Source organism: Carassius carassius, chromosome 35, assembly GCF_963082965.1.
Source record: "Carassius carassius chromosome 35, fCarCar2.1, whole genome shotgun sequence".
NCBI classification, from domain to species: Eukaryota; Metazoa; Chordata; class Actinopteri; order Cypriniformes; family Cyprinidae; genus Carassius; species Carassius carassius.
Window position 1 is genome coordinate 19,205,980 of NC_081789.1, and position 133,538 is coordinate 19,339,517.

At 38.3% G+C, this 133,538-nt stretch overlaps 7 protein-coding genes across 9 annotated transcripts; 3 read left to right on the forward strand and 4 right to left on the reverse strand.

The window, feature by feature from the left end:
• Window positions 1-42,061: 42,061 nt before the first annotated feature.
• On the forward strand, window positions 42,062-52,856 carry LOC132115733 (choline-phosphate cytidylyltransferase B). Of its 2 annotated transcripts, none has more exons than XM_059524145.1 (8): window positions 42,062-42,374; window positions 49,054-49,153; window positions 49,886-50,002; window positions 50,096-50,247; window positions 50,327-50,405; window positions 50,485-50,627; window positions 51,597-51,785; window positions 51,886-52,856. In XM_059524145.1, the coding sequence occupies exons 1-8, from the start codon at window positions 42,336-42,338 to the stop codon at window positions 52,096-52,098; spliced, it is 1,032 nt and encodes a 343-aa protein (XP_059380128.1). In that variant the 5' UTR covers window positions 42,062-42,335; the 3' UTR covers window positions 52,099-52,856. The 2 variants fall into 2 exon arrangements, with proteins under 2 accessions (XP_059380128.1, XP_059380129.1); XM_059524146.1 differs by having other exon boundaries at window positions 50,512-50,627.
• A 4,144-nt stretch (window positions 52,857-57,000) lies between these two features.
• Window positions 57,001-63,220, reverse strand: LOC132116151 (pyruvate dehydrogenase (acetyl-transferring) kinase isozyme 3, mitochondrial-like). Its single transcript, XM_059524777.1, has 11 exons — window positions 62,897-63,220; window positions 61,736-61,877; window positions 61,584-61,655; window positions 60,675-60,859; window positions 60,502-60,591; window positions 59,774-59,851; window positions 59,588-59,664; window positions 59,331-59,432; window positions 59,139-59,246; window positions 57,626-57,739; window positions 57,001-57,538 (listed from the first exon to the last, which is right to left on the reverse strand). Exons 1-11 carry the CDS (start codon window positions 62,997-62,999, stop codon window positions 57,395-57,397), a joined length of 1,215 nt encoding a protein of 404 aa, XP_059380760.1. The 5' UTR covers window positions 63,000-63,220; the 3' UTR covers window positions 57,001-57,394.
• Window positions 63,221-66,314: 3,094 nt separating this feature from the next.
• LOC132116152 (organic solute transporter subunit alpha-like) lies at window positions 66,315-73,269 on the reverse strand. The gene is made up of 8 exons (XM_059524778.1): window positions 73,015-73,269; window positions 71,348-71,499; window positions 70,962-71,035; window positions 70,588-70,746; window positions 67,698-67,809; window positions 67,466-67,612; window positions 67,252-67,357; window positions 66,315-66,878 (listed from the first exon to the last, which is right to left on the reverse strand). Exons 1-8 carry the CDS (start codon window positions 73,088-73,090, stop codon window positions 66,721-66,723), a joined length of 984 nt encoding a protein of 327 aa, XP_059380761.1. The 5' UTR covers window positions 73,091-73,269; the 3' UTR covers window positions 66,315-66,720.
• A 1,388-nt stretch (window positions 73,270-74,657) lies between these two features.
• LOC132116155 (palmitoyltransferase ZDHHC20-B) lies at window positions 74,658-82,952 on the reverse strand. Of its 2 annotated transcripts, XM_059524781.1 has the most exons (14): window positions 82,628-82,952; window positions 81,974-82,000; window positions 81,194-81,288; window positions 80,865-80,985; window positions 80,205-80,274; window positions 80,041-80,073; window positions 79,829-79,949; window positions 78,408-78,443; window positions 78,086-78,218; window positions 77,062-77,188; window positions 76,589-76,681; window positions 76,383-76,498; window positions 76,257-76,304; window positions 74,658-76,163 (listed from the first exon to the last, which is right to left on the reverse strand). In XM_059524781.1, exons 1-13 carry the CDS (start codon window positions 82,797-82,799, stop codon window positions 76,261-76,263), a joined length of 1,188 nt encoding a protein of 395 aa, XP_059380764.1. In that variant the 5' UTR covers window positions 82,800-82,952; the 3' UTR covers window positions 74,658-76,163; window positions 76,257-76,260. The 2 variants fall into 2 exon arrangements, with proteins under 2 accessions (XP_059380764.1, XP_059380765.1); XM_059524782.1 differs by lacking the exon at window positions 78,408-78,443.
• Window positions 82,953-83,656: 704 nt separating this feature from the next.
• On the reverse strand, window positions 83,657-98,542 carry LOC132116154 (nucleoporin p58/p45-like). The gene is made up of 14 exons (XM_059524780.1): window positions 98,190-98,542; window positions 97,422-97,579; window positions 97,276-97,308; window positions 95,517-95,788; window positions 95,273-95,433; window positions 95,128-95,193; window positions 94,882-95,056; window positions 94,715-94,794; window positions 94,491-94,609; window positions 94,302-94,384; window positions 90,335-90,536; window positions 86,864-86,947; window positions 84,648-84,743; window positions 83,657-84,391 (listed from the first exon to the last, which is right to left on the reverse strand). Exons 1-14 carry the CDS (start codon window positions 98,273-98,275, stop codon window positions 84,222-84,224), a joined length of 1,785 nt encoding a protein of 594 aa, XP_059380763.1. The 5' UTR covers window positions 98,276-98,542; the 3' UTR covers window positions 83,657-84,221.
• A 2,445-nt stretch (window positions 98,543-100,987) lies between these two features.
• On the forward strand, window positions 100,988-113,635 carry LOC132116153 (myotubularin-related protein 6-like). Its single transcript, XM_059524779.1, has 14 exons — window positions 100,988-101,208; window positions 103,279-103,398; window positions 106,390-106,552; window positions 106,789-106,946; window positions 107,903-108,031; window positions 108,418-108,552; window positions 108,641-108,773; window positions 108,864-108,973; window positions 109,209-109,334; window positions 109,415-109,464; window positions 109,546-109,746; window positions 110,781-110,915; window positions 111,006-111,132; window positions 112,969-113,635. The coding sequence occupies exons 1-14, from the start codon at window positions 101,185-101,187 to the stop codon at window positions 113,287-113,289; spliced, it is 1,932 nt and encodes a 643-aa protein (XP_059380762.1). The 5' UTR covers window positions 100,988-101,184; the 3' UTR covers window positions 113,290-113,635.
• Window positions 113,636-123,201: 9,566 nt separating this feature from the next.
• On the forward strand, window positions 123,202-126,718 carry LOC132116156 (APC membrane recruitment protein 2). The gene has a single exon (XM_059524783.1). The coding sequence runs from the start codon at window positions 123,380-123,382 to the stop codon at window positions 125,348-125,350; it is 1,971 nt and encodes a 656-aa protein (XP_059380766.1). The 5' UTR covers window positions 123,202-123,379; the 3' UTR covers window positions 125,351-126,718.
• The last annotated feature ends 6,820 nt before the right edge of the window (window positions 126,719-133,538 follow it).

Sequence of the window (133,538 nt, forward strand, 5' to 3'; positions counted from 1 at the left end):
AATCAGTGTCCTGATTGGAACTCTGAGATCGCAAGCGGGATGCACTGCCGACTGTTATATGGGCAGTATTGTGTACAGACCCACATTGGTCAGGCCTTGCCTTGAATATGTGATGTCATATTGCTGCGTCTATGGACGCTGCTAGATACGGGACGGAGGGTTTCTCCCTCCTGTTCTGGGACTCTCTGTGAGTCCCTCTGGTGATTGTGCACTGTAAATCCTGGGCGTCGCTTCCAGGTTTATTGGTGTGTGATCTCTGCACGCACGGCGTTTTACATTGGGTTCCCGTAGCGTCTTAGCTAAGACGCAGTACGAGAGAACTCTCGTAAGAGAACGTACTCGGTTACTAATGTAACCTCGGTTCTCTCTAGAAGAGGGAACGAGTACTGCGTTCTCTGCCGTGCGTACGATTCACTCTGGTTCGCTTCGGCGATGAAATAAATCAGGTGAGTCAGCCTTTTCGAGCTCCCTTTATAGGGCTAGGCCACACCCGTTTCGGCGGGAAGTGGCATGAAGGGCGCGAGCGCCCTCATTGGTCTGATGTTGCATCAGCCTGCGCTCGATAGGCTTATGCAGTTGCCGCAGAGCAGCCAATGAGCGAGCGAGCCGTCTCGCCTATTGGCTGTGTGCTGCTGCAAATGCGCTTTACAATAATTCAAAATTAAGGATAATTTTTTGCTTCAGTGTATCGTGAAAAGAGACTTTTCCCGTAGCGTCTTAGCTAAGACGCAGTACTCGTTCCCTCTTCTAGAGAGAACCGAGGTTACATTAGTAACCGAGTACGATTTGGACTATTGAACGTAGACTTTGAGAACCCCTGTTCTAGAGTTTACTTCAGAAATATTAAATCTGTTTAAAAATATGATTTATAATACTCAACAGGCAGTTCTCGGTCCATTTTTTCACTTTACAAATTCCACATTCAGTTTGCTGATTGTAAACGTTTGTGCTTGGTTTCCTAACTTTGTATGGCTTGTGTGACGCTGGGGTTCACCTCATACGTCACACTCCAGGATTCCCCAACCAGGCATAAAGCACCTCAATTAACTAATATAGTGATTAAAAAAGACCAAACTCAGGTTACGTCCACACAAAGCCAGAGTTTTCCCTATCCAATCTTTTTTTTTTCCTCGTCTCAAGAAATATCCGCGTTTATATGGATTCACAGGCGGCATTTTCAAATTTATCTACTCTGGGACCCGGTTTCAAAAAATATTGGTTTCACTCTCCCAAAATGCCGGATCAGTGTGGACGAAACGCCTATATGGTACAAAATTTTTATTATTTATATTTATATATATTTATATTTATATTCGCCAGACATTCACTTTCCCTTGCCACACTGATATAGAGTAGACAGTCCTACAAATACATCACTACCATGATAATTTTTTAACGATATGCAATCACTTTTTATTGACATGAAAAATTTATTTAATCCCACCTATGTGTATTGTAGCTGTAAATATAAGCAGAAGAAAGTTTTGGAAACGCTGCTTTTATTTTGAGTTTCTGTCAAATTCGAGCTTGCGATATCGTTTTTCCCTTTTGCACTTCACATTTTTGCCCATCTCACTTTCTGGCATTGTTTTGAGGGACGGCACAAGGGTCTGGCAAAGATGGCCTGCTTTATGACAGCCCACAAAGCTGCCGCTTTCTCGGCAGCGGGGTCCGATGTGCTGTGCTTCCTATTGGAATAAATCCTGCTGTAAACACGCTTCAGGATTACAGTATATATAACAAAAACGCAGCGACCTTGACACATGCATTTCCCATGCTTACGGACGCCATGAGCTTTCCGTGCTCGGAAATTTTAACGCATGTGGAGACATCACAGCCACAGGCGGAGGTCTAGAGACCATTAAAGCGTTTTCATACCACAATGGGTGTTATGCTCAGGGGGGCAGAGTTTCATATTTTATTGAAGCATCCCTGGGTGCCGCCATTGGCTAGCGGACCCTCACCTGCTGTTAGCATTCCATTGACTCCCATTCATTTTGGCGTCACTTTGACAGCGAATAACTTTACATCTGAGGTGTTTAAAGACTCCATTTGTCCATTCATTATTTCTAAAGAAACAAGAAAATGTATAATAGGCCCAATTACCTTGTTTCTTACATTGTGGCCCTGTAGAAGCAGTTTTTGTAAAAATAGGCTAACGATTGCATCATAACCTGCGACCCTCTTTCGCACAGTAGATAAATTACCATATGGACAGGAGGAGAAGCTCGCAGGCAATCTTTTACTGTCTATGAGGCTGTCGTGGGGGACGTGGAGGCATGAAGTCAAGGGAGAAGCCCATAGACAGTCCATAAAAGCAACAGGACAAAATTATTCAACAATGTCTGCAAGATTCGGTGGGTTATTCAGATTTCTCATGGCACAGCGATTAGAAGACTTACAATTGTCAGACAGGTTGCTCACATGACATCGACGTCATCAAGCTCAGTTTGAGTCTGCGCAGTTCGCTCGACCCCCAGGAAGTGTGTGGTTCTAATTTACTAAATTTCTCTCCGTTGAATCCAATGGAGTCGCTGTGTCCATTTCTTTTACTGTCTATGGTTATGTTCAATTCGTTACAGATACACCATTCAGTTTCAAAAAGGCCCGCCTCCTTTCCACAGGATTCTTTCCGCAATCGTGAGTTCAGAAGAAACCGCAGTGCTGCAACAAGAGATGTCATCTCTACTGAGAAAAGGGGCTATAGAAGAAGTAAACCCCTCTCAGATGGATTCAGGTTTTTACAGCCAATATTTTGTTGTACCCAAAAAAAAACAAGAGTGCGGCTTACGACCAATATTGGATTTACACTGTTTGAATCTTGCACTCAGGACGAGCAAATTCAAAATGTTGACAGTAAAATCTATTCTGTCTCAGATTCAACCAAACGATTGTTTTGTCACGATCAATCTGAAGGATGCATACTTTCATATTCAGATCATCAAGACACACAGGAAGTTCATCAGATTTGCTTTAGAGGGCAAAGCGTATCAATTCCATGTTCTTCACTTCGGTTTAGCCCTGGCTTCACAGACTTTCACAAAATGCATGGATGCTGTTCTGGCCCCCTTGCGGCTCCAGGGCGTTTGTAATAATTGCTAAATTATTTAGACAATTAACTGGTATTAGCACAATCACAGATTCAAGCATGCTCTCCTCGAGATCTCATCGAGCCTGGGCTTATGCATTAAGTACACACGCTAAACTCTGTGTACTTTCTAAAATCCACATAAGTTATAAGTGTGCATGCAAGACTCTGCACACTTTCTGAAATCCTGTATGGTAAGGGTTATGCACTCAGTTTCTTCCCTTTTCTTCAAATTGGTTAGACCTTGGTTCCTTGGGCTCCACTCAACCAGTGTGTCTTTTATTAAGTGTGCTCTTTCAGTAGAGGCCACAGAGACTATAATTAATTCTAGGGCAGTTTCTACGAGACGTTTATTATATGCCTTCAAATGGAAACTGTTTACTACCTGGTGTAGACTTCATAATATGGATCGAGCTTACTGACCTGTCACTTCAGTACTGGAGTTTCTTCAAGACCATTTTTCAAAGGTAGTAACACCAGCCACTCTTAAAATATACGTGGCAGCCCTATCAGCTAACCACCCGTACACAGAAGGCGTCTCAATGGGCCGTCATCCCCGGTCTCTCGATTTATACAGGGATTGCGACGGCTGTGGCCTTTCCTCCCTGCGCGAGTTTCATCATGGGATCTATTCTTTGTATTACGAGGGTTATCAGGACATCTGTTTGAGCCCTTGGAAAAAAAATTTTTTCTAAAGACAGTCTTACTGTTAGCTTTATCCACCCTCAAGAGAGTTGGGTATTTACAAGCACTTTCTATTTAACCTTCGTGCAGGGATTTTTCACCAAGATTTGTGAAAGTTTTGCTGTGACCAAGGCCTGACTAAGTCCTTAAGGTCGCTTCAAATCCTTTTCGCTTCCAGCAGGTGGTCTTGGAGGCTTTCTTCTCCATAGAGGTGGGGTTAGGAAATCTTTGCCTTTGTTCTCTGAGGGCGCTGAAGATCTATGTTGATTGTATAGCCCGATGGTGTGAGTCAGACCAGCTGTTAATTTGTTTTGGGAGTAAAAATAAAGGTTGTGCTGTCACAAAGCAACGCATGTCCCATTGGCTGGCGGAGGCTATATACTTAGCCTATGAGACGCGTGGGTTCGCTTTGCCCTTAGGAATTTGAGCTCATTCCACAGTCTTCTATGGATGATACTGTATATGTGCTGAGGCAGGATTGTCCTCAGCGAGCACTTTTGTCAAATTTTACAGCCTGGATGTGAGGATGACTCCTGGCTCCTGGGTTCTTTCCGTTTGAACAGATGCTTTCCTCAGATCCTAGCTATCTCAGGTACGTCAGGTGTGATGGTATAGTGTTTCCATACGGTGACGTCACCACAGTATCGAAATGACCTATGAAAGGGAACATCTCGAACATCTCTTTTTTGATACGACTCCCTGCCTGCGGGTGTCGCTGTTGGACAGTGTTTTCTCTACTTCCTGTTGGCCTTCTGTAGCTAATCGTAGCTCCGTGTAACTGTTTTTATTTTATTTTTTCTCTAGAATCTTTATCTTACTATCACTCTCTGTTTTTTAAAGTGATAAAATATAACTTAATTCACACCATATTTCTGATATTATCGATCAATCTTATCAGATTAACTTTGATCGTTCACTTTTATTTTATATCCTTTTTCACAAGTTCATCAAACAACCTCAGTAAGAATATTTCATCAAGCACGGTGAGTAATGGCTTCTCCTGCTATTGTTATTTGCACCTCTTGCCACATGTACAGTTTATCTATCTCTGTCGCAGATGAGGGATTCACATGTGATAAATGCAGGGAAATAGTAAGGCTGACAGAGAAGATTTCAGAATTAGAGACACGCATCCAAACTTTAATTGAGGATAGTAAGAATGTTAGGGCTCTAGATATGGCTTTGGATGCATCTAGCTCAGGGATTCCTGTACATTGTTCGGTTCCGGCAACAGAGCCCCTGCAGTAGGGCAACTGGGTGACGGTGAGGCAGCGTAGTTGTGGGTCAAAACACCGCTCTTCTGTTCCGATCAAAATATTAAACAGGTTCTCCCCACTCAGTGATGCACCCACTGAGAAACCTGATGAAAGTGCTCTAGTTATTGGTGATTCTATTGTACGGAACGTGAATATAGAGACACCAGCCACCATAGTCAAATGTTAACCGGGAGCCAGAGCGCCTGACATCTTGGCAAAAAAAAGTGCTGGCTAATGCTAAACGTAAATACAGTAAGATTGTTATTCATGCCGGCGCTAATGATGTTCGACTTCGCCAGTCGGAGATCACTAAAAATAACATTAAAGAGGTGTGTGTACTTGCAAGCACGATGTCAGACACTGTAATATGCTCTGGTCCCCTCCCTGCTTACCAGATTGTCATCACTCAATGGCTGGATGTCTAAGTGGTGGTGCCCACAGAATAACATAGGTTTCATAGACAATTGGACGAGCTTTTGGGGCAGACCTGATCTGTTGAAAAGAGATGGTCTTCATCCCTCCTGGGGTGGCGCCACTCTTCTCTCTAGAAATATGGCAAATAGTCTTAGAGTTTATACTTGACTAACTGGGGCCCAGGTCATGAAGCAGACAGACTGGCTAAACTGACCGTCTGCTAGCTGCCTCCCGTCACAGAGGTCAGTTAATTCTCAGCATATAGAGACTCTTTCACCTAGATATCACACTATAGAGACTGTGTCTGTTCCCCGAACTAGAAAATACAAAAAATGTCCAAACCAAGTTAAGATTAACAATTTAATTGAGGTTCAACAAATAAAAAACAAATGCAATATGAATAAACAAATGATAAAGCTTGGCTTATTGAATATCAGATCCCTTTCTACGAAAACACTTTTTGTAAATAATATGATCACTGATCATAATATAGATGTACTCTGTTTGACAGAAACCTGGCTAAAACCTGATGATTACATTATTTTAAATGAGTCCACCCCCCAAGATTACTGTTATAAACATGTTCCGCGTCTAAAAGGCAAAGGGGGAGATGTTGCTTCAATTTATAACAACGTTTTCAGGATTTCTCAGAGGGCAGGCTTCAAGTATAACTTGTTTGAAGTAATGGTGCTTTATATAACATTATCCAGAGAAAGTCAAGTCAAGTCACCTTTATCTAAATAGCGCTTTAAACAAAATGCATTGCATCAAAGCAACTGAACAACATTCATTAGGAAAACAGTGTGTCAATAATGCAAAATGATAGTTAAAGGCAGTTCATCATTGAATTCAGTGATGTCATCTCTGTTCAGTTAAATAGTGTCTGTGCATTTATTTGCAATCAAGTCAACGATATCGCTGTAGATGAAGTGACTCCAACTAAGCAAGCCAGAGGCGACAGCGGCAAGGAACCGAAACTCCATCGGTGGCAGAATGGAGAGAAAAAACCTTGGGAGGAACAAGGCTCAGTTGGGGGGCCAGTTCTCCTCTGACCAGACGAGACCAGTAGTTCAATTCCAGGCTGCAGCAAAGTCAGATTGTGTAGAAGAATCATCTGTTTCCTGTGGTCTTGTCCTGGTGGTCGTCTGAGACAAGGTCTTTACAGGGGATCTGTATCTGGGGCTCTAGTTGTCCAGGTCTCGGCTGTCTTTCAGGGCAGTAGAGGTCCTTTCTAGATGCTGATCAACCATATGGTCTGGATACGTACTGGATCGGGGTGACTGCAGTGACCCTCTGATCTGGATACAGACTGGATCTGGTAGCTACGGTGACCTCGGAATAAGAGAGAAACAGACAAATATTAGCGTAGATGCCATTCTTCTAATGATGTATCAAGTACATAGGGTGTTATGGGAAGTGTTTCCGGTTTACCTAATTAATGCAGCCTAAAAATCCTTTAACGGATATTAAAAGCATATTAGTATATTATGTGTAAGCCAGGTTAAAGAGATGGGTCTTTAATCTAGATTTAAACTGCAAGAGTGTCTGCCTCCCGAACAATGTTAGGTAGGTTATTCCAGAGTTTAGGTGGCAAATAGGAAAAGGATCTGCCGCCCGCAGTTGATTTTGATATTCTAGGTATTATCAAATTGCCTGAGTTTTGAGAACGTAGCGGACGTAGAGGATTATAATGTAAAAGAAGCTCATTCAAATACTGAGGTGCAAAACCATTCAGGGCTTTATAAGTAATAAGCAATATTTTAAAATCTATACGATGTTTGATAGGGAGCCAGTGCAGTGTTGACAGAACCGGGCTAATATGGTCATACTTCCTGGTTCTAGTAAGAACTCTCGCTGCTATATTTTGGACTAGCTGTAGTTTGTTTACTAAGCGTGCAGAACAACCACCCAATAAAGCATTACAATAATCTAACCTTGAGCTCATAAATGCATAGATTAACATTTCTGCATTTGACATTGAGAGCATAGGCCGTAATTTAGATATATTTTTGAGATGGAAAAATGCAGTTTTACAAATGCTAGAAACGTGGCTTTCTAAGGAAAGATTGTGATCAAATAGCACACCTAGGTTCCTAACTGATGACGAAGAATTGACAGAGCAACCATCAAGTATTAGACAGTGTTCTAGGTTATTACAAGCAGAGTTTTTAGGTCCTATAATTAACACCCACCACCACCATAAACAAATGTTAATGATAAATCCCCTGTTATGTTTGTACTGGCTACTGTATACAGGCCACCAGGGCACCATACATTAAAGTTAAGTTACATTAAGACTTTATTAAATAGTTTGGTGAATTTACATCTGAGTTAGTTCTGGCTGCAGATAAAGTTTTAATAGTTGGTGATTTAATATCTATGTTGATAATGAAAAAGATGCATTGGGATCAGCATTTATAGACATTCTGAACTCTATTGGGGTTAGACAACACATTTCAGGACCTACTCATTGTCGAAATCATACTCTAGATTTAATACTGTCACATGGAATTGATGTTGATAGTGTTGAAATTATTCAGCCAAGTGATGATATCTCAGATCATTATTTATGCAAGCGTCCAATCTCCTGGACCTTCCTCTCCGTCTGCCCGTTCGACTGGGGATGGTATCTGGAGGACAGGCTGATGGCCACACCTAGGAGTGAGTGGAAAGCCTTCCATACCCCGGGAGATGAACTGGGGACCTTGGTCCGAGATGATATCCTCTGGGATGCCGAAGTACCTGAAGACATGGTTAAATAACAGCTCGGCCATTTCCATGGCCGTGGGCAGACCCTTCAGTGGGAGAAGACGACAGGATTTAGAAAATCTGTCCACCATGACAAGAATGCAGGTATTATTATCTGAAGGAGGAAGATCGGTGATGAAATCCACCCCTAGGTGTGACCACGGGCGATTGGGAACGGGCAGAGGATGGAGCTTGCCTGATGGAAGATGGCGAGGTCTCTTGGATATGGCGCAGCTTGTGCATCCTTTCACGTACCTCCTGACATCCGAGGCCATGTTGGGACACCAGAAGCGTTCCTTAAGCAACGAGAGGGTTTCATTGACCCCCGGGTGACCAGTGCCAAGACATGTGTGAGCGGAGTGAATGAGTGGAGTGCGCCATGTCCTGGGAATATACTGATGTCCCAGTGGGCAACCCGGCGGGGTGTTCGTAGTAGGATCGGTAGGAGGAATGGTCTCTGCAGACCAGGTAATAGGAGAGACGATGACCTTTTCTGGAAGAATGGTTTCTGGTTCTTCGAGATATTCATCGGTTCACGGTTCATTCATCGGTTCATTATTCATTGTTAGTCAGGTAGTTGTAGGTTGGAAGCGGGTGAAGAATAACTCCCAGCGGGCTTGTCTTTGATTTAATCTTTTGGCCACTCGAAGATACTCCAGGTTTTTATGATCTGTGAGGACCAGAAAGGGGTGTTTGGCTCCCTCCAACCAATGCCTCCATTCTTCTAAGGCCAACTTGATAGCCAACAACTCCCGGTTGCCGATATCATAGTTGACCTCCGCCGGGTTGAGTTTCCGGGAGAAGAAGGCGCATGGGTGGAGGCGACTGGGATTCCCCTGCTGCTGAGAAAGGACCGCTCCCACTCCGGTGGTTGAGGCGTCAACTTCCACGACGAAGGGTCAGTCAGGGTCGGGATGAACCAGGAGTGGGGCGGTCGTAAAGGCCTCTTTGAGGGTGTGGAAGGCCTCTGTGGTGGCAGGAGTCCAGAGGAGAGATTTGGGTTTGTTATGGAGGAGACTGGTGAGAGGGCTGGTGATGGTACTGAAGTTGAAGCATTGCAGGACCTCCGCAACGTGGCGTTGATGTTCTGCCAGGCTCCGGGAGTATATGAGGGATATCATCTATGTAGACAAGGACGAACTTGTGGAGGAACTCCCAGAGCACCTCATGGATGAAGTCCTGGAAGACGGAGGGGGCGTTAACAAGTCCATACGGCATCACACAGTATTCATAGTGGCCAGTAGGGGTTATGAAGGCTGTTTTCCACTCGTCCCCCTCTCGTATCCGGATGAGGTTATAGGCGCTGTGGAGATCCAACTTGGTGAAAACAGTGGCACCACGGAGATGTTCCAGGGCAGCTGGTACGAGGGGAAGTGGGTACCTGAACTTGACAGTGATATTGTTGAGAGCCCGATAATTAATGCATGGTCTTAAACCTCCGTCCTTTTTCTCCACAAAGAAGAAACTCGAAGCAGCAGGGGAGGTAGATGGACGAATATAACCCTGGGCCAGCGCCTCCTTGATGTATTCCACCATGGCCTTCTCCTCCGGAATGGATAGGGGGTATATCCTTCCTTTATGCACTGGTTCACCCGGCAGCAGATCGATGGCACAGTCCCACGGCCGGTGTGGAGGCAGCTTGGAAGCGCGTTTGGGGCAGAAGACGTCACTGAAGTGACGGCAGAAGACGTCACTGAAGTGACGGACTTCGCCCGTCTTCAAGGAGATTACGGGATTGTGCTGCTCTAACCACGGGCGCCCTAGAATCACGTCAGCGGTGGATTCCTCCAGAACCAGCAGATGGATTTCCACATGATGGAGCAGTCCAGTTTGGGGGGAAATGGGACCCACACTATGACGCACGCATCTACTACTTAACGGTTTGCCGGTGATAGTGTGGACTTGGTAGGATGTGGTAGCGAGCTTGAGCTGACGGCAGAGGGCGCCGGAGATGAAATTGCCGGCTGACCCAGAATCGAGGAGGGCGGAAACTGGAAGAGATATGTCAGCGGCAGTAAGTATCACAGTAGAGGCACAGATTTCGGGCCAGCCGTCTTTGTCTTTCAGCCATAGAGAGACGATATGAGTCCACTAGTATGGGTTCGCTGGCTGGTTCTGGGGAGCTGACGGCCTCTGGTCGGCAGAGTGGCGTAGAGAAATACGCCTGGCCCTGGTGCTCTTCTAAGCACAACTGCATACGGGTGGCGAAGCGGATGGACAGCTGGATGAATCGTTCAAGCCCGATGGTGTCCCAGTATGCAGCGAGATGCAACCGCACTCGAGGTTCCAATCCCTGACGGTAGGTAGTCAGTAAAGCCTGTTCGTTCCATCCACTGGAGGCCGCTAGAGTCCTAAACTGAAGGGCATATTCATTGACAGACATTTTTCCCTGTATGAGATTATACAGCTTCTCACCAATGGAAGAGTCCCAAGCTGGGCTGCCAAAAACTTCTCGGAAATGGTCGATGAAGCTGGAATAAGACTGGATAACTGGGTTATTTTGAGTCCATATTGAATCTGCCCTCAGTAGTGCTTTACCTTGCAGTTGAGAAATTACAAAGGCGACCTTGGATCTCTCGGTGGGGTACAAGTGCGGTTGCATCTTCAGGACCAGCAAGCATTGTAGGAGGAAACCGCTGCACTCCTCCGCCGAACCAGAGTAGGGTGCCGGCCAGGCCATGGGACTGGCGTGAACGGAAGGTGAGGAAGTGCTGGCATCGTTGACGGAAGTGCTCGCTGGTGTTGGGGATGCAGGTGTAGCCGTGAGTGTTCATCGACCAGAATTTGAAAGGGGTCCGTGAGGCTCATGCTTATGCCTAGCGGTGTTGGTCTGGTCTTCTGTTACAGATCACTCGGGAGGCTGAGGAGTAACAGACAGAAGGGTTTATTAATAGACACAAGCAGAGGAGCAGGTAGTGTTGGGTAGAGTGATGAATGGATCCGTGAGAGCTGGGTGAAGACGTCAGAGGAGGGAGGTGAACCACACACACGCACACTGGGGATCTTGATCTTCGGAGAATCGCTGGAGAAAGGTAAGTAGAGGAAGAGTTAGTCCGTTGAGTTAGCATACAGGTAAGACCTTGTCGCGAACGAGACCGGATGCTGATTGAGTGCGTGTGTGTGGTATTTATGGTACCGAGGTGATAGGGTAATGATGAGGGTCAGGTGGAAGTGCTCATTACTCAGGTGAGGGCGTGCATTGTGAATGAGTGGAGGTGGAACCTGGCGTGTTTGTAACAGCTGTCAGGGAAAGCAGATGCGGTCAGGGCTTTTCAGCAGCCATCTCACCCCTCAGGCCACAATACTCTGAATCCAACTGGATCAGCACAGATACGCCAAACTCACACACAGCGTCAAACATAAGCAAAATACCCTCTGGTTTAATTATTAATTCAGAGTAAGCAGTGATGGTCTCCTCTGCTCTGCATGCATCATTGATTTGTTACTTTGAATATATTACATATCTCTGCCTAATTAAGTGTTCCATTGATAATTTGAAGCTTGTTGTTCTGCAATAGAAACCTTTGTTATTTTGATGGATATTTTGCAAAGGCATGTCTAATTGTGTAGAAGGAACAAAGATTTTTCTGTGTATTACAAAAGAGCTGAAATGTATCTGTTGTTCTGCCACCCACAGGTCTGTTCATTAAGAAATGCATTAGTTTACAGCTAATATGAATACAGTGTGCAGTCATGATTCATGAATGATAAGTTCTATTTTGCTTTTTTTAAGCACTGTTCTTTTGAAACAGTGTTGTTTATACAGAAGGGTTTTATGATTGTATTTTTTTTTTTTTTATCTTTTTAAAAAGCATGCTTAGTTACATGTATCTTGGTCACAGTCTGTACAGACAGTAGCCATCACTTCAATCTCAGCAATTTAAGGTATATTATTTAAATTCCAAAACATTTTGCCATTACCTCAAAACCAGTTGAACTGACAATTAATTAATATTAAAATATATAAATAAATAAACAATTTTGAAGAGCTCTGCATGATTTCCCTCCATTATTTAAAAAAAAGGCCACAATACATTTTAAGGTCTAGTTCTAACTATTGACTACAAATTTTGCCTCAAACTCATAATTTGTTATTAATTGTTAGTCAGGTAGTTGTAGGTTTAGGTACGGAGTAGGATTATGGGATGTAGAATATGGTTATGCAGAATAAGGTTATAGTAATTGCTAAGAACTAATAAACAGCCAAAATACTAGTAATATGCATGCTAGTTAAAGGGATAGTTCACCCAAAAATGTAGTTGACTTTTTTTCTTCAGTAGAACACAAACTGAGATTTTTTTAAAACAAACCGTTGTAGTCTATCAGTCTTATACTGTAAGTGGATGGAAATCACGGCTAAAACATACAATAAAACTATAAAAAAACATACACAAACAAAACCAAATTAAACCCTGCTTCTCTTGACGATACATTGATGTGTAAAGACACAAAACCATCAGAACGCTGACTGAACTGAACAGTTTATATAGATTTTTAACCTTTGATTCATGCGATGTCTGAACTGTTAACTCTCCTGAGCGCGTTCTCAACAGCAGGCACATGAGGCGTCTTGTTTTTGGTTTACGGCGGACTGCAGACTTATGAGTCCATTACTGCCACCTATCTCCCTTGAAACTATCTACAATCTCAATTATGAGTGTCTATGGTCCACTTAAGAGATGGGTGGCTGCATTAGATTCCCATTCACCTCCATTATAAGGCTGACAGACTGCAACAGTTTTTGTTAAAAATCTTAGTTTGTGTTCTCCTGAAGAAACAAAGCCACCTACATCTTGGATACCCATGGGGGTGAGCAAATAAACATAAAATTTTCATTTTTGGGTGAACTATCCCTTTAAAGTGAGAATTGGTCCTTAAAAAATTATATATTTGGACCCACAGCATGGCAATAATACAAGAAAAATTTAACCTCATCAAAGTTATTATTTTAAGAAAAATTATTGCAAATACATTTTTATATAGCTATTATTAAATACAAAAAAAAATGAAAAAAAAAAAAAAAATCTAAAGAGTCCTTGCACCATCAGTGCTTGAGCTCCCCCCAAAAAGGGGTTTCATAAATATAAATGCGTAATAATTATTTATACATACTGAATATTTTTTATATAAAATATTTCTATTTCACTTGACCTCTTGAGGCCCCCCTTTTACACCTTCTAAAAAAAAATAAAAAAATCAATTCCAACCAAGAGAGTCCTTGCACCATCAATGCTTGGGCTGTTAATTAAAAAAAGGCTTTCATTTTCAGCCCCTTATTGTAGAATTTCCTTTTTTTTTTACATATGGATCATCCTTCACGTTTGTAAATGCAGACTAGATGGAGCTCATCAAATAAACTCTGACTGAACAAGAGTCCAGATTCCACTTTGCTACTTTCTTCACTGTTGGCGTTTGTTTTTGAATCACCTTGAGATGTTGAGGAGGCATGGATATTCTGCCAGGAACACCATGCTCTATCGCACCCGTGCCTTTCTGGTTTCATCTAACTCATCCAGTCTTGAGTATCTGTCACAGACAGTGTAGGATCCCTGTCTTTTACCTTTTTCTGACACTTCTGGCTTTGCGATTTCCTGGGCCTGACACATTCTCTAGTTTGTCTGTGACATGATTTGATATGACATGACATTAGTAGCCCTCATGAGAAGACTTTGGGTTCAACATAAGAATCAATCATACATTTAAGTCCACTGCACTGACATCTTTATATAGCTGAGATATCCTGTAAACTAAAGTCCTGAGGTATTCCTTGTCTTTCATACTAAAATCATTTTAGCATGAGACTATTATACTAGAAAACAGTAAAGATTTATAGTACAAAGAGATAAAAACATGGGTTAAATTCACTAAACAGCTGCATCATTTACAAAAACCTGTGTCATATTCACAAACCAGTGTAAATGTGCTAGAATAGTGTTGAAATATCGTCATCACTATCGTTTTCACTCATCTTTTTCTATGCAAATGAGGGTTATTTTAGAATACCATGTATTTGCTATTAAAAATAAACTGCACCTGTACAGCAGAATCCATTGAAATCTTTATGAAGAAGCATCTGAAGACCCTCTTCTGGGAACACTAGAAGAAAATCATATCAAAGCAAAAAATGAATGTGAATAATATCCCTGATGACAATAACTGTGAATAACAATTTAAGATTTGTTACAGACAGAAATCGTGATCTACATCTCAACTGAACAACAAATGGGGTGAAGCATCACTGTTTAAAAAAGCACCATAAAAAAAAAACACATCAGCTTTTTGTTTCTTTGTATGTCAAGGTGCCTTTTTTCTCAAGAATACCTTTAGGACTTGCTGCTGGCTTCTAGTCCCACAGAATTTGTTATAAAGAGTTTAAGATTTATAGAAGGCCAGCAGCATTAAACATAAGCATGTATATTAAGTGTATATTGTACATAAGTGTATATTATTCACAGGTATTTCAATTGTGTAAGTTTTGAAGTATAATTCTGGTACTGCACAATATTTTTATGTTAGTAAACAAAAAATGAATGAACATCTTATTCTGAAAACCATAACTTTGTAGTTAAATCTGGCACTGCATGCAATAATTGTTTACTGCAGTGCAAAACCTTTCAGGCTTACACCACAAATCTTCGCCAACTAACTCCACTGCTAAGTGCAATTCCATGAATATTTTATCCAAAGTGTACTTAATTTTCTTTTGTGCAGCAGCTTTTAAACTAAAACGCTGTTGAGACACTGCATTGGTTTGTAAATATGTTTTGTTCAGGGTAGTTTCGTCAGAAAAAACGTCACACTTTTTTGTTAGGTAACCTAAATGTTTAAGCTTTATGCAACTCAAATATATGATTTAATACAATGGAATCAATCTCACAACATTAGGTAACAAAAATGATAGACATTTTTCTGGGGGAAAAATAAACAAAATAGTTTAGTTTGTAATCCTTAAAAAATGCTAAACAGAACATCAATATTAAATATCCTGACTTCTCTTGATGTATCACTGAGCAAAATTGACCAGCACTGCCCTCAACTCATTTGGTGTCTTCTCTAAATAGGGCATTCGATCCCGTGGGAATGTTTCTGGACGATCTTTGATCATGTTTCAGTGAAACAGAATCAATGATTCGTGGCCTTTTCCCTTCGTGAGCACACAGAGAGTGTGCAGCTTTGGCCTGTCACTGACCCTTCACAAACACACACACACACACACACACACACACACACACTGATTAGGAGCATCATATTCACTCCGCTCCTACATTCTGCTGTTCGCCTTCATCCCCGTGTTTCCTAACATCCTTTCCATACTGTTCCAAAACTTTAAACATTCTCATTTCAGTGGGTATTTTTGAGGCAATGCTGTGCATGCAAATTATGTAACATTGTGGCATAAACATCTTAAAAAGTTCTTTTTTTGGAACTGATTTTTCCATGAAGAACATCCATGGCACAAAAGATTCTTAATTGACCTTATGCATCAGAGAAACAATTTTGCAGCCATCTATAGAATTCTGTCTTTGAAATTCCATTTTTGCGGTAGCTCAATGGCATCACTGTTGAAGAGTAATTCTGGTGAAAAGGATTTACTTATTGTAGAGTTAACAAATGGTATCATGTGCATTCTAAGTGGATGTCATGACAGAAGACAGAAGTCAGTGAAAAAAAAACCTTTAACTACACACAAAATGTAACACAAATCACCCAAATGCATTACTGATGACAAAAACACGAAGAAACTAAACTGATGTTTTCACTCATAAATTTTACTGTGTTACATAGTTTTCACTTGCAAAAAAACTAATTTGATATTATTTTACAATATTTTTAATATAATACAATGTTAAACCATTCAGTTATTTACCATTAATGGTAAAATAGCTTACAAAAGGCTTTTCCTGTAGCATTTTTTTTTTTTTACAGTGTACAATGAAAGTCAGTGGGGTCCAAAACAACGTTGGTCCCCATTTACTTTCACCGTAAGGAAAAACAAAGAAATCCCACTGAAATATTTTACATCATCTCTTTTTTTATGTTCCACAGAAGAAAGAAACTCATACAGGTTTGGAATGACTTAAGGGTGAGTAAATAATGACCAAATTTTCATTTGCGGATGAACCATCCCTTTAATGGGCACAAAAGCATATGGAGTCCAAGTGACTGATCAAAAAACACCTTTATGCTTCATTCAGTATTATGTTATTTACATAATCTGCCACCAATTGCATCTCCCAATGGATGTGGAAGTGTGCATCCCTCAGAGCGGATAATCAAGGTGCAATGCTACGGTGCACAGGGATGCCCTCCAAAAGCCATCCAAGAAGCATCTATTTAAATCAGCGAGCTTTGTAAAAAGTCATAGAGTACGTTTTCTAGGTTTAAAAATCTTAATTACGATGCCCAAATGATGATTGTGGAAAGCTAAAAAAGGAATTCTTAGAACAATGCCATTAAAGAACTATCTAATTGGTGTGTGAAAAGGTCTCCTTGGTCTTCACCATCTACATCATTATGTGGATATTCCAACACATGGTTGTACTTTTTTCATTAGGGACTGCGAGTGCGAGCCTAAACAAAGGCATACCAAAGTCATCTCCTGCACTAATTGGCATTCATTAGCTCCAAGGTTGATACTTTGAGCTCTATCTGCAAATTTTAGACTGAATAGATCATCAGAGGATTGCACCCATCAATCAGTTTGATTTAGGCTGTTAATTAATCACCAGCATTAAAGTTGCTAATTGTGCAAAAAGAACGAACGTAAAGCTCCACTGTGCGTCAAACGACTCTTCGACGTCAAATCATGCTTCATTCACGCACTCGAGGTGGGGGATGTATAAAAATGCCTTCATTTTATATAACCCACTCCTATCCGAACCCAATGTTGAGACACCTGAATTTACTTAATGAAACCTTGTAGATTTACACAGACATGAAGGTCATGAATCAATCAATTCCATGTGAGCGTAAATCAAAACGACACCTCTCAACAAAACAAGCTTCATTTACCAAAGCAACGAGGCGAGGATATTGAAATGCTCGGCCGAGCTCTCATTGCATGAAGTGTACCATTTATTTTTCACTTGTTGAGAGCAGTCATCAGCGTAAGTGATTGCAGTCAACAAAGCTGACATCTTGTTTGGGAATGAATGACAACAGATGTCCGTGATCAATTGGAAGGAGATGCCAGCGAGGGTGAATTGCCCCATGGAATTTATCGATATATGAGCTACAAGCTCTCGTTGGATGAGTCAGCCTCTCTCTAGGGAATGGCACACGTATCTTTTTAGTCTAGGCTTAAAAAGTGTTCCCTCTCCAGGCCTCTTTCCAACTTTTAACATCAAGAAGGGAAAAGATACAGCTTGATGTTCTCTCTAAAATGAGGACAGAATATGGCACTGAATCAATAAAAATGTCGATCCGCTAAAAAGAATCTCCCCCGGTCTCTGAAAATGAAGGGAATAAATACAGTGGATTGAATTTTCCTTTGACGTCTCTAAAAATTGAGAAGGTCTCCAGTGTCTCAGGGGAGTCAGCGTTCTGTCTGAAGTGCACACTTAAAGCTTTATTATATCGGTTTATGTCATTACTGAGCGAGGTACTGTGAGTTGCCGATGTAAAAACAAGAAGCTCTGTTTTGTTTTAATTGTATTTTCACGCAGCACATTAGCTGTTCATTACAGCAATTAATAGGGATGTTGTTTATTGCATTTACTGCAAACATGTCACAACAAAAATTAATGAGCAATAATAATCTACTTCAATTAGAAGAACCTGAGGTAGTCTATTTAGTTGTGAAATCTTAGCAGATGCATATATTAGACTATGATTGTAAAAACTGAAAAGAGCTGGGCTAATTGTCACATGGGAAATGAAAGCTTGGGGCAATTTTATGCACAACTTTTTGCAAGGTACTTGCTCCAGTTCCCCTACTTCAAAAAGTGCAAATTCTTAGCAGTTCAATTTGTTCTCAGAGAACATACTGGCTGCTTTAAAAATGTTTCCTCAAAGCTATTAAATGACAGAAAAGTACACTTTGTGTGTCTTTGTTCTTCCTGAAGAACTGTTCTTATATTCTGATGAAGCCGGAATATTTAATAAAAGCACCCACATATTCAATGTCAAAAGAGATGCATTCATGAGGACTGGATTTGATTTGATGTTTAGTAAATTTAAATCAAGCTCACATTCCAAATAGCCCTAAAATGGTTTAATTTATTCCATCCATAAAGTGTGTTAATCTCCTGTTTTATGAGTCAAAATATGTATGCCAAAGAATCGTGGATTTATTCCCGTGCTCATGGGACAAAAAAACCCCTCTGCATTTTCTTGCCCCGAGGAAAAGCTGTTTGTGTGCATCTGCATCATAATGCGCCATTTGTTTCACGTGCCATGTAAGTACAAGAAAATTCCACACTCCAGCTTTCAGCTCAGTTGACGTGATTGGCAAATCCACACCTCCTGGTGAATTGCGTCACATCTAAAAGCATTCAAACCTCGAAAGTTGTCTTAGAAGTTGGGTTTTTAGAGCTCTGCTACAATGTGCATCAAGTTTTATAGAGCTCCAGAGTAATTAAAGTGTAGGTTGTCGATTTCTCATGATTATCTCTGTTCAGTGAGCTGCAACATAAACGACTCCGTTGGCAATTCTGAGGGAAGACTAGAAAGAACAATAGCGGAAGTGAAGTCATTACTCATGAGCAAGAAACGCACTGTGATCCACACTTTGAACTGCATTATATTGCAAACAGGATATCGCCATGGGACTGATGGACTGTACACTCACTGTTTTCCAATAAAAAGCTGTTTCACTTAAAGAAACAGTCCACCCAAAAATGAAAATTTGCTAAACAATTTTTTACCAAATGCCATCCAAGCTGCAGATGTGTTTTTTTTTTTTTGGAGATTTGGAGACATTTAGGATTACATCACTTGCTCACCACTGGATCCTCTAAAGTGAATGTGTGCCATCAGAATGAGAGTTAAACAACTGATAACTGATATGTGAAGTTGCATGTTTGTTATAAACTAATCAGTTAGATGTTCTTGACCTTAAAACCATTGCTACAGGCCAAAATATAAGCACATTATCCATAATAATGCTTCTTGCAGTGAAAAATTCAATCCCCTGTTGTCCTCTCACATCAAAATCCACCAACACATTTTTCAGAACTGTTTTTTCTTGTACTGTAAATGGTGCTTGATCTGTGCTTATTTCTCCACTGATTCAGACAAGACAACTTTTCCACTGGAGAAAGCAATATTATAGATAGACGACTCTTATTAACCCAGAAGCAATGGATTGAAGTAAAAAAACGACTTCATGATGGATTTGTTTATTATAAACCAGAAGCTTTTTGCTACATTAGAAAAAAAATGGTGGACTGGAGTTTTGTGGATTCCTTGTGGATTATTGTGATGCTTTTATCAGATGTTTGAACTCTCATTTCGACGGCACCCATTCACTGATCCTTAAATTGTAATGGTTATTTTAAATGGATAGTTCACCCAAAAATTAGGGTGAAAAAATTATCCCAGAATTTTCATTTCTGAAAAAACTGTCCATTCAGATTTCAATTTTGGTAAAACACTATCAGTAAAAATAAACCATCAGCCCAGCTGTGAGTGTAAAGCGATAATTCAGACACACACAGGAAGTTTTACCCTTGTCATACACAAGTAACGGACTTACACCAAAAAGTCTTATAAAAAATACGAAATTTATTTATACAAAAAAAAAAAAAAAAAAAAAAACTAAACACTTGTATGCATAGTCAAGAGAGCAACGAAAAACATTAGATGTAACTGCTACAATTCAAGGGCTCGGAATAATGTCAATCTGGCGCCCTGGTTAGACAGCGAATGAGAAGGGCTAACACACAAACCACGCCAATAAAGTCATATGTAGCAGCACACAGTCACACGTGAGATTTACACAGCAAGGGCAAATAGCAAGTTTAAATACCGGTGTAACACTTCAAAATCACCCCACACATTAAGGAATAATGGTAAAACTAAATTGGTTTGATCAGTACAAAAGCCCTAAAACCAATTCACATATAACCAATTAAAAATAAAACCCAGACGAGCAGCCAGTATACTCCTAGACCGAGAGAAGGTTACATAAGCAAAACATCACAATTATATTATGCATGGAGCGGAATTTCATCGACACAGTTCACAGTCTAGTCACTCACGACCCCGCCCACTTGGCGCTTGTAGTGCAAAGGGAAGAGGCGCTAGAGGTGAGGTGATGGCAGCGACCCACACACGAAAATCCCAGCTCCAACGACTCCCAGGATTCGGTGACCAACGGGAGAAACCGGAACGGTAAGGCCGAGCTGAGAGACAATGGGAGGGCAATCAGACCCAAATAAACACACGTCAGTGCCCACTCTTTCGTAAACGATCAGAATTACCACTTCCCTTAGTATGAGTAAATAGCGTGCGTTGATTATTCTCGTGGGCCTCTCGCTGTCGGGAGTCAATCGCGTTCCGTTGTCACTGCGTGGAGTCGAATATCCAACACATCGGCACAAAGGCAGTCGAGCTTGTCTCGTTACGGTCTCTCTCACGGTCCAGGAACGCACCCAAAGGACTGCATGCTGGTTCCTATATTCAGTGGATCTACCAATCGCGTTGTACCACTGGCTCATCAGTAACATTGAACACACCTGCAACCACAGACTTGCAAATACACATGTACACCTGGTAGACATTAACCCACCCTCACAAGGTGTCAGACAGTCAGTGTTATCCTCCCGTTACATTTTCCCCCAGCCTTTAATAATGGTCGCCCCGAACATAGTCCATAAGAGTCAATCGGCCAATGCCATGGAGTGTCCAGACAGTTAGAGTATGTAGCGCGCAGGTGTTTTGCCACGGGTAGCACGCAGGGGATATCGACGAGAGTCCTGATCGTTGATGACTGCAACAAACTCTAGGGCTGGGTCGTGACTCATAACTACGGGAGGTAATACTACAGGGTCAAGCTCAGGGGCTTCATGAGTTTGTGTGGCTGATGCATAAGGAAGGGAAGTACTAGCAGCCAAGTCCACTGGTTCACAGCGAAGACTTGGAGGGTCAGTCTGGTATTGGGGGGCAAGAGGGAGTGAAACTAGAGGAGTAAAGGGCCAGTGGTATTGTCCGAGGCTGCTTCGGTTGGGGCACTGACTTCCACTAGAACAATCCTCTTCATTGCGGCTGGTCGCTTGTTGGTCCCCAGGACAAGGCCGCAAGTTATTGCGATGAATTGTTCGAATGGGACCCTCTTTCGTCTCGGGCCGAATGCTAAAGACGGGTTGATCCCTGCGTGGCTGGGCCACAACTACAAAGGGTGTAGGAAGCCATTGTGGAGCTAGTTTTCCTTTGGCTCTACGGCGGAAGTTCCTTAACAGTACCCTTTCCCCCGGTAAAAGTGGCAGGGTTCTAGCATGCCTGTCGTAGCTAGTTTGGTTCCACTGCTGACGACGTTCAACACTGTTGCGTACAGTGGCATAAGCTTGAAGGAGAGTTCGATGGTGGTCCCTAACCCAACCTTCCACATCACCCCGATACTGTGGCGGTGTGACTTCATGGAGCACATCCACGGGCAGTCTGGCATGGCGGCCAAAAAGCACATAATGAGGAGTCATCCCAGTGCTTGAGTGAGTAGTGTTGTTGTAGGCTTGCAAAAGGGCCGGCAACTGACTGGGCCATTTAGCGTGCAAGTCTGCATCCATGGTGCTCAGGAGGGAAAGGAGAGTACGGTTGAACCGTTCACAAGCTCCATTCCCCTGTGGGTGGTATGGCATAGTGCGACTTTTCTTACAACCATACACAGCACAAAGCTGGTACATCAGGTCTGACTCAAAAGCTCCCCCTTGGTCGCTAAGAATACGCTCTGGGCAGCCAAATGGGAGAATGAGTGCTGTCCATAAAGCCTTAGCAGTAGTGGGAGCAGATTGATCTCTGGTGGGCACTGCCAATGCGTAGCGGGAGAATAAATCCGTAATCACAAGGATATATTGAAAAGTGTCAGAAGGCCTCCCAAGGGACAGATAGTCTATTGCCACAACTTCAAAGGGGTAACTGGCAGAAATGGGGCACAAGGGTGCTTTTTGTGATCCTCCCCGTTTGCTCACCACGCAATTAAGACATTCGGCCGCCCACGTTCTAGCATTTGTGCTCATCCCCACCCAGTAAAATCTCCTTCGCAGTAGCGAGAGCATTTTGTCACCACCTGCATGACCTGCAGCTTTGTGATATTCTTCCCACACTTGTCGGGCTTGAGCCATTGGCACAATGATTTGTCGCACTGGAGCTCCAGTGTCTGGCTCAGTGACAAGTCTAACAAGGGCCCCATTATGGAATTCCAGCCGGTCCCACTCCCTCAGCAAGCAACGGAGCTGTAGAGACAAAACAGAAAGGCAATTAGTTATTGGAGGCTCACCTTGTGTCTTCCAGATGCGTAGCTGCTGCAGGTCAGGGTCCATCTTCTGCTGGCGCTCCCATCGTCCTACCCTGTCGGGCGACTGCGGGGATGTGGTGCTCTGTGCTGCATGTACCACGATGGCTGCTGTCTCTCCTGGTATTCGAGAAAGCACATCGGCATTCCTATTAGCAGTCCCTGGTCGGTAGCGGATTTCGTAGGAATAATTGGCTAGCTGGGCCACCCATCTCTGCTCCGTCGCCCCCAATTTTGCAGTTTCCAGATGGACTAAAGGGTTGTTGTCAGTGTATACCATAACTTGAGCTCCCCACAAATAGTCTTTAAATTTCTCAGTAATGGCCCACTTCAAGGCCAGTAGCTCTAACTTGAAGGAGCTATAGTTTTGGTCACTGCGCTCTGGCGGATGGAGGCTACGGCTGGCATAGGCTATAACCCTCTCCCTGCCTTCTTGGACTTGGGCAAGGACAGCTCCAAGGCCATTCAGACTTGCATCCGTGTATAGTCTAAATGGAAGTTGAAAATCAGCATAGGCCAGTATCGGGGCACTGAGGAGGGCCTGTTTAAGTGACTCAAAAGCGACCTGGCACTCGGGGGTCCATTGGATGGTTGAAGAGAGGCGATGGGCATTTCCCTGCAGGAGCTGGTTGAGGGGGGCCGCTACCTTTGAGAAAGCAGGGATAAATCTCCGGTAATATCCTGCGAACCCCAAAAATGAACGCACCTGTTTCACTGTTGTTGGTGTAGCCAAGTCGCGGACGACTGCAGTTTTCTCTGGGTCTGTTGCTACCCCCTGGCCGCTGACTACATGTCCCAGATAGGTCACCTTTTTCTGGAACAGATGGCATTTACGAGGTTGTAGCTTCAGGCCATGCTCCTGGAGGCAACGAAAAACCTGCTCAAGATGCTGTAAGTGGGTGTTAAAGTTGGGCGAATATACAATGATGTCATCAAGGTAGATGAGAAGAGAATCATAAACCTGAGCACCCAGGCAGCGTTGCATTAGCCTCTGAAACGTGGCTGGAGCATTACAGAGGCCAAAAGGCATGCGTTCAAACTGGTATAGACCGAAGGGAGTGGTAAAGGCAGTCTTCTCTTGGTCTGCAGGTGATACTTCCACCTGCCAGTACCCGCTTGCCAGATCCAGAGTCGAATACCACTGAGCCCTGGTGAGGCTGGTAAGAGACTCTTCTATACGTGGCAATGGGAAAGAGTCTTTATGAGTCACTGCGTTAAGCCTCCGATAATCTACGCAGAACCTCCATGTCCCATCCTTTTTCTTTGCCAGAACAACCGGGGCAGCCCATGGACTTGAACTCTCTTTTACAATGTCATTCTCTAACATACCTTGTAGTAGCGCCCTCAAGTCGGGGTAAAGGTTAGGAGGAACCGGTCGGTATCTTTCTCGAATCGGTGGAGCTGTGCCTGTGGGAATCTGGTGTGTGACAACCGCAGTCTTCCCAAAGTCGTCTTCATGGGCCGCAAACACGTGGGACCACTTCCGCAGTAGGGCTGCCAGCTGGGCTTGCTGGCCCCTAGTCAGGTCCTCACCGCACAACGCAAGGGCTGGGTGATCCTCAGCCTGCGTCTGTTCTACGTGCATAACATCAACTTCAACCAACTGGGGTTCGATGTTTCGTAGCACGAGTCTGGAACGTCCCTTTATGTCTCTTGGGTCTATCTGGGTCACCGAAGCAAGGGGGCGCCGTTGTGGCAACTCTAGGGGGAATGGGTTTGGGTTGCAGACACGAAGGGGAACCTTCCCACCTTGCACCCAGCTCAATGATCTACCAACACACCACTCCTGCCCGTGGTGCTCCAAATCCTCAACTAAGACCGCACAATTAGGCTGGTTGGTAGCTTGTGGGACGTGCGCCCAGACGATCATCTCACTTCCCGGGGGTAACACTACAGGTGGTTGTCGCTGGAGTTTAGCCACACCTTGGAGCTCTACCTCAGGCATGGAGCTGTTTACTCTTTGGCAGGCGGCGAAGGCTGCATCCCAGGCTTTCTCTGCGGAAGGGGAAAACACCGATTTAAAAGCTGCAATACCAGGGTGTCTACCCTGGAAAATGCCCGCCCAACAGTCTGCCACCACATTCATACCTAAAAGTCCATATTCTGTGTTTATGCAGTCATCTCGTACGATAACCACCCCTTTCTCATGCACTTCCACACCCCCAATGTTAAAATCCAGTACTGCATAGCCCACATAAGGAATTTGAAGTCCATTAGCAGCTCTCAAAGCCAACCAAGATATTTGACTGGGATCTTGCATACATTCGTCGCTAAAATGACGCTGGAACAAGGCTTGGCTAAAGAGTGTAACCTGAGAGCCAGTGTCTATTATGCATGGGATCCGTCGCCCTTGGACCAACACTTCAACCTCTGGGCACCTACCCACCATAGAGGGCCTTTGTAGGGACGTGGCTAAGGGCCCCTCCCGGTTCACTGGCCCTGCTGTGACCGGGGGTATCGAAAACCCGACAGAGCTGGACGTCTCCTTGGACAAAAACGCTGTATATGTCCCCCTTCTCCACAATCATGACAGATGGCGCGGCCTTGAGCATCCCACTGAAAGCGCTGTTGGTCGGGGGGGGCTGACCCCAAGCGTTGGCGACGGGGGTCACGGTCGGAGTGAGGACGCCAATGTGGCTGGAACGGTGCCTCAGTTGCTGGGGATTGTGTTGCTGAGGCTTGGCCCAGATGCCCCTTCAGTTCTTCTACCAAGGATTTCCCCAAAAGTGTTAGCTGCTCCTTTAATTCCTGTTGTAATTCGGTTCGCAATGAATCCTTCATTCGTTGCCAGTCTAAAGTATTCTTCCCTTGGTCCTTCACTCCAGTTGGTGTCGCTGCTGACCTTGATGGAGAAGTCAAAAAGGTTGGACAAACCTGAACCTCCTCCTCTGGGGCCAGCTCTTGTTCTAGCGCCTTCGCTTCTCTACAGGCATCAGCAAAAGTGGATGTTGGGGTCCGGCGGAGCTGTCTTGACAATTCCTGCTTTATCAGTCCATGTCTCAAACCCATCACGCATTGAGTTCGCAGCAATTCATCATCTGTTCCAGCAGTCAGGGGTTCTCCGGCTCGCCACCTATGATGCAGCTCACGTAGACGAAGGGTAAATGCTCCTACCCCCTCCCCCGGTTGCTGTTTACAAGTAAAGAACTGAATACGTAGTTGAGCAACAGGCTGCTGACCACCATACAATGAAGCTAGGGCCTCTAGAATTTTTACATCAGTATTTCGTTCTCTTTCAGCCAATAGCAGGATTTCTCTTTGAGCATTCCCCTCCAGTGCACTCAGCACAAAATCAACCTGCTGTACCTCATTCAGCCCCTGAGCCCGAATAAAAGCCTCAATTTGGTTTCTCCATTCTTGAAATTTAGAGGGCTCCCCTCCACCAAATTTTGGGACCCATGGCCCTCCCATAAACCATGGCATTAACGCATTTACCTGGGGCTGCTCGTCGTGACTCATATTACTTGTGTATGTCAAGGGCCCTGCCGACTTATGCCAAAATAATGTAAAGCGATAATTCAGACACACACAGGAAGTTTTACCCTTGTCATACACAAGTAACGGACTTACACCAAAAAGTCTTATAAAAAATACAAAATTTATTTATACAAAAAAAAAAAAAAAAAAAAAAACTAAACACTTGTATGCATAGTCAAGAGAGCAACGAAAAACATTAGATGTAACTGCTACAATTCAAGGGCTCGGAATAATGTCAATCTGGCGCCCTGGTTAGACAGCGAATGAGAAGGGCTAACACACAAACCATGCCAATAAAGTCATATGTAGCAGCACACAGTCACACGTGAGATTTACACAGCAAGGGCAAATAGCAAGTTTAAATACCGGTGTAACACTTCAAAATCACCCCACACATTAAGGAATAATGGTAAAACTAAATTGGTTTGATCAGTACAAAAGCCCTAAAACCAATTCACATATAACCAATTAAAAATAAAACCCAGACGAGCAGCCAGTATACTCCTAGACAGAGAGAAGGTTACATAAGCAAAACATCACAATTATATTATGCATGGAGCGGAATTTCATCGACACAGTTCACAGTCTAGTCACTCACGACCCCGCCCACTTGGCGCTTGTAGTGCAAAGGGAAGAGGCGCTAGAGGTGAGGTGATGGCAGCGACCCCCACACGAAAATCCCAGCTCCAACGACTCCCAGGATTCGGTGACCAACGGGAGAAACCGGAACGGTAAGGCCAAGCTGAGAGACAATGGGAGGGCAATCAGACCCAAATAAACACACGTCAGTGCCCACTCTTTCGTAAACGATCAGAATTACCACTTCCCTTAGTATGAGTAAATAGCGTGCGTTGATTATTCTCGTGGGCCTCTCGCTGTCGGGAGTCAATCGCGTTCCGTTGTCACTGCGTGGAGTCGAATATCCAACACATCGGCACAAAGGCAGTCGAGCTTGTCTCGTTACGGTCTCTCTCACGGTCCAGGAACGCACCCAAAGGACTGCATGCTGGTTCCTATATTCAGTGGATCTACCAATCGCGTTGTACCACTGGCTCATCAGTAACATTGAACACACCTGCAACCACAGACTTGCAAATACACATGTACACCTGGTAGACATTAACCCACCCTCACAAGGTGTCAGACAGTCAGTGTTATCCTCCCGTTACATGAGCTGATGTTTACTTCAATCTGAAGTTTAAAAGCAGTCAGCCCTCAACCCTGAATGAAGAAGCCAGAGAGAAATCAAGCATGCGTCGCCTCTGGCCATGGCTGCTAACCACCTATAGAGCTGTGCAACAATGTAAACGTGAATCCATCGCAGTGGCTATCCCAGGAGCTCATAATGATATCTATAAAGCACAACAGGAGTTGACACACAGAGCCTCTTAACACTCTTCAAAGCAATGACTCACCAGCTTTTATTTAGAGTAGATATGCAAATCAGATGCCGCAGCCATCACCACATTCTCTCCTGAACCCTTGACAGAGCATTAATCACGCCATCCTCAAAACGTCTCCCGCCGCCCATCGTAACGTCACAGACACCTGGAGATCGGTTCATTGTCTTTCTGCGGTTATGCCAAAGAATGTGTTACATACGTCTACAGGCTGGTGTGGATGGACACAAGAACATGATGCATCATGTGCAACTGCTGTTTTTAATACAAAGATGCATTTGGGTTCAAGAAAAGTTTCACAGTATGACTGTCAGACTGTTACTCAATGATATTCTAATTAACCAAGAACTGGGGCGGAACTAAGATGTATTGCTGCGATCACATTGGAATGATCACATTATGCGATGACTGCTGATAAAAAAAAAAATCTCCAGATTGTTGAACTGGAGGTGTGTCAGGAAAAGTTTCTTGGTGGGAATTTGTACTTTTAATATGGTAGAATTATGAATGTTGACTCTAAAGTATATTTTAATTAAAAAAAAACTGAAATACATTTTAGTGATACATTAGAATAGCATCAAAACTACATTTCCCATCATTCCCTGTGCTTAAAAGCTTTGATTTGTCAGTAAGTGAAAAAGAATTCCAAATTTCCTTCTTTTATTCTAACCAAAAGCATATCATTGTACATCACATCATAATTACAGCTTCCAAGCTCTTAAGGAGGAACCTCCCAAGAGGACTTGAAGCAGAAGTGCAGAGATGTTTTAATTAAATGTTGAAATCCAGAGCGAAGAGTCTATAATAGTCAGCAAAGGGTCAAATGTAAAGTCCAGTTCAATGAGCAGCTCCAAATCGGAAAATCCAAAAATAGTAAGACAAAGAAAGGATAAAAAAATAATATAAATAAAAAGATAAATTAATTTACTCATGGGTACTCTGTTATGCACACTTAAGTGTGTGAGACAATCACTTGAACCATAATTGACCTGTGAATCACAGGCAACAGGGAAATGGCGTTATTTCCACTGATTGGCTGATGGGACAACAAGAACGCTCTATATATGTATTTTACTGCTGTCAAATGATTAATCGCATCTAAAATGTGTGTGTTCTATGCATTATGTATGTATATATATATATTTATATATATATATATATATATATATATATAATTACAAACATTTACAGTATATATTTCGAAAAAAATATTTACATGCATTTAAATGTCTATTTTTATGTTCAAGTAATTTATATATATAGAGAGAGAGAGAGAGAGAGATCATCATATTTGATTTCAGAAGGATCGTGTGACACTGAAGACTGGAGTAATGGTTGCTGGAAATTCAAATTTGCCTTCACCTAAATTAGTTAGATTTTAAAACTAAATAAAATCTAAAACTAAAAAATCTAAATCTAAATCTAATCTAAAATCTTAATACTCTATACTTCTTTGATATTAAACTATGTCTTAAATGTCCAAATTACCTTTTTACTTGACATGGTTATTCAAAACGTAATTAACTAATTATCGAGTAGCAAGCTTTATCACACAGCCTGCGGTAACTGAAGTAGCTGTAATTTATTTATCTCTCAAAGACTTCACTGCACTTTTTTGCCGTCATGAGTTTACTGAATCATAAGGTCATTTGCAACTGTGGAGACAGCCAGACCTTTTCAGCACTTGACGTTATCTTCCTTCCTATTACTCTGATGACAATCTTCAAGTGCCTTTTTCTGAACTTGAGCTTAATTTTATTGGAAGCCAATTAAAAACAGAGCTATGGCAGGGTTCAGTCTGCTGTTCATCCAAAACTCTTCTTTAGCACTCATCATCCCAACAGAAAATCCAATTTGAGACATATTCCAAATTATCCCAGTGACTTGCCCGTATTTTTTAATTGCAGGTCTGCTTGCATTCTCTCACCAAGGGGGTTAAGAAACCCCAGTATTTCCCAAGAACTAATAGTATGGGCTTTGACCAAAGCAGGAACAAACAAGTGTGGCCAGGCTGGAGACTTTTTAATGAGGCACACAGTCACAAAAATGATAAGTTTCAATTACAATTTAATTAAAGAAAAAATGTTAGGTTGGTTGCCAAGTTGTTCTAAGTGAGTTGTTCCAAGTTAAAATCATGGGAATGATTATTTGTAGCACACCTTTCCACCAGTTTTGTTACCGTTAACTAAAACAAAAACTTTACTAAAAAATGTTTTCTCTAACTGAAATTAAACTGAAATAAAATATAAATATTGGATGAAAAACATGAACGGGCAACTACACTGAAAAACATTTGGTGTAGAAAAAATTAAATTGGTAGTAAATTCACAAACTATCACAAAATTACATTGCTAATAACATGTTAAATTAAACTTGGAATGTAATAGAAAGACTGAAACAGTATTTTTCTAAAACATACTCCAATGATCTTTATCTTCCAACTTTAAGTACTAAAATTACAAAAAATAAAGCATAAAATAAAGCAAAAAAATATTACATTTCTTTATTTTTATTTTTTTACAAAAAATTAAGCTACGTTTTTCTTTTTTTAAACAAAAAGTAATATCTATAAAAACCTAAACTAAAATGAAAATGAAAACTGAAATTACAAGCAAATACAAAACATAGATAAATGCTATAACCATAAATTGGTATTATTAAAATTACTTTGTAGTATATTTGGGGTATAGGACAAACAGTGAAGAACAGCTGTTCAAATCCTTTAATCATAAGTATGAGCAACATTAATAGTGACGCTTTCTAAGATTTAATACATATATTGCTCTTCCTATTCTTTGAGAGCTTCGCTGACCACTTTATAAATCAATTACCACTGCAACCAGGACCCCACTGCTAATTGAAAAATGTGTGATCTTCAACTATTCTTAGATTTCTGTGAGACATAAACAGCTACGTGCTCCACAAAAGTGAAGCTCACACCATCCGACTTCTGCTTTTAGCTCTGTAATCCAATGTTGAACTATGAATTAAGTTGAAGGTGTCATTTGCATAACAAGATGTCTTACGTGCACATAATCTAAATTATTTATGGCAAACCAAAGTGACACTGGATTTTTTATAGTTCGGGAGTTTCATGCTCAATGAAAGTGACGGTTCAGCATGGTAGCAAACGTGGTGGCTTGTCTGAGCCAAGAGCATTGCATCTTACATTAATCACTGCCAGCAACTGATCTGGAATATTCAGTGCCAGAATATCACAGGTGACACTAAAGTGCAATAATGCAGTGACAGTCACTGAGGATAATTGCCTCATTCTGCTAGCGCTTTGACTGGCCTCTGAACTCTGACAGGTATTGACCAAGCAACTGACAGTTGTTCAGTGGGACTACTTTAAATGACTACATATACAGTAGCACATAATCGTGTTTGCATGCAGGCAGGTGCATGCCTGACATGACAGAGAGACCACAGCAGCTGAAAAAGGTCAGTTTTGTCACACAGCATTGCATTTGCAGGGTTGTCGCCAGTCCATGTAAACTCCAGCTGTGTGGAAGTTTGTGAAAAATATGCTGTTTAATTAGCTCAGTAAGTGTATTAAAACAGACCATTCTCACTGTGAAGGGTTAAATTTCTATGGGCTCAACTCCTTAGGGGCTCCTGTCTTAAAATTAGCTGCTGATGAGGTATCAACAGAGTCTTTCACACTTTGAGATTTTTTTTTTCTTTTCTGATATTAGTCACTTTGAAGTCACCACATAAATTAACAGATGGTCTAACAAGTGCAGAAATACAGCACTTTTTATATCCTCAAAGGTTGTTCATACATGAAAAGAGTTGCTTTTTTAGAGGACTGGAATGACTTAATGAAAAGTCGCAATCAAACTGTCTGCATACTCGATGCAACTTTATATGAATTTGAATGTGGAGTGTAGGGTAAACGTCACTTTGTGAGCAGCCCCTGGGGATGCGAGAACCGCCTTAATGGCCTCAAGACATTTCTCAAAAGGCTAATTTGTCACTTGTCAAATGCAGATTTGGTGAGAAGTAATTTCTCTCAGATTTGCCTGTTCCCAGCGGTCCTACTCTGTCAGTTCACATAGTGTCAGAAAAGGGTGTGCTGACGACCAATTAGATGTTTAAAACTCTCAAACCACCCTCCCATCTAGATCGGGGAGTTAAGACGACATCTTCACATGATTGATCACAACTCAATCAAGTCTCTTTGGCCACTAGCCACATACCAACCAGGTGTTTAATATTAAGAGACTGGAACTAACATGGTCGGGATAGCTTCTTTAGAGGTACATGGGAGATTGCAGCAAGCGTTATTTTTGCATTCTCAAAAAAAAAAATGTAGTTAGAATGTAGAAACAGAGTGCTATTTATATGGCACAAATACTGTACATACTTCGAAACAAATATATATACACTTAAGGATTTTTGAAGTAATTTGGTTCAGCATGGTCTGTTTAACCCCTGCAGGTACAGTAGATGTCATAACTACATCACAGTTTAATCAAATTTCATTGGCCAAATTACAACCTGACTATACTCCAATTAAACAGCAATTATTAATAAGAGCTTATGACCTCCTGTCTGGATCTTTGGTTTAGCATGCTAGGCACTTCAAAGGGAATTTCTGTGGGCTCTCTTCCTAGAGGCAAACACTGAATATTTGCATGTGTGATATTTCCATTTTGTCTTGCACTCTGGCTGAGATTATGAGAATATAAAAAGAGTTTAGCCCCAAGCTTTTTGACAAGCTTGGGTAATAATAGTCTGATTTCTCAGCTTTATTGACACTGTGGAGATTAGTCACAGTGTTTGAGAACAGAGAAAGTGGGGAAAAAAGTGAAAATTTGTCTTGTGGCTAAAATATTGAGCTTGGTGAATGATGTCACTGTTTTTTAACAAGGCCTTGAATGGCAGAGGGGTTAGGGATGATCTCTGTGATTAATGCAGCTTGCCTTTATAGTTAGTCCAGGCCACAGCATGGAAGCGCATGACTTCCTCCTAGCAGCGCGTCCTAGATGGATGAATAAATGTTAGAAAACCTTGGAATGTAATTTCAAGGACGCACATTTGCATGCTGGGATTTTCTAGGATACCAGCCAGATAGAGCAGGATGTTAGCCATGCTGTGGCCAGAGACTCTTCCATTTCATATCTGATCATGTGAGAAGAAGCAGGTGCTGTAATATTCTACAAAACACGTGACATCATCACGTTAGAGAAGACTGGAGCTGCATTGAGGTGGTTACTGCAGTCTTTCTTAGAAAGGATTCAAAAATAAAAATAATGCTTATTTATTATATCACTTGAAAAAAAATGTTTTAGTTATAAGAAAAGAATGAAGCAGATAAATAATTAAATAATTCTCCAGTAGACAATGAATTTGGTATTAAGTTAAGCAAATATTCAGCATGTTTTCCGGTTTTATGTTTTGGGTGTTTCTCAGTAAACAAAGGAAATTTGTGCTAGAAACTTTCAGGGTTTTCTTCCTGAAAAGGTTACTGCTGAAACTTCTGAAACATGTTATTACACTTTCTATGATTCAATTCATTCCTGATGGACAAAATTAAGTCTGTTAAGAAAAGTTGTTTTTTTCATGCCGACTTTAATCATGTGCTCACTGAAATATGATGTTAGAAAGATCAACAATTATTTTTAAAAGTTAAAATCCCTTTGCCCATCTTGGTTCAATTTCTAGTCATCTAAGAATTATTATTATTTGCAGGCAGTTAAAGCATGACGTTTTAGTTTTAATGAAAGCAAATTTAGTTAAGTCTATCAAGTGTTCTGTAACACATTAGTAAGGACACGAATGGCACACTTCCTGAAATACTGATTCATATTGGACAATTTTTACAAAATTAATGTGCTTTATTAAACAAATATGAGCAGAACAAATTTCATTGTAAATTGTTTGTATAACCAATCTTACACAAAGCATCACTTCATTCAATGCATTTTACGAGCAATTTACAGAAAAATCCTTTTGGGTCATGTTTGATTTCCCACTGTTTGCAATGTGACTATTAAAATGATTATTTTTGTGACACCTTGAACTGTTACAATGTTTCCCCTATAGTCAGAGGAACAAATACCAGATATTATTCAGTGGGAAATCACGATCTGGGGACTTCCTGACACAGTTTTCCCCTCAATGTGATTCCATCTAATTGAATGTCCCAGGCCAAGTGGGTCTGTTTCATTTATATAACACTGGACTAAAAATACAAGAACACATCCAACTGAGAGTCTTTCATTATGTGGTCACTTGGATTAAGTCAGACGGGCATGAAATCATTGCCCTTTTGTTTGCTTCCCTTCTCTGCTCATCTTGACCTCTGTTTGTGACAGGTCACAAACAATCTCCCTGAGAAGTGGAAAGCCAGCACAACAACACTTTACGTTCCATTTAGGAGACGTCGTCTCTACCTTTTCATGATTCATGGATCACAGAAGGTGCAACCAGTCAGAAAGTGTTACAGGGGCAGCCTGATCACTCCCACCTCCGACACAATGACAGCGTGACCTTCAAGTATATGTGCATTATCAAAACCCGATCATGTTCTGCTGTGGAAATTTACCACTCAAAGGAATAGTTCAACCAAAAAATAAAAGCTAAAATTTACTCTCAGATGTAGATGCAGTGAATGGGTGGCATCAGAATGAGAGTCTAAAGAGCTTATAAAAACATCACAATAAATCTACAAGTAACCCACATTATTCCAATCCATTAGTTAATGTCTTGCAAAGTGAAAAGCTGCATGTTTATGGCATTTAAACCTTTTTTCTGGCTAAAATATGAGTCCATCTGTGCATATATCTCTCCTGATTCAGATCAGCAATTTATGGACAGAGGGTTTCGTAAACCTGTAAATAATTGTTTGAAGTTAAATCGCCTTAATAATTTATTTGTATATTAAAAACGTACAGCTTTTCACCTAAGTGATGTTAACTGAGTTGTGTTATGGATTATTGAGATGTTTTTATCAGCTGTTTAGACTCTCATTCTGACAGCACCCATTTACTGCAAGTGATCCATTGGTGTGCAAGTGATGTAATGCTAATTTATTTTCAAATATGTTCGAATGAAGAAACAAAGTCATCTATATCTTAGATGGCATGAGGATGAGGAAATGTTCAACAAACTTATTTTGTCAGTCCATTCTTTGTGAACTGTTCCATGATACGTACAATAAGGCCATGATACGTACACTAAAATAATGCTCGAGGAAGCCTTGGGGAAATTTAAATAAAAGTGATTTGGCATCAGGCCTTTGGAACTCCTAGACTGCAATAACATAAATTCACTAAACAATATACATGCACATGCACGCTCTGATTACAAAATAAGCACTCAATAACCCTGCATGCGTCACCAAATAACCGGTGGAGATAAAAACTCACATGGGACTTCACATGAGGACCTAAACAAAAACTGTTTGCAACTGTTAATATTGCATTCACCTCTTATTAAAATTCTCACTGTCACTCTACCTGCAAGCGTACAAAAGAACGTCATTCCTATTCTCATTTCCATAGCTGTCAGAAGCGTCACTTTAACAGGAAGCATTCAATGCTGGGTTTAATTAGGGATACCCAAAGGATACCCAAAATAAAATGGTTCCATTTGGTGATCTGTTGGCATTGTTAAATGCAGAATCAAAGCTTTGGGTGCTGTAACAAGATTCTTCACATACCTGTAAGCTATCTATAGGAAACAAATGGCATGTGATGCTTTGGTTGTTGTTTTATATGATAATGCTTAACCACACAAGCCAGATCAGTCATATCAGTCAGTCATAATTAAGCTACATATTCATGTATGATTAGGCCCTTATAGTCAGGAAATTGCTCTTGCTGTGACGTGAGTTTTTTCAAAGATTCTATATTGGGCATGTTAATGAATTTATTGCAGCTAGCTGTGATCTTTAACTACATCAATTGTCCTTTGCGCACTTCCCCACAGAGCTCTGCAAACTGACACAGCCCTAGGATTCCGTGGCTTAAGTTTTATCGCTCTCTAAATATATATTGCCTGAATAGCTATACACAGGTCTGACAAAACAATGTGAATCAAAGCACTCTGTGGTTGACAAGCATGTCAGCATGAATACACATCATAAAGCTCTGACATCTGCTTTCTCCTGATTTTTCCTGCATTGGTCTCCTATATAACCACAATGTTAAAAAAGAGAAGAATTTAAAGGAATATATTTTTTTTATTACCACGAAAACTATTTCAACTTGTACGTCAGGTTGAGGAAAAACATAAAAGTAGGCAGAGAATATAAGTTTATATGGAAAGCATTGTATGACTGCTCCACTGACTACCTTTAAATGCATTAATGTATACATAATTTGGTAACTATAGTCCCATTAGCTGATGTTAATTAGGCTAATGGATTAATATTAACTAACAGCAAACAATTTTTAATAATTTAAATATTAAATATACAACGGTTCATTGTTAGTTTATATAGCTAAGGTCTAATGAATAAATAATAACAGATATAACTTTGATTATCATTAACTATAAGATTAATAAATATTTTAGAATTAAATTTCATTGCAAGTTCATGCTAGTTAACTAATGGAACCTGTTCGCCACATACCAACAAACTAGTTAACCAAAGATAATGTCAACAGAGAATAAATAATAATAACTTGTAAACAGTTCAGTAAATGAATGAACCATAAGTGAACCAATTCAAACTGCTAAAATCATTGGTGAGTATTTTGAACAATTCAATAAGAGAACAGACTCATATCGTTTCTATATTTTGACACTCTTTTTTTATATAGTTTTGGATATGTGGATTTAAACTCTTTACTTGCAGTACAGAGTTTGTTGCTTGTTAACAATTTGTGAGGTCATTCGTGAATCGCTAGTTTTGATTCTGAAACAGCTGACAGAAAATAATCACTTAAATAATATCTGGGAAATGACTTTCAAATCGGTAATCTCCAATATTAGACTAGGAATTAACAAAAATATACAGGTGCATCTCAAGAAATTAGAAAGTCGTGTAAAAGTTCATTGCAGTAATTCAACTCAAATTGTGAAACTTGTGTATTAAATTCAATGCACACAGACTGAAGCAGTTTAAGTCTTTGGTTCTTTTAATTGTGATAATTTTGGCTCACATTTAACAAAAACCCACCAATTCACTATCTCAACAAATTACAATACTTCATAAAACCAATAAAATAATTATAATAATAAAAAAAATAAAAAATAAACATTTTTAGTGAATTGTTGGCCTTCTGGAAAGTATGTTAATTTACTGTACATGTACTCAATACTAGGTAGGCGCTCCTTTTGCTTTAATTACTGCCTCAATTCGGTGTGGCATGGAGGTGATCAGTTTGTGGCACTGCTGAGGTGGTATGGAAGCCCAGGTTTCTTTGACAGTGGCCTTCAGCTCATTTGCATTTTTTGGTCTCTTGTTTCTCATTTTCCTCTTGACAATACTCCATTGATTCTCTATGGAGTTTAGGTCTGGTGAGTTTGCGGGCCAGTCAAGTACACCAACACCATGGTCATTTAACCAGCTTTTGGTGCTTTTGGCAGTGCGGGCAGGTGTTGATTAACTGATTGGCATGTCACCATATTCTAAATTGTTGAGATGGTGAATTGGTGGGTTTTTGTTAAATGTGAGCCAAAATCATCACAATTAAAAGAACCAAAGATTTAAACTACTTCAGTCTGTGTGCATTGAATTTATTTAATACACGTGTTTCACAATTTGAGTTGAATTACTGAAATTAAATTTTCCACTACATTTACGACATTTCTAATTTATTGAGATGCACTTGTATAAGCGGGGCTTGTGCCTCAATAAAACGGGTATAGTGACACCTATGTTCATAAGAGTCATTTGTTTGTGAAAGTGAACAATGAAGGACACGTGCACGATTTATTGATTTTGCATAACATTATGGCTGGTGAGGACTAAGGACAGAATACGGTAAAAAGCTGAGGGGGAAACACTGTGATCTGGATCCTCTTTGTAAAAATTTTGCAAAAACAAGTTGTGGATAACAACGAACTTGTTAATTGTTAACTGAACATGAAAAAACTTTTTTGCAGGTCATGAACACAACGATTGACTCTGACTCTCTTATTTCCATTATGTGACCCAGAGGTGAGTGTTATTTTATATAACAGTATATTGTCGAAATTAGGCTCCTTACATTTTAAATACATTATCGACAGTTAATATTAAATATTTTCAAACAAAGCCACAGCAGAATGACCATTGAAAGTCCCAGTTTCATTCCTGAATGAATCATTGCTTTGAACGAATTGGTTTTGTGACTGGTTCAATTATTCACTTTTCGCCACCTATTGGCAGTGTCCTGACATTTTATCCTACTCGTCAGATTTTCCTACCCGGGTTTACTGCGCATGTGTACATCAATATCGTGTCTCATTTTTCTCATGCTAAACAACGATATTTAATGTATCATGCATTACTGTAGGGTAGGTTTAGGGTTGGGGTAGGTGTAGACTTTAATAAAAATGCAATCTAATTGGTAGAAAAGAATATTTATTATTGTTTTCCTGTAGCTGTATCCCTTCTAGCTACAACCACGAATATAACACATAATTACTGTATTTGCAGTAGTGTAAGGGTAGGCTTAGGGTTGTGGTAGGTGTAGACGTTAATAAACCATAACTTTACAGTAGCATTTTTTGTTGTCGAATTGTACTACCCACTGTTTTAGTGGGAGGTAGGAAAATCTGCATAGGACAAGATCACCGTAATGAAATGATTCAGAAAAAAAAAAAATTATAAAAATACATGTTTATGCTTAAGAATAAAAAATGATTCACTTTTGACTAAAATATTTTTATAAAACTTGTATTTAGCCTGTAATATTCCTAAGATGTGTCTTGAATTAACTTTCTCATTTAGAAAGGATGCTACATGCTAATTAACATTTAGATTGATTAGGAAGTGTATGAGCATGCATTTTCCTTGTAGTAGGCTATGTTCTTTTGCATGTCTAAATGAAAAATTAATTAGTTTTGTTTTTAAATGTTTGCGACCAGAATGAAATGAATGTTACTTAAGGAGATTACGTCAAACAATACTCAGGAGAATCTCAGTATTCAAGAGAGATAAAAGAATATCCTTAACCTTGAATCAGCACACTTATGTCGCATCGCAATTGCCTCAGAAATTAGATGTTTTTTTTTCTTTTCTTTCCAGACCCTCTCAATGCCTTGAAGGGGAGAGTCTCTTCTCTTTGTAAATGGTCTTCCTGTTTATTCTCTGTTTGATTATGACACAGGCCGATAACCTTTTTGAGCTGGAGCAGCTGCTTCACAGGCCGTCAGAGGAGAATCTATTAACTATGGCCGCACCGATGGAAATGCTATTCTCAATACTGTTGCCTTCCGAGTCTCAGGGGATATAGCAGTCAAAAGTACATACCCCATGTCTAAGAGGAAAATGAGACTCAGTCTTCATGCTGATGAGGAGAGGAGCTCACAGGAAACACATAAGAGGATATCAAATCTCTCACCAGCTCTCCTGCACCACACCGTTCCTTTCTGAGGGTGAGGGATGTTGCTCTTCAAAGCACTTCTGTTCTGCCCTGTGACTGAAATAATTACCTGTGCTGTATGAGTAGACTGAATGAAAGCAACAATGGAGACATGGTTCAGAGAAATGAAAGTCTAAGGAAAGTTTTGTGTGTGTGTGTGTGTGTGTGCTGAATGAAGCTGCTGCCATTCTCTTCATCCCTCTGTTTGTTATAAAACATTATCATCTAATATTAAGTTAATTTACACCAAATTATGTATTTTGTCAACTTTATTAGCCAAGGGGCTGGCAGAAGAGAATCAGTGGATAGAAGTTGTATAGGAAAATATTAACAAATATTGCAAATGCTCCTAACATGCTTCTAAATTTATGTAATTTACAACCTTTTTTTTATATACTGTAGCATCGTTTAACTTTGTTATATATCCACTTGGTACCATGTTCAAATGCACTAACTATAATTGAAACAATGGCATCACCAAGTGGATAACAGCTGAACTGTTCTCAAAATGTTTTAGAAATTGAAAATAAATCAGAAAAAAACGGAATATAATATAAAATAAACAGTTCAGAACTGTAGTAAGCTTTATCAGATTGATTAATGAATGAATGTTAATAATATTATCTTTCATATAATTAGGTTATTTAAATATTATAACATAATATATTAATAGGATATAGTTTTTAATACATTGCAAATATATCTTAAATTAAATTAAATGTGGATATAAATCTATGAACCACTTCTGAATGTCAACACTGCTCCCTAAATATACAAAACCATATATAAATGACATTTTTAATTACACTGTGAACCAGCATGTACAATTAAGATACCTAAACTCATTAGCAAATTATACGTTTTCAAAATTTCACTAAATTTACTTGTGATTATTAATATTATCATACATATATTTAGATTATTTAAAATATTATTAAGTACCAATTGGATATTGTTTGTAATGTATTCTAATTATATATCAAATTAAAATTGTCTATATTTTTCTTGCAAACCTGCATGTATATATATACAGAGGTGGGTAGTAACGATTTACATTTACTTCGTTACATTTACTTGAGTAATTGTTTGGGGTAACTAATACTTTTTGGAGTATATTTAAAGATGGGTATTTTTACTCTTACTTGAGTACATTTTTTGGGAAAAATCTGTACTTTTACTTCGTTACTGTGGGCGACGCGTCTCTTGTTACTTTATCTTAATGCAATAAATGTTATAAATGCTTCAGTTTATTCCAAACGCGCTGTCTACTTTTCTCTGGACAATGAGCGATGTCCATTCGCGAATGATTCATTCTTTTGAGTCAATCCTGTTCAAAGGCTTGATCAAACCAAATGGCAAACGAGTGAATTGGTTCATGAATCAGTTTGAATGATTCGTTCAGTTCCCTGCCGCACGCGCTGAGCGTCTGAAGCGGTTCACTCAGAGTTGTAACGTTTAAGATCAGCAGCGTTGAAAACGTGGCTATGGAACTGCACTGAATTGAAAGCAAATATGCAAAGGCTATTATTTGCTTGCGATGGAGATCCTTATTAGATGAACACCGCGTGTGCTGTCTACTGTTCAACAGGTAATAACTTGGGCTACATTCTACATTACAGTACACGATACCACTGTGACATTAGTTTGTTGTACGTGTGTGGCTTATAACAGAGGGGAGTCAAGTTGAATGCAGCTTCCAAAAGACAAAAAATAGCCGATTAAGATTTTATTAATTTTAATACAATCACACCGGCGCGAGTACGTTCAGCAAGTCATATCATCAGCTGCTAAATTCAGATCTGTGTTCGCTGGCTGGCGCTGAGCCAGAGATAGATGCGTTTTTACAGCACTGCGCATTATAACCAATCACACAAGATTCTGTTGAGCTTTTGAATGCATTGGCCAATCAGAGGCGTTCAGATGAGTCATCGCTAAAATGCCGGTGCTTCCTTCACTCGCTCGCTGACTGGAGACCTCTTTTTGGCGAATTCTCTCGTCAGAAACAACAAAGTGCAGATGTGTGTACGAATCTATAATTAAGATGTTGATTTCACAGTGTTAACAGTTTCAGTGATTTTAATGGGAGTTTCTGAGAGTGATTGAACTCTAGACTGTCAGTGAAAATGATCTTTAATAATGTAAATGTTATTTGCTCTCTTTCTGAACAATGAAAGATTAGTAGCAATTTTTATATCACATTAACTTTCAATGTTAAATTCACATTTAATATAAAGTCAGTCGTATTAAAAATGTTATGGCATGACACCTATATCTGTTACTTAAGTAAACAGACAGGATTTTATAATAAATTACATAAATTGGAGTAAAGGCTGATGAAATATATACATTTATACATGCACACATACATTATATACATTTTATCTATATATCTAAATAAAAATATGCTCAGTATATATGACCCAAAGTAACTAGTAACTAACTACTTGAGTAGATTTTTTATCCGATACTCTTTTATTCTTACTCAAGTAACTATTCAGACTAGTACTTTTACTTTTACTTGAGTAAATATTTCTAGAAGTACTTTTACTTGGGTACAGTTTTTGGGTACTCTACCCACCTCTGTATATATACGTGTGTGTGCGTGTGTGTGTTATCAGCTAATGGCCCTGTTTTACTTGTTTTATATAGCTTGTTTTATATAAGTGTAGGTAAAAAAAAATAGGTTAAAAATACTAAAAAGCTCTTGAAAACTGCCTTACTTTGTACCTTATTGTCATATTTAAAGGTTTACTGCTAATAAATTGAGATCAGATCAGAAAAATAATTATTTTAGTATCCAAACTTAAAAACTGTATTGTTGTCTCTTTCAGCAAGCCTTTGTGATGCACCACAATGATGAAGGAAGATGAAGAACAATCAGAGATGCTCAGCAGCGGGTTCACAATGATGGTGCTACAGCCTGCTCAGCCAATCACAATCTGGTATGTAAATGAGACAGGACAGCATGTCTGTTGATTGGTCCTTCCCAGACTTGCCATTGCCCTCATCAACAGGCTCTCTTCCTTGTTGTTGTTGAGCCGTTACTGAAGTCCTGTGTGTGTGGGCACAGGGAGGAGCCGAGCACCTCTTTCTATAGGCGGCTTCACAGCGAGGGGAGTCGAGGAGGAAGAGGCTGAGAGGAAGAGAAGAGCAAGTGGGCGGGATCTAAACCCAGGCTGGAGTAGAGCATCCCTGACCGTGGCTCGGCTAACGGCTAGAGAAGCGTCTCCAGACTGATGCTGAGTCAGGTACAGGTGGAGTCACATCCTGTTTGGCTTGGTCCCTCCAGAAATCATGGAGGAGCTGGAACATACCTGTCCACTGCCACGAACGGTGAGATATAGGTGTTTTGTTGTCGTCGAGGGCATCTGTAAACCTTTGAGCATCCCTTTCTCTTTGTTTCAGTCCAGGCACGGGTGGGGTGGGTGGGGCGTTGGGTGCTTGAGCACCTGCCCCTTTGCCCCTTGGTGCCCAAAGTGCCCTTTTGTCAAAGCAGTTTCATTTAATTGTTTTGTAATAACATGCCCTTTTGTGAATGCCCCATGTCCAATCTAAATATTAGTAAAATTTATGGATAATAATTTAGCCGTAAATAAAATTACCCACATGATGACCTTTCACTTGACGACACCGACCTTATCCGACCGGGACGATTCCGCACGCCGCACGCGCATTTTTGAAATTGCCAGAGGATATTTTCACCACCGCGGCAGCTGGAAAGTGGTGTTTCCTTCTCAGCGAAGTGATTTTGAGGTTTATTTACAAGAACGATGTGATGTGAGAACATGCAGATATGTTGTTTATATTGCTGTGTGTAGCCTGTAGTGTAGAAGTAACGTTAGCGTGCTGTTTGAGGGAGAAAAGTTTCACTGGCATCGAGGGGTCTGGTCTTTTTTATGTTATTTGACTAAACTATTTTTATATTACACTATTTATTTATTTATTTTTAAACGTAGAGTGCCTTAAAAATTATCATCACATCACTTGTAAGGCTTATTCAGATTTTCTCATTCTCTGAATTATCATTATAAAAATAAAAACAATTCAGAAATTAATTAAAATATAATTATATTTTAAATGTGACAAATATTTTTTTCTACAATAGCAAGTGTTTACAACAGCAAGACCACTTTAGCCTGTAAACTCAATAATATCTCTCTTTATTATGTAGAAATATCAATGTCAGTATAAAATTAATAATATACCTGAGCTGACATCAAAGTGCAGTGTGAAGGAGATGGGACTAGTGTTGTCAAAAGACCCAGTACTTCGGTACCAAGTCGGTACTAAAAAAAAATGAAAATGTGATGGTAGCAGGTTTCTTTAAGTACCGGTGGTACCGAGTTCCCGCTCAACCCGGTTCTTGACGCACACAGCGCTATGATTTCCGCGAAGCAGAAAACGCAGACGGAATCTTAAAATCCAGTCATGATAATGAAACTTACATTTTAATATGGACAATCACCGGATGTGTCAAAGTTAGCATAAATTAATCAAATCAAATCTCCGTATGGACCATTATATTTAAATGTTAAGCCGCAAAAGTTGGTTAAAATATGAATCCTGCATGTTCTGCGCGTCTCTGTGTGAATGAATGAATGGCAGAGACGTGCGGGTTTGTTTACTACATAGACTGAGTGTGAAACTTGCTGTAATTTCAGCATGTGCCATCTCAATGAGGACATAAATACATAAACTCCATCACCATAACTGTATGGAGGGATTATTTGGTCAGATTATAAACTAAAAGTCTAAAACTAAAAGTCTTAAACCAAAACTAAAAATCTAAATTTGAAACTTAAAGTCCAAGTAGAAAATTAATTTGGTATTTAGGATTGGGCATTTGGTATTTAGGATAGGGCATTTTGTATTTAGGATTGGGCATTTTCTATTTAGGGGTTGGGCATTTGGTCATTTAGCCATTTAGGATTTAGGATTGGGCATTTGGGGATTTAGGATTGGGAATTTGGTATTTAGGATTGGGCATTTAATCATTTAGCCATTTAGGATTGAGGATTGGGGATTTAGGGATTTAGGATTGGGCATTTGAAGATTGAGCATTGGGCATTTGAGGATTGAGGAGAGTATGCAAATTAGGAGGCGTGGCCCAAATACTGGAGGCTGGGTTTGAAACGGCTGGTGCGCAGAGGCACCTTATGGACAGCAGAGGGAGCTCCCAGTGCTAAGGAGCACACTGTAATGAAAGTAATGTAATTGTAATGTAATTCTGTTTCTGTAATGAAAATGAGCGAGTAAGTGGCTTGAGCGAGGACAGTGTGACAACTTCAACTTAATGACAGCTTTGTAACATTTGTGGCCTTTATAATATATATATAGGCTATATAGCAAAAAAAAAAAAACAGAAACAAGACCATCTAGTGGCAATGTGAAAGGAGTGTATCTACTAATGTCAGAGGGGTTAACCACAGTTTAAAAAACAAAACAGCATGTCCCAATATAATAATACCCTACTAAAGCATGTTAACAATATCAGCTTATATAACTAGTAGCTAATGTTAGCATCTTACCTGCTGCACTGTCTGCTGCTTTCTCGTCGTCAGACCGATAGCACTCCTTTCACTGGTGACTATGTGTTTGAGGCCCCAAATGTTACAAAGCTGTCATTAAGTTGAAGTTGTCACATAGTCCTCGCTCAAGCCACTTACTCGCTCTGTTTCATTACAGAAACAGAATTACATTACAATTACATTACTTTCATTACAGTGTGCTCCTTAGCACTGGGAGCTCCCTCTGCTGTCCATAAGGTGCCTCTGCGCATCAGCCATTTCAAACCCAGTCTCCAGTATTTGGGCCACGCCTCCTAATTTGCATACACCCCTCAATCCTCAAATGCTCAATCCTCAATCTTCAAATGCCCAATCCTAAATCCCCAATTGCCCAATCCTAAATCCTAAATGGCTAAATGACCAAATGCCCAACCCTAAATAGAAAATGCCCAGTCCTAAATACAAAATGCCCTATCCTAAATACCAAATGCCCAATCCTAAATACCCAATTAACCTACTTGGACTTTAAGTTTCAAATTTAGATTTTTAGTTTTGGTTTAAGACTTTTAGTTTTAGACTTTTAGTTTATAATCTGACCAAATAATCCCTCCATAGAACTGTTAACTTCAAGCATTTTACCGTTTCATCTGAGTAAAACCAGGGTCAAAATAAAAGTTCATTTTTACATAAAGGAATTGTGCTAGATATTACTATTATTTAGTGGAATGTATGTGATACTGCTACTACTGTGAAAAAAAATAATAAAACTTTATTTTTTAAAGAAATAAATCACAAAAAGATTGTCCATGTTTAAAATTTAAATGTTTACATTTCATTAATTAAAAGACAAATTAAATTTGGGTGAAACTTGTTTACTGTTTTTCATAATTATATTACTTGTAGAAAAACTTTAAACATAATTGTAAATAAGTATAAAGAATGGTATTGGTTTTATTTTTAGTGATAAAAAGTTTTTTTTTTTTTTTATTAGAATATTTTTGTGTATTGCTTTGGTACCGAAATTGGTACAGAGAACCATGGATTTTCACTGGTATCGGTACCGAATACTGAAATTTTGGTACCGTGACAACACTAGATGGGACCCTAGTAGATTTTAGGAAAAGGTATGAAATGTCCTTTTGTTTTTTTGTGTGTGTTCTGCAGTGCAAAGATGCCTCGCAAAGAGAGGATAAAAAAAATGTAGCCTTGTTTACAATGCAAAGGTGTTCAATTTTAGACAACAACAACTACAACAGTAATAATAATATTAATCACTATATTCCAGTGTATCCGTTTTGTATGTTTTGTATAAATCAGCAAGAGTAGTAGTGATGGTTAAAATAATAGATTAATGCTGAAATAGTAAATTGTGCCTTGTTCCTAGATGGACAGAGAGTGGAAATTAATAGATCAGATGAGGAGATGGAGATAGAGGAAGAAAAAGAGGGAGATGTGGAGGCACAAGTGACAAAAAGAGAGCAGGGAACAGCAAGCCAGGAGACAGAGGCTGGTGAGAAAGAGGGAAATGTAGAGGCACAAGCAACAGAAACAGTGCAGAAAGAAGCAAGCATGGAGAAAGAGGCTGGTACATAATCATCCATTCCATATGGATACGCGAGTCAGCAAGGATTATACAATATATTGTTGTATTGATATTTTGAGCAGTGCTATTTAAAGCCTTGTTCCATCTGCCCCTTTTATACTTTGAGCACCTGCCCCTCCAAAGGTCTCTGCACGGCCCTATTTCAGTCTGTGTTTATCTGAATGTGTCTTTTTGTTCTGCTGTCTGAGTTACATTGAGCTTGTGAAACTGCAGTTAAAGTGAGCTGTTTTTATTGACTATCTGCGCGTTTGTTTATAATGCTGCTTTTAGTCTACCAGATATTGTTTTTAAGTGCGAGAGCCAGCGCTTATGTGGGATGGTGCTGAGCTAATGTTACAGACACCATCCAGATTGCATTTATCAGCAGGTTGCCCTTCTGTGATGTTGCTCCTCCTTCTCACCTTGTACAGAATTCTGGGAACTCCTTCGAAACACTGTCTTCGTTGCTATGGGAATGAATCATGCATTGCTCCATGGAGATTTTTCCTCCAATGAGTAATCAGATATCACACACCTACATTGCATTGGATATGTAAATGCATATGTGCCAGCTGGGTCTGTTGTGAAGATGCTCTCAATGGGCATTTCCTGAACAGACAGATCACTGTTGTCCCAAAGGTCACTAGAAGATTGACCCAGAAATTATTTTTTAATATTTCTGTAATGAGTTTGGCCTAGAATGCATTTAAACAGCATCTGTTGCCTCCGCCCACATGTGTACTAAAAAAGAACATTGTCACATTAAAAGGATGCCACAAGGGTGATTTAAAGGGGTCATATGATGCTTTTTTTTAAAGATCATTATTTTGTGTATTTGGTGTAACAGAATATGTTGACATGCTTTAATGTTAAAAAACACATTATTTTTCAAATACTGTCCATTATTGTAGGTTTCCCCAAAAACTGAAAATTCTGACAATTTAGTCACCCAAACTGTATGAATTTATGTTGTTCCAAACTGTATGAATTTATGTTGTTCCAAACTGTATGAATTTATTTCTTCTGTTAAACAATTGAAGATATTTTGAAGAATGTTGATAATCATACAGTTGCTGGTAGGGTTGCACGATAAAGATCGGCGATCAATGACTACGTTTACAAGCTGTTAAAATTCGGGTTATGGTCGGGTTAAGGTCACTATTCGGGTTTCTGAAACATTCGGGATAACCCGTTTACATGCGTGAGCAGAGAGAGTTACTCCTGTATACATGGAATGTGTAATCAGTCGCCAATATCCCAATGTAAACGGCGACGCGCGGTTAGCGTCTGGACGTACGGACAACAAGACGCAATATGGGTCATTTCCGATTCTTCTTCCTGTATCCAAAGACAACAACAACAACAGCAGCAGCAGGCGGATAATGAATAGTTTGGGGCAGATAGCGATAGTCTTTGTTTGCGCTTTGGCGCTGGTACTGATCCACCAGCAGCACTTGACACTACTGTGCCTCATGGTCTTTATTAATAGAAGGAGAGAAATTGAGCAATTTTGTATAGCACCATGGCAACACGCATCCCTGTAGGCACTGGTGTGCGAATGGTTTTTTTTATGCGCCGTCTCTACTCAAAAGACCAAGATTCCTTGCGAATAGAACATGCGCAGAACACACATTTTGATGGGGATATGCCAAAATGAGCATATCTGGGTTTTTGCCGGTGTTTACATGGCCTTGCGCGACCGGGTTATTGCTAATATTCCGGTTTTGAACGGGTTATTGGCTGCATGTAAACGTAGTCATTAATGTGCATCTCGTCAGTAAAGCCGGTTCTCTAATCAGCGGTAAATTCCATCAGGTGCGTGATTTCACTTAGAGCAGCTGTTACTACACAGAGCAATTGTTAACTGACTAGCTGCGCAAATCCACGTTCATTTTCAGCGTTCATTTGCGCAACTTCTCAGTTAACAACGACTCTGTGTAGTAACAGCTGCTCTATGTGAAATCACGCACCTGAGGGAATTTACCGCTTATTAGAGAACCGGCTTTACTGACGAGATGCACATTAATGATCGCCAATCTTTATTGGTGCACCCCTAGTTGCTGGTTGCCACTGACTACCATAAAATATTTTCATATTATGGAAGTCAATAGCTACCATCAGCTGTTGGTTAACATTCTTCAAAATCTTCATTTATGTTAAGGAAGTTATTCATACAGGTTTGGATCAACATTAGTAAGTAATGACAAAATGTTCATTATGGACACAATAAAAGCAGAGTTTAATTGGTCTGGTATTGTATATTAGCTTCTTCATTTTTATTGTTTAATGAATTATTTTACTCTTCAAATTAGGCAAAACCCCTTTAGATTTAATAAAAAAAAATTATTATTTGAAGTGGACATTAAACAAAAACCCATTAAAGATAATATATAATATAATATAATATAATATATAACTTGAAGCGGTAAACATTTTTATTCAACATAATATTGTTAAATAAGAATATTTAAAAATAATGAAAAATGCACAAAAATAAAATATCCCTGCTACCCTGCCATACACTGAAATGCTAATTCAGAGCCATGTGTTGTCACAGTGTCTGTAGGCCTATTGTTCTCTGTTTGTTATAAGCCACAAAGAGGTTTCAATAGATTGAAATATCCGTGTTATGTACGTCTGTGTCTATCTCCCACTTTGTGCTGCTGTGGACGAATGATTTGTCTTAGAGAACCCTCTGCTGGACAAATCAATATCTGCTGTAAAGAGGCTTTTACACAGATTGTCTTGACATCAATACATCAGATAATAACCTCTATTCGTACAAAAATGAAAACATTTTTGAGAAGATTAAATAGTATATCATGTCAGCAGGATCTAGGCTTGTTTAAACAGTATTTTATTTATGTCTATTTATTTCTCACAATTTCTCTCAAATCAATGCATTCTTCAATCTTCTCCTCAGACTCTTATAGAGCCAGCCATATTTACCCCAGAGACGAGTTGTGAGTGTCGGGCTCCACACGAGAAGCTGACGGTAGAGCAGGCTCGACTCGGAACGCCTGGTCAGTCTGTGCTTTCTCTGTTCAGGTTTCATGAAACGGAACATTAAAAAAAAATTACCTTTTGTAATAAGGTCATTCCTGTTAGGCTATAACCTAAAAAAAAAAAATATGCTTGTCTCATAAATAAGCAGACGCTCAGAAATATGCCCTCAAGCTCTTAAACATGATTTTTTTTATATCTAGAATATATATATATATATATATATATATATATATATATATATATATATATATATATATATATATATATATATATATGAACAGGATCAAACCAAACAGACAACCAAAACAAACTCTTATGCTTACCAAGGCTGCATTTATTCAATAATAAATACAGTAAAAATAGTAATATTGTGAAATATTATTACAATTATTAGCAAATGTTTTCTATTTGATTATATTTTAAACCATAATTTATTCCTGTGATGGAAAAGCTGAATTTTCAGTACAATTATTTCAGTCTTTAGTGTCACATGATCCATTGCAGCTCAAGAATAATTCATTATTATCAATATTGACAGTTGTGTTACTTAATATTTTTGTGAAAACTGAAAGAACAGCATTGATTTGAAATAGAATCTTTTGTAACAGTGTCCCTGCTTTAAAAAAAAAAAAAAATATTTCAAAAAACTAAAAATGACTGACCCCAAACTTTTTGACAGTGATCTATTTTTTTCATGTTTTTGTTTTTGTAAATGATTTCTAAAAGTGTCATGAATTTTCCTTTCTCAGTGGACCGGCCGGTGCGAATCTATGCAGATGGCATCTTTGATCTTTTTCACTCTGGTCACGCTCGTGCCCTGATGCAGGCTAAGAATCTGTTCCCTAACGCCTACCTTATAGTCGGAGGTATAGAAGCGTATAATTTACTGATCCAGACATTGCAATATACTTCTAAATCCTAAAACTCTAACTGATCAAAATATGTATGTGTGCGTTAAGTATGCAGTGATGAACTCACTCACAAGTTCAAGGGCTTCACCGTAATGACAGAAGACGAACGGTACGATGCATTGAGACACTGCCGCTACGTTGATGAGGTTTTGCGCGATGCGCCCTGGACTCTGACCCAAGAGTTTTTAGAAAAACACAAGGTCAGTTATTTGGTCACATCCTAGCACAGTACCGTTCCCATAATTCCTTGCGGTTAACCCTGTGGTTCGTATTCTCTAGATCGACTTTGTGGCGCATGACGACATCCCATACTCCTCTGCTGGATCTGAGGACGTGTACAAGCATATTAAGGAGGCAGGTAAAGAAAAGCGGCTTTCGCTTAAGAGAATGTGTGTGTTTGTGTTTCAGATCAGATCTAACATATATGAGTGTCTCAGGTATGTTTGTGCCCACTAAAAGGACAGAAGGGATCTCAACGTCTGACCTGATCACCCGGATAGTGAGAGACTATGACGTGTACGCTAGACGCAACTTGCAGAGGGGCTACACCGCTAAAGAACTGAATGTCAGTTATATTAATGTGAGTAAATGAAGGATCTAAGTATCCTCAAATGTAAGCTTCAGTTTTGCTGACTAGTTGTTCTGTTACCAGACAAACGGATCTTTTATGACAGGTTCTGGCGTCTGATATTTCTGGCATGGAGGCATCATCTAACATTAATGAACTTAATTCTTTTCATAAATGAAATTAATCGTTCACCTAGAGGATTATTATCTTTCAAATTACAAATAAATCTATAAAAATTTATTACTTAAGTAAAATAAACATTCATTGAAATAACATAAAATATAAAACTTATTTTAGCTTGTTTTTAGCACAACATTTCTTGTTTTTCATTTAGTTTGTTAAATTACTAAACTAAAATGTAAAATTTAATAAAGAATATAGACATATTTATAAAAAAAAAAGAAAATGGGGAAAAAAATCGAATTCAAAATATTAACAAAAACAATAATAAGAATAATTATACTAAAATAACACTCACCTTTAAAAACAAATGGATAAAACATTTTCCTTAACCATTATTCAGAATAAAATGAGATATTTGTTATTCAAAAAATGTAGAATAAATTTTTTATGTATTTTGTTTTGTTTTCACAAATATCATGAATTATTAACGTTTTGGGGTCACATCACTGAACTAAAAAAATTATAATAATTAAATCATAAATATTTAAAACTAATTAAATAATTAAAACTTTAATCCATTAGTAAAACATGCTCATAATTGAAGTGATATATTCTCTGCATTCACTGTATGTACAAACTTGCATTTAAATGTAGTTTTGAAAAAAATAATAGATTAAAAACAGAGACCAAAAACAAAGTGATAATAAATAATACAAAGTATCCATTTGATCTGTAAATAGAATCACATTTTTTCTTCATTCAAATAATGCAGATTTTTTTTTGAATAACATTTAACACTGAAATTTTATAAAAAAAAGAAAAATCTTGCTGATCTGACTCTGATCTCTTTCTGGACAGGAAAAGAAGTACCGTCTGCAGAATCAGGTGGACAGGATGAAAGAGAAGGTGCGGACGGTAGAGGAGAAGTCCAAGCACTTTGTGTATAGAGTGGAAGAGAAGAGCCATGATCTTATTCAGAAGTGGGAGGAGAAATCACGAGAATTCATTGGGAACTTCCTGGAGCTCTTTGGTCCAGATGGGACATGGGTAAGCAAGGTTATAGGTTAGAGTATATGTATACAAAAGAAAAACATGCTGTTTGTGTAAAATTGACACATTTTTGAATAAGACCTTTTCATTTTTCCAGAAACAAATGTTTCAGGAACGTAGTGGACGAATGATCCAGGCGCTTTCTCCACGCGGCTCACCCAGCAGCAGCCCAACAAGGGAGTTTTCCCCATCCCGCTCTCCGTCACCTCCATCCCGCTGGGCCATGCCCCGAACCTCACCGCCCTCGTCCCCGAAGGGCGCCTCGGCCTCCATCAGCAGCATGAGCGAGGGCGACGAGGACGAGAAGTGAGGAGTCAACCATCACACACATAATAGACTGCACTTTACCCACAAACACACACAAATTAGCAGCGATGACAGGTTACCTACCCTCATGGGATAACTTTAAGTACTGTACACAGCACAGGGTTGTTGAAGTCCTGTTTAGTTATGCTGTTATTACAGCAAATATTTGAAAGCCATCTCAGCGCTGAACAGATCCTGGGGGGGGATTCACTGAATCAATTGTGGCCACTGTTACAGTCTTTTCTTTGCACATACTATTTGTTGTTATAGCACCCAAATCGATAAAGATAACATCAACAGGAATGAGCAATATCAGTATTATAATGTTATTAGCCGATATATTTAACTGTTCGTGCTTGTACAATTGTTTGGTTTCCCGTATTTTTACATTCAGAATACCTTTGTCATCATCTTTAAACCCACTTTTAATCTAATAACAATAATTTTTACCAAATTCCAAAATAATGATTGATTTTTCATACTGTACATTATAATTTTGTGATTATTTTCAATATTTCATTTGAATATCTGACATTTATTAGTTATCGGACATAACAAGAAAAAAATATTGGCTTATTTTAATATCGGTGCAGCCCCACATATTTGGCTATAGGAGAAAAGTGGGCCAATAAAAAGTGTGGTTAGTGAAATAGACCCTGAATTTGTTTTGCGCTGAAATATTGTGGACAAAAGTGGTGCAATTCAGTTTGAAGTTTGATGTTGCTCAGGTCTGACTGGAACATTGGGACTGTCCTACTGTAACACACTTATACATCAATCCATGTTTATTGTAAAAAAAAAAAATCCACCTCATGAATGTGTATCAGCGCACACATGAGAAGGCCGTTAGCATTCACTGAGCTGTCTGTACATGAATGTGTTTAGTTCTCATTATCCTGTGTGTTACTGCAGCCTTAACCTCAAAATAGAGCCATTTCTTTGCAAATATATGACACAATCAAGTAATGTCAAATCAAATGTCTTAAGAATAATACATCCAAAAGGTCTAGTGGCTTAAAGATAAATGGTGAACTCAAACTAAGAGACTAAAAATCAAGCAAATTAGGAGATATCACATTTAAAGAAACACTCCACTTTTTTTTTTTTTTTTTTAATAGGCTCATTTCCCAACTCCCCTAGAGTTAAACAGTTGAGTTTTACCATTTTCGAACTATTCAGCCAATCTCTGGATCTGGATGTAGCACTTTTATCTTAGTTTAAGATAGATTATTGAATCTGATTAGACCGTTAGCATCTCGCTCAAAAATGACCAAAGAGTTTCGATATTTTTGTAGTTACATCGTGAACTAAAACTGATGGAAAATGAAAGGTTTGTGTGGTCTCTATTTTGAGGCGCTGCGTAATATCATTGCGCCTGCTGCATCACTGCTATGGCAGCAAAGTGCCTTGATTAATACACCGGAATGAGAGTATAGTTCCCAGTCATATCGGCCCAGAAATTTGCAACTTTTCATTTTCCATCGGCCTTCGTACATGATGTATCTACAGAAGAGTTAAGTTTTAAATAAGAAAAATATTGAAACTCTTTGGTCATTTTTGAACGAGATGCTTACAGTCTAATCGGATTCAATGATCTATGCTAAGGTAAGGTAAAAGTGCTACAGCCAGACCTGGAGATCAGCTGAATGGATTCAAAAATGGCAAAACTCAACTGTTTAACTCTAGGAAAGTTAGAAAATGAGCCTATTTTCAAAAAAGGTGGAGTGTTCCTTTAAGTTCACTCAAAAATAAAAACATTGCTGAAAATGTCCTCACCCTCAGGCCATCCAGGATGTAGGTGAGCTTGCTTCTTCAGATTTTAAGAAATTTAGCATTACATTACTTGCCCACCAAATTAATCCTCTGCAGTGAATAGGTGCCGTCAGAATAAGTCCAAACAGCTAATAAACCCCATAGCTTTTCTCTTCACAAGGCATTAATTGATGGACTTGAGTCAGGTATATTAATATGATGTTTTTGGACTCTCATTCTGACATTCACTGCAGAGGATCCATTGGTGACCAAGTAATGTAATGCTAATTTTCTACAAATCTTTTAGAAACAAAGCTATCTACATTTTAGATGGTCTGCAGGTGAGTAAATGTTCAGCAATGTGGCATGAACTATTCCTTAAAATCTTTGCTGCTCAATCTATCAGCCCTACATCACATAATGTCCTTCTGTCTTGTCTAGGTATTTCATTATATGTATGCCTGAGCCACGTCAATTTACATAATCTGCAAAATATCTCTGTAAAAATGGTCTTTTTGTTTATATATTGTTACCTTTTACATTAAAACTTGCTTAAAATGTAAATAATAAACTGAGAAACAGAACAATTGTCAGCTCGGAGATTCATTACAAATTCACGTACACATATTGATGGTAGTAGTTGAAGATCTCTTTATTGTTCTTCTTTTATAGGTACTTCAGATGGAATGTCAATAGATCAGTATCGTCATTATGATGATTTGTGTGTCAGTGTCAGCTTCACACAAAATCACCTAACACATTTTTTATGTTTGGAACAGTATTTATCTATAAGCAGTGGTGTTTAACTTGTCATAACAAAAAGAAAAAAAGTCCAAAACACTTAAAGTCTCACAAAAATGCCCATTTTGCAGATACAAGATGGTTGCATGACAACACTAAAATATTAGGAAAGAGTTTTCATTGTAGGTAAACAGATTCTCCTAATGTGTTGAACATTAACACACTGTAAGCATGCAAAAACTAGAGTATACTGACTAAATCGACGACTATTTGAGCTTGATGACGACACACAAGGCCATGAAGGCTTGTTTTCACAGGAAAATGCTTCCATACTTCAGACTGCTCTTCTGAACGCTTGGAGCTCAAGGCATCAAAGTGCATTCTTCATCTAAAAACTAACAAACCACATTACAAATAATATTTTAAAATAAATACTGAAATCTACACTTCAATAACATGAGAAACCATAAAGTACTAAATGTCATCAAAAATGTTCCCTTGACGTCTCACAAGACCTCTAAACAAATCACGAACCAGCCTTTAACAGATATAGATGTTTCTATGGAAAGATTCTATAACGTGGAACAGTAACAGAATATCAGCTGATAAATATACAATAAATATGTATTAAAAAAAACAGCATGCCTGCAGAATTTTGATGAACCTCATGAACATGAAAATGTACAATATCATATTTTATGTGTGTTTGTGTGTGTGTGTGTATATATATATATATATATATATATATATAAATGATTTAGACATGTTCTTGACAAGTTTCATGAGATTCACCCTGGAGTGTAAAAACACTAAACAGTTGTTCATCTTATGGAGTTTCAAAAACAAATATTACTAGGCTTGTGCGTACAAAAGAAAAGAATCACTGAGTGATAAATTATGGTTTTTTTTTTTTTAATAGGACACAGTGTAACAGACAAGCTAACTAGCCTGGGCAAAGTTAAGCTTGTAGTTAATCATAGGTTCCTTAAATCGGTTCCTTGCTATGAAGCGCAAGGTTGGGGGTTCGATTCCCCGGGAACACATAAAAGGTAAAAATTCATAGCCTGAATAACACTAAGTCGCTTTGGATAAAAGTGTCTGCTAAATGAATAAATTTAATTTTTAATTTATAACCCCTCTTCTTAGAATCACTGCACTCAAACAGTCCCAAACCGCATCTGGAATTATTTTAAGACAAGGTCCTCTGGAAAACATTTACTCCATCAAAAGGAATGTCTGAGAAGTAGTGGTATAATGAAAATAAATATTAAGCTAAAACTCAGATTCAGAAGGCAGCCAAGTTGCTTCTATGAGTTTATATTTAACTGCACTTTCTCTCAATCAAATGTTGCTGGTCTAAACATCTAAACTTTCTGTTTCAACAGTCTTCAAGCAAATATATTTATATCAACTATGTTACCCTGCATGCAGTGGCTATAATGTTAGTAAAGCAGTAAAAAATAATAATTAATGACTATAGCACTAATGCTACAATAGGCTATAGTTGTGCATTCTTTTTCAAAGTTTACTACAGTCTCTCTTCATTTACATTAGCAGGAAGTTCGGGATTTAGTGGATTTAGGTAATAATATACTGCTGCTACTCACACTGAGGCCCAGCTCAGAATCAGCACAGCCCAACACAAATGCACAACTTGGGGTAAACTTAAAATAAATGGGGGTCAAATAAATAAATAAATATCTGAAACTACATGTTTAAAAGTGTATTTGATTTGTTTAAAAGTGCATTCCACCATACCTGGAAATATCAGTTTATCAGCATACTACTCTGCTCTTTAAAAATTATGTGCTCACATTTCATCCAAAACATTCAAAGAAAAAGAAGAGCAAATTTTGCAATTAGAAAATTATTTTTTAGAACTAATGAAATTGTCTGCATTATGACATTTTCAGGAGAATTCCCCCTCAAATTCTAATTACTGTAATACAATAATTAAAATAATCATGTCTGGGCAGTTTTTCCCCCCAGTTAAAATGAGTATAAATTAAACTTACAAATATGTAAATACCTTAATATTTATGATACACAATAATTGTAATAATGCAATAAAATTATTTTATAATTATATATATATATATATATATATATATATATATATATATATATATATATATATATATATACACACACACACACACACATTTACTTTTAAAATAACACATTATTAAATTAATGTCATAATGCAAAACATGACTAGGCTAATTGTACTATAATGTTTCATTTTCTTCATGCAAAATATAATTCCAGATTTTTCTTTTGATTTTAGGGTGAATTTTCTTGACAGCTTTCATGTCGTATTGAGTTTAACCAAATTATTTTCATTTCTTCAGAGCCTTTTCAAATTATTTCTCCATTAGTCCACTGCCAAAAAACCGGGAGCCGGGAACTCTCTAGTGCTTGTGAATGGCAGTGAACCTTTGTTCTGACCTTCTCAAACTCCAGACGTCCTTCTCTGGATGTTTTAGCAAATGAAACAGGGAGGCTATTGTGTGGCACAATTAATAGAAAGAACCAAAGTATCTGACACCCAGGCCACAAATGCTCACTCTTTCCTCTAACCGCCCTGGAAGACATTAAAAGGAGGTTCTGCAACTTACGTCTGTAGCTGCACAAAGGAGGAAGGAGCAGAGACTTAATGACACTTACATCATCAGCTCTCCTGCTCTGGAAATGCTAACAAGTATAGAACACTCAGCATCGATGTGATGTTGCCATGGCAATTGAAGCTAGACTAAAGACGGTAGGTCTGTAATAGGTGCCGTGGGACATGGATGGGGCGAGTGCGATTATCTTTTAGCCTTGTATTTTGAGGCATCTCGGGGCTCTTTGCTCGGGTTGCTCCAGTCATCCGCTCCTGGGCCTCCTTGATAGTGTCGCCAAGCAGATTTGTTGAAGACGGGCAGGCGCTCAAATGATTCGCTGGAGAGAGCCTGGCCAGAGAAGATGACCGGGTGGATGTCACTCAAAACCCATCGGTGGAACAATGAAATAAGGTTGAAATTGAGAGCTGCTTTTACCTTCAGGTAAATGACGGCATCGGCCCCTACGCCTTCCATCGAGTACAGTTTGAGGTCCCCTTGAAAGTAGCGGGCGTACAGCCTGGATATCGGCAAACCATGTCCAAATCCAGCCTAGAGACGCGTGGAGATCAGGGTACAGAGGACAATGCTACATTTAGAACTCTTGTTCAAGGTTAAAGTTGGTTGTTTTCCCTAAAATTAAGTCATTTTTTATTCACCCTAATGTTCTTCCAAACTGATAAGTTTTTCAGTGAACACAAAATAAAAGGTTCAAGAAAAAAAGAAAACAGCACCATGAAATTAGAATAAATAAATACATACAACTTTACAGTGAGGTTCTAAACAGTGTTTTAGTATTATTTATATACATTATTATTATATTTTTAATTAGCTCTTATTTTTCTATTTTTTTTCTATTTTGTTATTTCATTTGCCCATTTCCGCCACTAAATTAAAAATTAAAAAGATATATGTGACTTTTTCCTCACAATTGACATTTTTGTGCAGAATTGCATAATACAATCTTGCAATTCTGACTTTTTTTCTCAGAATCGTGAGATATAAACTCACAACAGCTAGTTGTAATGTCAGAATAGTGTAATATAATCTGCGAGATAACTCGCAATTCCAACTTTTTTTCTCAGAATTGCATTATATAAACTTGCGTGATATAAACTTGCAATTTTGCACTTTAAAGTCAGAATTGCAAGATATAAATTCGCAATTCTGAGAAAAAAAAGTGACAATTGTGAGATATAAACGATTGCGAAATTGAGGGGGAAAAAGTCTGAATTGTGAGTGTACAGTATATCTCGCAATTCTGACTTTATTTCTCAGAACTGCAACTTTATTCTGTATGACGCAATACTGATTTTGTAAGTCGCAACTGCAAGTTTATATCACATATTTCTGGCTTCATTTCACAAAATAGTGAGTTTATATCTCACTAATTATCAGAATCGCAAGTTTGTATCACGCAATTAGTGAAAAAAATCCAAATTGTGAGATAAAAATGTAAATGACCTTTTTCATTCGGAAACGGGCTACCATACTATTTTCATTTCATTTTTTTTTCTGTTCTTTTGTCACTTTTGTCATTTTGAATAAACAAAATAGTTTATACAAATATTTATATTTAACTTAAATTTACACAGGTTTTAGTTTTAGTCATTTTAGTACTTTAATTTTATAGGATTTTTAATAGCTTTTTAGTTTTATCCAAGTCAGTTTTGGCTAAATAAACAAATAATAATAATGATAATAATAATAACCTCAACGTATTCTTGACAGCTTTCATTAATTTTTGAGTTTAATCAAATTATTTTAATATAACAGAAAATAAATTTGGCATTGTTTGGCTTTAGAAGACTGCAAAATAATTTTCAACATGTTTTTTGTGTCCTTTTTGGACAAGCACAAGAGCAGTCTTAACATTCTTCTAAACATCTCTTTTTGGGTTCCACAGTCTAATAAAAATCCACACTGTTGGTTTGTAGCCACACTTCTTTACCAATGGCACTCGTTTCGAGCCCAGACTGGGTGTTGGTGCAGTCGTGTAGGTGTAGTTGAACAGCCGGTCAATCTTCCGTAAAGCCACACCCCCTCCCCTGTCACTGATCTATGATGAAAAACACAGGACTTTTAGGATCAAGGCATTTCACAAGCACGTTTGCAAAGAAAACCGATTTGCAAACAAACTGACCTTCACAGAGAGATCTTCCTTCCCCAGGGTCACTTTTGCTTTTATAAGAGGAAGACCCTCCTTACTACCCTCGTGGAGCTCATTGGTGGCCCGCATTGCGTTCTGAAAACACAAACACAAGCTATTACAACAATGCATCAGGGCCTTGGGAAAAAGATAAGAAGATAAGAGCTCCTGAATACTGAATTGCTTAACACATGCTGGTTCTCTGATATATCATATTTAATATGCATCTGGAGCAAGTTTTAGAAACATACCTTAAACAATTCAAACAGCATGTGGAACAAGTGTGAGGGAACGTACACAGCCTGGATGGGTTTTTGAGGAGCCTTTGCTACATAAAAAGTAACATTAAATAGACATCCAGAAGTTCTACATGAATTAGCAACTCTGAAACAAATATTATATATTTAGCTTTGTGAGAGAATACGAAGGACATGTACCATTGAATTCCTCTATCTTGAGTTCAGGTGCAGCTGAATAATATTGCTCACACACCATCTTGGCGGTCTCGTATGCATCTGAAAACAACGTCACACTGAATCAGTGGAGCACAAATTCCAAACATAAGATAAGGGTGGTTTTCCTACACTGCCATTCAAATGTTTGGGGTTGGTACGATTTTTTATACTCACAAAGGCTGCATTTATTTGATCAAAATACAGTAAAAACAGTAATATTATGAAATCTTATTGCAATTTAAAATAACTGGTTTCTATTTGAATATATTTTAAAATGTAATTTATTCCTGTGATGGCAAAGCTGAATTTTCAGCAGCCATTACTCCAGTCTTCAGTGTCACATGATCCTTCAGAAATCATTCTAACATCCCGGTTTACTGCTAAAGAAACCTTTTTATTCAATGATGAAAATGTTGTGCTGCTTAATATTTTTGTAATACATTTTTCAATATTCCTTGATAAATGTAAAAGTTCAAAACAAGGGCATTTATTTAAAATATAAATACTTTTAGATATTATAAACATAATGTCTTACGGCCACTTTGGACAATGTGTCCATGCTTAAATAAATAAAAATAATTAAATTAAATTAAAATTAAATTAAATTAAATAAAAAATTTAATTTAATTTAATTATTTTTATTTACAGACCCCAAACTTCTCAATGGTAGTTTTATGTGACAGAACAAAAAATAAAATCTCTAAACCTACCAGTCACCACCTCAGCAACATTGCAGTTGGGATCAATACTGCCAATGTGTTTTGGATGGGCTGGGTTGATGTCATTGCCAAAAAGGAGAGCTGTAATAAAGAGAAAAGCAATTACGATACAACTCTATGAAAAGCTATGGTCCAGTAAGTGGTTTCTTTTTTGCGTGACATACTGTGCTGGTTGATGAGCATGCGAAAAGAGATTCGGTTGGTGTAGAAGCGGTCCAAAAAGTACTGGATGTTGGAGCTGACGAACGGATCGAAACCAAACTTCTCTTTATATTCAATTACACCCTGGGCCATAGTCGGGACCACATCATTGTGTCTATTCCTGATCTCAATGAGAGTCTCCAGAAAGCTAAAAAAGGGTAATAAAATAGATTTTGTAGATCTTAAAGAGATAAATATAAACAGGTTTATAAACAGTTTTTAAATAAATATTACAATACTGAAATTCTATCCGAGATCCATAAGCTGATGATTATTTTATATCAATAAATCATAAACAGACTAAACAAAATAAAAATAAATCTAAAAAAATTACATTACAGACCAATTTTTGAATGCTAAAAGTGAATTTAGGTATCACAACATTAGAATGACAAATGTTTATTTATTCAGATTTGCTAAAGATTACAGTTAACAGTGTTATTAAAAAATTGTAGTGTTTTTAAAGACGAACTTTAAGTAAGTGTAGGTGACAAAGTTAAGTGTAAAAAATAGCGGAAATTACCATGAACAATAAAATATCCAACACTGACCTAATTCTTTAGCTACATCAATTGTAAATAAACCCAAATATTTGCTCAATTTTTTGTCATTCAGGTCATTTATAGTATTTTGTATAATTAATAAAGGCCATTGTGTGTAGAAATGGCATGCGAGTAGGATTCTTCCTTTGTTTTTGCTGACCCAGCATGCATGTTTGTTCTTTTCCACTGTCAGGGCAGCTTTCAGTCTGATTCGTCCTGAATTCACCTCCAGTGAAAACATAATAGCATGCTGTGCAACTGCCTGCAGAACAAGACCACCTAGATGGCTCACATAAAGCAACAAAACATAATTAAAAGATTCCTACTCACTCATTCAGGGCATGTGGGTCTTCTGGCTTCCTGTTCTCGAATTCTAGAAGTTCAAAAAAACTTTGCATGTACCTGTGGAGAGATTTGGCACGGCTCAGGCTTCAGTGAATGTTCATCTGGACGTCCTCTATTTTAAACTCATTTGTACTAACCATTTCTGCACCAGTTTGACTGAAGGTTGACTGAGGAGCTTGTCAGGCAGCAGATTGACCTCTCTCATTGTGTTAGCCAGACGCACCGGCAGCTCCTTCCGCAGGAACATGTAAGACGTCTTCTCACACGCATTATCCCTACCTAAAAAAATTCAGCAACCAGACATTAACAACTGAGAAAACACAAAGGGTTTAAGTGTTTACAGATGGGAAAATGCAGAAAAATGCTTTGTCATTCATACCGGAGACGCCTGCAAAGCACTGAACACACACACACACACAAACCCTGCAAACCAATTTTTTCAGCTGAAACATCACAAGCAGGATTAATTATCCATATCATTTAAGATTGTAACTAATATCATAATTAGCCTTGTTGCATAAGCCTTTATTCTGACTCATGTAAATATAACAGTCCTTTCTGTGCTATCAGTGTTTTTGTTTGATAAACCATTCCCAAACATTTCAATGAATTAAACTTTATTGCTTCACCGTGATATGGGTTAGGACAACAGGTGATTTAATGGCTATTTTAAGGGGAACTATTGCTTTAAAAAACAATTTATTGTGACTAGCTGTAGTATTTGACCTCACCTAGGTGTAGTCTATATAGAGTTCGTATCACACACACTTATTGCACATATTGTATTAACATAAAAAAGCCTCTCCCTCTTATTAAAGTACTTAAAGGGAGCACAGTTAGACTAACGGACAGCTATTTTGTATTCATATTATTATAGTTACATTTAATTGTATATATTATGAGATGGTTCAACAATATGTATCAACAAGTAACACGATACATGACCATAAATATTTGAAGGAGATATAGTGGTCAAAATACTTACAGACATATATGCCATAAATGATAATGATTTATGAAAGTTAACTTTGGAAAACATTAGGTGGCATGTCTCGTACAGTCGCAAAAACAACAAACGTACTCAAACATTTAAGACAGAAATGTCCTGTGAATGTTTTCTTTCCAGAATGAACAACGTTCTTGATTACCAGATTTGTCGCATTTACAATCTGAACACTAAACATACAGTAAAACAAGGAGGGCTAATAAAACATATTTTGAGGCAATCATCATAATCATGTTGCATCAGAAGTAACCAGCGTTGCTGTCAGTCTTCATTGATGGATGCGCTCACTTACCGAATTCCAGAAACTGTTTTATTGACAGGGGCGATGGTGAAAACCTTGAATAATATTCTATCTTTGGTAAATGGTCCTTCAGAAAAACTGCGTACAGTCTCATTGTGAACCGACTGAGGACAGGCTGTTTATGAAAAAAAAATCCTTATATTGGGATAATGGCAGGGATGGTCCAAAGAGTAGAGCTCACCGCAACATCCGTATCCGAAAATTCACCTCCGTTTCATATTATTTTCACATATATTTTATAAGAGAACACTGTATTATTCGCGTGTAGCTTGTGTTTTCCTGTACAGCCACTGTTGCGCTAAACAGCACAAACACGGGAGCGAATCGCAAGCCGCTGTGATTGGCTGAGAAGAACAAGGGGGAAAAAGTCAGTGCTTTGTGACTGGTTCATCCAGTTCCCTGACTGAAACGCCACTGTGGGAAGTTAGGTTGCAGAACAGCGGTTCTTTTTTTATTTTTTATGTTGTTTACATTTTGTGTATGACTTCCTGCAAAACCAACCTTTAATGCTGCACGTTTATTATTATTTCTGAGAGCCACGTGACAGTTGCTTGTCCATAAAATCCATTTTATGGAAACTGGAAAATTACTTTGCTAAAAAATATAATCTAAACCAGCCTAAGGTGGTCTTAGGTGATCTAGAATGGTTTAATTGGTTAAATTGGTCTGACCAAATGAAAAGCTGAACATGAAAAAAAAAAGCCATTTTGCAAATACATTTATTGTGTTGCTTCTCAGTTGTGTGCAGATAACAGTGTTATTTTAGTAGGCCTTTCATTTATATATTTTACAGCTTTTATTTTTATATATTCAGTTACATTTTAAGTTTAGTTTTTTGTTTAATTAATTTTTTGTACTTAGATTTTATTTTTATTATTGTCTCAATATGGAAGTATATGGGTAGCAATATTCAATTTGGAATGTAATATGCAAAATGACAATGCAATATGTAAAATGGCAATGCATTTCTGTATTTACATTTACATTTTCCAATACATTTGTGCAACGTTTGGTGCAAAATGAAAATGAAAATTAAATTACATAATTTTCATTTGCCATTTCATACACCAGTTTTAATATGTAAAATGAATACTAATTTCAACGCTTTATAAGTTGCAAAATTAAAATGAAAATGTATTACAGAAATGATTAGATATGTATAACATGTTCAAGCAAAAACTGTGGCAAAATTATCATTAAAATGCTATTTTTCTTAAATGCATTACTCACAGTCAAGACACTTACGATTGCACTTTCATTCAGTGTCCCGCAATGAATGTAGCAAAATTCAATGTGCACATTGAAAATGCATTCAGAGCCGATCACGTGTCCGCCCCCTCCCGCCATGTCAATCACTCCGTGAACAAGGCGGGGATTGCAGAAGGTCAGAGACTCAAATCTCAAGAAGAGGATTCAAGTGAGAGAACATGGACAAGACAGTTTTCAAGAACAAGAACAGGGACATGTACGTTTTCATCATTTCGGTTTATGGCTTCAATATTTCATTCGCACTTGTGGGCGGCGCTGAAGAGCTCCTTTCATCTGTCTTTTCATTCTTTCAGGCAGAATAAGAGTCAGTGCGAGTGAAGCACTGTAATGTCTTGAACCACCACTCACTGTTAATTACCATAATATTTGAATCAGATTTAGCTGGGCACATAATTCGTGATGCTGAGACCTGCAAGAGACCCCGTTAAATTATTTCTAGGTTATAGTATTGTATAAATATTGTCCCAATGATAAAAACAGTGCAAATAGTTCTGTCTCATTGTATAACAGTGAAGTGGAAATAAATATAGTTAAATTTATGAAATAAAATTAAATAGGATTTTTTGGGAAGGTAAGTCTGGCCAGTTATACAGCAACACGAGTCAGACGAGTCTGAAGATCTGAGCTGAATTTGGTGAAACATGAAAGTTCTAGTCTGTGTCAATTACTCTCATAATAAACAATAATAATAATGTTACCCGTATTTTTCGGTATAAGTTGCATCAGTCCAAAAATACGTCATGACGAGGAAAAAAACATATATAAGTCGCACTGGACTATTAAGTCGCATTTATTCAGAACCAAGAGAAAACATTACCGTCTACAGCCGCGAGAGGGCGCTCTGGGGTAGGCTACAGGAGCACTGAGCAGCATAGAGCTAATTTTACTATTTTTATTTCAGAAATTTAACTATATTAATTTTTACAATTATTTATTAATGTCACACACACATACCTAGTGCCTTATGACTTAAAAGATGAGAGTGGTAAATGTTACAGACATGAAACTGCTCAGTCTATTTTTGATTTTTATTTCCACTTCACTTTTATCCAAAGAGACAGAAATATTTGCACTGTATTTATCAGTGGGACAATATTCATACAATACTACAACCTAGAAATAATTTGCAGGTCTCAGCAGCACGAATTATGTGCCCAGCTACATCTGATTCAAATATTATGCTAATTAACAGTGAGGGGTGGTTTCAGACATTACAGTGCTTCACTCGCACTGACTCTTATTCTGCCTGAAAGAATGAAAAGATGTGCTGAAGGTGGAGCGATTCGACCAATCAGATGAAAGCAGCGTTTCAGCTCCGCCCACAAGTGCGAATAAAATATTGAATAAACCGAAATGATAAAAACGTACATGGACCAACTGTCTTGTCCATGTTCTCTCACTTGAATCCTCTTCTTGAGATTTGAGTCTCTGACCTTCTGCAAGCCCCGCCCTGTTCACGCAGTGATTGACATGGCGTGAGAGGGCGGACACGTGATCGGCTCGGAATGCATTTTCAATGTGCACATTGAATTTTGCTACATTCATTGCGGGACAATGAATGATAATGCAATCGTAAGCGTCTTGACTGTGAGTGTTAATGCATTTAAGAAAAATAGCATTTAAATGATAATTTTGCCACAGTTTTTGCTTGAACATGTTATACATATCTAATCATTTCTTTAATACATTTTCATTTTTAATTTTGCAACTTATAAAGCGTTAAAATTAGTTTTCATTTTACATATTAAAACTGGTGTATGAAATGGCAAATGAAAATTATGTAATTTAATTTTCATTTTGCACCAAACGTTGCACAAATGTATTGGAAAATGTAAATGTAAATACAGAAATGCATTGTCATTTTACATATTGCATTGTCATTTTGCATATTACATCCCAAATTGAATATTGCTACCCATACGCTTCCATATCTCAAAGCATCACTTTTTAATAAACCTATATTTATTGTTTTTGTTTTATCAATTTTATTACTTCAGTTTTTATTTCTTTAGCATTTCTATTATTATTTTAATAGTTACAACAAACAAATGACATGATAACTGGAAAAATATGTATTCAGCAGTAGGACTACATCAGGAATAAAGATTTTATAGTACAAAGGGTAATTTCTCAACATCCATTTAGCAACATAATGAATCCTGACTTTTATACAACTCCAAAAGTCTTTTATGCAGCCCACCATTAAGACATAGAAATGACTTTCTCTCATTTCATCAGGAACATGCACCATGACTCACAAGATCAACCAAAGCTTTGTAGTCCTGATTCCCCAGATTGACGCACCCAATACAAAGTGTAAACACCAATATCAGGGCTCTCAAAAACATTGGTTAACCCTACAGTGAAATTCTATAGCCAAATGGCTAGCAAAAACGTCAATAAAAAAACAGATCTGGCAAAATTTTAGAAACTAGAATGCACTTACATATAGAAAAACAAAGTTAATGACCATCATTGTTCAATTTTCAACAATCCAGTCTCAAACATATGACAAATTCTCAATCACACACAACAGTCTGTTGTTCTCAGGCAATATCTACGACTTTCTCTGAGGTGAGGACAGTCTTTGTCTCCTCAATATCATCATCCAGATCTGGTATGGGGTCATACTGACGTCTATATAAAATGCGGGTCACTAGCGTGATGATGAACATCTCCACGATCAATAGCTGCTGACTCATCACTGTGAAAAGAAATTGAGGGTGTTTTAAGGAGCCATTAAAATCTGACAGACTACTTAAGTGGATTTAGGGAAATTATGCAAGATTTAAAGGGACAGTTCACCCAAAAAATTAAATTTTGTTGCCTCAGGCAACTGTATGACTTCCTTTCTTCAGTAGAATGGTTTGATGTAACACAAAACGAATTGACTTTTATGCTGCTTTTTAAAGGTTGACAACTGCTAGTCCCCATCCACTTTCATTATATGGAAGACAGAAGATAGACAAACTCGTACAGGAATAACAATAATAATGACAGAACTTTAATTTTCAGAAGAACTATCCCTTTAAGTCCTGTGCCCTATGATAACTGAACTAGAACTGATCAAGACTCACAGTATCCACGGGACTGGGACGTGTAGGGCGGCGCACAGGCAATAGTCCCGTTCATTGCCAGTATGTTGATGACAGCAGTTTGCAGCTGGCTGAGAATCAGCACCAACTGAGGGCAGATACAACTGTTGAATCACTGTTAACTCTCATTCCAGTAATACTAAACACCAAATATGTTCTAAAACACCAAGCTATAAGTACAAAAAAGCACACAAACCTGATACATGGCATATTTAGGGATCATTTTAAGGGTGCGCAATGCCTCTCGCACATGCATGAACATGATTGCTACAGGCCAAAGGGCGATAATGGTGAAGACGCCTATGGAGCAGTTTATCCATATGGATGCTCCATTAGCTGAAACCTAAAGACCAGAGAAAGAGACATTCTGCACTCTTGTCTTTCTCAATAAAATTAGGTATTAAAAAATATTTGCAGTCTATACTTACATCAGCAACATTGTAGCTGCCATTCGTCCAGAGGACTATAGAAAGAATGGTTAAGATCAATTTTAACAGCGCAAACTGGTAGGACCCCAGTTTCAATATGAACAAAGATTTTCTGAAAAAGCAAAGCATAATATTAGAAGAAAGTTCAACTATTTTGGTTTCGTTTTACCACATGAGCCCACACACAGGTATCACATTCAACAGTTTGAGCCGAGTTTGATAATGGAAGTCTTACATAACACTGGTATGAAGCCAATGCTTCCTAGGAGACACAAACTACTCCTTTCTTTCAGATAGCAAAGAGTGCAATGGCCCTGAGGTGCCCATTTTAGGTTACAGACTAAGCATGATAAAGACCTCATGTTTGCAGAAGAGTTGAATGGCCAAAGGTGCACTCATCCTGTCGTCATCCAGTTAAAGATATGGGTCATTAATTGCAAACATGTCAGTTTCAGAATGTTTATTAGTAATACGCAGGAGCAATTTAGTTAATAAGAGCGATTTGTTTATTTCTACACAGCCTGCTGTTCAGGAAAACTGGCCCCTGAGTGAACCTGGCTTTTCCCAATTTTATTTATTTTTTTGTTCTCCATCAATGTCACCTGATGGAATCTTGGATCCTCGCCACGGTCACCTTTGACTTGACTGCACTCACACTGTAGGATGTGAACAACATTTGAACTAAATTTAACTGGATAATGATATTATTTTCGATCATAATTGATGAACTCTGCAACAATGACCCGGTTGTTGCTGAATCAACTTTGAACCGACTTGAGCTGAATAATGACAATATTGCTCTTCTATACAGCTGCTTCTGGCTGAATTAAGCTTGTTTCAAAATTTGCATAAACTGAGTTGAATATTTACACTTTTGCCTTTTTAGAGCTGCTTTACAACCAAAATTGTATTTGTTTCATAATTGAATATACAAACCCGATTCCAAAAAAGTTGGGACACTGTATAAATTGTGAATAAAAACAGAATGCAATGATGTGGAAGTTTCAAATTTCAATGTTTTATTCACAATTACAACATAGATGACATTTCAAATGTTTAAACTGAGAAAATTTTAAGGGAAAATAAGTTGATTTAAAATTTCATGGCATCAACACATCTCAAAAAAGTTGGGAAAAGGCCATGTTTACCACTGTCTGCAAATGTCTGGGCACTGAGGAGACAAGTTGCTCAAGTTTAGGAATAGGAATGTTGTCCCATTCTTGTCTAATACAGGCTTCTGATTGCTCAACTGTCTTAGGTCTTCTTTGTCGCATCTTCCTCTTTATGATGCGCCAAATGTTTTCTAATGGTGAAAGATCTGGACTGCAGGCTGGCCATTTCAGTACCCGGATCCTTCTTCTACGCATCCATGATGTTGTAATTGATGCAGTATGTGGTCTGGCATTGTTATGTTGGAAAATGCAAGGTCTTCCCTGAAAGAGACGACGTCTGGTTGGGAGCATATGTTGTTCTAGAACTTGGATATACCTTTCAGCATTGATGATGCCTTTTCAGTTGTGTAAGCTGCCCATGCCACACACACTCATGCAACCCCATACCATCAGAGATGCAGACTTCTGAACGGAGCGCTGATAACAACTTGGGTTGTCCTTGTCTTCTTCAGTCCAGATGACATGGCGTCCCAGTTTTCCAGAAAGAACTCCAAATTTTGATTCGTCTGACCACAGAACAGTTTTCGACTTTGCCACAGTCCATTTTAAATGAGCCTTGGCCCACAGAAAACGCCTGCGCTTCTGGATCATGTTTAGATATGGCTTATTTTTTTACCTATAGTGTTTTAGCTGGCAAGGGCGAATGGCACGTTGGATTGTGTTCACCGACAATGTTTTCTGGAAGTATTCCTGAGCCCATGTTGTGATTTCCATTACAGTAGCATTCCTGTATGTGATGCAGTGCCGTCTAAGGGTCCGAAGATCACGGGCATCCAGTATGGTTTTCCGGCCTTGACCCTTACACACAGAGATTGTTCCAAATTCTCTGAATCTTTGGATGATATTATGCACTGTAGATGATGATAACTTCAAATTCTTCGAAATTTTTCTCTGAGAAACTCTCTCCTGATATTGCTCCACTATTTTTCGCCGCAGCATTGGGGGAATTGGTGATCCTCTGCCCATCTTGACTTCTGAGAGACACTGCCACTCTGAGAAGCTCTTTTTATACCCAATCATGTTGCCAATTGACCTAATAAGTTGCAAATTGGTCCTCCAGCTGTTCCTTATATGTACATTTAACTTTTCCAGCCTCTTATTTCCGGCTACCGGTCCCAACTTTTTTGGAATGTGTAGCTCTCATGAAATCCAAAATGAGCCAATATTTGGCATGACATTTCAAAATGTCTCACTTTCAACATTTGATATGTTATCTATAGTCTATTGTGAATAAAAAATAAGTTTATGAGATTTTTAAATTATTCCATTCCTTTTTTACTCACAATTTGTACAGTGTCCCAACTTTTTTGGAATCGTGTTTGTATATTGAATTTAAGATGGAAAAATAAGGCTGTGATGAACTCTCTAGTGTTTATTTGTGCATTGAAAGTTTTTTCATCAGCTGAACAATTGGTATGTTGTTAAACAACAGAACAATCCACTGAATGAACCATATTTTATCCATCATTCCTGTGAAAAAAAAAAATTTAATATGGCACTACCCTGACTAAGGACTATTGTCCACCTTGGATATTTGCAGAGGCCCTCAAGTGGGCACTGGACCCCTGGTAGATACTAGAGGGTTGACTATTTAGATTTTTTGAGCTTTATAGCAACAACCCACAACAGGCACAACAGTATCATGGCAGTGATTTCTGCAGAAGTCAAATCTTCTTGGATCTGATGGCATGTGACAAACACCCTTAGAGTTTGCTTACCTAGTGATGGGGACGTTTGGCAGACATGGACAGCAGCAGCAGCAAGGTCCCGTGCTGATCTTAAATGACTTGTTCTCAGAGCGCTTAAGAAATGCATTGTCTCCTCCCACCTCTTCAATCATGAGAATCAGGAATTTGAAGACCACAATTGCAAAGTATCTGCCAATTAAGTAAAAAATATGTTCCTTTGTGTAACAGTTGCACACACACCAACAAATTCTTTCAAAGTTCTGTACACTGGAAAATATATAGGACAGAAAATAATTTGAAAATGTTTGACCGCTACTGAATTACATTTAATATATCATTCATACTTCCTTTTTCAAAGCATTCCACACAGGGAAAAGCGCAGGGTGTTAAAAGAGTGAACTCACGTGGCTGATGTCATATCAGTGAACATTGTGGCCCTTGGAACCCACATGCCCAAACAAGACATGGTAGCAATAACCTGAAAAGATAAAGATAAATATACAGTAATGCCTTAGAAGAAGATGAACTTGAGACTCATAATCACTCATCCAAGCAGTAATGCACTAGAAATGACTAACTGTACCATTGCCTCAGTTTCCGTCTGTGTGGGATACAGATAAACCTCATATTTGACATGTCAGTTCTAATTAGGAGTGATGAATTATTAAAAAACTTTTTTTAAATAATAGATTGTAAAAATACTGTACCTGAAGGCAGGGAGGGAACTTAAATGGTAACATGAATAATAGAGCAGATAAAAAAAGACAAATGTTTGACTGACAGAACTCACCGGTGCTGCTCCAGTAACCCAGATGATCACACTTTTCTTATTTGGAGGTACTTTCTTATAGATGTAGATGCATTCTTCGATGAAAACCAACATGGACACTGTAGCCATTAACGTCAGCACAGAGAAGAGGACAATGCCAAAGATATCCAGCTCTGCAAAACACAACGTGGAATAAAAGGACAATTCAAGCCATCATATCCTTTTGAATCCTTTGGAATCCTTTATCCAATGTGTTTTCATTTAGAATGAAGTCATTGGAAAAGTCTAGTCAGTGTTAAATTGATTGATATCTCAGGAATAACGGTCTCGCAACCATGCAAAACCCATATGCTGTGCTGTATGTAAAACATGAATCAATACCAACCCATGCATGCTGAATCCATTTGAGATTGCATCACTTAGTATCAATATTGTTTAAATGGTACTTTATCTCACACATTGTGCTGGTGTGTAGTTTTACACAAACCATGTGTCCGGTGTTTCATTCTGTTCATTGATGTGGCATTTCCTAACTTCCTTTCACAGCTGCCCTTATAAAGCCTACGTCAATCACAGTACATGCACTTTCTTGTAAGTCGTTTTAACAAGAACGCATCTGCCTAACACGTCATTGTTCATGTACACAGTTCATCTGAGGACAAATCATCTTTACGTTTATAATCACGCATTACTCACATCCCACCTGATACTATGAGTTTGAGTAAAGGTAAGAACTTTTAAAACAAGAATGCGGTTTGACACACATAGTCTACCAAAGTCCAGGGTGACAACCAGGAAAGAATCCACATTAGAGCCATTCAACATGATCATGCATGCAAACTTAAGTTCAAGAGCACTGAACCACAGGACAATCACTTCTTATCAACAATGAATGGGAAGCAGTGTAAGATATTAACTATTGCTTTCATTGGCTTTTTTTTTTTTTTTTTTTTTTTTTACTTTTATGAGTTTTTCTATGACCATATATAAAAACACATGGCCATCTATTTATTAACCAATGCTTTTACCTGAAAAATTAAGGTGTGGCCTTAAAAAATGTAGAAAGATAAATAAAAATAAAAAATGCCTTGCTAGAGTACATTGAATATTATATTCTGAGTCATAAGTTTGATTATACAACTCAGCATCATCACAGAAGAGTTTGTTTAAATGCTTTTCATAATAATAATAATAATAATAATAAATTATTAAGAACAAAATTCTGAATATTAGACAAAAATGACCACAGTAATTTATCCCAATTTGTAGACTATTTACGTAACTATATTAATTAGCCTAATATGAAACCTAGTGTTTTATGTTTTGTATTTAAATATTTATAATTTCCACCATTATAGTTATTAGAGTAAAAGAATAATAATGATAATAATAACTGGGTCTCCTTAAAATAGTGTAAAAAGCTTTATAAGGTTTTAGCTTTTTGATAAGTAACTTTTTTTTCTGAGAATGGCCGATAATACTATTTACTACAGCAGGATTGTGCTATTATAAAATATTTTTTTTTTTTTTGTATTTTTACATATCTACATTAATAACAACAAAGATTCTACAGTAAGAGCAACTTTATGTTTTGACTGCTGCTTAAAACACAAGTTCAAGGTAAAAATTAACATTAGGGAACAACTTTCTGTAGAAATAGCCTAACGAATTAAAGATAGGCTACTTACGCATAATAACATCGATAGAGAACGGAGCCTCTGCCCTGCACCGCGGATCAAAAAGTGTGAAATTGGACATGTCCATCTTGACACTCAGCGTTTATTTACGAGATCCAGGGCAAACTGTAATCCGTGAAAACCCCACTGTCCTCACCACAGGTTAGTTTCAGCATGCGTGAAACTAATAAACGGAGAGCGAACCAGGCTGGTGTTTTGTAGACTTTGTAATGTAGAGGAATCAAACCCGGCACTTGTTAAAGGGGCCGCCCATGCAAGCGCAAATATTCATGGCTCACTAACCAATGAATATTCTCTTTCATCCGACTACACTGCGCCTGCGCAATAGCGTCATACTCACACAGCGTCACGCTTCAGAACATTTATGCTATAAAATGACTGGGTAAAGTAGAGGATAGGCATTAAAAAAAGACACTATTGTATAATATAATGGTGTTTATAGTATTTACTCACCATACACGTCAGTGTATAAAAAATAAATATAGCAACAAAAGTTTTGGTTTCCATGTTTGTTTCTTCTTGCATTTCTAATGGAATGCGGTTAAATCGGTTCTGAGAAGGGATGAATATATAGAATGTTGGGTAGAAAGATAGTCATGCTATATCCAACTGAAAGAAAAACTGAGACTTCAAAACACGTGTTGAACAGACAAGAACAGTAGTAAGGGTTTAGGTTACAACTCAAGACAGACCAAAGTTCACAAGACTGACAATACATATACACATTTAGACGAAGATTGTTAAAGGAGTATGAGAAAAGTATGTTTAACAGGTTGAACTTGTGATTTGCAAAGAGTTGAATGGCCTCAGTGCTAATGTGCTGGAAAGAGTTCAGGGTAAAGAACAGCCCTTGAAACACACGTGTGTGTGTGTGTGAGACAGAGATAAAGTATAATTGTTGCAGTTTTTTTATTTATATAACAAAACATTTATTTATTTTTACATATAAGCATGTACTTCATTCACAAAATATCCATGTTAAAGCTAAAAAATGTCCTTGTTTTACGTTATCTGTAACATGCATTTTAAAAGATGTAATAAAAAAACTAACCTCCAGACTTACACATCAGTAGATCAAATAAGTAACTGTTCATGACATGCATTGAAGCACAAGGTTTTCCATTTTTTATTTGACTGTGACAGAAAAAAAAAGAAAATGACAAAGGACACCAACACCATATCTTAAATAATAATTTCATTATGGCTTCATGTTTACTTTTTCCTTATTAATGAAGTATAAAATGTAATGAATGCCAAAAAAATAATAATAATAATAATATGACCAATGTTATAAAGGCGGTGTAATTTATATAATATTCATATAAGAAGGCTGTCCAAAAGACTAAAAGAAAAAGAAAAACATTAAAACATTCTTTACCATTACAGCATTCCTTACCACCACAAAAACAGCTACAACATTTCACATACAAAATTACTTCCTGCGATTTTTTTAAACACCAGCAATCTTTCTGATAAAGTGATAAAGAGATAAACAGATGTTCTCAGAACATAAACAATCAAATGATGTTTTAAAGAACAATAAACCCCATCTGGTAATACGTACAAGCCATTCAAAGTCAGATCTGAGTCGGTGAAGTTTGCCATAAAATGCCGTAGGTGTATAAATAAAACTCCTCCATCGGTCTAAATTCATGAAAGACTCCTTTGTTTTTCTGCATGGAGATATTTAATCTCTTTTTACTGGCTAATTTACTTGTTTCAACCTCATTTACAAAAAACACTCCAGAACAGCAACACTCAGATACGCACTTGCACATGTCTTGATTTGTCAAGGCATTTCTTTAGAAAAATCAGAACACAAATAAAGCAATCACTGCAGTTTACTTTGTAGTACATAATCACATCTGGATTCCACACATCAGTTCCACATAAGCTCACGCTACAGTCACAGCTGACGGGCACAATTATTATTCCACACTGGACCAAAATATACAAATAGTAACTTGCGACAAATATAAATACACAAAAAGAACCTTTCACCGCTTTGCAAAATGGCTTAAAAATAAGTATTCTGAATCTATAGAGCTATTCACAATGCTTATGTATAAAAGGAAAAAGGTCAAAAACATAATTTAATCGAGGATTGTGACTAATAAAGTCTGGTGGTACAACACCAAAGACCATTGAGCGCATTATACAATATTAAGCAGTGTAAATGTCTCCTGTTGGCCAGTTCTGGTACTACAGGAGGAACCTACAATAATTTCATTTTTTTTTCTCAAGATGACACTGGCTACACTGCATGAGCAGAGAGGTATTACTGACATTTTGTAAACACTCCTTAGAGTTTAGAGCTCTGGTATTAAGCCCTTTATTTGGCATATGTAAAATGTGCACAAACATTTCACACCAGAATCATCTCAAGATGACGACAAAAAATATAATAAATGTCACCATACGTGGAGCAGCTTAAGAATGGACAAAAAAAAAAGAAATTCAGTCATTTGCAGGGAATTTTCCTCTGCTTGGACACACTCCGTTGCACTTTGTGAACATGTGTGTATGTGTTTATATATATCTATATATATATATATGTATATGTATATATTAGAAGAATGTTAATGAAGTTAAAAAAAATTTAAAGTGTAATATTCCAGAACCTTGTGCTCTGAGGTGTCCATTAACTATGGAGCCATCAACACAACGCTCAGCCACACTGTTGACTTGGTATGGATCCAGAAAATAAAACATTTCACATCTCTCCCTCTGGTAAAAAGCAGTTGGTACCAGATGTGGTGCATTTCCTGGTTTACACTTGGAAAACAGTTTCGAAATCTCTAGCGCCTGTATCAATTCACATGCACAAGAAATCTGCATGTGTCGTGAAGGCCTGAGCAACAAAACAGTTTGCTGTGCAAAAACAATGGATGTAAAAGACATGCGTGCAGATCTCTTTGTTAAAAGAGTGCAGCTACTATAGTTGAATGAGGACTGGGAGCATTTTTACAGATGTGAGGACAGATTTGGGACACTCCAGAAGCGATGGGCAAAGGAACTTTCAGAGAAAAAGAGCTGTTTAAGGCATCAGCTTTGATGGCTGTGATTCTCCTCAACAGTCCCCAATACTGGGAGTCGAAGGCACGAGACCACTGAGGATTCACCCCTCACCAGCTTCAGTCCTATTGAAGGAAATGACATCGTAACTACAGTGTGGTCAGTAAGATTATTTTTGTTTGTATCAAGGATGCATGCTTAGTGTGAAATCACCTTACCTGGCTATGACTCGCTCTCGATGGAGATAATGATGGCCTCACTTTCATCTGAAAGGCAAGATTATGTTATTCTTAGAACTCTTTTCTGTCGTTCCTTGCTAGAATGGTGCAAAATATGTTACCTACCAGACTTTAAGATGTCTGTCTCTTTGTGATCTTCTTCAATGTGGTAATCGTTGCCTACCAGATGGTTTTGGGACTCACTGAGGGGGGTGGTTTGCTCAGCAGACCCTTCTACAGCACTGAGGGAAAGAACCACATTGAGAGTTACTGCTATTCATCTGGTTTTGGTTAGTGCCAACCCAGTAGTGAAAGAAGAGATGCCTCCTCACCCTTTATCCAACCCGCCAGGCTGGAGACATTCAGTGGGCTGCTCTGGATCAACAGTAACCAACCGTGTAGGAAAAGAAAAGCCATCTCCTTGACTACAGCAGAAAAAAAAAATATCTAAATGTATGGATACTTTATCTAATTTTAAACTAGAAAATGTTGTATTTGACCATGCAAAACTGGATGCATTTATATGGCTAACAATACAGTAGAAACAGTAATACTGTGAAATATTATTACTATTTACTATTTAAATTGTTTTGTATTTTAATATATTTTTGAATAATTTATTCCAGCAGTGGCAAGGCTGGACTTCTCTGTTTTGTTTGTGAGTCACTATTTGATTGCACTGTAGTGTAAAAAAAAATAACACACTAAATTGTAATACTTTTTCAAAAGCATTAACTCGAAGTATAAAGCAAAATATGGCCTTAGTAAGCCACACTCATGAAAACAAGTTAGTATTTAGACTCGCCTTGTAAAGACAGGAAGTAGCCAGTACAACTTCTGGTCCCCAAACACCTGAGCAATGTTCTTGCTGAAGCCCAGGGAAAATCCATTTTTATCAGGGCCATTTCTGAAGACCGGGGCTCTGAACGCTTCTGAAGATAATCAACAACACAGAAGTGGGTTAAAATGCATACGCTACTACTTTTTTTAAAAGTATGGGTTCAGTAGTTTTTTGTTGTTGTTGTATGTTTTAACTACTTTTATTCAAAATGGCTGTATTAAAGTTACCAAAGGTGACAGTAAAGACACTAATAATGTTACAAAAACTTCAACATCAAATAAAAGTTGTTTATTTGCACCTTCTAGTGATCAAAAAATATAAAAAATGTGTCAGTTTCCACAAATATATTCGAAAGCGCAACATTAATCAAAACATTTCTTAATTACCAAAATCAGTCAATTAGAATGATTTCTGAAGATTGGTGTCTGTAGTAATGATGCTGAAAATTCAGCTTTGCCATAATATAAATATTACATTTTAATATATATTCAAACAGTAAATAGGTATTTTAATTAAGAACGATATTTGACAAGATTAAAGTTTTACTGTATTTTAAATGCACTGTTGGTGAGCATAGGAGACTTTTTCAAAATCATTTGATAAAAATCTTACGGACCCCAAACTTTTGAATGCTAGTGTAGATGCATGACAAACCTCAACATGAAATCATGAGCTCTTGTGACTGAAGCTGACTGAGTGGATTTATGCTTTTTCTAAATAAAATTACAGGGCCTGATGGAAAAACAAGCAGGGAACTGCTTCAAAGACTGCTGGACTGATCTGGTCAACACAAGGAAATCTGAATGACCAGTTTACCAAAATAAATATGAAGGCGGTTTAGCCTGTGCACAGCAAGTCTACTGTTGCTATAGTAGCAATAGTGAGCAAGTAGCCTAGAGGCATTGCAGCTTAGTTAGAAAGATGAATTTATCTATACAGCACATGTAGACAAAGATACAAAGATGCGAGTATCGGTCATATGTGTTACCTATGGTGGACCTGTTTTTTCCCACAAGCCACAAGTGGTAAGTGAAGAGTGAAAGAATGCTGATGCAGAACATGGCCGCCACAAAAAAGAGAAACAAGACATGGAATTTGGCGTGAGACTCTGGCAGGTCACTCTGAGAGAGGGGGAGAGAGAAAGGAGAGCTGTGAGACAAAGATCAACAACCAACAAGACATGGGCAACAGGTCATTCTGACACAACTTGACAGGAACGTTAGGGTCACAGGGTTAAAGCGACAAAAAATAGGTCAATGTAACTCACTGCGCTAACACTGACACGTTTGCTAAACACTGTGAGGGATTACCTTTGGACAATTCTCTGCCGATTTCCTCCGGCAAAGCTTAGTGCAAACAGAGACAGACTGTTAGACACAAGGAAGAGCAAAGCTTCGGGTGCAGAGAGACACGGACAAGAGGGATTACAACAGAAAACAAGTGCTTGTCGAAACATGTACACTACTGTTCAAAAGTTTGCGGTCGGTAAGATATTTTTAATGTTTGAAAGAAGTCTCTTTTGCTCAAGGTTCCATTTATTTGATCAAAAAAAGTAATATTGTTAAATATTAGTTCTATTTGAATATATTTTAAAATTGAAATTATTCCAGTGATGGCAAAGCTGAATCTTCAGCATCATTACTCCAGTCTTCAGTGTCGCGTGATCCTTTAGAAATCATTCCGATACGCTGAAGAATTAACAAGAACTTCAAGAAACATTTCTCATCTTATCAATGTTGAAAAGAGATGTGCTGCTCAATATTTTTGTGAAAAACATTTTTTTTCAGGATTTTCTCTAAAGAGTATAAAGCAAAAAAGAACAGCATTTATTTGAAATAGTCACTTTTGGGGAAGTAGTGTGCTAGTGGTTAGAGAGTTTGACTCCTAACCCTAAGGTTGTGGGTTCGAGTCTCGGGCCGGCAATACCACGACTGAGGTGCCCTTGAGCAAGGCACTGAACACCAATCTGCTCCCCGGGTACCGCAGCATAAATGGCTGCCCACTGCTCCGGGTGTGTGTTCACAGTGTGTGTGTGTGTGTGTGTGTGTGTGTGTGTGTACTTTGGATGGGTTAAATGCAGAGCACGAATTCTGAGTATGGGTCACCATACTTGGCTGTATGTCACTTGTCACTTAATTTATTACATCACTGCTAAATAAAGGAATTCATGATCTTATTTCAAAGCAATCTTACTGACTTTTGAATGGTAGTCTAAACAAACAAATGAAATGGAAAGGACAGAATGTATGAGGAGGGCAGAGTGGACAAGACATTAACTGATGCATGACTAGCACATGGAGGAAATGCAGACAGAAACCTGCTGAAATCTCATATCTATCCACATAATGACCTACCTTCACATGACACAATATGGAAATTAAAATGTTTGCATTTTTTTTTTTTTTTTTTTACAAATACTGTATTTTCTGGACTATAAGGCGCACCTTCAATGAATGGCCTATTTTAGAACAGTTTTCATATATAGGGCGTACCGGATTATAAAGCACATAGAATAGAAGATACTGCAGTCAAACGTTTGACTGTGTTTGCGTTATGCATCCACTAGATGGAGCTGTGCTAAAGGGAATGTCAACAAAACCTTGATCCATATATAAGGCACTCTGGATTATAAGGCGCAATGTCGTTTTTTAGAGAAAATGAAAGGCTTTTAAGTGCGCCTTATAGTGCGGAAAATACGGTAAGTATGATGAAAGGTTTGAGATCTACTCACTGTCCAGAACTTTATGAAGTACTGGAGGACAGAGGCTGCGATGAATAAGCAGTAAACGAGCGAGTAAGTCAGGAACAAGATGAAGAACTTGTAGTTGGAGAACCCCACACAGTTATTCACCCTGTAGAAGATCGAGAGAAAGAGAGACATTAGCAGGGTGCTCTTTACAATACTAATAACATTTTGGTGCCAACAACCAGCATCTCACTCACCATGGACAGTGATGATCCATCTTTAGAACACACCTGTCAGGAACAAGAGCAAGCACTTAGTTTAAAGCCCATTCAAAAAAGACTAAAATCATAAGGTGTACTGAGTAGCTAAAATCACACAAATAAACCATAAGAACTATTAATGAGAAACTACAGCAACTTACATGTCACATGCAGAACAATGATGACACCTGTCTGGCTTGATGACCTGGCAGCGATCACAGTACCGGATAGCTAGAAGATGAGGGGGGAAAATGGCTATTTTTATGGCAAAATCCAGATTAAAATAGACAATAATGATGGTCATAATAAACTGATAATGATAATAAAAAAATGTGTATGTGTAATTATAAAATAAGAATAAATAGACAAAATTAAAACAACAGTAAACAGATCATAAAAAAATTAATTAGTAGAAATAATAATAATAAAAAAAAAGATCTGTTCTTTTCAAACACGTTTTTACATTTTAACAGTAAAGACTATACAAGATGATTCAATTTGATCTTTTAAAATTTTCATTTTTTTCCCCTTTTTCTAACAAATTACAAATTAATACAGATTATTTACACAGAACATCATAATTAGGGTGGTAATCTTGGCTGCCTATGAACCTGGTTACCAGCTAAACCTAAACAAGCGGTTTGTGCCAATAGTCTCTTTTCGCAATAAAATAACAATTACTTAAAAGTTTAAAACACATCTCACTCAATAAAATGGCTAAACTTGTGTCTGCTTGAATCTGGTGCTCAGGACATTGAGGTACAATCTTGTGGGTAATTCCTTAGTACATCTGATTTCATGTGTTTGAGAGAGTCTCTAACCTCCTGCCCCGGTGCGGGTGTAGAGGGGCAGACTGGTGGCCACTCTCTTCAAGATCTCCTGCTGAGTTTCTGGACGCTGTTCCTTCTCATACTGCTCTTTCTCAGATTTGGGTAGACAGAACTAACACAAAATACAAAGCAATCAACTCACTGTGTGACAAATCAGCAGCATGCGTAAGATTATACCTATAAAACACTCACTCAAATATTGTGTGCATTAATTCATTATGCATTGATAAACATGTTAATATGCATATCACCTGTGTGGCATGTTACCATGGGCTGCATGTACAAAACAAATAAAACTGTTTGTTTTATACCCACTGTACCTCTTTTGAAGGGGTGCTTGGTCTTGTAAAGATGGTTTTCCAGTATGACCACACAAACATGATGAACGACACATGAAACACAGCCAGGTAGACAACTGCATGGAACAGAGAAAGTACAGCCGTTAACAACAAGACTGCACGAGCCCGCAGAGAAAAGCCTGCCAGAAACTGTCCGAGTATAAATCAGTCATGTTTGTGATTGCTGATGCACTCTGAGCTGGAAGGCCGAAGTCAGCACAAGCACAGACCAAATAAACCCTTAACAGCCCGACAACTGTGCCAAAGAGACTCTGTCCCTTTCCAAAAATATATACAATTATCTATAACAATTGAAGTAAATTAATTTCCTTGGTATAATATATTGAATAGTTATTTGGTTTGTGAATTTAAGAAGATTTTTACAAGGGTCTTTTAAAAAAATAATTCTGATTGGCCAGTTGATGGTCATTGGTCAAAACTGTTGTCCCAATTTATGTCTCTTGTATCATTCCATATTATATAATAAAATAATTTCAACTCAAATCAATATTTTCTATGCATTTATGTATGCATTAATTTATTTAATGTGTACCAACCTAGAATGCAATGTAAACTGCTTTCGATAAAAGTGTCTGGCAAAATGCAAATGCAATGTGTGTGTGTGTATATATATATATATATATATATATATATATATAGCATCTGTAGTATATAAACACCTTAAAGGTGATGCAACATCATGACTGTACATTAGCCTTAAGTTGGTTTTTCCCTTAAAAAAGAAGGTGGGGGTTTACTCACCTTTTTCAAGAATGCTGGGAATAGTAACTGGAGAGAATATAAAACAGAAAGAGAAAAGAAACTGTTTGGCAGATATGACTCATGGCACATCTGGTTTATCACACTTTCGCTTTTATGGACAAAGCTGAAATATGAAATACAGTTTACTTGGAGATGTGACAGAAGACGCAAGGCTTGACTTGTTAACATGTTTGCTTATAAACTTATAACAAGCATATTTTTCATACTGAAAATACCATTTGTGCTATTATTTCTCTAAGAGATTTTAAACAAATCTGATTTCTGAAGAACCTGGACGTTGTTACTAAAACTTTCACATGCTTCCTACTGTAACACTGTAAATATTATTTTATAATAATATAATGCTGCATGACTAAATATAAATATTAATTTACATTAAAATGATTAACTGCAAAATAAACGAATACAGTTGTCATCACCACCCAGCTTATAAACACTTTCTGTCCTTGAATAGGGTGTAAAGCACAACATATGCTCCCAAAGCATAATCATTGTTGTTCTGCTTCCAGTTTAAAATCAGTAGCTTACGATATTAGTCAGCTCATGTAAACAAACCATTCATTGATGATGTTTTAGTTCAGTGACTTCCGGTACGCGCGTGCCACTCAGGTATGAATAATAAAGCGCACTTACACAGACACAGCTCCACCACGTACGCATAGTACGACCAGCACACCACTAAGGCAATAAATATCACCGGTATCCACGCCAGACCCCTCTGGCAGCATCTCAGTACATGTGTAGGCGCCATCTTTCTTCTACCTTGACTACAAAAGACGGGAAAGGAGGGATGTGATCTGTCCATACGTGCCCAACCAACCCCTCCGGCTCGGCTCCGCCTTTGCCCCACCTCCCATTCGCTGTTCTACGGTGAAAGGTCCACTGAAGTGCCTCGAAACCCTGCTCGAAACACACAGCGATATTCTATGTGGTGACACACCTTTCAAACCTTCGAAGCTCCCACACCCTTTGAAGAGATTGGGCGTAGGGATGAACCCCTCCAAACGGAACGCAGGGGCAGTTTCAACTGAAACAGGAAGACGGGGCGGGATATATCCAGCAGCCCCGCCCCTTTTAAGAATAGTACATCCGCATTTGACAGACATACAGTCTAATAGTTGAAACTTTTAGTAAAACAAAATAGTGATAATAATCATGCTGAGGATGTGTAGTTTTAAAAGTGTTTGATATATGCCAACTCGCGCATATGATTCGCTCCGTACCTCCGCATCTCCAGAGCAGACTCTGGATCAGACTGATTTTGATTTCATGGGGACTTGAAGGGCTGGTTATTAATATTCATGACTATGCACGACGTTTACCCAGTAGACTTACCTGATGGGCTGAAAAGCAGACGTTGCTAAGGGCGCCAGGCTACTGGCGAATCAACGGCGCGCAGAACGCCGGAAAGGTTAAATAAATAATGATTTCGTTTTCATAGTAGGATTCTTCATTTCGCACCGGTCTACCACAGATAGGGTTAGTTTGCGTTACTACTTCTTTGTCGGTGTTTTAAATAGTATTACACATGTAAGTTACTTAAATTATTTATAATAATACACTATATAATACATTTTTAATTATGAACTGGACCTGTCGTATTGCTAATACATAATTTATTTCAGTAAAAAAACAACAACAAAATAAAATCTACTCAAGACATTATCCTTCTCGCTTCTTTTAATAACAAACACTTCTTTCAAGTCGAAAAATACTTGTTTGCACAAAGTCTGCTTAAGTAAAGTTTTTTTTCCCACTATTTGGTAACAAAAGGAGACAGAAACAAAAATGGGTATACGTTGATCATTCTTATACAGGTTGACATCTATTTGGTACAAGTAACCAGAAAAGCAATAAACATAGGTCATGTAATGGGATGGGGTGACACACTTACAATCACAGAATGTGGTTTAAAAGAAAGCCACTAGGACACAGGTAAACTTAGTTTATGAGTATCTTCAATATCGAGAGCATTTACATTGAAATCCCTTCACGGGTATTCTATGCATCACAAAATATGCTCCATTAGATCTTATGCAATTCGGACAGCAAACACAGCGTAGTCACAAAGGTAAAAGGAAGAACTGAAAAGAATCTCAAAAATCCTTCAATGGGATCCAACAGAGAAAATATACATGTACACATACACATATATAAAAATAAAGATCTGAGACGCATCATCTTTACCTCGTGACATTTCCCTTTACCCCTATATAGACTTGCTGTTTTATCTCTTGCCCCTCTTATTTCCTGCTGGTGGCTTTTTGAGCTGTAGCAGTGGACCTCCTGTCCCAAATCCAGGAGTCTGTGTGTTGGAAACACCAAAGGTCAGTCCAGCTGATGCATTGATGCCGGGGTTACTGAAGTTGAAGCCAGAGGTGTTAGATGTTCCAAACCCTGAGAAACAAATATTTTAAAATGTGAACAGTAAATATTTTACATTTTCTCAACCTTTACTTCTCCCATCAAGCACTTAAGCATGTCCATTAACAAATAAACCATGCAAATTTGATCTGATATGCAGCGCTTGCCCTCATGCAGCATGATGTTGATGCATTCTGGGGAAAGGATGATTATAATAAAGGGGGAGCTGTTAGTAATGGTTAGCTTTGACGAAAGAGGGTGAGATGGAGGAGGGTGCTAACAAACACACCTGCGCTCGGGCTCCCTCCAGATGGCTTGCTAGAGGAAAACCCAAACGACAAACCTCCTGTTGCCACGCCCCCAAACCCAGGGCCGCTTCCAAATACTGCCGAGACACAGATGGGGGGGATTTAGGTGTTGCGACTACATATTTTCCAGAGATAAACTCTCAGTCACAGGACGGGGAGATGGGGGACAGGAATGAATGAGGAGTTATATTTGAGATTAACTAGGAAAAACTGATGAAGGAAAAATAGAGTTAGGGAAATGTGAAAAATACAAGTTCTATATACAGTGGGTAAAATATTTATTTGACCACCTGCTGATTTTGTAAGTTTGCCCACTTATAAAGAAATGTGGGGTCTGTAATTTTTATGTAAGGTTTTATTTTAATGGATGGAGATAGAATACCAACCAAAAAATCCAGAAAAAACACATTATATAAAGGTTAGAGACAAGATTGTAGATCTGGACAAGGTTTGAATGGGCTACAAGACCATCAGCAAGAAGCTTGGTGAGGAGGAGACAACTGTTGGTGCGATTATTCCGAAATGGAAGAAATACAAAACAACCATCAATTGGCATTGGTCTGGATCTCCATGCAAGATCTTGCCTCACGGGGTAAGGATGATCATGAGAAAGGTGAGGGATCAGCCTCGAACTACACGGGAGAAGCTTTTTAATGATCTCAAGGCAGTTGGGACCACAGTCACCAAGCAAACCGTTGGTAACACACTACGTCACAATGGACTGGAATCCTGCAGTGCCCGCAAGGTCCCCCTGCTCAAAGCATATTTACGGCAGACTCATTTAAAGTTTGCCAAAGAACATCAGAATGATTCAGAGAAGGCTTGTGAGAAAGTGCTGTGGTCAGAGGAGACCAAAACGGAGCTCTTTGGCATTAACTTGACTCGCCGTGTTTGGAGGGAGAGAATTGCTGTTTATGACCACAAGAACATCATCCCTACAGTCAAGCATGGAGGTGGAAACATTCTGCCTCGGGGCTGTTTTTCTGCTAAGTGTACAGGACGACTTCATTGCATTTAGGGGTAAATGGACAGGCCATATACTGTAAAATCATGGACGAGAACCTCCTTCCCTCAGCCAGAACACTGGAGATGGGTCATGGATCGGTCTTCCAGCATGACAATGACCCGAAACATACCGCCAAGGCAACAGAGGAGTGACTCAAGAAGAAGCACATTAAGGTCATGGAGGGGCCCAGCCAGTGTCCAGACTTCAATCCTGTAGAAAATCTGTGGAGGGAGCTGAAACTTCAAATTGCCAAACGACAGTCAAGAAACCTTAAGGATTCAGAGAGAATCTGTAAAGTGGAGTGGATCAAAATCCCTTTTCAGATGCAAACCGGGTGACCAATTACAAGAAACGTTTCTGCACCAAGTACTAAGTCATGTTTTGCTTGGGGATCAAATACTTATTTCACTCAATGAAATGCAAATAAATTTCTAACCTTTATATAATTTTTTTTTTCATTGATTTTTTGGTTGGTATTCTGTCTCTATACGTTAAAATAAACCTACCGTAAAAAATTCAGACCCTTTATTTCTTTGTAAGTGGGCAAACTTACAAAATCAGCAGGGGAGCAAATAAATATTTTCCCCACTATGCAACCTAAACAATAATAAAAAATAAAATAAATAAAAAAGAGCATTTTTAAAACGAGTGCCAAATCGTAGATCTACAGGAATTTGCCATCATACCATATCTTTAATTATTATTTTCTGTAGTTTTGCAATACTACTATTTTATAGAGCAAAGAAAGGATGGTCCAAAAAGGACCATACAAGTGGTTCAAATGACTTCCACATTATTTTAAGCATCTTAACAAAAGTTAGGGATGCAATAATTCTGAGATATAAGCTCACGATTGTGAGGAAGATTTTTATTCCATGGTGAAATAAGATTCCATAGTTTACAGCTCACTATGGGGAAGATTATCAGTAATGAATTGTTTTTTTTAAATAATATTTTTTTCTCTCATAAATCTAACTAATATAATATGAATTCAGAAGACTTGGAGAACACGAGATGTACAGACTAATTTCATGGGGCTTACAAGTTATGGTCACTATAAACTGTTGATCTTCATGAATATAGATTTATATCTATATAGAAATTAGATTTTAACTGTCTTTTTAAAAGATTGAGACAAAGCCTTAAGAATGCAAATAGAAAGGGAGAGGAGAAATTTATCACAGCAAGTACCTCCGAGGCTGGATGAGCCCATGCTTGTGCCAATACCCGAGGAAAAGGGAGTGCCAAAACTTGCCCCCAAGGGCGCCTGTGGTCCTGGGACAAAGAGAGATAGCAGAGGAACTTACTCTCACGCACTCTCATATATAGATCCATATTATCAATATGCATACACTAAAAATTTGATTAAAGTCAACTGAGAGAAGCACATGCTTTGCAACCATCCTTTATCCTGATTGAAAGTAAGTGGCACAAGAGCTACATAAAAGCCATATGCATTCTCTAAAATATTGCTCATTATGATGTTGGCGCAAATGCAATAAAATAGAACATCAAAACAATAGGCCATTATGGCTGCAAATATATAATTTTTTCTATTTATTGTACTAATCTGCTTCCAGTTACTTACCATACTTTGATCCATACTTTATTATTCTGATGACTATTCTAAATCACTTAATATGTCAAATGTTAATTATTTCCTAAACGACATCGACAGACCTGCTTTTACTTAATGTATTACTAAATTATGCTCCTGTCTCGTTTCCTTTTAGCTGGTTTAAATTTGATTAGATTATTAATTTAGAGATGTGACAAATCAGCATCTCAAATGCAGTCTTTAAATCCAATTCATTGAGAGAAAAAAATCTAGGATTTTTTTTTCAGTCAAAAAGAAACAAAGACAAGGGCTTTTCTTAAACAAAATTGATTTATTGTCAATTCAAATTACATTAAACATGACAAACAATTGAGGACAAACGATTCCTAGTAGTAGCTATTGCATTAACACTGTTTAAAATGATTAAAGCCAACCTGTGCCAAAAATGCATTTCAAACAATGGTTAAGACTAACGCTCTATCTAATTTAAAAGGCACACCACCTCAAATGCATCAACAAGCATAATCTAAACAAAAAAATATATAATAATAATAAAAAAAACAATCAATTTATAAGTTAGATTATAGAATTCACTATGTTACTATTTGTAAACAACCATGATAGTAAGCCCCATATGTGTTCCAAGGAATGGAAATGTATACCAAGCAGCAGAGATGTCTATAAACAGACATACTGTGTAAGAGCTTTAATAAGGTACCAACACACAAAAGTCACAACTTCCTAAAAGCGTTTTTTAAAAACATGACATGCATTAAGATCATTCGTTTGTATAGTAGATTTGCAAATAAAAGCTAAAGAAAGCCTGTAAGATCTGAGATTGGCAATGGCTCCTAGTGAAAGTTCACTGATGGTCTAATAGCTTTCCCATAAAGCAGAAGATGTGTTGCTTTCGTCTTTTGCGAGAAAAGCTTTCTGAAAAGGGATTACCATCTCTACTATCACTCAAGCCTTTGAGTTATGACAGCTATGGTAGCATGAAATAGCAGCTCTGGGCCACCAAAAGGCCAAGAATCACAAAAACTGTTCTTCTCAATACTGAAATTTGGCACAATCCTTCACCACGGACCCTCAACAGTCCCATAAAGCAGCATGTTCACTCAAACTGAAGGCTTGAACACTGTAGCCCTTAAAGTAAAAAAAAAAAGAAAAGAAAAAAAAATGTATAACTAACATCAGTGTAGGATTTTCATCATTAACAGACTTTACTGCAGGGTTTTGTTTGGTTTTATAAGGAAATGACAGCAATTGTTTCTCACAACTTGTGTATGTATATACACATACAAATACTGTGCACCTAATTAAGCCATGCCGTTGGTTTAGCGCACTACATATTTACAGTTAATTTAATTTGCAAAAGCACCCACAACAGCCTAGACTTTCTTAAGCACAAAGGCACAGTCCAAATCCAAGAAAATATTATAGTACTACTAATAATAAAAACTATTAACTGGGGAAAAAATGACGAACAGTCAAGTTTTCAATCAAAAATGATTTTGGCTTATGGATAACACTGATACAGCCCTTTTTTTGAGTTATTTCCAGTAAAATACCAAATAAAAAATGTCTGTAATTTGATCCTACTCTATAGACCGAGAACCCAGAAAAAGACAAGTGTAAATCAATTTTGTGCCATAGAAGTGGAAAATCTAACACCAACTATCACACCTCCGACCTGCTATTATTGCAAGGAGATATCCATGGGAACCACAAATGCAACCATGGTTACAGACAGAAGGAAGGTGTCACGAAAGCAAAGAAACCTTTAATCGAGAACAAAAAAGCACAGAGAAATTGTATCATATTCACTGAGCTGTCCAATGAAATACAGTAAATGACCTTAACGCACCTCAGAATCAGTAGCTTGCACACTTCCTTCTACATATTCATATGCAAACCCCATGGAAATCTGGTTCATTCAAATCATTACGACCACAAAAAGTATATATTTTGGAATAAAACCATCTTTCCATAACTAAACCAAACATGCATGGTTTTGATGCAAGACAAAATGCTAAAAATATCAAAATACTTGGCAAAGCTATCAAGAGACAACCTAAACAACTGCTGTTCTGATAGATCAGAATATTACAACTGATCTCAGATGAAAATGGACACTCATGCAAAAGTGTTATACTTTTAAAACAAGTGATTATGAAAATTATTTAACATTATTTAATTATTTAATAAAATTATTTAGTATGCAGCTATCAAAATGCATGTTAGCAGTATGGTGCCACCAACTGAGAAAAACATGGAAAGAACCAAATTTGTTTCTATCCTGAGTTACAGCAATCCCTTTCCAGCATAGCATGTTTACCCTTTACTAAATTACTCTGCTTTTTTCTGTCTATTCCCATCAAAAACAAACATTTTGCTCAGAAAGCTTCAGCCACAGCAGTCGTACTAAAAGTGTTTGTTGGCACTTCAAAATATCAACTTTCACATCTACTATGAAAGAATTTGGGTTTGGCTGATTATGGGAACATTAAATAGAAATAAGTGTGAACACATTTCAGTCTGTGTGTAGTAGCGAGTCTACTGTGTTTGGCTACTTTGTGTAGTGACGGCTACATTAGTGCTGTTGGTCAAATCCTACGACCTTCTGTGCCACTCAAAATAGAAAACGTGTCCCACTGAATCACAAACAGACCACCTCAAAATAACAAACCCCTTTCTAAACCTTCATTGGGTTTGGAATGTTCCCATTGAACTCATTAAACATTAAAACAGCATTTAATGCTCTTGCTTTATAGCTTGTGTTTTTTCTTGAGCGAGTTAAAGAGAGAAAAAGAAAACAGAAGTTGGGCAAGTCAGCATCTAAAATCTCACAGCACACTAATTGGCACACACTGAATCACATGATGTATGTTAAAAGAACCCTGTTGCTCCATATCTCCAAAAGAGACAAGATTTTAAAAAACAAATAACAAAAACAGACATGGCACTGGGTTTATTCTCGAATTTGTCTACTCTATCTGCCTTTCTCTGTCATTCCCCCCTCCCTCTTTCTTTCAATTCTTCCCTCCCCTCACCATTCTATCAGTCTAGAGGTCAAGAGGGCTAGAACTTGAAGGCGGTCAGACCTGGAGCCGGCTGCTGCTGCTGAGTGAGAGTGGCAGCCATTGCAACAGCTGCTGCATTGGGAACGCTGCCGAAGGGGGCGGGGCCTGTGGTGACATGCGGAGAACTCTGCCATTTCTTGCCAGTAACACGTTTTGACTCGAATATGTCAGTGGAGTCGTCAAGGAAGGCTCGTCTGTAGCCCAGATACTGATGTTTGAGAGTCTATGGAAAACGATAGAAAAGAAACTTTTCAAATACAATGATTCTGCTTTGATTTAATCATGAAATCTTAATGAGAATATTGAGAAATTGTTGGGCTTGCTTTATTAGTAGTGCATGTTATTACAAAGAATACGTATCCCCTACCGATAAATAAGAATTAGAATAAGAGTTAGAATAAATCTAAAGAGACAGTAAAGAAATATAGACTGTAACAAAAGATAAGTTTAACAAAAACCATTGTAATTTTTCTACTCACAAATTAAGCCTTAAAAAAAAAGAAGGAAAAAAAAGACCATTATCAAAATAACTAATGTTTCTTGAGCACCAAATCAGCATATTAGAATGATTTTATTTTATTTTACTTTACACACACACACACACACACACTTAGGCTACGTTCACACTGCAGGCTGAAACGACCCAATTCCGATTTTTTTGCCCCTATGCGACCTGTATCTGATCTTTTCATGACAGTCTGAACGACACAGATCTGATCTTTTCAAATGCGACCCAGGCCACTTGGGTATGTGGTCCTAAATCCGATACGTATCCGATCTTTTGAAATGCGACCTCCGTCTGAACGGCCAGGTCACATGTATCCGACCCGTACGTCATTGATACGCTACAAACGTCATAATTCTGCGTTGAAGTAGGCGGGAATGAGAAGATAAACAACAACCATGGCGGAAAATGCTGCTTAAATAACTTTAATATTGCTAAACGAGCTCCGCTGTTGACTACACTGTTGTTGACATCCATGTTTAGCTACTTCCGCAAACAACGAGTGACGTCGTTGGCCGTTGAGTACTCTTCTGCGCATGCGGATCACTTCTGGGTCATTTCACGTTCACACAGGAGATCACAAAAGGTCGCATTTAATTGGAAATGTGAACGGCCTTGCAAAAAAAATCTAATTTTTTCCAAAAATCGGAATTGAGCATTAAGCCCTGCAGTGTGAACGTAGCCATACATATATATTGGGCTGCAGCTATAGATTATTTTAGTAATAGAGTATTATTCCGATTATTTTGACGATTAATTGAGTAATCGGATAAGTCATTTTTCTTTATGAAAGCGTAATACTAGATATACAAGAGAAAATAAGATAGGTCTCTTAAAATAAACAACTATTATTTCTTTTTTTAGATAAAAATGTATTACTGAAATTGCATACATTAATAACTGTGAAAACGAAATCCATTTAATACATTTAATTGCCAAATTACATTTAAAATGCAAACACAAATATATAAATAAAATAAATAAAAAACTTAAATCTATTTCACAATACTTTAAAAGGGTAGACATTACAACCTAAAATTATGGCATAAATCAAGAAAAAAAAATTAAAGTAGAAAAGGTAAACAGTAAGAAAAGGCATAAATCAAAATAATAGTAATAAAAATAATAATATTACCTAAACATAACATTTATGCCGTGCAACTTAACATTCAGGTTTCAGCCTAACTAAAGCTCAAGCATGACATAACCCTTTACTGTCTTCTTGGAAGGCTTTGTGGCTTTTGTAAGAGGCAAAAAATCAGTGGACAGGAAGGTAACTTAGAACAAGAGTCCATACACAATGTGTTTCTAAACACATTTTTCTGCAACATGAAAATAGAGTTATTTGCAGAATAAACCCTCTTAAATGTCTCTCTATGTACTGGTGTGTGTGTGTGTGTGTGTGTGTGTGTGTGTGTGTGTGTGTGTGTGTGTGTGTGTGTTAATGTAAAATTGTTTTTTGATATCCTTCATATCCTGTGTACTGGTCAGTTCACAGCAGTGATAAAAATAAATCTGTTCTAATAAGTTGAAATAGATTTTTACATTTTATGGGCATTTTTACCTGTACAAAGCCTTTTTTTTTTTTTGTGTGCATCATCTTTTGAGTCAAATTACATTACATTTACACTTACATTTAATCAATCAATTAGAATAAGAAGATCATGTTGCTCAGAGATGCAAAACAGTGCTGTGGATATGTTTAGAATTATTTTTAGAGCATAATAGAGCAAAAACAGATAATATGTTGTCTTAAACGTGAGTACCTTAATATTAACTTCTTGTTTACTGAACTGTTGCATGAAATCATGATCACATTTGTAATCATGCTTATGTTTAGAGGTGTAAATTGGCACTCTTCATGTGATATTGACTAATTTTCTTTCTGTGGTATTTTTATGCATAGCTGTATGGGGAATGTGTCTGTATGTGTGTCACAGAGAGAGAATGAGACGATCAACTGGTTGATCAAGTGGTCGACCGATATTGGTTTTATGGCAGCCGATGCCAATATCTTGGAAAGCAGGGGGCCGATAGTCAATATAAAGCCAATATAATTATTATATATATTTTTTTATATTTAAGAAATTTGAAATCATTTGACATTTGATTAAAACATAAATGTGTAAAATAAACATACTTTAGATTACAAAGTATTATTTTTTTTAACAAATAAATAAATATTTAATAACAAAATAATTCAAACGGAAGTAAACACTGTACCCAACAGGGCACTCTGCATTATGGGAAGTTTGTGTGCATTGGGAATCATATTTTTTTTTTAAGAGTAACACTCATTTTAGATACAGAATACAGAGAAAATGACATGAATATGACAGTGGGCAAATACATAAAGCACAGCATAATTTGAAATCATGAGTTTAAAGTTTAAAGCATTTAATTCACATGGACCGACCAAGACACAGAGAACACGCGATCATGCTAATAATATAAAATCATTTGTTATAATACTTTTTGTATACATTAATTCCTTTGTTTAAAAAAAAAAAAAGTGACATGACATTCGGCCAAGTATGGTGACCCATATTCAGAATTTGTGCTCTGCATTTAACCCATCCAAAGTGCACACACACAGAGCAGTGAACACACACACACACTGTGAACACACACCAGCCATTTATGCTGCGGTGCCCGGGGAGCAGTTGGGGGTTCGATGCCTTTGCTCAAGGGCACCTATGTCGTGGTATTGCCGGCCCGAGATTCGAACCCACAACCCTAGGGTTAGGAGTCAAACTCTCTAACCACTAGGCCACGACTAGTGTGAGTACTGTGGGCGCTCATCAAAATAAAAGTCCCACCTCGAAGCAGAGAAAATTATCAGCTGATGCCGATATTTGAAAAATATCAAATATTGGCCGATATATCGGCCTTGGCAATATATTGGTCGACCACTACAATCAACACGAATGGCACTTAGTCTTTTACAAAACATAGCTAACTTAGGGACAACTAGCCACCATGTTTATTTACGGTCTTAAATATCCCTGCGTCCCAATGTGCAAACTATCCACACTATCTGTCCTAAATAATATTGAAAATGACTAATATACATAGAATTTAGGATGGATAGTGTGCACATTGGGACGCAGGCTATGTCCAGCATTTATCAGGTTGTGCATCAGTAATAATGGTCCATGGGGAAACAGTGTTCTGTGTGTAGTAAATGGACAGAAAATGGACTAAACGTAGCCTCAAGACAAATAATTAGCCTCAATGAGTTACTTGAATTATTTGAGGAATCATTTCAGCCCTAACACACACACATACATATATACACACATATACACACACATAACATACACATGTGCATAGTAAAATATAAAAACTAAATAAAATATAAAAATAATTAAATATTGATGTATTAATGCATTTAATGTTTATATATATATATATATATATATATATATATATGTAAAATAAAAATATTAAATATGGTCCACTTAAGACATTTTCAGAACTTACCTTAACATTCTCATGAACTCCCTGCAACTGTGCAGCAAGTGCAACAAACGTCTGGTAGAGTTTCTGCATGGCCAGGGACAAATCTACATGATAAGATGACATCACACAGTCAAGTGGATACCCAAGCTATTTTTCTATCATATGAATCACGTCTGTGCTTTTGACAGAGAGCATTAATTAGATTAAAACCTTGAGGGGTGATGTGGGAGCCGCTGCTCTGAGTGGTAAGATGATTCTCCAGTTCTTCAATCTGCTGACGGTACTGCTGTAACTGCACCTCAAATTGCTCCACCAGAGTCCGGAAATAACTGGAGAGAGACATGGACACCACATTGGCAGACAACAATTAAAAGTTAGCAAATTTGACTGCTTATAGTAGGACTTTACAAGTAGAACTGCAAAGATTCACTCACTCGGAAGGCGCTGTGTTCTCATGTTGTAGTCCAGGAGGCGTTTTCTGGGTGCGAAGTGCGATATCAGCATTCTTCAATTCCTGCATGAAGAAAAAAAAATGGATTACAAGATTGAACAATGCTCAGTTGAACTGTTTGCAATTTGTCTGAAGGACATTTTGTCCAACCTGAGAGGTTTCCAACTTCAGTTTGTCTATGGAGAGTGAATTTCTCTGCAACCCACTGGCACAGATGGACAGGAGCTGTCTGAGCGTCTGGATGTCCTCTTGCACTTTGAGAATGGCTTTGGAAGACATCCTGCTGATCTCTTCCTGGACTTGCTTCTGTTCCTTGACAAACTTCCTGTGGAAAAACACATATTAAGTACTAAATCAACTATATGCAACTAGAACAAAGAAAAATGGAGCACTTACTGAAAGTTATCCACATCTTGACAGATCGGACCTGGCAGGTTTTCATCTTTGAGGGCTTTACTATCCCTGTAGAGATAAAGAGCCAGGTAAGAGCCACTATAATAAATTACATTGAGGCATATGGTGATTGTAGGATGTTTCTTACTCCGGTCTGGTGCTTGATAATTTCTCATTATTTTTTTCAGAGGAAGTACTGAAGTCTACTCCACCCAGGCCGAGACTGGGCGCAGGAGCAGAGGTGGTCGCAACAGAGGTAGAGACTAAGCCACCCAGACTCAGGGGTCCACCTAAAGAGGACTGTCCTAAACATGAAACACATATTAAATGAGTATGAGAGCAAAACACCCGTTTAAACTGAATGTAACTTGATTACAGTGGAAAAAAGGCTGACCTGTCAAGGAGGGGTTGGAAAAGAGACTGGAACCAAAGGAAAACCCAGAGGCAGGAGCGGAGGAAGTGGTGGTAGTTCCTCCTAAGTTGAGGGAGAAGCCTGTGGAGCTGGTCTGAGGGGCTGTGGAGGTCAGGATGGATCCCAGAGTCAGGCCTGTGCCTGTAGCTGCAGAGGTGGTGGCTGTGAGTGAAAAAGGTGTAGCGGAGGCTGCTGGCTTTCCAAAGCCCAGGCTGAATCCAGTAGAGGCAGCGGTCGAGGTGGTAAGACTCCCTACAAACACACAAAATCAACAAAATTGGAAGACAGCGTGTCTGACAAACTTAACCAGTGGTTAACTATCCTGTTAAATCGACATTGCATTTTAATAACGAATATGCATTTTCTTGCGATGAAAAACAATGTGTATATAAGTACTAGTAAATTTCATAAATGACAAGTAACACATTAAATAAAATGAAAATTTGAAGTAGAAAAACACAGTGAATTTGTCTTTTTATTTTCACAGTGTAGTTATGTCAAGCTATAAAATTTTATCAGGTAGAAATAACGAGTAAAAAAAAAAAGTTTAGATGTTAATTATGCTTTATGAAAATATTTTTTTTGGCAACAGGGGGCAATGGAGTCAAGACGTTTCAGGTCCATTGGACTAAAAGAAAAGTGATAAAACTGAATATATTTCTTCTAGCTTGTTTCTTTAAAGGGACTGTAAGTAGGAATTACTCCTATCTAGTGGTGAAATTGTATTTTACATTCAAACTAATTTTGCTCTCCAGCGCCTCGCTTTTTCAAATGCGCGTTGCATCTACGGTAGGCGATATGTACCAAAAAGCTTTGACAGGATGTCTTCTAATAGCACTTCGTTTTGGCGACGATGTTTTCCTATCCTGTGGCGCGGCATATGTATGGTCCATAATAAGAATGCAATCCAGACTTTTAAACTTTCAAGCGCCTCTCACTGCTCTGCATCTGCGTTTCTGGCTCTGACCGAAAACGCGTTGTGGAAACGCGTTGGCTTAGTACTTTTTGTCCCTCTCTGCTATTATAGTTTTGCAAGATGGCGGAACTACATGGAAGCCTCCGTCGACCTACCCGTCCCATGTATTAGGGATGGGACGATAACCGGTTTTATCGATAACCGTGATAGAATGTGCTGAAGGTTAGTAATATCGTTTAAAAATGAATTCTCATTAAAACAGTGTTTGATTATCGCGGTTTTAATAACTCGCTATTAAATCATGTCCAGCCAGCAACAGTCTGACGCAAACGCAGCGCACAATGTTTTTTTGTTTTTTTTCGAGAAGGAATGGCGAAAGTCAGTGACTTTTCTATGCTTTTCTATGCTTCTACACTTTTCATTGTAAGGAAGGAAATGCCACAGAATTTAATCTTTCTTTAAATTAAGTGCATAGAGTTGCTTGTTTTATTAGTTGTTTGTTGATTATTAAATATAAAACTTGCTGAAATTTTTTCAGTGTGAGCATCAACTATTTTTGAACACTTTCATCTCGTTTCAACAAAACCGTGATAATATTGATAATCGTGATAATTTTAGTCACTATAATCGTGATATTAAATTTTCATACCATCCCATCCCTACCATGTATATAAAGATAATAAATTCTTCATTTACGAGGATTAGTTTAAACATTGGCATAGGTATTTGTACACCATTGAGGACATATTTATGAATAAAAATATTGATTTTAGATAATAAAATACCTAAAAAGTTACTTATTGTCCCTTTAAGAATTACTTACCTAAAGTAAGGCCAGTAGTGGATGGAGCAGCCCCTAAGTGTAAAATAGACAGTCAATTAACAACATGAATTAACTGTGACAATGTTATTTATTATCAAGGCACCAAATTATAATACAAATTATTAAATTAGTGTTTGTCAAAGAACCTGAGGCAGGTGTGTTAAAGGTGAATCCAGTTGCTGGTTTCTGTGCAAATAAACTGGACCCAATTCCCAGTGTGGAGGTGGTACTGGTGGCGGCCGGTGTGGATGTTGGCGTGCCAAACCCTCCAAAAGCAAATCCACCCGTACCTGCAGCAGGTGTGCTGGGAAAATATATTAGACATTAAAAGTCACATTTGTATTACTAACTTTATCCCTAATGATGTTAAACATATCTGCATTTTAAACCAATAGTTCAATTCGATTAAATTCAAGTTTATTAGTATAGGGCTTTCCACTATACAAATCGATGCAAAGCAGCTGTACAATGTTTCTACAATACATTTAGAAGTAGCTTATCAGTGGTGACTATGTCAGGACATGTACATACTAAGGCAGAAATATACAGAAAAAATATATTAAAGACTTAATCGTGAACAGACTATGAACACTATTAACAGCAATTGTTAGTTCCCTTACACAAAATCATTTTTTTCAGTTACATAAATATTTATTTAAAGAAAAATAACATGCATTTAGAGTAGCAAATCATTTAGTAATCAAATAGGCTTAACTTTTTATTTTTTTGGAAGAACATTGAAAATAAATGTGAAACTAAAACGTGAGCTTAAACAGCAAATGGTTATCGACTATCCAATTAAAGTGAACATTGTAAGCTGTCATTTTAGATGTGTTTGTGTTTACACTTTAGTTCTGCACAAATCGTTCAATAATTAGCTCACAGTTGAAAGCTGACATGATGTGTCCTCATACCTTGTAGCAGCTCCGAATGAGAACCCCCCGCCGGTTACGGTTCCGGTGGACCCGAGGGTACTCGTGCCGAAGTTAAAGCTGGACATACTGGACCTAAATTTCCAAAACTTTGACAATCAGAACCGAGCAGGACCGACCTCGTGGAGGCCCTAAAGACACTTCTTACGACATAAGCTGGATAATAAAAGCAACCACCATGAAATTCTGATGCGTATGAAGAAAATATGGATAAACGAGTCAACCACAGGCAAGTTTTTTTATTTTTAATACGATAGTGGGTTTCTATGTGTTGAAAACGTTGCTGCGTGTGGCTCCTCTTCTTCGGTCTCCTTGTTCTTGCGGTAAAATTCAAACATTATCTGTTTCTTCCTATTGCCACCTACTGGCTTGGAGAATCCCTGCAGGCGCCTCTTTGTCTACTGTGATGAGTGTCTTGTTTCTGTTGGATTTTCTATTAATAATATAATAACAGACATGTTTCCACTTTTTATGTAATATCAGCAACTATCAAAATACTCTTTTGCTTTATGATATTTTAGTGGTTTGCATTTGTGAACAAATCTGTTTTTGAACTAACCTTTTAAAGACAGTTCACCAAAAATAAAAAAATAAAAATTCTGTAATCATTTACCTCGTTGTCCCAAACCTCCTAAATACAAAATAAGATTTTGATAAGAATATGGGTAACCAAACTAGTTATTGGTCCCCATTGACTTTTCATACTATGGAAGTCAGTGGGCACCAGCAACCCACATTCTTCAAAATATCTTGTTTTATATTCAACACAAGAAAGAAGATCATACAGGTTTTGAACAACTTGAGGGTGAGAATATTTTCTGCAAATTTGAATTTTTGGGTGAACTATTCCGTTATATAAACCTTGTGAACGAATTATGATTACCATGCAAAACACAAATAAATAAATAATAAATAAATGAATGTGCAATACTATAGTAAGCAGAAAAAAAAATACAATATAATAATTTGTGATATACATTTTTACTCAGTATCAGAGCATAAATATTACAGAGTATGACAGTATAAATTGTGTCTTTATACATTTATAACGGTATTATACATTTTAAGATGGCGTTCCAGCACAAGGATGATTATATTTGGGAGTCTGAGGCATATAAAAGATTAAAAACCCATGTTCTAATGAAATGCTAAGAAGAGATAAAAGCAAACTCATAATATAAATAATACAGTCGTGGCCAAAAGTTTTGAGAATTACATAAATATTAGTTTTCCAAAAGTTTGCTGCGAAACTGCTTTTAGATCTTTGTTTCAGTTGTTTCTGTGATGTACTGAAATATAATTACAAGCACTTCATACGTTTCAAAGGCTTTTATCGACAATTACATGACATTTATGCAAAGAGTCAGTATTTGCAGTGTTGGCCCTTCTTTTTCAGGACCTCTGCAGTTCGACTGGGCATGCTCTCAATCAACTTCTGGGCCAAATCCTGACTGATAGCAACCCATTCTTTCATAATCACTTCTTGGAGTTTGTCAGAATTAGTGGGTTTTTGTTTGTCCACCCGCCTCTTGAGGATTGACCACAAGTTCTCAATGGGATTAAGATCTGGGGAGTTTCCAGGCCATGGACCCAAAATTTCAACATTCTGGTCCCCGAGCCACTTAGTTATCACTTTTGCCTTATGGCACGGTGCTCCATCACGCTGGAAAATGCATGGTTCTTCACCAAACTGTTGTTGGATTGTTGGAAGAAGTTGCTGTTGGAGGGTGTTTTGGTACCAATCTTTATTCATGGCTGTGTTTTTGGGCAGAATTGTGAGCGAGCCCACTCCCTTGGATGAGAAGCAACCCCACACATGAATGGTGTGAGGATGCTTTACTGTTGGCATGACACAGGACTGATGGTAGCGCTCACCTTTTCTTCTCCGGACAAGCCATTTTCCAGATGCCCCAAACAATCGGAAAGGGGCTTCATCTGAGAATATGACTTTGCCCCGGTCCTCAGCAGTCCATTCACTATGCTTTCTGCAGAAGACCAATCGGTCCCTGATGTTTTTTTTTTTGGAGAGAAGTGGCTTCTTTGCTGCCCTTCTTGACACAAGGCCATCTTCCAAAAGTCTTGGCCTCACTGTGCGTGCAGATGCGCTCACACCTGCCTGCTGCCATTCCTGAGCAAGCTCTGCACTGGTGGCACTCCGATCCCGCAGCTGAATCCTCTTTAGGAGACGATCCTGGCGCTTGCTGGACTTTCTTGGACGCCCTGAAGCCTTCTTTACAAGAATTGAACCTCTTTCCTTGAAGTTCTTGATGATCCTATAAATTGTTGATTTAGGTGCAATCTTAGTAGCCACAATATCCTTGCCTGTGAAGACATTTTTATGCAACGCAATGATGGCTGCACGTGTTTCTTTGCAGGTCACCATGGTTAACAATGGAAGAACAATGATTTCAAGCATCACCCTCCTTTTAACATGTCAAGTCTGCCATTCTAACCCAATCAGCCTGACATAATGATCTCCAGCCTTGTGCTCGTCAACATTCTATATGCAGTATATGCAAATTGCTATTATAAAAACTTAAGCAGCAACTTTTCCAATTTCCAATATTTATGTAATTCTCAAAACTTTTGGCCATGACTGTATATGGTTAATAGATTATGAAACAAGTTATGTTAAATGCTTTACCAAATGTGTTTTATTCCGTGAACTATATAATAAAATTAAAGGGTCTTTGGTTATGCCAAAAAGCCAAAAAACAAAACAAAAAAAGTCCAAACGCGCCATAAAACTAAATTTCCCAGAATGCATCTGTCTGTTTTTCACACAGACACGCCCCAAGTAGGAAGTGCTGAGTAGAGCAGCAGAAACTGACTGTTAGCTGCTAGTAGAAGAGATGTTTTGAACGTGGCTTCAAACGGAGGCGGATTCATTCTTTACTTATTCATCCGATGTGTGAACGCATCTGTTTAGGATATTGTCATCCATTCCTCGTGCTGACCACGCTAAAACAGCAACACCATGGAGCACATCCGGACACCAAAGGTAGAATTTACTAAATAGTAGAATTCTGGCAGAATCAGTCATGACTTCAAAGTCAGAAACACTTTTTAAATGCAACTGAATTTAATGCATTTAACCTATGACATGGTGTATCTATATACATTGGACGTGCAGCTCTCATCAGTGTTTATGTTCGTCTGTATCGTCTGTCCTTGTATAAATGAACCGAATGCTCTTGAATCTAGTCCCGGTGATACGTGTGTGGATGTTCTGCCTTTGTGGCCATTGTGACAGATTTCAAAATCTGTGCAGAACTGGTCTGTCCTGAAAGCTTTGGGCCTTAGAGGCTGATTCTGCATTTTTATGTTGTCTGAAGTTATTAGAACGGTGATGTAATGAATAAGGCAACCAAAACGGCATTTGTATGTATACTGTAAATGGTCTTATTTGTTGTGACATCATGAAGCACTCCATTATTACAGTAACAGAAATGTACTAAACTTTATCTTTTTCTATATTCACCATCTTAGTGTCAGGGTTTTCAGCCAGGGGTCCAGGGCCAATAAAGGCACTCAAGTGGGTCTATTATATATATATATATATATATATTAAAAATAAAATATAAAATGCAAATATTGTATAAATATAATATTGTGTTCCTGTAGCTCAATTGGTAGAGCACTGCGCTATCAAGCAAGGTTGGGGGTTCGATTCCCCGGGAACACATGATATGATATGTAAAAATTGATAGCCTGAATGCACTGTAAGTCGCTTTGGATAAAAGCATCTGCTAAATGCATAAATTAATTAAATTAATAAATAATGCGAAACACACACACATAAATATATATAGTGTTTAAAGTATCGCTCGCTTATACGTAGACTTTATCTTACTTATATAGCATTACTTATATATAGGGATGGGACGATAACCGGTTTTATTGATAATCGTGATAAAATGTGCTGAAGGTTAGTAATATCGTTTAAAAATGAATTATCATTAAAACCGTGTTTGATTATCGTGGTTTTAATAACTTACTATTAAATCATGTCCAGCCAGCAACAGTCTGACGCAAGCGCAGCGCACAATGTTTTTTTTGTTTTTTTTCGAGAAGGAATGGCGAAAGTCAGTGACTTTTCTATGCTTTTCTATGCTTCTACACTTTTCATTGTAAGGAAGGAAATGCCACAGAATTTAATCTTTCTTTAAATTAAGTGCATAGAGTTGCTTGTTTTATTAGTTGTTTGGTGATTATTAAATATAAAACTTGCTGAAATGTTTTCAGTGTGAGCATCAACTATTTTTGAACACTTTCATCTCGTTTCAACAAAACCGTGATAATATTGATAATCGTGATAATTTTAGTCACTATAATCGTGATATTAAATTTTCATACCGTCCCATCCCTACTTATATAGTTACCTGAACTCCTGTATAATCTACTGTACAAAGTTTACACACTGTTGCTTTTATCAGTTTCCTTTTAAAAATCGCACTCACTGTTTGTTTTGTGACGTTTGATGGTTTTATTGCGTTCAACGGAATTTGTTGCCTAACTGCGGGCCAGATGCTGGGATACAGAGGCAGATCTAATTTATATATACAGTAGTTTTAAATAATATGAATTAATGTTTACTGTTTTGGTGTCGTGTTTTTTTGTTTGCTTTCACTTAATTCACCATCTAATTTTGTTTTCAACTTTAGTGTATGTTTAAATATGTGGTAGAATATGATTTGTGATATGACGTCGCCCAATATGATATGCACTATCAATTAATTTGATGATAATTTATGTAATACAAAGCCATTAAACTGTAGTAGTCTATTGTGGCTTGTCCACTTGAAAATGGCTCAGTACATGTATGCGACACCATGTTTAAATGAATTCATCAGGTTTTCCGTTAAAATCTATGCAGAAAATAGTGAAAACGGTAGTAGATTTTGCTTGGTCTTGCCAGTGAAAGTACATTTCTTTTGGATTATTCCTAAATTGCTCATAGTTAGGTCTATATATTTCATGTTTACAAAGTGGAAGATATATTCGGCTTGACTTGAAGTCCTCACAGTATTACAGTTTATGTAAAAAATGTAACGTGTGCTTTTCTCCACAGGTAGAACAAGTGAAGCTACTAGATCGCTTTAGCAACAAGTCTGTGACAGGAACCCTTCATCTGACGGCCACACATCTGATCTTTGTGGAGAGTAATTCAACCAGCGCCCAGGAGATATGGGTATGAAAAGGCCCGCTTAACCACCTCTAAATGATCTGTTATGACGTGATAAAGAATTCCTGTGTGACCGACAGGGTGGCTTGGATATACAGTACCACCCTTTTTGTTGACAGGATTATAGTGAATTAGATCATGGGAATGAGGTTACTAGTTCCTCATGTTGGCAGAAGGCATTGTTGCTGTGGAAACCTGTCGGCTGAGTTTGCCGTCGAGGCCAAGTGAATACGAGAGTGTAGGGGAGGCCAGGAGAGGACATGAATACCAATGACCCACATAGCTCAAGACGTGATCTGCCACAGTTAGAGTCCACTGATCGCTCCGTCTCTGTGTGTGTGAGCGTATGGCAGATGGTTAACTTTATCTTACCGTCTTCTCCGTGCAAGAAGTGGATCGGAAGTCGAGATGTTGACTGACACTGACCAATAACGTTTATCATTATAATATACTCTTGAGAGGTTTTAATGATATTACGCTATTCGCTTTCTAATTGATTGAACTTATTATTTTTGACTTACGGGTGATAAAACTTGTTAAACATTCCCATAGACTTACTTTGAAGACTTGGGCCAGTAAGTAATTGTAATTCATTTTAAATCTAATAAAAAAATATATATATTTATACATTTCCGGTTAAAATTTTGGGATTAGTACAATTTTGTTTTAAAGAAAGTAATATATTATTTCTTATTTATATATATATATATATATATATATATATCCTATTTTCCGGACTATAAGTCGCACTTTTTTTCATAGTTTGGCTGGTCCTGCGACTTATAGTCAGATGCGACTTATTTATCAAAGTTAATTTGACATGAACCAAGAGAAATGAACCAAGAGTTCACATTACCATCTACAGCCGCGAGAGGGCGCTCTATGCTGCTCTGTGCTGCTCTGTGCTGCTCAGTGCTCCTGTAGTCTACAGTACACAGAAAACATAGAGCGCCCTCTCGCGGCTGTAGACGGTAATGTGAACTCTTGGTTCTTAGTTCTAAATAAATGCGACTTATGTTTTTTTCCTCATCATGACGTATTTTTGGACTGATACGACTTATACTAAGGTGCGACTTATAGTCCGAAAAATACGTGTGTGTGTGTGTATATATATATATATATATATATATATATATATATAGATATATATATATACGTATTTTTTACGTATACGTATATTTTAGCAAAGACACTTGCTCATTTAATTTATAAAAAGTTAAGACATTTAACACATTTGATTGGTTACAAAATATTTCTATTTTGTTTCTTGAGCTCCAAATCAGAATATGAGAATGATTTCTGAATGATCATGTGACACCCAAAGACTGGAATAACAGTGCTGAAAATCCAGCTTTGCCATCACAGGAAAAAATAACACTTGAAATATATTAAAATAGAAAACACTTATTCAGAATTGTGAAAGTATTTCTTTCTTTCTTTTTTTTCTTTTTTTCAGAAAATCTAAAAAAAATTGTGGTTATTTACATATAACATGTTAATATGTATTATATATATATTATATATAGGCATCCTTGATCTTGTTTTAGTTTACAAGAGATCTGGCCTCAAGAGCACATTTTTGTGATTTTGTTCCAGCACTTTATAAAAACTAGCTAGCTGGTTGGAGTAGCAGATGTTCACATGACAGTCTGGAACCCAACTGAATTAAATTCTGCACTCTCACATGTAGCTTCTTCACTCACAAAAAGTCTCTCTCTGTCTGCCTGCAGCACTGCCTTCTGTTCCCTATGCATTATGCATTACATGCAAACTTCAGTGGTCAATGACAACAGCACACTTAGTCACGAAGATCCAAATGGAAATGCAGATATATGCGCGTTTTTTTGACCTTCCAAAAGTGCTGTGTAGTTACTTGAATATGGTAATCATGTATGTGCATATTAGATTCTCCTTGTCATGTTCTTGCACATTAGATTCCTCTGTAAAGATAGAGGAACACAAGAAGAGGAAGGGAAAAAAATTTGAGATTTCAACACATCTTTAAAAAACACTGATGCTTATGACCAGTAATTGTGGCAGGAAACACAGTAGACCAGTATTTAGAAAAATAATACTTCATCACAACAATAAATATGTTCCCCTAACATTTGACGACCACAGAATGACTTTGATTTCATTTCAAACAGTGTACATATGTATGGTTTTGTCATTTGAAACCTTACAAGCTATTTTTGTTTGTTTGTTTAGTTTTTTACATTAGGAAGGCACAATATATCAGTTACCAGCCGATATTAGAGTTTTATTTATAAGTATTGATCGATGTTAGAAATTTAATTATGCAAACTTACTTCCATATTTTTACATTTGAATTTTCTTTCCCATCCCCTAATGCTCGATTTTACACGGTTACATGTAATAAATATCCTTTTAATTTAGATTGTACATTATATTTTACAGTATTATCTATTTGTATATTATATTATTTTAGATTGTGTTTATATTTAATTGGGCAAAATAGTGTAGTATATTAATATTGTATGCAATTTATCAGTTACTGGCCATATCATGGTTTATTTGCTGTTTATTGAAAAGTTTATTGGCTGTAATGATATACTTAAATTTTATATATATAGGAATCAGTCAGATATTTAATTGTTCATGCTCATTTTCATATTTTTATATTAAGATTGCCTTTGCCATCATTTAACGCAAACTGAAAATCTAATAATTCAACACTTTTTCATTATTTAAAAATATAAAATTTAGTTTCAGTTATTTAATTTTAATTTATTTAGACAAAATAGTATGGAATTTAAATATTGTATGCAATTAATTGGTTATAGGTCTTAAAATGAAAAAATAAATAAAAATAATAATTGGCCTTTTTTATTATCAGTACACCCCATTTTACAATTTTCTTTCAAATAAATGGCACTTCATTATTTTTAGTTTTTTTTTAAATGTGACTTAACTGTCCAAATGCATTTCAGTTGAATTCTGTAAATGAGTTTTGTATTTATGTGTCTGTGTGTTCAGATCCTTCATCACCACATCGCCTCCGTGGAGAAGCTGTCCCTCACAACCAGTGGCTGCCCGCTCCTCATTCAGTGCCGAAATTTCCGTCTTGTCCATTTTGTGATTCCGCGAGAACGGGACTGCCATGATATCTACAGCTCTCTGCTCAGGCTACTGAGACCAGGTGGGTAAAGTGCCATGTCAAGAAAAAATAGACTGCAGAAGTTTCCTGAAAGTCACAGGGGAGACCCTTAGGTCATGGCCACCCTCTGTTCTGTGACTGAACAAGGGATATTGTGGTCATGCATTGTTGGCTGGAGGTCAGGGACATGAGAGCATCAGTAGCAGCTCCAGATGGTCGCCTGAATACTTTGACTTTCATTTTCACCTTTTGTAAAGTTTATTAATTCTGTACACCAGTGTCCTACGACGAGCTGTACGCGTTCTCCTACAACCCAAAGCAGAATGACCAACAGAGAGAGGAGGGCTGGCAACTCATAGACCTCGCAGCTGAGTTTGAACGGATGGGTGTGCCATGTGACCAGTGGCAACTGACAGATGTTAACAGGGAGTACAAGGTATGATGGGAGGCAAACGTGTGGAGTATGTTCAACATCAGCAGCAATTCTGAATCTAATTCAGGATATGTGTAACCTAAAATCAGGTCTCATGAGGCTGTCAGGCAACCTAAAATAGAGTGTAATGTCCCTCAAGACTAGTACTAGAAAATAATGTGGTTGGAATAAAACTAGGTTTCAGTTAGAAAAGCAAATGCCTGGCCAGGTATGTACTGTATGTGCTAGTGTTGTTTTATTTGTGAACCAATCTGATATACTTTGGTTGTGATTGACTCTGTTTGTTAACAAACTGTTAGTTGAGTGAGTGATTCTGTTGTTCATTCATAATACAAAAAGACTTAAGTCACTTGTCATCGCCTATTTGTATAACAATATAACCTGCTGAAAAGGTCACTGAATAAATAATTTTAGATGCTGAGATTAATCAAATATGTTAAGCTTTACTGTAGGTAAATTTATAACCATTGCAGAAGATTATAATATAGAATTACAATATTTATTATTACTATATGTATTATTTTAGATGTAATATTTTAAATTTTACAATAAAAATAATAATAATACTATATACTATAAATAATATCCATTAAAATATTTTCAATTTCATATTTTAGATTCTTCAAAGTAGTAACCCTTTCACGAGATCTAAAATAAAAACAAAAAACATAAAATAGATTAAAAAGCTTTAAAATAAATTGAGAAAAATTCACTGTCATTTTGAAATGTTATTTTTTTTTTTAAATACATTCGATATAAATTAATTAATACTATTTTACTATTTTGTTTGTCTGTGTGTGTAGCTCATGAGAAACATAAATTCAGTGGTGTGTTTCCATGATTTTTACTAGTACTGCATGTTTTTATACTGCTGTAATGTGTTGTTTTTTTTTCTTTACGGAAGTTATTGTTTTCTTTAGTGTATTGTTAATGTGTCTGACTTTAAATTGTGTGCTTAGGTGTGTAAGACATATCCAAGAGACTTATACGTACCCATTACGGCCAGTAAACCCATCATAGTCGGAAGCTCCAAGTTCAGAAGCAAAGGCCGATTTCCTGTTCTTACATACTTCTACCAAGAGAAGAAGGTAAGAATGGATTAATCCATCTTTATTAATAAGAATAGAAAACCAGTCATTTAAATGAAGTATGTATCTTTCTGCTTTCTTTATCTTTAGATTTAATTAAAACTATTTTATGTGCAGATGTCTGTTGACACAGTAATGTGCGTTAGTTGCTTCTTCTGTGTGGTATTAGACAAACGGAGCAGAATTTTAAACAGGTATTGGCTTGTTAACACACAGAGACTGATAATGTTAAACACTAGTTTTACTGGCAAGTCAGGGCTGTTTGCCAGTGGCATCCTCTCAATATCTGCATTGGTCTTGTTAAGTCTACCATTACTAATTTCCTCTGCTTTTCTAATGTATGTCAGGGTGGTGAACATTTATACTTGTTTGTGTCGTGTCTCCAGGCGGCGGTGTGTCGGTGCAGTCAGCCTCTTTCTGGCTTCAGTGCTCGCTGTTTAGAAGACGAACACATGCTTCAGGCCATCAGCAAGGCCAATCATAACAGCCGATATATATATGTGATGGACACGCGGCCTAAGGTAGAACATCGTGAAGTTTTTTTTTGTGTTCTTCAAGCCAGTTGGGAGATCATAACAGGTTTCTTAAGCACTTTTTGTGTTTTGGTAGTTGAACGCACTGGCAAACCGTGCGGCAGGGAAAGGCTATGAGAATGAAGACAACTACTCTAATATCCGCTTCCAGTTTGTGGGCATCGAGAATATTCATGTGATGAGAGGAAGTTTGCAGAAGCTTCTGGAAGGTCTGAGACTGCTGACGTATGGGAATTTGGTTCATTCTCATTTCATTTTGTGGCTTGTCAGCATCTCTGTTTTTTTTGTGTCTCTAAAAGTGGTGGGAACGCGCTCACTTTCCATGACTGATTACCTGGTTGGACTGGAAAACAGTGGATGGTTGCGTCATATCAAAGCCATCATGGATGCTGCTATATTCCTTGCTAAAGTAAAACTGTAGTCTTCTTGCATGCAGTATTATGCCACTGATTATTTAATATTCAGGGGTATTTTAGTATTAGTATAATTTTTTTATTTAATAATATTTTATATAACGGTAGCATTGAAATACGGTCTTTTTTTCCGGTTTCCGATTTAGTAATTTTGCAATGTGCTCTTATCATTTTTACTGATTTTATCAGTATGTCAAGTAACAATTCTCATAAATGTTTTTGTAATACCAGGCTGTGACTGTGGAGGGCGCCAGTGTGCTTGTGCACTGCTCTGATGGATGGGATCGGACAGCTCAGGTCTGCGCTCTAGGCTCTCTGCTGATGGATCCGTACTATCGCACCATTAAAGGATTCATGGTAAGAGCTTTTTATCTGTTCAAGCTGACATTGTTGTTTGTCTTTTTCCACCATCTAATATATCTTCCTATTGTACTCAGGTACTTATTGAAAAAGACTGGATCTCTTTTGGACACAAGTTTGCTGACAGGTTAGCATGATTCACTGTTTGGTTTCCTAACTTTAGATGTTTGAAGAGTCTGGAATAACCTTGACATCCGTTTCCCCGCAGGTGTGATCAGTTGAACATCGACCCAAAAGAGGTGTCACCCATCTTCACGCAGTTCCTGGAGTGTGTATGGCAGCTGACTGAACAGTTTCCTCAGGCTTTCGAGTTCAGCGAGTGGTTCCTCATTCAGATCCATGAGCATGTCCATTCCTGCCAGTTTGGCAACTTCCTGGGCAACAGCCAACGGCAGAGAGAAGACCTTCAGTGAGTAAAACTAACATGCATTTGCTTAGTTCCCATCATCTCCAGTGTTTCCCCTGCCATTATATCACCCCCCCAGAGGGTCAAGTTAATTTAATTTTCATTTCTATATAGTGCCAGATCACAACAGAAGTCATTTAAAGGGTTAGTTCACCTAAAAATTATGTAATTAATAACTCAACCTCATGCCGTTCCAAACCCGTAAGACCTCCGTTCATCTTCAGAACACAGTTTAAGATATTTTAGATTTAGTCCGAGAGCTTTCCGTCCCTTCATTGAAAGTGTATGTACGGTATACTGTCCATGTCCAGAAAGGTAATAAAAACACCTTCAAAGTAGTCCATTTGACATCAGAGGGTCCGTTAGAATATTTTGAAGCATCGAAAATACATTTTGGTCCAAAATTGACGACTTTATTCACAACAGATCCGGAAGAGAAGACAATGCTGAATAAAGTCGTAATTTTTGTTATTTTTGGACCAAAATGTATTTTTAAAATGTAATTAAAAGATACATTAAATTAATGTATTATGCCTTCATTTGAGAATCAAAAAAAAAACAGAATTTCTGAGGGGGAAAAAAACTATTTTGAAAGGCAATTTTAAGAATAAATTTGACTAAGTTGTTTTTATGCATTCGAATGATTAGACATGCTAAAACAGAGAATTTGGTAACAATTTTATACATTTTATGATTGTTATTAACTAGACAAGCTTTTTGATTAATACTTTTTTATTTTAACAATTACAAAGAAGTCCAGAAAAATGAAAACAGAAAAAAGCGGAATTTAGAAAAATTAAAACACTAAAAATGGCATTTGGAAAAAACATAAAACTGAATTTGGGAATAAATAAAATTGATTTCATAGGGTCCTACACAGGTGAGCACACTCCCACCAGAGGAGAGAGAATGCGTGTCAAAAAATATGTTGTGTCAAATATGCCCCCCCCCCCCCCCTCCACCACCACCAAAAAAAGCTGTAAACCTAGGGGAAACACTGATCTCAAACCCCTTATTTCTTCTGTATATCATTACAGGTTGAAGGAGAGGACATATTCATTATGGGCTCACCTTCTAAATGAAAAGCAGAACTATTTGAACCCTGTATACAGCCCAAGCTTTGCAGAATCACACCCGGTCTTGGAACCATCCACCCAAGCCTACCACTTCAAGTACAGATGACTAACCTATTCTGTTTATAAATGACTCCTCCTTTATTTAGACTCTACAATGGTTTAATCAGTAAACGGTTTGTGTTGCAGGTTCTGGAGAAACATGTACCATCAGTATGACCGTTCCATGCACCCTCGGCAGTCCATTCTCAAACACGTCCTCACCTTGAAAGACAGCAACCAAGAGCTTGAGGGCACAGTGCAAGCCCTGAAGACTGTGAGTTCACCTCCGGAATTTGGTTCTCGGATAAAAATTAAGTCTTGAACACTCATTTCTCATGAAAAAGAATTAGTCATGTATTTGTGTGCTGCAATACCACTGAGTTTCCCCTGAGGGATCAGAAGATGTTAGTCTGAACAAAATGAGGCTGGAAAGGACTGAAGTAAAGTTCAGTAAAATAAAGTAAAAATTACATTGAATGGACCCGCTCACATCCCTCACAACCTCAATATTGTTCAAACAAATTAAATGTGTTCTACAGTCTGACGAAGTGAGAATATTCCAAATAGAATTTAATAGAAACAATGCCTTCCTGACCACTGCAATCATAATAATCACTAATCATGATAATAATAATACTAATAGTGCTAATTATCAAGGTGTTGTGTTACTGTTTATTTTAAGGAATTTGTGTGTGTGTATGTGTGTATATATATATATATATATATAAATATATAAAAAACAGTGCCTTGCGAAAGTATTCATACACCTTCATTTTTTTCACGTTTTGTTATGTTGCTGCCTTATGTTAAACCGCTTTAAATGGCTTTTTTACTCATATCAATCTACACCATACAACTTAATGGTGTATAAAGCAAAACTTAAATGATTCCATTGCATTAGTATTCATACCCTTATCTGGGACAGTTGAAAATTTAGCTCAGGAGCATTCATACTGCTTGTAGATGTTATTACACTTTGAGTGAAGTTAACCTGTGGCAAATTCAATAGAATGGGTATGATTTGGAAAGGCACACACTTAATAAAAGGTCTAACAGCTGATAATGCATAACAAAGCAAAAACCAAGCCCTGAGGTCAAAAGAACTGCTTGTAGAGCTCAGAAACAGGTTTGTGTCAAAACAAACAATCTGGGCAAGAATTCAGAAAAAAATTTCCTTCATTGAAGGAAATTCTCTCTTCCAAGAGCTGGCCTCCTGGCCAAACTGAGCAATTGATGGAGAAGATTTTTGGTTAGGGACCCTCAGGCTCATGACCTGCAGAGTACCATCCCAAAAGTAAAGTGTGCTGGCAGCAGCCTTATGCTGTGGGGCTGATTTTCAGCAGCAGGGACTGAGGGACTCGTCAGAGTAGAAGAAAAGCATTGAGAGAGCCTTAATGAATAGCTAGTCCAACTCAACTGCCCCCGTCCCACCTGGCAGAGTTTGAAAGTGAAGAGATGAGGAGAAGAATGACAGATAATTGCTAAATGCTGAAGAGCAAAGCTTGTCACATCAAACAAAAAGACTTGAGGCTGTAAAGATGCTTCAGCTAAATATTTAGTTAAGGGTATGAATACTTATGCAATGTAGTTATTTCATTTTGTAATTTTATAATAATAAATGTATGAAGTTGTGACAATTCTGCTTTTGCTTTGTCAGTATGGTGTATGAAGTGTAGATTGATGTGGAAAAAAGTAATTTGAAGCAGTTTAGCAAGACAGCAATGTAACAATGTGAAAAATAAATGGGGTATGAATACATTAGCAAAGCACTGTATGTGTGTATACTACCAATAATAAGTTTACAGTTTTTGTTTTGTCTGGCAATTTAAAAACTCACAGACCAATGTAACAATAATTATAATAATGATAATTTATTTTATTATTATGAGTTATTAAAGCGGCAACAATTATTATTAATAAAATAGTAACTAATGACATATACAACATATAATACAAATTATATTCTATTTAATCATATTTTGTTATCAGGTCTATAAAGTATTCTTGCTTCTTTCATTGCTCTAACCTCATTGCTCCCTCTGATAACCTCCATTTGTTTCATTAATCTGAAATGACACATGCTTTCCTGTGTCTTTGTGTGTTTCCACAGAAGCTCCAGAAGTTTGGTGTGAGTACATCTCCACTAAAACCCCAGACACCTCCAAGAGAGCGCAGTCTCGCTCCCCGACCGCAGTCCCTTATCCTGGGAGCTCCTCTTCTCAGTCGGAAGGAAGTGCAGCAGGAGGAAGATGAGGAAGTGTTCGGAGAGGAGGCCAGGGAAGATGCTCCAGCCAGCACTGGCGGAGAATGGACTGTAGAGGGAAGCAGTGCCACGGAAAACGGTTACGGAGAGGTGATGGGATCGTTCGGCTCCAAGAATGAGCCCGGTGTGGTCACCTTGGAGTTCGGAGTGGCCAGAATGAGCTGCTAAGGACACTTCAGAACATGATTTTGGAAAATTAAGGAATCTGGGAGGACTGGAAAGAAATTGTATATTCTGATGTGAGAAAAATTCAGTATGTTTGCGTGTGTGTGTGTGTGTGTGTGTGTGTGAGCACGCCTATGTGCGCAGTTGTTTACTCTACGTGATGGCACTGTACTCATGTACGATAGACAAAGAAATAATTGGGGGGAATTCAGAGATGGATCCCTTAATGTAAATTCATTGTTATATCTGTCAATTCAAATGTTATTTCTGTCATCAACTACATTTAAAACTACATTTTTTTAAGAATGTCAATAGCACTAAAAAGAAAAGATTAAACAGAGCTGATGGACTTGTGACTCAAATCCTCCCTTTTTTTTTTTTTTTTTTAGGTGTTCGGATTTAAAACTTAATTTATTCGATGTCACTTGCTGTTGGTGGAAAGATTAATGCTGTCCAGAATGAAGGATGACTGTAGAGATGCCCTAGACACAAGTGTCCTATGTGCAGTCTGGTCAATTAGGGGGGTTAAGTTAGGAACCCAAAAGGTTAATGTTATGTCATAGAGCGGGTCAAAGTTCATATTTATTCACAGATGATTATAAGAGCTAACAATAAATCATTACTGCTACTAATCTAAATGAATAATCTAAAGCAATCTGTCATTGCCACATACAAAATAAGCAATTGCCTATATACATGTCCAGTCTTTTATGCTCACCAAGGCTGCATTTATTTGATAGAATACAGTAAAAGATACAGTAAAAGCAGTAATAATTTGTAATATCATTAAAATTGTAATAAATATTTTCTATGTTAATATTTTAAAATGGAAATTATTCCTGTGATCTAAAACTATATTTTTAGTAGCCATTACTCCGGTCTTAAGAGTCACATGATCCTTCAGAAAATGATTATAAATTCTAATATGCTGACAAAGGATATTTCTATTTCACATAAATGCTGTTATTTTGTTATATCTTCTAATCAAAGAATAGTTTACTCCAATTACATTTTCAAATATATTCAAATTGAAACTGATTTTTAAATCCTACAGTATTTCACATGATTTATTTTTTACTGTATTTTTATCAAATAAACAATTACAAATCTGAATTATTCCAAACTTTTGAGTTTTGAGCAAGTGTATATTAATAAAATATATATCAGAAATATAGCGTAAATTCTTGTGGCCAAAATGTATATCAAATTAATATTTGGGAATATTTGGGAACCTAAACCTAATTTGGCATGGTTATTTGTCATTCCTATTAACTATTTTTAACACTATAATTTGGACATACTAATTCTAATATAATATTTAGAACCGATAGCATGTGAATTTGGCATAAAGTGCTAAAGTTAAGCTGATTATAAAAGTGTCATATTTTTCATATGTAGTTCAGTAAGGGCCAATTGCTTCTTTCAGCTTCCTGTGTCCGACTCTTACCACATTTCCAGTCGTAAGTACTCATCCGTCATCCATCTTGTATTTTTAAACACGTCTTAAAAGTGATTATTAGGTCCAAACCCTTGGGACTGTATTACTGACTGGAAGAGGATCACTGGGCGAAATGGGAATTAGTACTAATCCCTGGAAACGTGGCCCTAGACAACAGTCTGCTGCATGTCTGTAAAGACATAAACACAAGAGCTAGCATGAATGTGAAATGTGTACACTCAATATTTTTGTCTGTAATCTAAACAGGCGTGACTCATTGAACTTGATTTGATTCAAGCACATTTTTTAAAAATCGATGCAACAAGAAACAATGGTGACGACAGAATTCTAAATGTGTTCTTCAAATAAGCACCTATCCAAATTACCCAAGGAATTATGAAGCCCTTCATTTTTCTCAGTCAGTGTTTATGGCGGTTATGGACCTGTCTGTGATTCTTTGTTATATAATTATGGAACAACTGAGATGTCTCCAGTAAACAAACTTTGTCACTTTCTTTCATTTTCCATTTTCATGTTCATCGGTGAGGTAAAACCTTTCTATATGCGTCTATTTTTTCCTAATATTCTGGTAATTATTGTAAGCTTTATTGTAAATCTCACCCGCTACCAGAGGTCTATGGAAGCATATGGGTAGCAATATTCAATTTGGAATGTAATATGCAAAATGACGATGCAATATGTAAAATGGCAATGCATTTCTGTATTTACATTTACATTTTCCAATACATTTGTGCCACGTTTGGTGCAAAATGAAAATGAAAATTAAATTTCCGTTTCATACACTAGTTTTAATATGTAAAATGAATACTAATTTTAACGCTTTATCCCCCGGTTTCACAGACAAGGCTTAAGCCTAGTCCTAGACTAAAATGCAAGTCTGAGTTGTTTCAAATGAAAGAAACTTGTACTGATTGATCTTAAAATATATCAGTGCCTTTGTTTTGTCTCAAGATGCACACCAGTAATGTTTTTTTTCTAAGGCATGTTTATAGAAATTACTTAAATGTCCTAATTGAACTATGGCCTAATCCTGGTTTAGGCTAAGCCCTGTCTATGAAACCAGGCCTATAAGTTGCAAAATTAAAATGAAAATGTATTACAGAAATGATTAGATATGTATAACATGTTCATGCAAAAACTGTGGCAAAATTATCACTCAAATGTTATTTTTCTTAATTGCATTAACACTCACAGTCAAGACACTTACGATTGCATTTTCATTCAATGTCCCGCAATGAATGTAGCACAATTCAATGTGCACATTGAAAATGCATTCCGAGCCGATTACGTCTCCGCCCCCTCCCGCCATGTCAATCACTGCGTGAACAAGGCGGGGCTTGCAGAAGGTCAAGAGACTCAAGACTCAAGAGGATTCAAGTGAGAGAACATGAACAAGACAGTTGGTCCGTGTACGTCATAGGTATATATCTATGCGTGTACATTTTGATCATCTCGGTTTATGGCTTCAATATTTCATTCGCACTTGTGGGCGGAGCTGAAACGCTGCTTTCATCTGATTGGTCGAATCGCTCCACCTTCAGCTCGGTCTTTTCATTCTTTCAAACAGAATAAGAGTTAGTGCGAGTGCGGCACTGTAATGTCTGAAACCACACATAATTCGTGCTGCTGCGACTTGCAAATTATTTCTAGGTTGTAGTATTGTATGAACATTGTCCCACTGATAAATACAGTGCAAATAGTTCTGTCTCTTTGGATAAAGTGAAGTGGAAATAAAAATCAATACTGAACAGTTCCATGTCTGTAACATTTACCATTCTCATATTTTAAGTCATAAGGCACTAGGTATGTGTTTGTGACATTGATAAATAATTTTGAAAATTAATATAGTTACATTTCTGAAATAAATTAGTAATATTCGTTTTATTACATACTAAATTGAATTATGTTTCCCTTTTTAGTCTTCTTTGTTGGGCTTGAGAAACCCCACATATATTTACTGTATTTTCCGGACTATAAGTCGCACTTCTTTTCATAGTTTGGCTGGTCCTGCGACTTACAGTCAGGTGCGATTTATTTATCAAAATTAATTTGACATGAACCAAGAGAAATGAACCAGGAGAAAAAAATTACCGTCTACAGCCGCGAGAGGGTGCTCTATGCTGCAGTGCTCCTGTAGCCTACCCCAGAGCGCCCTCTCGCGGCTGTAGACGGTAATGTTTCCTCTTGGTTCTGAATAAGAAATGCGAGAATGGAGAAATGCGACTTAAGTCCTATTCGGACGGGACTAGTTTTACAGGGGGTCGTTAGAGAAATATGTGTTTCACAGACGTACTTGGTGATTTTAATCCTGTCCGAATATGCCACGTCTGTGTTTTTCTCCCACAAGCTCTGTGATAATTCCAGAGCAAATTACCTACTGTTTTTCAGCAAACTCAGTGATCCTCTGAGAAAACAAATCCCGTCCGAATGCGGATGTCTGTGATTGCCGGTGATATTTTATTTCACAACACGTTTCCTTGTGTGTTTTGGCCAACGTGAATTACCATAGATGCTCTTACCGCGCGGATGTTTGATATATTTGCTTACCGGTGTTGTGCCCATTTTCGACCCCCTGCCGAATTACTACACCCCTTGTTCAAGTCGCTACCTGATTGTCTAATCCTAACCCCACCCCTAATCCTAACCCCACACCTACTCCTAAACCTACCAATACTAGGGGGGTAATAATTCGGCAGGGGGTCGAAATTGGGCACAACACCGGCAAAGAAATAATAATAAAAAAATAAAAATAATGAAATCAAGTGCAAGATCACGTAAACTGTTAATACCGGCTATTGTAATATCAGCATCAGGTAAGATTACTCACGTTCATTTATGCACTCAGTTACATAATGTTTTAATTACATATGTACCTTTATGAAAATTAAACATACGGTAGGTTTAGCCTACTAAACACACACACACAAACAAGGAAAACAAGTTAAACTAAAGGAACCACACATTAACATGGTTTTGCTATACTAGCCATTTAGTATCTATTGTGTAATAATACTAATGGCAATCATTCTGAATGAATGCAATGCACGCATACAGAGCGCGTGATCTCTGTGACGCCCAGATGCACAAATCAGACCCTCCCACCTCTGTAATAAACACGGAGATGTTAGTCCCATCCGAATTGGTACATGAAAATCGCAGACGTCAGTTGGTAAGAATCGAAACTCAAACGTAGTTTAGAAAACTAGTCCCGTCCGAATAGGGCTTTAGTCCAGTGCGACTTATATATGTTTTTTTTCCTCGTCATGACGTATTTTTGGACTGATGCAACTTATACTTAGGTGCGACTTATAGTCCGAAAAATTTATTATGAGAGTAATTGACACAGACTAGAACTTTAATGTTTCACCAAATTCAGCTCAGATTTTCTCTCGTCTGACTCAAAAATCCTATTTCATTTTATTTCATAAATTTAACTATATTTATTTCCACTTCACTGTTATCCAAGGAGACAGAACTATTTGCACTGTTTTTATCAGTGGGACAATATTTATACAATACTATAACCTATAAATTATTTAACGGGGTCACTTGCAAGTCACAGCAGCACGAATTATGTGCCCAGCTACATCTGATTCAGAAATTATGCTAATTAACAATGAGCGGTGGTTTCAGACATAACAGTGCCGCACTCGCACTGACTCTTATTCTGCCTGAAAGAAAGAAAAGACCACCCACAAGTGCGAATGAAATATTGAAGCCATAAACCTAAATGATCAAAACGTACACGGACCAACTGTCTTGTCCATGTTCTCTCACTTGAATCCTCTTGAGTCTTGAGTCTCTTGACCTTCTGCAAGCCCCGCCTTGTTCACGCAGTGATTGACATGGCGGGAGGGGGCGGAGACGTGATCGGCTCGGAATGCATTTTCAGTGTGCACATTGAATTTTGCTACATTCATTGCAGGACATTGAATGAAAATGCAATCGTAAGTGTCTTGACTGTGAGTAATGCATTTAAGAAAAATAGCATTTTAATGATAATTTTGCCACAGTTTTTGCTTGAACATGTTATACATATCTAATCATTTCTGTAATACATTTTCATTTTAATTTTGCAACTTATAAAGCGTTAAAATTAGTATTCATTTTACATATTAAAACTAGTGTATGAAATGGCAAATGAAAATTATGTAATTTAATTTTCATTTTCATTTTGCACCAAACGTTGCACAAATGTATTGTAAAATGTAAATGTAAATACAGAAATGCATTGCCATTTTACATATTGAATTGTCATTTTGTATATTACATTACAAATTGAATATTGCTACCCTTATGCTTCCATAGAGGTCACAATCGGAGGTAAAGCTGTGTCTCGTGACTCCGTAAACCGGGTTTGTTTAGCAAATCTGAGAACCGGTGACGGGATGTGCGTGAAATGCATCTGTGGGTCAGACTGTATTAATAAGACGCTAAAGCCGCTCAGCTCTTATTACAGGAATAAAATAATTCTGTTGAGTGAGCGGGGCCTTATAAAAGTGTACCGTGACATATTTCGCAAAGTTTATGAGCAACGGGTTTCCTTGGGAATTTCTTATGGGTTTTTCAGAATGGCGGTGTTGGATATATTTTCATAATCATTCATATTGTAGAACACAGTGTGAACATTGTTTCAGACCTAATTTCAATCAGAAATGCAATCCTGAAAACCGCTGGGTTGGCCTACACTACAGATCTGTTTTTATCTGTATTTTTCATTAAAGCGACTTATTTAACAAAACATGAGTTTATTTCTTCATACAGTCTATTGTTTATTTCTTGTAATTAGGATTTTATGTCATAAATGTCACTTTATCTCACAATATGAGTTTATAACTCATGTGAATTAATCTATTCATTGTTACCTATATGTTAATATGTGATGTATTTCTTAATTTAAAATATGTCTCTTTTTAAACTTTTAAGCAGAAATGGGCTTCCATATTAAACAAAAGAGAATACTAGCCTATATGTACAGAAAATATCAATCCCAATATCACGTTACTATTAAGGAAATTGATCAGCTTACTTTATACAAAACATTTTTGGGATGTATATATTTTTCTAATAATTACATTAAGTGGTTATCATAGGAAAACAATCAATGACTACAGCAATTTACGACACGCATCAAGCACGCACAATAAAGAAGATCTTGATTCATTTTGATAAGCATTGGCACCAATCATCATGAAAATAAATTGATTTCAGTATTTAAAAAAGAAACCTGTTCTAAATTCCCAAACCTAGTGGTGACTAAAATATTTTAGTCTGTGCAATCCAGTCTAAAGTCTCAAAATCTAATTATGAGATAACAAGCATCAAAGCTTGATTTCAACCATTAATTTCACTATGATTTCAACCTCTGACATGGTCTTACTCAGTCAATATTTGAGATATCGAGGTTACATTTTCAAAGAATGTTCTTTATCTTATGAAGGATGATTTTATGTAGAAAACAGTAAATCACCAAAAAGAAATGACCCTGGTGTGCCTGTCTGACCCCTTTCTCATAATGATTAAGCTAATCACATAAAGACGCTGCTCCATCTATTCTATTAACACAAGGAACAGCTGTGGTTTCAAAAGATGATGAGGATACATATGACATGACAACAATGTTTGAACAATCTCTTTTTCAATTGCATGTTAATCTTGTCTGTGGGAAGGTTAAACACAGTTTGAGGCTAAATGGTTTAGCACTCTTTGTCTTCTATTTGATTGCCAACTGCATTATGTCCCAGTTCATTGGTCTTTGGCTTAAAACAGTACCATTATTGATGTCCCTGATCCAGTCCGGCCTTGACAAACTCCACAATAAGAGCTTTGAAGAATCTGCACATACTTTTGTCCTTTTCAGCTGAAGATAATGTGGGGGAAAGCAGCATTGTAAAATCTGGGCAACACACCCTTATCAGCAAACAGCCCAGCTCTATTCTGTCCAAATGTCCTAGTTTGTTTCTAAGGAGAGTTTTGTCCTTGGCAGCAACAGGATGTCACACTAGGGGTGGATGATGTAAGCACTGTCTTTATCCACCGAGGTAAATCCTAAAAACATGGATTGCAAACTGAAGTTGTTTGCAACTTTCCGTTTCTTCCTGTTGGTATCTCGACTTTACTCATGTGGTTCTGGTTAAATTTTCTCCATGTTCCCTCAGGCAGACAGACCTCCCATGGCCCAGAGAGAGAAGAACGAGTATACAAACCCAAACTGACCCAAAGAAACAACGGGTTGTGGTGGCACATTCCGTCCTGACAGAAATGGCAAACACAGGTGGGGAGTTCTGCTCCAGTGCAGCAGACCTGGAACCAAAGCTGAATCAGAGGCCAGGAAGACTCAACCTTGCTGAAACGACTGCATGGTAGCTTATCTTCACACATACACACACAGCACACTTCGGCCCCCCTGTACATTGTGTGAATGTAGACATTGTTTCATGCCAGTGAGATGGAAGAGGAAGCCTGTATACAGATGGGGTGGATGGGTGGGCACATCAGTTTCATGGGGATTTCTTCAGGCTGTCTTAAGGGATTCTTAAAACAACGGGAAGGGTTTCAAATAAATAAGGATACAGGTATTATTATTTAGCACTGATGTCTTTGTTTTAGAGTTGTTGTATGTAAATGTATAATTCTGATTTGTGCTCTAGGCCTGTGATTTGTAGACCTGGAAAAGTCTTAGAAATTATTAGAATCTTTAAGTCACATCATTTATTTTTTTAATAGAAAATAGAATATTTTAAGTAGCAAATTTGTTATCAATAGGAAGTACATTAAGTATCAATACCTAACAATAATTTTACATTTATTTGTTACATATACTAATAGAATTAAGAATTAAGTTAATAAATAACTTGATTACCACTGAATGACAATATATGAATTAACATTAACCTAGATTAATAAATGCTGGAAAAAATGTTTATTGTTGGTTCATGATTCTTGAATTAAGCGAATTAAGATAACATTTTGTTCAAGATACCATGAACTGAATTTAAAGTCTGCTTTATTGTCAATTCTGCTATGAAATTAAAAAGCTTATTTCATTGTTAGAATTTTTGTGTGTGGGGGTGCAATCTCCATAAAGTTATTTTGTTTTTAAATCCAGATGGGCTTGGCTCATGAATATTAATTAGATGATGTAAGGTTCACCCAGTAGTCCTAAATGAAAGATGAGGGCTAACCATAGTAGATTACCACTTGCTAATTGCATGTTTATGCTTTCTACTACAAAGCGACTGTCTGTTGAAGAGCTTTGATTCATTCTTATTTTCATGGTGGTTGAATTCTATGGGTTGAATCTATGGCACATAATGATTATTTCACAAAAAGTAGGGTAGACCTGTCTCTTCAGTTATAATTGTTGCACCACCCTCATCCATTATATATGAATGACTAGAAATACATTGGTCAGAAGGTGTGGGAACCCAATTTATTAGCGCTGCCAGAATATTTATAACATATAAAGCATATAATGTTTCTTACCAAATGTCACCCCTGATGTGTATATTCAAAACACTAAAAAAAGAAAAGCCAAAAGCTTTCAGTTGTTTGGCTACTATTGCACACAATTGGACTAACTAATTGGTGTTGTGTAACAGTGGAGGAGTGTGGTAACTGGCGTCCCCCTGGGCCCATATGCTGGAGGCAGATGGACTGCGTGTTATTAAGGGGTAAGTTGAATATGATCAACCACTCCAGATGGCCTGAAACAGGTGAGGACCACCAGCGTGAGCTGATCTAATCCCATTTAAATTTCATCAGCCATTTCTCTAAACTGTTTCAAGTGTGTGTTGTGAATGCATTCATTATAAGTGAGTGAAATGTTTATCTAAATCTGCCTCATGTCTTCATACTTGTAATTTATCTAATCAACAGTTTTTGCTTAAATCCTAAGTACAGGTGCTACACACAACTCGCATGTTTTCTTGAACCTTTTCATCTGAGGAGTATTTTCAGGGGCTTATTTTCATTTACACTGAGAGGTTTGTGCACATTCCTTTTATTTCCCCTAACACACTTGATTGTTGAGCATTTCTGGAAATATTCAAAACCATTGTAATTTTGTGTTATGGACAAATCCATAACACAACACTAATTCCATTATGCCCCTCATAGAAACATGAGTAAAGAATGCAAAAACTTTCTGTCAAGTATGTACACACACGCACACATATTTGTACACAGTTGCACTCACAAGCACATGAAGACGATCATGATGTCAAAAAGCAATACACTCGCATGTAGATGCATATCACACCTCTTCAGTGAGATAGAGAGAATAATTGAGGCAAGAAAGAGGAGAAGGATATGTGATGTTTGCAGTGTGGGGGATGAGGGTGTGTTTGTGTGTTTGTACGGAGGGGGTGAGCTGTGGGGGCGGAGAAAAAGTGCTGGTTCGCCTCCAGCACTGACGAAAGCTGCTTAACCCTCCCAGTTACCATAGAGACTGTCAGGCGCAGCCACCAGTGAGAGAGAAAGAGAGCGAGGCAAGCAGAACACAGACAAGCGAAGGCAGCGAATAGAAGTGGAGAGGGAGAGGAAAGGGAAAGAAGCCTTTAGAGACAGGATAAAATAAAGGGGAGAAGAAGAAAGAAAGAAAAACAAGAGAGTGCAGCAGAAATAGTGGCAGCGATGGAGGTTCAAAACGAATGCAGTGAACCGCCTCCATGTGATCCTCAGCCACCAGGAAAGCTAAACAAAGCTGCCTTCAAGCTGTTCAGCAAGCGTAAGTCCGGCAGCAGCATGCCAAGCATCTTCTCTGTCAAGAACAAAGGGGAGTCCACCGGTAAAGCCACTGGCAAGACGCTGGAGCTTGTTAGGAGCAAAACCCATGATGGCTTAATAACGGACGCTCCTTCAGAGCTTGACGGCCACCGGAAAGAGGAATCTGCCAGTAGCGATCAGCTCCACGCCGGCACACCAGATGGTGTGTCCGCTGCCCCCCTCCGCAGCTCCATCACCAAGTCTTTCAGCTTCTTCTCTTTACTGCGCCGGAGCAGCAGCCGTGCAGGAGATGGAACCACTACAGTGGGACGGCGAGGACGAGGACTTAAGGGGCTGTTTAGCAGCATGCGTTGGCGGCGGAAGCCCCAGGTTCAAGAGGACTCCTTAGAGGTGGCCAAGGAGGTGAAGGAAGGAGACCTAATACTTTCCTCTAGCTCTGGCAGCATGAAAATGGAGAAGGACATGACACTAACTCTTGAGCCCCTGCCGCAAGTGTGTGAGGAGACTCCTCTCCCAAGGGAAGCTGAGAAATGGAAGGGGACGTCTATGCAGGAATTACAGGGTGCTAATGAATTGGAGTGTGGTAACTTTGGTCCTCCTCTTTCACACCAACATATAATCACAGAGGAGTCTCCAGTTCCATCTCCTTCACAACTCCGAGCCCAGACAGAAGGACTCCAACATGATGAACACAGCAGTTCAATACACTTGTCCTCCATTCCAACCTGTGCTTTGACCCCACCAATGGAGCACAGCACAGCTGACCCACAATCCGAGCAATCTGTGGATCGCCTTTGTTCCATGTTCACCGATGTTACTTCACTAAAGAGTTTTGATTCTTTAACAGGCTGTGGTGACATCATTGCTGATCCAGAAGAGGATTCTGGGAATGGGGGAAGTGCCACGAGCAGTGGAACCGGTAGCAGTAGTGGGGGATGCATGGGTCACAGATTAAGCGGAGCCGGGACAAATTCAGAGAGATGCTCTCCTGCCAAGCCTCCACTTCGTCCTCAGGTCAGTAGTCTTACATCTATCCATGCTTTTTGCTACGTGCCAGCCCACCAAAGACCACGTGCACCCCCTAAAAAGCCACAAGGCAGTGGAGTTGTCGCCTACATGGGTGGAGGGGAGGAGATGGCTAGTCCAGAGGGTGTTAATGATGCTGACATGCAGGGTCTATGGCATATGCTGCCCCAGAAGGGTGAAGACTCCCCAGCCCCACGACGTACAGAGCCTGTCCTCCATCATGCACCAAATCGGCTTGAGAAGAGGACACCACAAGTAAAGGCACTTGGCCTCACTAAGATCCCTGTGAGCGGAGGTAGCAAGATGGGAAAACAGCAACCCTCACGTCCCTCACCTCCCCCTGTCGATAAAGAACTACAGGATGCCCCACCAAGTGATGAAGGCTACTGGGATTCTCCCACACCTGGCCCAGAAGATGAGGACAGTACCTTCCTACGTCGGGAAGGTTTGCTGAGGGATAGCTGCTCTGGAGATGCACTTTATGACCTCTACGATCCTGATAGCCCTAGCGCTGCTGGCTCAGACAATGATGTGAGTTCACCAACAAAATCTGCAAGTGATCTAAAAATGAACTTGCCTTCCCCGAAATGCTCGTCTTCTGCCACTTCCTCATTCCGTTCCATGAAAGGCAGCACCAGCCTACCTCGAGATTCCAAGATCCCTATTAGTGTGAGGCAAACACCACCTTCCCACTCTTCCAGCCAAGGCACACTGTCTTCCAATCTTAGCCCCACTTTAACCACACCTCCTAAAAAGACTAATGCTCCACCACGCACCCGAATCCCTGTCTCAAAGGTTCCTGTCCGTCGTCCCAACAACAAGAGCACCCCCACTTCACAAAGCAGGAAGTAGAGAGCTTGGAGGCCCATCAGATTTTTGACAATACAAATCTATCACAAGAGCTTTAGGCCAAAACTTTATTTTTAAAAAATAAAGCAATCAACTTACACTTCTTTGATTTCACCCATCTACTGAGGACTATATCTTTACTGTGTTTTTATATCTTCAAAATACATTTTTGCATATTACACCCTAATGTAATTAAGAGTTTTGTAGAATGCACTGCAATATGTAACACATGACATTCATAATAATGTTTTCTTGAGGTTTTTTTTTAAACCAGCCTTTCACAGAGAAATAATAAGGTGAGAATGCTGAACCTAAGAAGAATGTTTAATATCACAAAGCTTCTAATTCCCTTCCATTGGATAAGTGAAATGCTAATTTCTTGCTCTGTCGTCCCACAAGCACTGTGTAAAACGCAGCTGCAGTCTTTTATCTCTCCAGTATTTTACTATTTTAACTGTGAGAGACTAAATCAAGCACTTCAGACACTCCTAAATAAAGCTGCATTGAGTCTTGTACATTTAAACTGGATCAGGGAACAGCCTTTTGTTCAAGACACACTTTCGTATCACACAACATGACTTCCTATTGATATTGATGAAAAGTTAGACATTCTTTTTACTGAATCTTCAATTTTCTTACTCTTTTATATTGGAAAAGGACCTCCCTATGACCTCACTGTGGATATTTGTGCACTGCTTGTTTTGTCTTTTGGAAAACACGACTGTGATTATCCTCCTTTTTCACAGTGATTTATACTACTCTCTCTAACCTGGACATACTGAGCTGGATATTTTTGAATGTAGCATGACATCAGTCTACACAAAGGTCTGTTTAATTTGCCTGCTTACTGCTCAATGAATAAAGGAGAGAGAGATATGGAGAAGCCCATATGTATCATGAATTATCTGTCTTCCGTTATCTGACAATTCTTCTGGACATGTTATAATCCTATGCCTCTAAGACGTGGACTGGGCTTCCATAGTAAAAGTTTTCAAGTGAGCAATTGCTACAAAAATTGTCTTCTTAATCAGTATTTTTGGTGAGTTTTCTAATATAAAAATACCAAAATAACCCTAAAGCAACATAAATTGGCATGACATTTTTTTAAATTGACAAATTATTTTTTACAAGAAAAATAGTGATTAAGAAATAGATTTTATGCAGTATTTGGCTTGGTCCACCAGTCAGTAATAAAGTTTTTACTCTGTTTTTCTTAACTACTAAGACATTTTGTTTGTAAACTGTAAAACACTTTTCTCTTCAGAAGGCCCATGACATGCCTTCTTTCTTTTATACAAATCCTTTCTTTAAATTGTTCTTTATTTAATAAATAAAACAACTCTCTGTGTACATCCAGGAAGTTAAAATCTATTCAAGTGTGAATGCCTGCATAATTTTTGCATACACAAAACGGCCATGTGGGCAGCTTAGATGTTAGCTTTTTTAATCGCAGAGATGTAAAGAGCATCACAGTTGTCTTTTTTGCAGCCAGTCACAGTTTGCTGGGATTTAAATCCCACCCATTAGGAAGGAAGAAGAAAGCTGCTCTGGGTTCATCTGTCGGCATGAATCCGGTTGACAAAGGGAGGTGTTTACTGTGGGTTATGGGGGAGAATTTTGGGCTTCCATTGTCATGGATCTGTTATTGATGTGGTTTTGGGATAGTGAGGTGAAAGAAGGAAGTATGTGTGGAGTGAATACAGATAAGAATGAGCTATGCTCGATTTAGTGCTTGTTCATTAAGGCCAAGTGGATAGAGACATGGATATGTGTGTGTGTGTGTTTGTGTGTGTCTGAAGGGGGGATTTGGTGCAGTCCCAACAGTAATGGTGCAGCAAAAAAAATCACTCCTGAACAGCTCTTGCTGCAGTGTGGCTTCTTATGTAAAAGCCTTATGTAACACCATAACCCTCTGATATCATCCCTACACATTAGAAACCTGCTGGAATGTTTGTGTGCACAGATCTATTAACTGCAATGGTTTAAATAATTGGTTAGCATTAGCCATGAATGAGCTGTAATTGGGTCAGCTGGATTTAAAAATGTGTTTTATCTTTCTCTGTGTGTATAGTAGCAGAAAATGAGACTTTACTGCTATATGCATATGCAGAGCTGACGGAGTGTGTATGTGTGACTAATGGTTGGATGGCCTAGTTTTAAAAGACCTGATTCTGTGAATGAAAGAGAGAACAGGGTCAAAGGGAGAGAAACATGGTTTATTTGCAAAAACACTGGCACTACTATACTAGAGTAATGGTAAAACCATGGTACTTTGGTATTCCTTGATATTTTATATTCATAAACCACATTTTAACTGTGGTATGTGTGCTTTAATGAATACCATGGTATTTTGGAATGCCCAAAACATGATAAAACAATGTTTACAGTGGGAAAAAATGCATTGTAAATATTGACAGCAGGTTTACAATAAGCTACATAATGGTGGTTAGGACATGATTTGTTGGCATATCAATGCTCAGTAAGACAGTTAGCTTGTGGCTGACGGAAGGGGTGGCTTAACCTGATGATCCCTGAGCTCGTATTCTCATTAGCTCTCATCGCACCTGGGAGCCGGATGGGATACCCCAGGGCTCTATCCTCGGTTTGACACCCGCAGGGGCTTAGAGGGCCTGTTTAATAAGCCCAGAATCTGTTCTAAAACTAGGGCCAGAGGCAGAATCATTAGTGTGGTATTCCAGCAATCATGCTCATGGTATACCTTGAGTGTTCGGAAGTCTCTTGTGCTCACCAAGGCTGCACTTATTTGATCAAAAAATCTGTAAAATTGCAATATTCGGTAATATTATTGCAATTTAAAATAACCTTTTTTGAATCGATATAGTATTGACACATTTTTTACATTTATTAAAACTTTTTTTTTAAATGTATTTTATTTATTTTAATTTGAATTAATTTATTCCTGTTATGGCAAATATGAATTTTCAGCAGCCATTACTCCAGTCTTTTATTCCACATGATCCTTCAGAAATCATTCCAATATGCTGAATTAAGAAACATTTCCTATTATTGTCAATGCTGAAAACAATTGTGCTTTTTTATATTTTTGTGGAAACCATTGGAAACCGTTTATATTTTACAGATTTTTTTTAAATCGTATATTCTTTTCTTAAATTATTTATTTTGATCTCAAATAGACAAATATGTACTTTTTTATGGGTAAAATGTCTATAAATTTGGCATATTGTTAAAAATGTACTATTATATAACGAATCACGGTACATCTTGCTTTTGCCCACATAACAGTGTAGTTATGACATCTCCTTGTTCCATGTGCTTGTATCCTGTATCCTGTGGCTTTTGTTTTGCATGTGCTAGTGTGAGAGAGGGGCAGAAGAGAGAGAGAGGAAGTGAAGACAAAAAACCGCTATGTAGTGAGTGTATGCAAAAGGTCTATTTAGAAGGGGCTTTGCTTGGGTGGAATTGTATTGAATTTGATTACAGTGAACAGAGAGAAGATACATAAGAGCACATTTATACAAACAAGTGAAAAAGAAGTAGAGAAAGAGTACTGTATTTCAAGACAGAGGGGGATTGTTTGATGTTAACCAAAAATGTCAAAGGCTCTAAGTGGTTAAAAAGGCCATCTGACGTCACTACATTCATGGGCTACTATGATCCTAAAAGCTAAATAATTCAGTAATACACAATGTAACAACAAAGGATGAACTGAAAAACTCGAGTTAAAAGTAAATGAACGGTCTCACTCACTCCCCTCTTTTCTCAGAAACACTCTTTCCTTCATTTCCAGGGAAACTCGAAGCGGTTGCTTAAAACTTCTCAAGGGGTTGCCTGCTATCCTAGACTGAACTTTTGTTTTGTACTTGAAGTGCTGCTAGTGAAACGCTCCCTGTTATTCCTGTTTGACTGCTTTTAGTAGACATATAACCTGATACGGAGTAAACATAGACATCTAATATCTTTTGCTTTCTCTGCTTCCTCTCTTTCTCCCCTTTTCCGTTATGTTTCCTCGCTAAAAGTTGCACAGAGGAAATTCCTATTTTTCGAGCCAAGTGGTTTCTACAAAAGAATATTTGTATCTTTAATAAGCTGAATGATTACTCCAGGTGAAAAGTGTTTGTCTAAATGCTGAAGCTGAAATCTCACATTATTATGTCTAAATTTGGCCTGTTTATTGAGACACAATATTTGCTTTTAACTGATCTACTCAGCCTCATGTTTAATAAAAAATTCTACTTTGGTATTCCTTGATATTTTATATTCATAAACCACATTTTAACTGTGGTATGTGTGCTTTAATGAATACCCCCCCCCCCCCCCCCCACAAGATCACATGATGCTCTGGGCCACCAGGAAGATACGAGAAGAATAAACTAAGTGATATTTGTTGGTTTGGCTGCATCAGTGGATACATATTAGGACTGCGTGATCAGAAATCTGTGTTTGCGTGCATATGGAATTATAACAAGGGGGTTTGGCCATTCAAAATCTGCACCCTTCATTTCACACGCTTGCCCTACTACACAAATCTCCATGGTAACCTCAGTAGGTCATCCAATGAGAGGTGGAGGTGGGGCTGGGGGGCGGGGCGTATGCGTGGCTGACGGGAGAGTCTTGAGGACACTGATTGGAGTGAGAATGGTGCAATATGAGTGTGCAAATTCACACACACTTAGGAGACTCAAATCTCATTTCTTACACTCACACTCTTTCATTTGCTGCAACCTCATGAGAATAGCACACCCTTTAGTTACTCTTTAGTTTCATGATTTCAAAACGATACTTTCTGGTTGACGGTGTTGTTCATATTTCTTCATTTTTACACCAACTCTGAGAATTTCTACCCAATGGGTGATGTCATTTCCTTACAGCCGTTTTTCTTCCCAAACTTCCATCAGCATCAATAATAAATACACATCAAAAACTTTACATGTATAATTCATCCTATCTGAGCCCCCGTCTCTGAAACGAGGAACAAAGCGACATTTTTCAACGAGTTTGCAAGTGAAAAGTGTTGTGAATTATTACTTGTCTGTGGTGTGAGATGCTAAAATACACCACAGTCACTCAATCGCAGACAGAAGTCAAGCATGAAGTTCAGGAAGAGCCTCCTGTGGAGGATATATTAAAAAAATCCATCTTATCAATATGCTATCAATTAGCCTCATCTGCCCTGTCAACTTAACATTGTTAAATCCTTCGATCTGGAAAGAGAGAGACAGAAGGGCAGGAAATTATTAGGAGAAAGGGCAAACAATTAATCTCTAACCTATTTGTGCTGAACCCTCACTTTGCAGGCACCATCGCTGACATTTATGTGATGTTCCTTTGACAAAAGAACCCTCAGTAGTGTCACTGATGGATCCCTGTCATGGTTCAATGAATATAAATGAACCACGGAAAAGTAATTCAGTCATGATTGGTCAGCATTGTGTTCCCTATCACTGCCACTTATATGGATGCTCAAGGTCACATGATCTCTCAAGAAATAAAAGTATCTATTGCCTATTCTTATGTTCATACAGTTTGGTAAAAAACATTTTTTTCTCCTTCAGATATGACATTGATTGTTGACAGCAAAAATATATATACACACCGTTACGGTCCTCGAATCTTTGGATCATGTCTTCTCTTATGAAAGGAAAAAAGCAGGATTGACACTTACTAAAGCTAGGTATGTTTGTGGCGGGGGAGGCGTGGTTTAGCGAAGTCTGCAACGGGAGAGCGAGTGAAGAGACGAGCGGCGGTAAGTGGTTCAGGTGAGTAACAGCTGGATCTCGTTGCAGTTATTGGCGTGGGGAACCAACATTTAAGGAGCGAACAGCTGGCGAAGGGGAGAGAGACGGGGACTCATGAGAGCTTGAAGCTGGAGAGTGGCTCAGCAAAGACTGCAGTAGTGACACAGAGAGCGAGAGTGTGAAGTGTTTTGTTTTGTTTTATTGAAATTCTGTTAAATAAAATATCTCACGAGCCCCGTACGCCGACCCTGGTCTCCTTCCTCTACCTTAGTCGAACATTCATTACACTCGTGACCCGGATGGGAGTGAGGTTTAGGGGGGTGAGTGTAACGGAGGCCTCACTCCGTTACACTCAGTGCAGGTAAACCTCACTCCCCGATCTCAAGAGACGCACTAGCGACAGACGCTAGTGGCTGTAGCCATTTAGCCTCCTTGTTAGTGCATCCGCCTCCCATGCTGGAGACCTGGGTTCGAGCCCCACTCGGAGCGAGTGCGAGGAGCGTCAGAGAGGACCCGGGAGACAGGGGTTACACTGGTGCCGAAACCCGGGAGGAAGGAGAGCATTCGCCATGCAGACTCCGTCAGCTACATCATCCTCGTCATTTGTGGACATCATTTCACCTGCACCAAGAACACCACCAGGCCCTGCTGGACCTGCGGACCACCGGTTCCAGACTATGATGCGGGTCCGGAGCTTGCTGGACCGGGAGGGACGGATGGGGACGGCCTCCCCCAGCGCCCCGCCTGCCCACATGCCGCTCACCAAGATGGGACTTTCCTTGACCTGTTTGAGCGGAAGGCGCTCCCAACAACTACCCGTCCCGAACCTCCTGGTCTACGCCGACCTCCAGAGGGTCGGCCTCAGCCCAGAACAACATCGTGGGCAGACCCTTTGTGTTGGCGCAGCAGCTCCGGGACTCGTGCCGCAAATGGCTGCTGGCAGGGGATCCATCATCAACGCGGTGGTGCTGGAGCAGTTCATCTCCCGCTTCCCGAAGAGGACTGCCCAGTGGGTCCAGTGCCACTGCCCGGCGTCACTGGATCTGGCCATTCAGCTGGCGGCGTGCTCCGGGGTCGGCGAGCCCCTCCCTGCTGTCTCTCTCTCTCTTCCCCTGTCTCCCCTTCCCCCCACTCTGAAATCTCTCCCTCTCCCTAGGTCCCGTTGGGTGGGGCCACCCTGAGCTGCTTCCCTGAGCCACTTCCCGCCACTAGGGCCACGGGGAGACCCGGGCCAGCCTGCTGGCGTTGCGGGGATCCGGGCCACTTTGTGGACAGGTGCCCGATGATGGAGGTGGGGACTCTGCCCCCGATCAAGCCGGGCTGTACCAAATACCTGTGAGTATTAAGGGGGGTACCTATCAGTCTCTGGTGGATTCAGGTTGTAACCAGACCTCCATCCATCAAAGCCTGATACGATACGGGCCACATGGTTAAGGTGAGGTGCGTACACGGGGATATAAGGGAATACCCACTAAAAGCCATAGGCATTAAATTTCGGGGCCAAAAGCATAGTGTGGAGGTGGCCGTTAGTCCGCGCCTCCGGCATCTGCTAATTTTGGGGACGAATTGGCCTGCGTTTCAACATTTACTGGGGTGTTTGACAGCCGTCGGGGGAAAGAACCGGCCGGGGGGCGGGGCGAGCGCTCAGGTGGGAGAATCTATCCCAGGACCTAGCGGGGCGGTCCCAGGGGAACCGAGCGGCGTGGCGAGGCTAAACCTTGCCGGCCGCGATGACTTTCCCCTGGAACAATCCCGGGACGAGACGCTTAAGCATGCCTTCGAGCAGGTTCGCTCAATTGATGGGCAGGTCCTCCACCCTGAGCGTCCACTATCCCACCCGTATTTTGCCGTTATTAAAGACAGGTTGTATCGAGTGACCCACGACGCTCAGACAAAGGAAGATACAACCCAGCTGTTAGTACTGCGGAGCCGTCGGGAAATGCTTTTCCAGACGGCGCATTGTAATCCTATGGCAGGGCACTTAGGAGTAGCAGCAACACTAAATCGTCTAACGACCCGATTCTTTTGGCCGGGCATTCACGAGAACGTGCGCAGGTGGTGTGCGTCTTGTCGGGAATGTCAGTTGGTAAACCCACCGGCCGTTCCAAAAGCGCCTTTGCGCCCTATTCCTCTAGTGCAGGTCCCCTTCGAGCGAATTGGTATGGACCTGATCGGGCCGTTACAGCGATCCACACGGGGACACCGTTTCGCGTTGGTCTTAGTGGATTACGCGACACGATATCCTGAAGCAGTGGTGCTCCGCAACATCTCGGCAAAGAGTGTGGCGGACGCCTTGTTTCGTTTAATTTCATGGACCAGGGCACCGCGTTTATGTCATGCACGTTAAGCGAATTGTACGGATTGTTGGGCATTAAAGCGGTGCGTACCAGCGTCTATCACCCACAAATGGATGGTCTGGTCGAATGGTTTAATCGCACATTAAAAACCATGATCCGGAAGTTCGTACAAGAAGA

Excerpts from the sequence above, each read along its gene's own strand:
- LOC132115733 (XM_059524145.1), top strand. The coding sequence starts at position 42,336 with ATGGAGGAGCTGGAACATACCTGTCCACTGCCACGAACG. Across the intron at positions 42,375-49,053 it reads CCTGTCCACTGCCACGAACG|ACTCTTATAGAGCCAGCCAT; the intron begins GTGAGATATAGG and ends TCTTCTCCTCAG. Across the intron at positions 50,003-50,095 it reads CGCCTACCTTATAGTCGGAG|TATGCAGTGATGAACTCACT; the intron begins GTATAGAAGCGT and ends GTGTGCGTTAAG.
- LOC132116151 (XM_059524777.1), bottom strand. The coding sequence starts at position 62,999 with ATGAGACTGTACGCAGTTTTTCTGAAGGACCATTTACCAAAGATAGAA. Across the intron at positions 59,852-60,501 it reads TGTTGCTGAGGTGGTGACTG|ATGCATACGAGACCGCCAAG; the intron begins GTAGGTTTAGAG and ends CGTTGTTTTCAG. Across the intron at positions 59,433-59,587 it reads TGCTGTTTGAATTGTTTAAG|AACGCAATGCGGGCCACCAA; the intron begins GTATGTTTCTAA and ends TTGTGTTTTCAG.
- LOC132116152 (XM_059524778.1), bottom strand. The coding sequence starts at position 73,090 with ATGGACATGTCCAATTTCACACTTTTTGATCCGCGGTGCAGGGCAGAG. Across the intron at positions 70,747-70,961 it reads ACTGATATGACATCAGCCAC|ATACTTTGCAATTGTGGTCT; the intron begins GTGAGTTCACTC and ends CTTAATTGGCAG. Across the intron at positions 67,613-67,697 it reads GCAGCTACAATGTTGCTGAT|GTTTCAGCTAATGGAGCATC; the intron begins GTAAGTATAGAC and ends TCTGGTCTTTAG.
- LOC132116155 (XM_059524781.1), bottom strand. The coding sequence starts at position 82,799 with ATGGACAGATCACATCCCTCCTTTCCCGTCTTTTGTAGTCAAGGTAGA. Across the intron at positions 78,219-78,407 it reads CGGCAGAGAATTGTCCAAAG|AGTGACCTGCCAGAGTCTCA; the intron begins GTAATCCCTCAC and ends CCCCTCTCTCAG. Across the intron at positions 76,305-76,382 it reads GACAGACATCTTAAAGTCTG|ATGAAAGTGAGGCCATCATT; the intron begins GTAGGTAACATA and ends CTTGCCTTTCAG.
- LOC132116154 (XM_059524780.1), bottom strand. The coding sequence starts at position 98,275 with ATGTCCAGCTTTAACTTCGGCACGAGTACCCTCGGGTCCACCGGAACC. Across the intron at positions 95,789-97,275 it reads CACTACTGGCCTTACTTTAG|GGAGTCTTACCACCTCGACC; the intron begins GTAAGTAATTCT and ends GTGTGTTTGTAG. Across the intron at positions 86,948-90,334 it reads GCAGCAGCAGCCGGCTCCAG|GACCACAGGCGCCCTTGGGG; the intron begins GTCTGACCGCCT and ends TCTTTGTCCCAG.
- LOC132116153 (XM_059524779.1), top strand. The coding sequence starts at position 101,185 with ATGGAGCACATCCGGACACCAAAG. Across the intron at positions 101,209-103,278 it reads AGCACATCCGGACACCAAAG|GTAGAACAAGTGAAGCTACT; the intron begins GTAGAATTTACT and ends TTTTCTCCACAG. Across the intron at positions 109,335-109,414 it reads GCACCATTAAAGGATTCATG|GTACTTATTGAAAAAGACTG; the intron begins GTAAGAGCTTTT and ends TATTGTACTCAG.
- LOC132116156 (XM_059524783.1), top strand. The coding sequence starts at position 123,380 with ATGGAGGTTCAAAACGAATGCAGTGAACCGCCTCCATGTGATCCTCAG.